The sequence below is a fragment of the Amblyomma americanum genome, chromosome 1, assembly GCF_052857255.1.
Source record: "Amblyomma americanum isolate KBUSLIRL-KWMA chromosome 1, ASM5285725v1, whole genome shotgun sequence".
NCBI lineage: Eukaryota > Metazoa > Arthropoda > Arachnida > Ixodida > Ixodidae > Amblyomma > Amblyomma americanum.
Window position 1 is genome coordinate 4,518,950 of NC_135497.1, and position 144,179 is coordinate 4,663,128.

At 48.4% G+C, this 144,179-nt stretch overlaps 2 protein-coding genes across 36 annotated transcripts; one reads left to right on the forward strand and one right to left on the reverse strand.

Annotated features, from left to right (window-relative positions):
* Nucleotides 1-32,512: 32,512 nt before the first annotated feature.
* Nucleotides 32,513-116,188, reverse strand: LOC144109088 (putative transcription factor Ken). 33 transcript variants are annotated; one of them, XM_077642155.1, is made up of 8 exons: nt 115,958-116,188; nt 115,652-115,830; nt 71,038-71,160; nt 69,938-70,144; nt 68,803-69,075; nt 66,204-66,431; nt 65,233-65,503; nt 62,760-63,217 (listed from the first exon to the last, which is right to left on the reverse strand). In XM_077642155.1, exons 7-8 carry the CDS (start codon nt 65,390-65,392, stop codon nt 62,760-62,762), a joined length of 618 nt encoding a protein of 205 aa, XP_077498281.1. In that variant the 5' UTR covers nt 65,393-65,503; nt 66,204-66,431; nt 68,803-69,075; nt 69,938-70,144; nt 71,038-71,160; nt 115,652-115,830; nt 115,958-116,188. The 33 variants fall into 33 exon arrangements, 23 of the variants coding, with proteins under 23 accessions (XP_077498281.1, XP_077498279.1, XP_077498285.1 ...); XM_077642153.1 differs by lacking the exon at nt 71,038-71,160 and adding an exon at nt 115,439-115,525; XR_013309574.1 differs by lacking the exons at nt 62,760-63,217; nt 71,038-71,160 and adding an exon at nt 32,513-37,125 and having other exon boundaries at nt 115,439-115,830.
* A 4,082-nt stretch (nt 116,189-120,270) lies between these two features.
* LOC144130259 (uncharacterized) lies at nt 120,271-123,557 on the forward strand. Of its 3 annotated transcripts, XR_013314041.1 has the most exons (5): nt 120,271-120,498; nt 120,917-120,977; nt 121,067-121,230; nt 123,001-123,248; nt 123,338-123,557. XR_013314041.1 is itself a non-coding variant. In XM_077664224.1 (4 exons), the coding sequence occupies exons 1-4, from the start codon at nt 120,431-120,433 to the stop codon at nt 123,191-123,193; spliced, it is 486 nt and encodes a 161-aa protein (XP_077520350.1). In that variant the 5' UTR covers nt 120,272-120,430; the 3' UTR covers nt 123,194-123,557. The 3 variants fall into 3 exon arrangements, 2 of the variants coding, with proteins under 2 accessions (XP_077520350.1, XP_077520357.1); XM_077664224.1 differs by having other exon boundaries at nt 120,272-120,498; nt 123,001-123,557; XM_077664231.1 differs by having other exon boundaries at nt 120,275-120,617; nt 123,001-123,557.
* Nucleotides 123,558-144,179: the final 20,622 nt, after the last annotated feature.

Here is a 144,179-nt window from a genome sequence, read left to right on the forward strand (position 1 = left end):
TCTTCGCCCACTACTGACAACGCCGACATTAATCGTGGTTATCTACTTTGTTGCTTTGTATGCGTAGCTTTGGCTGCGCTTCCCCTCGTCCGCTTGGCCAGCAGCTGGTGCTCCTTCTCACCGACCGCATCTATGACTGTGACCGGCCTGGTTAGCGCGCAGCTGGCGTTCCTCTCCCCTCGCCATTTGTAGCGATGGCTCCCCTCCTCCTCACACATCCGCGGTGCAATCTGTGTTAAGGCGCGTTTGTAAAGGTGCGGCGGATACAGCTATCGCTGCAAAAAAAAAAAAAAAAAAAATTGGCAGTGGCTTAGCTCGGCGATGCCAGCCTATACGTGGCGAGAGGTACATTTCCCTGGCTGAGCTTGTTGTGGTCACTGTATTGTTAGCAATGATAGACATTGGGCTCCATCTCGGCGGCTATGCGCCGTCTAATACGGTCGGCAGTCTGGCATCTCCGTCTGGCAAGCCGTTACTCTCTCTGTTCGGGCGTCTCCGCTGCACTCTTCGCCTTCTCACGGACATTCTATCTTTGTTGAGTAAGCCAGGCGACGACCTCAGGATCGGAAGAGTTTCTCTTCTCTTGTCTATACTGCCGCTTAGCAGCGCCTGGACTCTCCTTCTGTGATTCCATGTCAAACGTTGTGATAAAGACGCCTATTATATCTCCGCCTTTTATACGCAATCCTGCGCATGCGACGCGCGGTTCGGGTGATAGAGCGGCGTGCGGCGATGAAGCGCGCGCTGCGCTTTCCTCCGACGGTAGAGCGCACGCCGCACCTGCTGCAAATCTCCGGTTTCCATAGTAACTGCGCATGCGCACAACTGGCCTGTCCCAGCCACTGCGAAATGCACTGCTGGTAGCCCAGTGTAGCTCTCGCTACAAAAAATATCACAGCCTGCGTGCATGCTGCAGCGTATTGGTGATTTTCACTACCTAGAGGGAGCGCCTGAATCGATTCAATATGGCGGTGCCACTGAAAGCTGCTCTGGGAGTCAGCCTATGTGAAATCGGGGTTTTTTTTTAGTTTCACGATAAACTGACCTTTGTTTCCTAGTTGATGGCATCTCGCGTTAGTCGGACAGCCTCTGTTCACGACGGTTTAAACGAATGGACGAGAAACAACTGAGGAATTGCTGCATGTCTGGCGTTCGAAAATATTTGGCCGGCGTTAAACCGGAGTGGTTCACGGCCGACGCGCTCTTTGTACATATCTTATCATTAGCATTGACGATGAAGAGTTTCCTACAGTATGTGAACTACAAAGACCAGGAGGTCAGGTAAGGGATATCCCGCGATTGTCCATTTGCCATCTTACTTCGCGGTGGCTCAGTGGTTAGGGCGCTCGACTACTGATCCGGAGTTCCCGGGTCGAACCCGACCGCGGCGGCTGCGTTTTTATGGAGGAAAAACGCTAAGGCGCCCGTGTGCTGTGCGATGTCAGTGCACGTTAAAGATCCCCAGGTGGTCGAAATTATTCCGAAGCCCTCCACTACGGCACCTCTCCTTCCTTTCTTCTTTGACTCCCTCCTTTATCCCTTCCCTTACGGCGCGGTTCAGGTGTCCAACGATATATGAGACAGATACTGCGCCATTTCCTTTCCCCAAGAACCAATTATTATTATTATCCTACTTCTATAAAAAAAGATGCCGCCAGCGTCTGGAACTAGTTCAAGTAACGAGCGTTAGCTGCCGCCATCTTGGATTTATTATTTAATGTCCTCAATTAATTATCATTATTGGCCGACATCTTGGACTTATAAGTTAAGTCCTAAATCAATCCCCAATTGGATACAATAGTGAAGTCACCAATCAATCACCAATTTCGTTGCTATATCGATTTACTACGGGAGTCACCATCTGGAATTCCTCGGACTTGACGGCGAAAGAAGGTGGCAGCAGACCCCAAGAAATCAAGAGACGTGATGAGTAAGAGGTAACGTAGTTAAAGCAAGCTATAAAAGTTTGTCAGTCATTGTGTCATCGACGTATTGCACAGATGTGCTTTCCTGCTCAACACCGGCGACGTCCCGCGCGTCCAATCCACAATTAGGGCGTAGTCGGTTGGCGGAATGACGCTGCACAGTGTTTCTTGCATGGTCTCTACAAAATGGTTTATTATCTTATTTGGCAGCAGTGCAGAAGTGTACGTCGTGTTCCATTTCATACCAGTTGTGAATTCATCACTATCTTGTGCGCGTAACATGAGGTACTGATGGAAGTTCCCTTCCTTGTCTGTGTGACCACGGAATGGGAGACCCTGGCGCAATAGGTACTCGGATGCCTGAAAATTAAGCTTCAGAGAGCGCCTCGCTATCTCCTGCTGCCTTAGAGCTTGAGTGTTGACTTGGTTACGAACCGACGTCGCCTGCAGGCTGCTGTGCTGGTAGACAGCGTTTCTATGCCCTCCTGACTTTTCGTGATTGGAAAATTTCTCCTTATCCTCCTTCCAGTTTGTGATACCAGCCCCCGTGAAGGCATCCGGAGCTTGCGGCCGTGCTGGTCTAAAAAAGTCTCGTTGCCTTGTGGCGGCGCATAAGTAGCAGAGAACCCAAGGTACTTCTGTGGCGTAGGAGAGTCAAGGGAAGGTGTCGAACCGAGTTTTTAAAGGGACACTGAGGAGAAATTGAAGTTGGCTTGTATCCATAGAATACCAGCTCCTGATCACAAAAACGCCACTCTTCCTGAAAACAAAACTCTTGTAATGTAGAAAATAGCACGAACCAAAATACAGGTATCGCCGCCACAGGCCAATCTCGCAAGTACAAGCGTGATGACTTCCTAAGACAAGAGGCGCCACCTTGGAGGAATTATCCTTACTTCATGGACGTCACGAACCTCTGAGGCTTGCAAAGGAAGGTTGCACACCGCACCGCTAGCCGGCAGAAATCACGCAGTTGTGTTTACGTCACGATTCACGTCGCGCCGTTCTGTGACGTCATAAGAGTTGCCGTGGCGTCATAAGAGTTCCCTGAGTTTGAATCAGAGGAGAGCGAAAAACGTTTTCAACTATGAATCCAAATTTCCTTGAAATAAATGCATCTTTCGCGCCCGGACAAGCGGCAACAAAACCATGAAATGTCGAACTACCAGATTTTGCTAACAAAAAAAATGCTAGTTCTCCTCAGTGTCCCTTTAGAGGAGTCATCATCATCATCAGCCTGACTACACCCACTGCAGGGCAAAGGCCTCTCCCATGTCTCTCCAATTAACCCAGTCTTTTGTCAGCTGCGCACGCCCTATGCCTGCGAACTTCTTTATCTCATCCGCCTAACTAACCTTCTGTAGCGCCCTGCTAAACTTGCTTTCTCTTGGAATCCACTCCGTTACCCTTAAAGGCAAGCGGTTATCTTGCCTTCTGCGACATTCCTTGTGTGCTACGAGGTACGTTCCTTGTGAGTGCTACGAGGTACATTCCTTGTGTGTGCTACGAGGTTCCACGTTCGACGGCGCGGCGTAGACGGAGACCCAGATGACAGGCATCATCAATTACCCAGCCATGCTCGTTGAGAGTGACAACCAGAACGAAGGGGTTCGTCTGTCGCTCCGGGAAACCAGATTAAGGGTCGCCCCTGTCTTCCCACATTCTTGGCGAGTCTTGCCTGTCCGCCATGACAGGTGTCCGTCACGGCCATCCTGGGAATGCGCTTTTGTTCACTAGCGCCTGTCTTCCCACATTCTTGGCGAGTACTGCCTGTCCGCCATGACAGGTGTCCGTCACGGCCCTTCCGAGCACATTCCAGGACAAGGGAACTGTCAGCGATCCAGAGCGTGCCGTACCACAGCCGACGCTATGCGCTACCGCGAAGACAACATTCTTTCCCTCGGACTCAACACGTCAGGGGGGCGAGACAATAGTGCGGTGGTATGTTTGTGCGCCCAGGTGAAAGCCCTAGCCCACCCTCCTTCCCCTCCGGCGTGGGCGTCCTCACCCTAGGGAGTGTGGAGAAGAGCATATAAAAATCGAGGAGCAGTACGGAAGGGGGACGCTCAGGACGACATCGTTCGCCAAGAGGGCCTTCAGCGCCGAAGCCCGACGGCGTGCAGCTTCTGCCAGCAACCGCTCGAGCCCAACTCCGGAGCCACTCCATCGCCCCCATGAAGTCGTCGGCACGTAAGCTCGGACGCCCCAGCCTCTGATGTATAATCTTAATCATGTGTAATTATTGAATATACCTGTTTGTTTAAACTGAGCCATACGGTGTCTCTTTGCCTCTCCGTCCCGTGTGGACCTGCGCATTATGGGGGTCATCACACTGGTGTCAGAAGTGGGGTCTCAAAAGCAAATGTCCTCTGAATGCTGCGACATTCATGGCTTCAAAATTGTAATCAAAAGGGAATCACGGGACTGATTGTGGGACTTTTACCCCCATTTGAGAGGCTTGAGGCACCGGAGGGCTTGAAAAAAAAAATGTCTGTATTTGAGGGAGCTCCCACTCCACAGCCGTCGCTCGGAGCAAGCGTGCTGGCATTAGGAAGCGTCATTCCGACGTTTACAGGAGATAAGACAGGGGTTCCAATCTGCGATTTCTTTTCCATGCTAGAAGAGATTGGGAAAATGGGGGGATGGTCCGATGCTCAAATGCTGGGAATGGCGAGGTGTAAGATGGCAGGAGCTGCTCATGATTTTGCATGGCGAGACGAAAAAGTAAAATCCACAAAATCATTTGCGGAATTTAAGAAGCTCGCGTTTGAGCATTTCGACACTGAACCACGTCACGTGCGGGTACAGAGGTTCCGTGACGCCGGACAGATGGTAGGGGAGGACGTGCGAACATTTGCGTCGCGGCTTCAGCGCCTAGCACGCGATACGTTAAGCAGGGAGGAGGAAGGAGACCAGCTAAGGAAGAAATACGCGGAGGATCTACTTAAAGAGGAAATGACCGCTTTGTTCGTGGCTGGTCTGCAAGACCCCGTGCGCCGGTTCGTGCTCTCGCGCAAGCCGAGCAATTTCGACCAAGCCGTGGAGGCCGCATTGGATGAGGAACAAAATGAGGCGTTAACGACAGCCGCAGCGAGAGTACGCGTCATAGAGAGAGCGGTGCTCAACCCTGAGGTTGCTCTCTTGACAGAGCGGTTAGATCGCTTAGAACAGCTGCTATCTCAGCAGGTAGAACGCCAAATTGAAGCGCGCGCTCAACAGCGCCCATTCGCTGGAAACCGGAGACCGCCACAAAGCTACAGGCGCGGTATGCGAAATTTTGAAGAAATCGTATGCTTCGCTTGCCAGGGTCGCGGACACATCGCCAGGTTCTGCCAAAACGTGCGCCGTGGGGAGCCACAAAGAGAAGCAGGCGAGACACGCCCTAAGCAAGCCTACAGCGGGGCTCCAGATACCGAGACAAAAAACTAGTTAGTCCTCCCCAGCCTGAGGAGCGTGGGGAGGGAGCAGTGGATGATGAGGTGGTGGTAGTTTGTGTGGCCGACGAGGCATGCCCTGTTGTGCGTTGCAAGTTAAATGGTTGTTGCATAGAATTGTTGATAGATACGGGGTCAAAGGTGACATTGCTTAAGGAGAGCAGTTTTAACACGCTTCGAAGGAAGGGGGACCGCGAGGTGTTGGAAGCGTCTGGTGGTATGGCAACCAAATTTGTAGGCATAACGGGGGATCCTCTTGGCATAAGTGGACTCTACCGGTTACACTTCTCTCTCGGCGGAATTGCATTGGAGCACCCCTGCTACGTATGCCCGGACACGGTGTCTCTGCCAAACGGAGTGTCAGGTATATTAGGGCAGGATGTTTTGAGAAAAGGGAAGGTAGTAGTCTCATTCTCTGAGGAAGAGGTTAATGCGGGCGGCTCAAAAGTTCCGTTTTTGAACAGGAGAGGGGCTGAGATTCGCATTACTGATATTGACACCCGTCAAACAGTGGGATCATTGGAGAAGGTATATTCGCGGGTTGCCGTCAGGCTGGTCGAGGAGGCGGTCGTCCTTCCTTGGTCGGAGCACATTTTGTACGCGTTTGTGCCTTCAGATGTAGAGAGCGGCGCCATGGGAGTGCTCGAGCCGGTCGACTCTCTCAGCAATGGCCTGAAGGCGGCCGCGTGCCTCGTGACAGTTAATGACGCCAACAGAGTGCCCCTACGGGTGGTTAACTGTAGCCAGCAGCCACTGAGCCTTCCCAAGAACAAAACATTGGCTTTCTTCACCTCTGCGATAGAGAAACGTGAGCCCACCGATACGGTACTCGCAACTGTAGAGCATGCTAGTCCTCCGGCTGCTCCAAAGGTGTCATTCGATCTTTCTCACGTAAAATCCAGGGAGAGGGAGGCTCTGGCTGGTTTGCTGAACGACTACTCGGAGGTATTCGCCGCGTCCAACCTGGATTTGGGCTGCTGTGGCGTTATAAAGCACAGGATAGAAACCGGCACTTCATCGCCCGTTTACCAGCGTGCGTACAGGATTCCTTACTCCCAACGTGAGGAGATGGAGCGGCAGGTGCAGGACCTGATTGATCGCGGCATTGTCGAACACTCAAAGTCACCCCGGGGAGCACCAGCACTATTGGTGGAAAAGCCAGATGGCTCGTATCGATTGGTAGTGGACTACCGCAAACTAAATGCCGTAACTCGCATCGATCCATACCCCATCCCCAATATACAGGAGACGCTTTCTCAGCTGGGCTCTGCCAGGTACTTCACGGTAGTGGACATGGCGGCGGGATTCTGGCAGATAGCAATGGATCCGGCAGATGCCGAGGAAAACGGCATTCAACACGCCCTCAGGGCACTATGAATGGAAAAGAATGCCGATGGGTCTGGCCAACAGCCTTGCTGTCTGGCAGAGAACCGCTGATGTTATCCTGGCAGGTCTTCTGGGGAGGCTGTGCTTCGTGTATATGGATGACATTATCATATACAGTGACAGTTTTGAGAACCATTTGCGCGATATTGAGCAGGTTTTGGTGCGACTAAGAGGAGCGGGTCTCAAGCTGAAGCCCTCTAAGTGCCAATTCCTCAAAAACGAGGTGAAATACCTCGGGCACGTTGTTTCAGCTGACGGCGTGCGACCGGACCCTGAGAAACTAAGGTGTGTCTCGGATTTTCCATCCCCGACTAGCGTCCGCCAGGTCCGGCAGTTTCTCGGCCTGATAGGTTACTACCGAAGGCACATAGAGGAGTTCGCCAAGCTCGCTAAGCCGCTCACCGCCTTAACAGCCAAAAATGTCGCCTTTCGCTGGGACGAAAACGCGGAGAATGCTTTTGGGGCCCTGAAAGGGAAGCTAATGAGTGCACCGCTGTTGCGCCACCCAGATTTTAATTTGCCCTTCGTTATGGCCACAGATGCGTCAAAGTTCGCAGTTGGTGCCGTGCTATCTCAGATTATCGAGGGCAAAGAACATCCTGTTGCTTTTGCTAGCCGACAGCTGAGCCCCACAGAGCAAAAGTACGGAGCTACGGAAAGGGAGTGCCTCGCCATTGTCTGGGCAGTAAAGCACTTCAGATGCTACCTTTACGGCCGCAAATTCAAGCTAGTCACAGACTGCCATCCTCTGAAATGGGTGATGAGTGTCAGGGACCCTAGCTCGCGACTCGCTAGATGGAATCTACACCTGCAGGAATACTGCTTTGAAGTTGAGCACAAGTCAGGAAAGACAAATCTGAATGCTGATGCACTCAGCCGCACAGCTGCCGTGGCAGCTATAGAAGAGTTTGTCCCCGTAGTCGACCCCGCCGAATTACGCACAGAGCAGTGCAAAGATCCTGACCTGAAGCGAATAATCGAAAGCTTAGAGGGCGCACCGTCTCACCCCGAACAGATAGGTTATTTCATTGACAAAGACGGCACCCTGTGTCGGCGCACGAGGCCAACCAGGAAAGGGAGACCAGAGAAAACCGCTTGGGAGAGAGTCGTCATACCTCGGTCGTGGATAGAAAGGGTTCTTCGCGCGTTTCACGATGCGCCATGCGCCGGTCATTTTGGCGTAGCGAAGACACGCAGGCGTGTGGAGCGTTTGTACTTTTGGAGTGGCATGCGACAGGATGTTAGAGACTACTGTGCGAAGTGTCATTCCTGTCTCGAAAGAAAAACACCCAAGGGACGAAGACCAGCTCCAATTCAGCCGTTCTCTGAGGTTTCGGCTCCCTTCGAGCGGACAGGTATGGACATAATGGGCCCATTGCCCACGACCACTTCCGGAAACAAGTACATTTTAGTATTTGTCGATCACCTTTCAAAATACGCGGAAGCGGTAGCACTCCCAGATCAGAAGGCAGACACGGTTGCAAGAGCATTTGTCGAACAGATCGTGCTCCGACATGGACCCCCGAGGCAACTCTTGACAGATCGGGGAACGAACTTCGTGTCGCAGCTAATTAGGAGAGTTTGCGAGCTGCTTAAGATCGCTAAGAAGCAGACAACACCGTACCATCCGGCTTGCAACGGCGCGGTGGAGCGACTGAACCAAACCGTGGCCGGGTTCCTGTCGCATTTTGTTTCGCGCGACCAGCGGGACTGGGACTTGTGGCTCCCGTATGCAATGTTTGCCTACAATTCTGCAGCACACGAGAGCACGGGCGAATCGCCATTCTTTCTTCTCTACGGCCGAGACCCGGACCAGCCTAGTGAAGTGCCAGAGGGCCCCCGTCGTGTCCCATACGCTTCACTGGACGACTATAAGGTGGAGCTAGAATCGCGCTTGCAAGTGGCGAGGGACATCGCAAAGGAGGCCTTAAAGAAAGCGGCGAAGCGCAGGAAGGAGGTGCACGATCGCAGTGCTAGAGACGCGCCGTTTAATGTGGGGGACAGCGTGTACATTGAAAACTGCCAAAGGCAGATTGGGCTAGCTCGTAAGTTCCAGACGAAGTGGAGAGGACCGTGCGAGGTTGTCGAGAAGCTTTCTCCGGTAAACTTCAGAGTCCGAGACGTGAACCGGCGCTTGATAAGGATACACGCAAATCGCCTCAAGTCGGCACCGGTTCAGTATTCACGAAATGAGGAAAGGGAAAGCGCGGATTTTGATGGGGACAGAATTGAAGCGGAGCGCGCAGATAGTTCGCAAGAAACGCCCTCTCCTGCATTTGTTCGGCAGGCGCCAGAGGTGACGGCCAGAATGCCACCGGATTTGCTTCATGCATTGCTAGAAGAAGAAGCGCGCGAGGTTGCCGCGCAGATAACGCCAGGAGAGGCTCCTGCCACGAGCCCTCGCGAGTCCCAAAGCAGACAAAGGGTCACAGACTTACTTAGTATGACTCATGAAGGCCGATATCCGCTGCGAAATCGGAAAGCTAAGTCGGACTAATGGTGTAAACAGAGCGGAGTTTTGAACTGGTTAGAATTGTGTAATGCCACAGCTCATAACATTGCTATGTGCTTATGTGTTAAGTTATCGGAGTTGGTAGTTAAACCTTTCTGTCATTAAGTAACACCTTCACAGGGGAGCATGCGGAGCGCATGCAGAACCTGCCCTACTTCCTTTCGTTATCTATATTTTTGTCTGTGCCGTGATCGTGCTAGAAGTGGGAGCTCCTTTGTAACTGTGGTAAATTTATTTCGTCCAGTTTGGACTAGAAAGGAGAGGCTTGGGTGCTGAGTTTCATGTTTATCTGTAAAAGAAGATCAGTGCTGCCCCTGGAGACGCCAGTTATGACAGCGGAGGCATATGGTGTTGTGCAGTGGTGTTGAGTGCAGCGAAAAGTGTTTTGTCGGACGCACTGTGCGAGGCGATTCAGAAAGACGAGGGGAGCTGCAGGGACTCAAATGTTCGGAGAACATTCTTCTGGAGGGTGAGCGAGTGTGACATTCCTTGTGTGCTACGAGGTACATTCCTTGTGAGTGCTACGAGGTACATTCCTTGTGTGTGCTACGAGGTTCCACGTTCGACGGCGCGGCGTAGACGGAGACCCAGATGACAGGCATCATCAATTACCCAGCCATGCTCGTTGAGAGTGACAACCAGAACGAAGGGGTTCGTCTGTCGCTCCGGGAAACCAGATTAAGGGTCGCCCCTGTCTTCCCACATTCTTGGCGAGTCTTGCCTGTCCGCCATGACAGGTGTCCGTCACGGCCATCCTGGGAATGCGCTTTTGTTCACTAGCGCCTGTCTTCCCACATTCTTGGCGAGTACTGCCTGTCCGCCATGACAGGTGTCCGTCACGGCCCTTCCGAGCACATTCCAGGACAAGGGAACTGTCAGCGATCCAGAGCGCGCCGTACCACAGCCGACGCTATGCGCTACCGCGAAGACATTCTTTCCCTCGGACTCAACACGTGAGGGGGGCGAGACAATAAGTGCGGTGGTATGTTTGTGCGCCCAGGTGAAAGCCCTAGACCCCCTCCTTCCCCTCCGGCGTGGGCGTCCTCACCCTAGGGAGTGTGGAGAAGAGCATATAAAAATCGAGGAGCAGTACGGAAGGGGGACGCTCAGGACGACATCGCTCGCCAAGAGGGCCTTCAGCGCCGAAGCCCGACGGCGTGCAGCTTCTGCCAGCAACCGCTCGAGCCCAACTCCGGAGCCCCTCCATCGCCCCCATGAAGTCGTCGGCACGTAAGCTCGGACGCCCCAGCCTCTGATGTATAATCTTAATCATGTGTAATTATTGAATATACCTGTTTGTTTAAACTGAGCCATACGGTGTCTCTTTGCCTCTCCGTCCCGTGTGGACCTGCGCATTATGGGGGTCATCACACTTCGTATTAAATGCCTTGCCCAAGCCCATTTCTTCCTCTTGATTTCGACTAGCATATCATTAACCCGCGTTTATTCCCTCCCCCACACTGCCCGCTTCCGGTCTCTTAACGTTACACGTATAATTTTTTTAAAGGAATACACGCACAATTTTGGTGGAATGTTTTCCTTGACTACAATTATGCGGAAGACACTACTATGCATGAATCACTAAGTGATATTCGCATACGGCCGCTAAATAATTCAAAATCGTTTACGAATACCTTCCACACAATAATCGTCACATCTATGTTTTATTCGTTTACATGGCCACGCTGTGGCCAAAATTGAGTGTTAAGGCGAGGAAAGGACCTCGTTCAAGATGGATACTTACTGGCATCAACTGACTGAGAACGTCCTCGCTTGGCAAAAGCCTAAAGAAAACATGCGTACCAAAAAAAAAAAAGGTCGGTGCAGCGCACGTGTGATGCGGTGAAAGCGCATTTCGGTAGTGCAAACCCCATGACACTGGTAGTGAACTTTAAAAAAAAAAAATTTTTGCGGCACTCAAAATTTATTCGAACAAAAGACTGTGGATTGCAAGCTAATAAGTCTGTATGTTTAAAGAGTAATCTCAAGTCTTTTATCTCGATGGCCTTTATGCTTAATTTTGGTCTCAATCTAAGAAAAGCATCAATTTTGCCAACTTTGGGACTGATTTTCTAAAAAAATACTCTTTAATGAAAGATCAATATATTTTTGGCAGACGACTACTATTAAGTGGACGGTAAAAATTTTATTGTGATTGAAATATGAACAACGTTTATAATAACAAATTCTGGAAATGCACAATTTTTTGCTGCTTTATTGTACCGAGAAAAAGCAGCAATGTCTTATATGGGGGCAATAATGACGTTGCATCAAAGAACGATGTGTACGCGATAATATAATGAATTTGTTCTTTAATCTGCTTTCACGCCTGATTCAAAAATATTCACCTGCGAGCAACTTTCGCGTGTTCGCAAAAACTTCGAAAGGCGCTTACGTGAGATATTTTTTTCCTCGAAAATACTATAAAAAAAAGGTATTCACATACTCGACAACCGAATTTTTTTCGACAAAATCAGTCACGGTCTTTTTAGGACCCTGTAACGTTTCCCATGAAATGACCCACAGGAAAAGGGGCACCTCCCCCTTTCCTTTTCCAACAAGGATGCGAGATTGCCATCTTTGACGTAGTGTTTTCGGTTGGAAAACGTAAGACGTCTTTCCTGAAATTTTGAAAGTTAAGGAAGATTAGTGCGAGGAAGCCCACTACTGCCAACACGAGAACCAAGGCCCATTTCCTGCCTAGCCCCTACTGTCCCGCTCCAGGGATCCCCTCTATGGTTTGTTGTGCCCTTGTACTCTTTCCACACCTTCCTCCGAACCATCTTGAAGTCAATTGCCGCGGCACTCCTTAGTTTACTCTGAAGGGGAGCTTGACATTTTTCGTTTCAACAAAGAATGTTTGACGGTCGTCTGAGAAACCACATCTTTTTCTTTTGGAAAGCAAATCTCTAAAATGCTGACTCATTTCCGCTAATGGTCCCTATACTGCTCGCTGGAGTGCTTTTGTCGCAGGGCAGTACCAACCAATTCCTAGGAGTCGCCTTATTGGGCCCTAAGTTCCCGCCAACCCCCTGTCCTCCCCCCTTCTCACTCCCTCCAGGCGTAGTGAACTGGTATCGCCAGGTAAAAAGGACAGAGTCTAGAACTGGCTAAGCACACTGCGTCTCTTCATCGACGTTCCAGGTACATCCTCTACGGTAGTTTTGAGTACTGCCAGCGAAGGTGTCCACTCAGTAACAGCAGTTCTCCACAAGACCTGGACTCCACGAGAGTGCGCCGAACCTTCAACGTCAGCGGCCAGCTGTGCGGTTATTTCTGATTTTTTAGCATAGTGCTGCTGAGATTGCAACCGTGGACTCAGTCAGTGGCGTCATTCAAGAGACATCGTTCCTCGAGCTCGTTGTTTCTCCTGTGGGTTTCTCAGTAGACACAGGCCACTACCCACCGCGGGTTCGAGCTTCGCGCGAGCCAAGGGCCCCGATCAGCCGTCACCACACGCACCCTGGGGCACCGCTGCGGCGGCGTTCAACCTCTGCAGAGAGGAGAGCGGCTCGCCGCAAGAAACAGGCCTCCAAGTTCACAAAGGAGACGTTTATTGACGCCGTCCTCCAGCGGCACACACACACGCTCAACAGTCACCGCGTCCCGGGCCGCGCTCAGAGCAAGGCTCCGGTGCGCGCTCGGGGCAACAAGAGAAATGCGCGCCGCTAGCACGCCGCTGCAGGAGATTGTCCCCGCGGCAGTGCTGTGATCTCTCTCGTGTCGGCCGTTGGGCCGTTTGCGAGAGAGAGTGGGCAGTCAACGCAAGGTGCGCCTGTCAGAGGTCGTTGGACCCCTGGACAGGTTCGAGCCGCGGCGGATCAAGGACCCACGCTGGCGAGCTCGAGTATGAACAGGTCCGAACGGCAGAGGCCGGCCCGGACGAACAGTAACGTACGCACCTTACGCTGTCTCGGAGGGGTCTCTCTCTCTCTCTCTGGGCCCCGCTCGGACGGTCGCTCGCCGCGCGACCACCCCAAACGGGTCCCGAATTCCTGCCAAAAGTCACCAATGGGAAAGGCCCTTGGGAAGCCGGGGGCGGCGCTGCGGCCGAATGACAGCGATTAGCCACCAACCGTCTCTCCGCCGCCCGACGCGGGAGAAAGGGAAAGAGGGCGACGCGGGATGCCGCGCAGACGCCACGGCGGGAATCTAGCAGGCTTCGCACATCCTCCTCTCCTTAAATGCCCTCCTACCCATCGGCGATTGCATGCTGCAAAATAATAATAAAAAAAATTAATCCATATAAAATTACCACACTTCAGTTCCAGCCATAAACTCAAACAACAAACAAAAAAGAACAGAAAACAAGCAACACTTGCATACGTTTCAAAGAGACAAATCTAACTACACTGTACACTGTGCACAAGGCCAGCTAACAGGTGGCCTGCAGCCTCATAATGTTCGGTGGCGCGGCCCATTGGGCCTGACGGCGGCCAACTCACGCTTTTGCTGCCTTCAGGGTCCCGGTGGACGATTTATTGACGGCGGTCTCATGTCCTCCACAAGGTCATCAAAGTTGAGCATGAGGACCTTGACGACGCTCGACGATCCCGAAGAGCCGCACGGGAAAAGGTGCTGTCCTTCCTGCCCCCCTCTCGGCGTTGCCTTTGATCTTGGGAACACGCACATAATCCCAGGCACGCACCGGCACAGAAGCGGACATTGTTCATTGACAACGACCCGATTGTCGGAATCGTCCCGAGGCGCCGTGGCAGGGGTCAAAGGACACACAGACGCACTCTTCACGCTCCCCATAGCCACACAAAAAACCATGCCGCGAGACACTCGCTCCTTAACGAGCAAACCACTCCCCAGTCGGAAGGGGAGACTTTCGCCGACCCCTCCGCGAACCAGCCGGTCCCGTGTTCGCGAGGAAGGCCGCACCCGTGGGGTCAGAACGTAAATGAAAAGATGGCGCGCTGTACAAAAGAAGGCCATCTCTGCGCTACAAGAAAAGTGCAGTTGCGAGTAGGCTGAAGTTTACATATGTACAAGTCTGGTTTAAAAAAAACTGAACGCCAACACAATCGTATATTACATATGTACAGATCTCGGAACGTTAGAAGAAACAACGAATAAACTGGAAACAAAAACATGCCACAGAATAACTGCACAAGGCTGGAACTTAGCATGCGGCAAACAAAAACGAAAGAAACCGCCGTGCTTCACCTGGGGTAGGGCCCGGCGAGAAAGCTCGCCCGCTAGTTGAGGCTGCGTGCCTTCGGTTGCGGAAGAGTCCGCCATCCGGCATCAACCACATCGGTGACCGTCGCCTCAGATTATACCGGTGCTCGGTACGGTTGCGTTCCGCAGCACCAGTTGTGCCTTTGCGCTTGCTTGTGACACCAATGGGTACCGACGCAATCTCGTCAGACCGTGACGCATAGGCCTTCAGGTCTGCGATGTGGGCACGGCTGGATTTTCCCGTAAGGGGATCCTCCAGCAGGTACGCGAGCGGCGACCAGACTGACCACTCGGTACGGACCAAGCCACTTAGGAGCGAGCAAAGCTGAGAACCCTTTGCTCGCATCACTAAGAACGTGGTTGCGCTTCAGGACAAGATCGCCAGCCTGAAAAGTCAGGCTGCGGTGCTTGCGGTCATACTGAGCCTTCTGTTGGGCTCTGGCTGCCGCCAAACTCTGCCTTGCTCTGTTGAGAGCCCGACCAAGCCGGTCCCGAAGCGTCGACGCATAAGCAGAGCAGTATGCCCGCGTCTGCTCATCCCCGAGCTGGCTCTGCACGACGTTTGACATCGGATTCGCCAGCTCCCTCCCGAAATTGAGGAAGGCGGGAGAGAAACCAGTTGAAATATTCTCAGCTGTTCGAATGGCGAACGCAAATTCGCTCCAATGGTCTGCCCATTCCTTTTGGCACCCAGCAAAGGCCGCCAGCATTGGCTTGAGCGTTCGGTTGACTCGCTCGGTCAAGTTGGACTGGGGATGGTAGAGTGAAGTGGTGTAGTGCTCAATTCCGAGGGAATGGCACGTGTTACCGAACACCCGAGCGGTGAAATAGGACGCATTGTCCGTGATCAGTCTTTCCGGAAAGCCTAACCGACAGAACACTTCCTGGAGTTTATCCAGCACCGCTCGTGCTGACACTTTCCGAAGCGGGTACAACTCGACCCATTTGGAAAAATGGTCAGCTACTACCATCAGGTGAATGAACCCCTGCTTACTCCTGGGGAAAGGCCCTATCAGATCGCAGGTGGCCATCTGCCACGGACGCACACTGTCAACTGGTTTCATCATTCCGGGCGGCTTGCCGCCCCTTGACTTCACCGCTTGACAGACATGGCAGGAACGGCAATAGCGGAAAATGTCACGCTTCATGCCGGGCCACGTCACCGATTGACTCAGTTTTGCAAAAACTTTGGAGCCATTCAGGTGACCGGCCAGTGGTTCGTCATGAGAAAATCGCAACAGTGCGCCTCTCAGACTTTTGGGGATAACCACCTTCAACGGGTCAATGGACTCATCATCGGTGGCTATGTATTTCAGCACGAGCCCGCCATGGTCCAGCAAATATGAATTCCCCGGGGCTCGCCGCGACACACGCTGGCTTTCACCCCCTGCGCCCGCTACAATACAAGTAGCGTCCCGGCGCTCCGTCTCCCTGAGACCGTCGCTCATCTCGCGACACATGGGGTCATTTTGCTGGGCTTTCAGCAGCTCTTTCCGGCTGAAAACGATTCCAGTTACCCCAGAGGGGGGCCTGGTCTCGTCCCCCTTCAAGTTTGCAGCCAAAATTTCCGCTCGCGACGGCGTCTCCGAGGCGCTCACGCGGAGCTTTGCCTCTCGCCCGCTTTGCGAAGCACTGCTTGCCTGGTTAGCGGAATGGGTTAGCCCGTTTGCGGGCTCCCCCTCCTTGCCGCCCGGCGGCTCGTCCGCTTTTTCGCCCGCTCCGCCTGCTGGCGTCAAGGCACCGCTGGCGAGTGGGGCACGGGATAGCGCGTCAGCTACCACGTTCGAGCTCCCCTTTCGATACTGCACCGAAAAGTCGTAATGCTGAACCAGGAGAGCCCAGCGCGCCAGCCGACCCGCAGGCTCGCGGAGCCGCATCAGCCAACTGAGCGCACTGTGGTCTGTCTGCACCACGAATTGCGTTCCGTCAAGGTAGACGTCGAATTTCCGCAGTGCAAACACGATGGCGAGGCACTCCTTCTCGGTCACGGAGCAATTCCTCTCCGAGGGCAGCAAGGAGCGGCTGGCAAAGGCCAGCGGCTGCAGCACGCCATCGAAATCCTGTAGGAGAACTGCTCCTAAACCCAGATCGCTCGCGTCAGTCTGGACTACGAACTGTCTGGTCAGGTCGGGTAGCCTGAGCTGCGCTGTCTCGGCAATGGCACTAGACAGGAGGCGAAAGGATCGCTCTTGCTCGGGCCCCCATCGCCACGCGGCAGTCTTTCCCAAGAGCTTGGTCAAGGGTGCCTGCACGCGGGCACAGGACGGGATGAACGACCGATAGAAATTGGCTATTCCCTGAAAACGGCGGAGGCCGCGTGCGTCCTTGGGCGCGGGAAACTCGAGTATGGCTCGGAGTTTGTCCGCATCGGGCTCAATGGAGCCCTCGCCCAGCATGAACCCTAGCAACTGAACTCGGGTCCGCGCTATTTGGGCTTTCGCAGGATTCAAAGTCATCCCAGCAGCCCGTACCCTCGCGAGCATGTCGGCAATGTGGCCTAAGTGCTCATCGAAGGTTCGTGAATAAATCACGATATCGTCCAGGTAGCACATGGCATGAGACCATTTAGCTTCCCATAGGACGCGGTCCATGAGCCTCTGAAAAGTCGCAGGAAAATTGCAGAGACCGAAGGGCATGCGAGTGAACTCAAACAGCCCTCTGTGGCACGTGAACGCGGTCTTAGACCGGTCAGAGTCCGCCATCTGGACCTGTAGGTAACCTTTGGAGGCATCTAGCGTGGAAAAGTACCGCGCACTGCTCAGGTTTCCTACGATTGAGCTGATCGTCGGGAGCGGATAGGCATCCTTTCGAGTCAGCGCATTCAGACGGCGATAATCCACACACAACCGGTGGCGCCATCTTTCTTAGGCACCAACACAACCGGAGACGCCCAAGCGCTGGACGAGCGACGGATAATGTCCGCCGACAGCATCTCATCCAGCAACCCATCGACCACCTGCCTTTCCGCAAGGCTGACGGGTCTGGGGTTGCACTTCAAAGGAAGCGCGTCTCCGGTGTGGATCTTGTGGCTCACTAGATTAGTAAAGCCAGGTTGATCCGTGAAGAGCTCATCGTACTGACGCAACAGTGCTGTCAAACGAGCCTTCTGAGTGTCATCCAACGTTACCGCAAAGGCGGCCAGCGGATGTGGTGCCTGGTCGTGCCGCGCCGCTCGGTCCCAAAGGGGAGCGTGAACGACGGAACGCTCGACACAAGAGCTTGGCCCTGGTCGCTGAGCGTGGCACTCTCCGAACGCCTTCACTGCGCAGGCAGTTATTGACGCCGGTGGGCAGATGAACAGCTTCAGCTGGGAAAATGGTCCGTCGCGATAGCCGCCATTCGCAATGTCCACCACGATCCCGGTTTTCAGGAGAAAGTCCCTTCCCAGAATCACTGGCACACTGAGGCCGGGGAGGTGGATGAAACGCGTGCGTCTCGTCCGCTCTCCCCACCTGACAGTCAGCCTCGCGGCGCCAGCCGAATGGGCTACGCCTTTCGCAAGGTTGAATGTCGTACAGCAGTCCCGCAAGCGCACCAAGTACTTTTGCAAGTGGGACAACACCTCTTCACCGAACAAGGAGGCAGTGGCTCCAGTATCCAGTAACGCCAAAAATTTGAGGCCAGCAATGGTGACCGGAGTAAACGGCGCGTGCGCATTAGCAAGGCAGCTTGCTCTGTACGCTGAGGGGATTAGCAAGGATTGGGCCGGTCGTCCCTTTACGACCGACCCGCGCCGCCGTTTCCCTGCCTCAAAGGAGACCTGGTTACGGGGCATTCTCTCGCTAAGTGCCCCGTCTCTTGACAGCGGAAACAGCGCACACCGCCGCGAGCTTGGTCGAGGAACAATGGCGCCTCTCCCTGCCTGGTTCCGCCCGTTGCACGGCCAAAGGGCTGGCTGATTCGGGTTTCCCCCTCCGCTGTGCGTACGGGCACTTGGCGTCCCTGGGCAGGCGATCCAGAAAACGGTGCAGCGCAGGCTGTCCGTCTCCTGTAGGAGTAGGGATCGAGAGCTCGTTCGCTCAAGTCCCATACTTCGTTTTGCCCGCTAACGGCTGCAGAGGCAGCGAGTACGGGTGGTCGCCGATTGGGTCGGGGCATGGCCCCTCTCCATGCACAGCGTGGCTCGAGGGCCTCGCTTGCCGGCAGTGGCGGACGATAGGCGCGCGCGGCGAGAATGTCGCCTTGAATGCGCTTTTCCTCGGCGGCCAGCTCCTCAAAATCTCGGAACCGGCCTCCGCGCAGGGATGCCGAAAAAGTCGGATGTGCCTGCCTGATCGTCCTTTCCACACGTTCCTCGTTCGAGGTTCTGGGCTCGGCGATTGAGAAAAGGTCCTCCATCGCACGTACGTACTCCAGGAGTGACTCATCCGGAGCCTGTGTACGGAGCTCCAACTCTCGCCGCATCCTACGCTCATAGTCAGCGGGCAGGAATTCGCGAAAGAATGCTGCACGGAACTCCTCGAGAGTCGCTGCCTTGGTGGCCGGAAAGCCGATGCCACCTAGCTGAGGTGTCAGTCAGTGCTGCGGGGATGATGTGTGCAAGCACAACCTGATCAGTGAGACCCATAGCTCTCTGGTAATGGGTGAGGGACTCAAGGAAATCCCGGGCACTGAGGAGGTCATCATACCCGCGGTATGTTGGCATGGGCAACTTGACAGCGGGGTGAGACACCTACGGCGTGGCCAAAAGCTTCTCAACCGCCCCTGACAGCGACTGAATCATCTGGGCAGCACTTCTTAGCAGCGACTGCGCCCCGGCTTCAGAGGAGGCTTGGGCGGGCTCCACGAACGCAGGAGGCAAGGCGCCCAGTTCGATGAGCGGCGCGGTTTCCACAGGGAGCCGGGCCAGCGCCTCACCGTTCCCAGAGCAGAATTGACTGCTCGCGGGGCACGGCTGCTGCTGTGCAGGACGGCCGGTTGCGGCAGCGTCACACGCACCGCTTTCGCACTGGGTGCAAAGCAAGCACAGCGGAGGCATGTGATTGACGGGTGCACCGCAGGGTGCTCCCGATACAGCTCCAATGGGAGCTGCGTGATCGACGTTGGGGGTTGTACCGCCGTATGCCCCAATGGGGGCCGCGGCCAACAACGGTGTTTGGCTATTTGAAGAAACAGCCGCCAACGGATCAAAGGACGCTACGACTCCTAAGGGAGCCGACACGTAGCCGCCGAGTGCCCCTATGGGGGTGGCAGACATGGTGCGCAAGCGTGATCGTCAAGGCGACCTGCTCGGCAAATGTGCTATCAAAGGCTAAGAGCCAGTGACTTAGCACGTTGGGCGCCAGTTGTGGGTTTCTCAGTAGACACAGGCCACTACCCACCGCGGGTTCGAGCTTCGCGCGAGCCAAGGGCCCCGATCAGCCGTCACCACACGCACCCTGGGGCACCGCTGCGGCGGCGTTCAACCTCTGCAGAGAGGAGAGCGGCTCGCCGCAAGAAACAGGCCTCCAAGTTCACAAAGGAGACGTTTTTTGACGCCGTCCTCCAGCGGTACACACACACACACACTCAACAGTCACCCCGTCCCGGGGCGCGCTCAGAGCAAGGCTCCGGTGCGCGCTCGGGGCAACAAGAGAAATTTATTTATTTACAGCATACTGCCGGCCTCAGTTTGAGGCCTTAGGCAGGAGTGGGCATATCAATAATACATCAAGAAAACGAACATAGAGAAAAACATCGCAAGAATTTAAGTGACAAGAAGAGACGAAATCCAGCAATAATAATAGTAACGAAAACTAAAGCGCGACAAAAACAACAAGGCGCGTACACAGCAGCATGACACAACCACGCATGCTCAGTCACTTGAGCAAGAAACGAAATGTACAAACAATGAAAACAATCATGCGTATGAAGCACTCAAGGCATTGCGCACAACGACACGATGGTAATTCTATTTTGCTTCAATACTGTTAAGCATGCCGCAGAATGACTGGACCGTCGGGCATTCCACTGTACTCGAGGTGAGCGCATTCCACTCACGTACTGTTCGTGGAAAAAACGAGTTTTTAAACACGTTAGTCCTGCAAGAAAATTCTTTAATTTTTTTCGAATGATTAGATCGTGTTGGGCGCTTAGAAACTAAATTAATGTACACATCCTTATCTATTCCCAGCATATCATGATATAGTAGGTACATATATTTCAGTCTGTCCCTATACCGTCTCAATTTTAATGGCTCTAAGTTTGCGTTGTTTAGAAGAACCGTCGGAGATACTTGCCAGCTATAACAGTTGAATATAAATCTAACCGATTTTCTTTGAATGCTTTCTAACTGTGTTATGTTTTTCTGGGTATACGGGTCCCATACTACTGAGGCGTACTCAAGAATTGGTCTAATGTACGTTTTGTACGCTAAAAGACGGATTTCTTGTGTTGATTGTCGAAGCGACCTCCTCAAGTAACCAAGCTTGCGCATTGCTTTTTTTGAAATATATGACATATGCTCGTTCCATCTGAGGTCAGATGTAATTACGAGACCCAAGTATTTGTAGCTGCTGACCGTAGAGAGAATATTACCGCCAGTGCTGTAAGAAAATTTTAAAGGGTTTCGTTTTCGCGTGATTGACATAGCGACCGTTTTCTTTGCATTCATAGTCATTTGCCATGTGGCGCACCATGCTTCTACGCTGGCCAATGATGAATTCAAACAAACCTGGTCACTGCAGTTATTGATTTCTTGATATAGTATGCAGTCATCTGCAAATAACCTTATTTTCACGTTCACTACTTGTATTATGTCATTGACGAAGATAAGAAAGAAAAGGGGCCCAAGGACGGATCCCTGTGGAATGCCCGACTGTACCGGTGCTGAGTCAGAGCGCACACCATCAATAAACACACTCTGTCGCCGTGATGACAAATATGCAGAAATCCATGCAAGCAGCAGATCATTTTTAAGTATTGGCTGTAGTTTTAAAAGTAGTTTAGAATGAGACACGCGGTCAAATGCCTTTTCGAAATCTATGAATATCATATCAATTTGACCCTGCTTGTCTAAAATTGCTGCGAATTCGTGAATGGTTTCGAGAAGCTGCGTTGTTGTAGATAATCCCTTTCGAAACCCATGCTGCCTGGAATCAATTATGTTGTTGTCATTCAGAAAGGCCGAAATATGTTTAAATATAATATGTTCAAGTGTTTTGGCGCATGTGGGCAGCAATGAAATTGGTCTGTACGAAGTGATAAGCGACCGGTTTTCTGTTTTGGGTATTGGGGTAACCTTTGCGTACTTCCAGTCATTTGGAAGTGCTGCACACGATAAAGACTTATTAAACAGAATACACAAATACTTCGAGCACCACTCGGCGTATCTCATAAGAAATGCAGTAGGTATACCGTCCATTCCAGGCGATTTCTTGATATTTAGATTTAGCAAGAGGGATAAAATGCCTTCTTCAGTCACTAAGATATTATCAATGGGTGGGCACTCAATTGAAGGATTAAAGGTTGGCTTTCGACCGTCATCATTCGTAAACACCGAACAAAAGAACTGATTGAAAGTCTTTGCAATCAAACATTTATCTGTTACGGTTTCTCCGTCTATGCAGAAACTGGATAGGGGCCGCTAGCACGCCGCTGCAGGAGATTGTCCCCGCGGCAGTGCTGTGATCTCTCTCGTGTCGGCCGTTGGGCCGTTTGCGAGAGAGCGTGGGCAGTCAACGCAAGGTGCGCTTGTCAGAGGTCGTTGGACCCCTGGACAGGCTCGAGCCGCGGCGGATCAAGGACCCACGCTGGCGAGCTCGAGTATGAACTGGTCCGAACGGCAGAGGCCGGCCCGGACGAACAGTAACGTACGCACCTTACGCTGTCTCGGAGGGGTCTCTCTCTCTCTGGGCCCCGCTCGGACGGTCGCGCGCCGCGCGACCATCTCAAACGGGTCCCGAATTCCCGCCAGAAGTCACCAATGGCAAAGGCCCTTGGGAAGCCGGGGGCGGAGCTGCGGCCGAATGACAGCGATTAGCCACCAGCCGTCTCTCCGCCGCCCGAGGCGGGAGAAAGGGAAAGAGGGCGACGCGGGATGCCGCGCAGACGCCACGGCGGGAATCTAGCAGGCTTCCCACACTCCCAAGCGCCCTGCGACGGAACAGACCACAAAGTGCCATCGTCAGGTGAGACTTCTTTCTAATCCGTCAGTTGTTAAGGCCTACTGTCCGTTTGTTACGAGGGCAACGAATAATGGCAACATAAATATCGAAGCGACCGCTCAAGCGCTAGAGTAACAGGGCGAATAAACATAAGCAAACATGGAGCCGTGCCAGCATCTTTCCTTCGTAGTATGTTTTTAGCCATCGTGCATGTTGGTGTTCATACGAGTGGCGAGATGTCTGGGCCTTTCTGTTTTGGCTTCCCTTCGGTGCGAAACGACCTTACGTGTCTCACTGATGGTCAGCTCTCACGAAAGACCGACCGCAGCGGCGTGTTTGCTTTGGCTTCTCTTCATTGCTTGCCGTTTAAGTTTCCTAAATTTATATTACTTACCAATGTAAACTACCGCTGACACTGTGTAGCAGTACACCTTAAGCACATTTAACTCCACCAGTGAGCTAAATAGATTTACCGTATTCATTGCCACAGATAGCTTCGCAATGTGCAAACCTAACTCACTCTGGAGGGACCATCCATAATGATCCGGATGGCGACGGCAACTCGGCGCGCGCGACACTTAGTTGAGCAGCATTTTCAGGTTCGCTGTTTTCTTTTGCGCGCGTATACACCCTAGAAAAAGTAATGCTAAACGCTGTGTTGTGTACTGCCACAGCACTGATATGAATTTTGCACGGACGAACTTGTACCGTTTTCCGACGAAGTGTAATTGGAAGCAGGTGCGGAGGAAACGTAGGATTTAAATCGTTCGCAGTCAGGAAGACGCTCTTCTTTTATAACCCCCCCCCCCCCCCTTTTTTTTGGCGGAGTTAGTTTCTTCACTCATGCGTTTTTTGTTGTCTTAAACAAGCTGTAAAAGGCTGCCTGCCTGTTTCACGTACTTTTTGGAGCGATGCAATGTAATAAGAATAATGCGGGGAATACCCCCATTGTTTCCTTTCCGGCGCTTCGTTTTTCATCGGCATGTGGAAGACGGCGTGACTACTTTCCTTCCATTTTGTCAGTGGTTCTCTCAATTCATAGACGTGGCCGGATTGAGAAAGCTTAAAGGAGATGGACACCTACCTTTTCGGTGTGCGTTTTCTTGTTGGTAATGACGCGTAAGGCATTATGATACGTGAATTACTACTTGGGATTCTCCTAGGACGGCTAAATAATTGATAATCGCATTTCTGCCTCGTGCTCTTTCGGTTTTAACAATCGAATGAGGACTGTGACGTCAACGTGCGCGTACAGGTTACGAAAGAGATAAAAAAACAGCAATAAAATCGCTACGTCAACATTCACTGTTATTCCGGGTATTGAACAAGGCTAGCTTCAACCCTGCAGTAAATTAAAACGATTAATCAGCGACTATAAGGACGCTTTCCAACGCCTCACGTGACGCAAAAGCGCAATCTGAGGTCACAGCCACCGTTCTGCTGTTGAAACCGAAACAGCACGACAGAAAATATTCGATTAAAAATTATTAACGGTCACAGGCGAATATCAGGCGGTGGTTCATGCGTAGTATTGTCTTCCGCATCATTGTGTAGAAAAGAACATGCCACAAAATTAAGGTGTCTATACCCCTTTAATGCCTTTAGTGAAGTTCTCACCTTGGGAGAACTCGTCAGGGTGTTAGCCGGCCGAAACCTTGGTGCGTCTACAAACACAGGAGGCTCTCCTCTGCACCGTCATCTGCGATGATGCGTGATTTGCTTTCGTTCGCTTATCATGCCGTTTGAGAACGGCTTTTCGTGTAGAGCTTCCTAGGCTGTGCGGTTTTTGAACGGTATACAGGAGGTCACTGCATGTCGGACTCCGCGAAAATGTTGTGTGATTCGGCGAAAGACCAGTATTTAGGGGTATGTCCGGGTTCACAACACATATTCATCGTGAAGTTGTGTAAAGATCGCTTCGAAATGACACTGCATACTTTGTCACAGTCTTCTTCAAAGCAGTGACCGACTGGCAACAAATGGCTGCTCCCAGGGGTGCTGTGCGAGGCGAGCAGAACGTTTCCGAAAGTTGTGTTTACGTGTGTTTTTAAATGTCGCGCTCCACTACGGTACATGTCAGCCTAAAGGCAGAGGGGCGGGGGGGCGACTACTATACGCGCATGTTTTGCGTGTTTCAAAAATTGAGTACCTTTGAAATGACGTTTCAGACTTTCACAGCCTGTTCTAGGAAGTACGTTGTCCCAAACTTTTAACAGTAACAAAGGTTGCTCCTTTAAATGCAACGTGTTAAATGCTTCTCTTGGCTAGGCTGGTTGTTCGTTCAGCGCATGACGTGGCAACCAATAACGTGGCAGAGCGCTGGACAGACAGGTGCCTGGCGGGCGCACGGTGCCTGAACCTAAACTTCCCTTTGACATGTACCTGAAAATACCCATTTTTAATGCGAAAGAATTAACTTTGTTTCAACTGCGGTAAAATGCATTGCAGGAATGCGGAAGCATTGACGCCTCCTCGTTTTTATTTGCCTCTCTTTGCTTCACTTGTCCCTTCTCGTCATATTTACTCTATTAGGCACGGATTTAAATTCACGCCATGTCTAAATTACCACAATTAATTGTCTTATTGAAGTTACATGAATTGCCCATTTTGGGTTTTCAAACTTGCTGCCCAACGTTGCCCTGGCTCCGCTCACTTTTTGGACATTTTTGGCTCTATTTAATTTACTAATGAACTTTTGGACACAATTCCTTATTCGACATCAACCTCACATTATCCTCTTTCCATTACATCCATCCCTTTGGCACTACTTCTAAGCTCCTCACAACTGCTGCGGACACGAACATGTCCACATGACCTAGTAATGCTTTCGCATTAATATTATTTTCATAACAACGTCACTGATTAAAGAACAAAACGTTTGTGCAGACATTTGTTTTTAACTGCTGTATTTCGGCACCGCTCTCGGCACCCGCTCAGGAGGTATATATGCATATATCGGAACGCTAGCAAAGGCCGCATATCGGCGGCCTGACGACTGCGCGCGTGCGGTCACGTGATGTGGGTCACATTTTGCACGGTGCTGCAGCAATTTGATCACATGACCGTCCACCATCTTGAAATCTCGAACGGTTAGGAATTGTTAGAATGCGAGTAGTAAGAGACACGTCTCTTAATAGGCTGGTGCGACAGCCTCTATTGGGTCCACTGCGCCACAGAAGTGTCTGGGGTTGTTTGCGACTACAGCGCCGCCGCAAAGCAACGAGACTCCTTTAGACGGTCACGACTAAAGCGAGGTACCTTCCATCTGCAAATAAACGCAAGTTTATCGTGAAATTTAAAAACAAACGTGATTTCAATAAGCTGACCACGAGAGCAGCCCTCAGTGACGCCGACATATTGAATCGGTACAGGCGCCGCTTATAGGTATTGAAAATCACCAACACACGGCAGGATGCACGCTGCAATGCTAACTCAGAGAACATTGCCGGTGCCGCAGGCGGAGTATGCGGAAGCGGTGATATATTCTCTGAATTTTGTTTTTTGCAGCGATAGCTCTATCTCCCACGCTTTTTCACAACACGCGCCGACCGCTTAACACAGCTTGCGCCGCGGGTGTGTGAGGAGGAGCGCAGCCATCGCTACGAATCAGTAGGACAGGAACGCCACCTGCGCGCTAACCAGGCCAGTCACAGTCATAAATATGGTCGGTGAGAGGGAGCACCAGCTGCTGGCCAAGAGGACAAGGGCAAGCACAGTCAAAGCTGCGGAGACAAAGTCACAAAGTAGATAATCACGGTTTTTGCCGGTCGCTGTCAGTAGAGGGCGAAGAGTGTAGCGAATCCTGTGACATTGTAGACACGGGTTTCCTGAAAAATGTATAAGACAGAGGACACCCGCATCCATGAGAAAGCATCTGCCGCGGGTTACCCTTAAAATTGCCGCGATTTTCGCAACTATCCAAGGTGCCAAGCAGGATGGTGTTCTGTATTTCCACGGCCGGACTGTAGGAGAGAGTCCGCGAAGCTCGCTCTTACTTCCCGTCTATACCGGCCACGTTACTTCGTCTCATCTATCTCATCTTCGCTGTCCCTGAGTTGTTTCTTTTGACCGAAACGGCAGTTACTCACGCCCACGGCTACAAAGGAGTCGCCTCCTTCGTATTCCGCCGCATCTGCAAAGGTTGTGTATTCCGAGCCTTCTAGCTTGCCTTCGAGGACATTTGGTTTTGCTCTCCTCTTGCCTTCGTAATAAGCAGAGTGCATGTTTTTTTTGGAATGGGTTTAAAAGTCAGTAATTTTCTCAATTCGATTAGTAACTTTGCCCGCGCGTTTCTATTCGGGATTCTGTCATGTAGTCTTAGGTTGCTCAAGATCTTCCACTCCGCTGGTGTGGTTGCGAGCCTCCTTAATTGTGCAAATATATGTACATCCCATAGTCTCGTGGTGGTGTTGTAGACCCCCAGTTTAAGAAGTCTTTCCGTAAAGGTGCAGTGGGGCATCCGCTTGGCTGCTTTATAAGCCTGCCTTATGATCTCCTCTATTTTAGATAGCCGTACATTATCACGTTTTATGGAGCTGAAAAAATACGCCGCCACCTACTGGCTTAGCACAAGTTCCTTCTCTAGAGCGGTGGGAGGCTATAATGGCCAGCTCATACGCGTTGACGTAAGTGCGGGCCACTGAGTGGGCTCACAAGGCCGCCAAGAGCAATTGCCACTAAGGTTCAGTGCTGACAGTAAATGCTGCCTATACAATACAATCCCTCATGGCTCAGTTCGGTTGTCTACTCAGATGTATGACAGTTACTGCGCATTTCCTTTCTACAAAAAAAAACTATTTTCAGTTTCATCTCATCCGTTCATCTGTTCACCCTCGGCGCCGTTGAGGTGTTGAGCAGCAAGCAAGAGTGAGAAAAGTTACTGCATTTATCCTTTATCATAACCATTTTGCAAACTACACAGCTTACTCAGAGCGCAACTGTTGTGATTTAATAATTTAATATATTTAATAATTGCCTTTGAGGAAAGGAAATGAGCAGTAATTGTCTCACATATCTGTGGACATGCGAGCCTCGTTCGCCTCCACCCCGGGAGCCGCGACAGGGTTCGAACCCAGAAACTCCGGCCCAGTTCCTGATAGCCCTTGTCTCTAGGAAACGCATCGCTTTCCAAGGACACCTTAACCATGCCCTAAAGAAATGGATGACGGATGTAGTTTAATAAGGACAAAAGAGCTACAGTAGCGAGCTGCAGAAAATTCATCTGAAAGTGAAGAACAGCATTCAGTGAACCGTTGCACCAAAACCTCTACCTTGCCCTACTAAATGCTGTCACTTCGCGTTCGTGGCTTACAGACTTCTGCAAGAAGTATCGAGGTGGAGGACGGATATTTCATTCACTGACGTTCAGATCGCGTCAGTAATTTTAAGATTGTGCTCAGTGGGCACGGCGGAGGCGTTGGAACCATGCGGCTAACAAATCCGTTCCTGTTTTTTGTCCAGGCCGTGTTTTTCGTGAACGTGGAACCCACATCACAGGGGGCGTACTACGACAGCCCTGGAAATTGGACCGACCATCGTGTTTCCGGCGTGATTTCTTCATCGGAATGCATCGCGAAGACCAAAGTGATAGGACTGCGCAACTGGACACCACTACTGCCTGCGCATCGCACGCCACCATCGACTACGTCACCAGTCACAGCGCATAAAAGAGAAGCTTCTGCCCGGTTCGCGACCAGTGGGCACGGCGGAGGCGTTGGAACCATGCGGCTAACAAATCCGTTCCTGTTTTTTGTCCAGGCCGTGTTTTTCGTGAACGTGGAACCCACATCACAGGGGGCGTACTACGACAGCCCTGGAAATTGGACCGACCATCGTGTTTCCGGCGTGATTTCTTCATCGGAATGCATCGCGAAGACCAAAGTGATAGGACTGCGCAACTGGACACCACTACTGCCTGCGCATCGCACGCCACCATCGACTACGTCACCAGTCACAGCGCATAAAAGAGAAGCTTCTGCCCGGTTCGCGACCAGTGGGCACGGCGGAGGCGTTGGAACCATGCGGCTAACAAATCCGTTCCTGTTTTTTGTCCAGGCCGTGTTTTTCGTGAACGTGGAACCCACATCACAGGGGGCGTACTACGACAGCCCTGGAAATTGGACCGACCATCGTGTTTCCGGCGTGATTTCTTCATCGGAATGCATCGCGAAGACCAAAGTGATAGGACTGCGCAACTGGACACCACTACTGCCTGCGCATCGCACGCCACCATCGACTACGTCACCAGTCACAGCGCATAAAAGAGAAGCTTCTGCCCGGTTCGCGACCAGTGGGCACGGCGGAGGCGTTGGAACCATGCGGCTAACAAATCCGTTCCTGTTTTTTGTCCAGGCCGTGTTTTTCGTGAACGTGGAACCCACATCACAGGGGGCGTACTACGACAGCCCTGGAAATTGGACCGACCATCGTGTTTCCGGCGTGATTTCTTCATCGGAATGCATCGCGAAGACCAAAGTGATAGGACTGCGCAACTGGACACCACTACTGCCTGCGCATCGCACGCCACCATCGACTACGTCACCAGTCACAGCGCATAAAAGAGAAGCTTCTGCCCGGTTCGCGACCAGTGGGCACGGCGGAGGCGTTGGAACCATGCGGCTAACAAATCCGTTCCTGTTTTTTGTCCAGGCCGTGTTTTTCGTGAACGTGGAACCCACATCACAGGGGGCGTACTACGACAGCCCTGGAAATTGGACCGACCATCGTGTTTCCGGCGTGATTTCTTCATCGGAATGCATCGCGAAGACCAAAGTGATAGGACCGCAACTGGACACCACTACTGCCTGCGCATCGCACGCCACCATCGACTACGTCACCAGTCACAGCGCATAAAAGAGAAGCTTCTGCCCGGTTCGCGACCAGTGGGCACGGCGGAGGCGTTGGAACCATGCGGCTAACAAATCCGTTCCTGTTTTTTGTCCAGGCCGTGTTTTTCGTGAACGTGGAACCCACATCACAGGGGGCGTACTACGACAGCCCTGGAAATTGGACCGACCATCGTGTTTCCGGCGTGATTTCTTCATCGGAATGCATCGCGAAGACCAAAGTGATAGGACTGCGCAACTGGACACCACTACTGCCTGCGCATCGCACGCCACCATCGACTACGTCACCAGTCACAGCGCATAAAAGAGAAGCTTCTGCCCGGTTCGCGACCAGTGGGCACGGCGGAGGCGTTGGAACCATGCGGCTAACAAATCCGTTCCTGTTTTTTGTCCAGGCCGTGTTTTTCGTGAACGTGGAACCCACATCACAGGGGGCGTACTACGACAGCCCTGGAAATTGGACCGACCATCGTGTTTCCGGCGTGATTTCTTCATCGGAATGCATCGCGAAGACCAAAGTGATAGGACTGCGCAACTGGACACCACTACTGCCTGCGCATCGCACGCCACCATCGACTACGTCACCAGTCACAGCGCATAAAAGAGAAGCTTCTGCCCGGTTCGCGACCAGTGGGCACGGCGGAGGCGTTGGAACCATGCGGCTAACAAATCCGTTCCTGTTTTTTGTCCAGGCCGTGTTTTTCGTGAACGTGGAGCCCACATCACAGGGGGCGTACTACGACAGCCCTGGAAATTGGACCGACCATCGTGTTTCCGGCGTGATTTCTTCATCGGAATGCATCGCGAAGACCAAAGTGATAGGACTGCGCAACTGGACACCACTACTGCCTGCGCATCGCACGCCACCATCGACTACGTCACCAGTCACAGCGCATAAAAGAGAAGCTTCTGCCCGGTTCGCGACCAGTGGGCACGGCGGAGGCGTTGGAACCATGCGGCTAACAAATCCGTTCCTGTTTTTTGTCCAGGCCGTGTTTTTCGTGAACGTGGAACCCACATCACAGGGGGCGTACTACGACAGCCCTGGAAATTGGACCGACCATCGTGTTTCCGGCGTGATTTCTTCATCGGAATGCATCGCGAAGACCAAAGTGATAGGACTGCGCAACTGGACACCACTGCTGCCTGCGCATCGCACGCCACCATCGACTACGTCACCAGTCACAGCGCATAAAAGAGAAGCTTCTGCCCGGTTCGCGACCAGTGGGCACGGCGGAGGCGTTGGAACCATGCGGCTAACAAATCCGTTCCTGTTTTTTGTCCAGGTAAGAGACAAACAGCCTGTTTACTCTTACCGCAGTGACAATGTGTGCCTACTGCTTTTGCCGTGCCCACGGTCGTTAGTTACGCTCTTTACAGCAATGTATCATTGTTTTGTTGACGTGCTTGCTATGTGTGGTGACGTAGAACCAAACCCAGGTCCTTCTACACAGGAAATGCTGCAAACAATAATGGAAGATCTTAAACAGCTGAAACAAAATACAAGCTCTACTAACACCAGACTGTCTGCTATCGAAAAGAAGCTAGACGATATTTCCGCAACGGTTACTGACTACACCTCTAAAGTAGAATCACTGGAAAAAACTGTCGACAGTCTACTTATGAAAGTAGACGACCTAGAAAATAGAAGCAGGCGGAACAATCTAATTGTGTTTGGCGTTAAGGAAACCGAGGACGAAAGGCCCCAAGACCTTGAGAACACGGTCTGCAAGGATGTTCTTCTGAACCGGTTGGAAATTTCGGATGTGGCTATTGAACGTATCCACAGAATAGGAAGGCCGGCTGAGGACAAATGCAGACCGGTTATCTTTAAGCTAGTTGACGGGAGGGTCAAGGAGAGAATTCTCAAAAGCTGTAAAAATCTGAAAAACACAGGTTATAGTATATCCGAGGACTTCTCCCCTCGCGTTCAATCAATACGAAAGAAGCTTTGGGAAAGTGCGAAAGAGCAAAGGTTGAAGAAACAGAAGGTCATGCTCAAGTTTGACAAAATTAAAATAAATGGCGAACTGTATCGATGGGACGACGCCTGCAATGAAAGAGTTCCCTGCGCTTCAAAGTGACGGTCTGTTTCCAAATCCGTGTCCGCACAGAGTAACACACAGAGCTCAGGAGCACTAAGAGCACAGCCATCTTTGAATTCCTTTTCAATGCTTAATATTAATACTAGAAGCATAGTAAATAAATTCGACGAACTTGAAAACCTCCTCTTCACACACGATCCTGACGCCGCTGTTCTAACAGAAACATGGCTTCATGATGCAATTCCGAATGATGCAGTTATCACATCCGAGCATTACGAAATCGTTCGTCGCGACCGCAATTCAAGAGGGGGCGGTGTCGCTATTCTGATAAAGAAAGGCATCGACTATACGCTGATACCGCATCACACCAACACTGAAATGGTCTGGGTTGTTCTCCGTCTTTTTCAGCTTAGTCTTTTAATAGGTGTTATTTATCGACCACCGAATGCTGATACTTCTGTACTGGACAACTTGCATGACTTTTTAAATGAACATACAAAGCGCTACAGCCATGTTATCGTATGCGGCGATTTTAACTTGCCAAACATCAACTGGGATTCTCTGTGCGCTCAAACTTTGTGTGCTAACTCGGATGCTTTGCTCAGCATAGCTTTTAATTATAACTTAAACCAGGTTGTTCAGAAACCTACGCGCATTACAGCAAATACGAGTTCTCTTCTTGACCTGTTATTTATATCAGACCCTGTTAGTCAATTGGGCTTTTCGACAGATGTCTTTCCCGGAATATCAGACCATGAAGCGGTGCTCTTTAAAAGCGAATTGATGCGACCAGTAATTGTTCATCAGGAAGGAAAAGCGTTTCGCGACTTTAACAATGCTCAGGATGAAAGCGTTCTAGATCAGCTTGAACTGACGTATGAATCCTTTGCTAAAAAATACACTGATGGGCGTACAAGTGTGAACGACTTGTGGTTAGAATTCAAAAGTACGGTTCATCAATGTATCAGCAAGTACGTGCCGCTTAAACATAAGAAGCTGAAAATGGCGTGTCCCTGGATAACACGCAAGATCATACAGTTAAAACGTCGCGTGAAGCGCTCATCAAGGTCAAGCAACAAAGTTGGTGGTGCTTTGCCGGCTCTTCGGGCTGAACTGCGTTCAAAAATAAAATCTTCACGGTACCACTTTTTTAATGTCAAGATGCACAATTTTCTAAAAACTGACCCCCAAAAGTTCTGGAGGCATCTGTCACAGAAAAAAGACCCGGTTAACAAACTTCTCCTTAACAGCACAGTTGTTACCGACTCCCTCTGCTTAGCGACTGCCTTCAATGAGCACTTTTCCTCTGTATTCCTGAGTAACAGCAACTCAGTCTCCGAATCTCGAACTAGCCATTTCAATCTGCCAGACCTAATTATTAACGAGGAGGGTATTGTTTCGGCTCTATTGCAGTTGAACACAAAAAAATCCTCTGGACCAGACGATATTCCTAACGCTTTTCTGTACAGATATGCTGAGTGGTGCGCTAAATACCTTTTCATTATTTTTACTGAAAGTCTCAGGACAGGAGAAATTCCAAACGATTGGAAAACAGCAAAGGTGATACCCATTCACAAATCAGGAGACAAGCTTTGCGTGAAGAATTACAGGCCAATTTCTTTGTTATGTACGTCCAGTAAGGTGTTAGAACATTTTATTTTCAAGCACATAAGTTCATTCCTAGAGGGAAGCGGTTTTTTTATTGAAAGCCAGCACGGGTTTCGGCAAGGCTTGTCGACAGTGACGCAGCTTATTCATATCACAAATGAAATTATGATGTCACTAGACAATAATGGACAGGTAGATTTAATTTTCATTGACTTCGAAAAAGCGTTTGACCGGGTATCGCATGGCAATCTTTTGTTAAAAATAAGGTGGTGTTTAAATAATCGGCAAGTAGTACAATGGTTAGATTCCTATCTTACACAGCGGCATCAGTTTGTTCAGATATCTGAATCTCACTCCACAAAAGCGCCGGTACTTTCAGGAGTTCCCCAGGGCTCAGTCCTTGGGCCGCTTCTCTTCCTTATTTGAACGACCTGTCCTTCAACTCACACATACGCTGTCGGTTCTTCGCCGACGACTGTGTTATATACCATAGTATCACATCAGTCGAAGACCAGACACTCCTAGCCGAATACTTAACAGCAGTTTCCAGCTGGTGTTGTACTTGGCAAATGGGTATAAACAGTTCAAAATGCGGAAAAATGACAGTAACACGAAAGAAACAACCGCTCCAATGCACATACAAAATCAATGGCCTTCCGATCAACTCAGTGACTCAGGTGAAATATCTTGGGGTAACCATGACATCCAACCTGAACTGGAGCGTACACATCCAGTCCATTGTCTCAGCAGCGTCCAAAAAACTTCGATTATTAAAGCACCGCCTAAAGCATTGCACGAGCAAAACTAAACTGACAGCATACACATCACTTGTGCGTCCAGTGCTCGAATACGCCGACGCTGTATGGGATCCGCACACAAAAACGGATATAAAAAATCTTGAAGGCGTCCAGAGGAAAGCACTCCGGTTTATTTACCACGCTTATGGTCGGCAGGTCTCGGTGTCTGATTTGCTCAACAGATCTGGGCTTCCCAATCTTGAATCCCGTCGCAAGCAGCACCGACTAAAAATGTTGTTCAATATCATACATAATAAAACAAAACTGAATTTTCAGAGTTACATGCAATACAACACAACACGCCCCACCCGTAACAAACACGAAAGGACTATCTTGATGCCACGATGCCGAACAAAAGCATATTCTTGTTCCTTCTTTCCACGCACCATTTCCGAATGGAACCGACTGCCAAGCGATATCACCAACCTGGTATCTTCAGAATCCTTCTTGTCTGCTGTTTCGGCTCATGTATCGCAGTAGCGTGTCTAGTACACAGTGTATTTCGGTTTCCTTGTTTTTATTCTGTTCACTTAGACTGTTTGACGTCGGATGATTTGCCTGTACTTTTTTTTTTGCTTCCAGTTGGTCTTATTGAATTTTGTCCTCGTACTGTAATCGCCCTTTGTCCCTGTTATTTTGTTGTTACCACTTTGTAATTTTTTTTCCTTTGTGCACTCCTGCCCTGACCGCCAAAGGGCAGTCGGCAGTATTTATGAAATAAATAAATAAATAAAGTTTAAAATTATGAAGCCAACTTTCACTGTAATGCATAACGCAGTGTTCCCCAAAGCCGTCACGACGCCAGTGTACTCCACTGAAGGATAAAAGTCTGTCTCATTGGCATCTGATTAGCTACGTTCGGCGGCAGCCGCAGTCACGCTAGCTCAACAAACGTTCATTTGGCCTCTATAGCTGAACCTCGGCCACTGCGTTTTCTGTTCCTGGTGTTATCTTTGTAAACTTGACATAACATCTTTGACCCTTCACCACTGTTTAGTTTATAACACTTATATAATTTTTTTTTCTTTTCCAGTCTTGAAGCTGAAGCTTGTCCTGCGCTGGAATCCCCACACTGAACCGAAGCACAAGTCCCTTCCGCTAAACACGCCATGGCTACTGCAAAGCCATCCGTGTTAGAAGAACGTACGCCATTAACCCTGCGCTGCACCAGAAGTAAAGCGGCACCACTGTGTAAGCTGGTTCGACGTGTCGCCGAGTATAACAAGGTTCTCTGGAACGTAGGCCTTGGGATAAGAGTGGAAAATGACCTGGGCGAATTGGGCATCGCTATTGCCCCGGGAATCGTAGTCATGGACCCTTGGGAAGACCCAAGTATTGACTGTAAAGCCTAGACTTCGCCAATATTTTGCAGGTCGACGTCCTCGCCCATCATCACTGCATTGTGGCCGTCGAGCTGACTTTCTTTGTAGCGAGCAACCCTTTCCTCCTCAGCCTTCTTCAAGACATGTACAGCGTCCGTAAGGTGACCATCTAAGATGTACCGTGCTGTGAAGCGAAACTTCTTGAAGCCCTAAAGAAGCTTGCCAACCCCTCGGAGCAGAATTATTCAGACGCACGGGAACAATTTTTCTGCTTCTCTGTCAGACTGCCACTGTTTGTACTCCCTCAGGAGCAGAGCACCATAACCCTTACTGCGCTGGATGTCGCCGATCTGGAATTTAGCACCAGCTGCGCACGACAGTTGATAAACATACTCTTGCAGAATAACACCATAAGTGTCTTAACCGTCGGCTCCTGCGTGTTCACTTATGACTGCGTCGACCTCCTTCATGGCTTCGTCCTCTACCTGCAGAAACACCGCTCGCCGCTCAAGAAGCTGAATGTGCGAACACCCGAGGCCAGCATGCATGCATTAGAGTCTCTGGTCAAGGCCATTGCACAAACGACGACGCTAGAACAGTTGGCCATTGATATGGATATCTACGATGACGAAGACTAAGCCCTCTTATCCGAAGTAATCGCCCGGAACCGTACTCTGCGTACGCTAAGTGTTACGTGGAAGAGAAACTGCCTAGTGTCCACCATCTTCTACGGCTTCGACCATCTCTCCGGAGACGCAGCCACAAGGATCAAGCCTTGGCTGTTTGCGCTGCCAGAAAACGCTACACTTTTGGCGCTGACCGTAGACCTCTTTGGTTTTTCAGAAGAGGAGTGCTGCGCGTTTTTTCTCGGCCTGGCACTCAACAAAGCTCTTCAAAATGTCGACATAAGCCATCTTCCAGTATGCGCTGACCTCAGGGAGATATGCCAAATCATTCGTGATTCCCGCTTGATGAAGGCCATTCACATTGAAGATCACCACCTCAGCATCGGTAGCCTTTCCATGCTTCCCGAATGCCCCGAGGCGACGTCCCTCGCGGTTATCTCTTTCCACCTCAACAATTCGGAGATTTCGCGCGCAACCTTCGAAATCCTCGCCTCCTGCAATCACTTCGAGTTCACTCCACGTGTGCGTGCAATACTGCTTCCTTGATAAGATCCAGTCTGCCATGGCGGCCTATATAATGGAAGCAAGCACACTGAAGGAGTTAGAAGTGCGAAGTGTGCGTCTACGTCGATGTACCCGAGGTCGAAGACCAGCAGCATGACCCTGACACCGAAAAGCTTCTGGCGAAAGCGCTGGCTTCCAACGTCAACCCCACCAGAATCACAGAGAGCTGCGTCTGAGCGAAGACCACTGTGAGTTCCTTGCGAACGCTTTTGTAAACAGCCAAAATCTCTCCGCGCTCTCGTTCGCTGTGCCAAGCCGCGATAGCAACACTGTCTTCTTACAGACGCTGGTGTCGGGCATCGAAAGCAATCACCACCTGCTCCGCGTCGATCTTCAAAGTTGCAAAGGCCGTGATGCAGAGCTCGTCGTTATCCGGAACATCACGAGGCGCAACGCCAGCCTCGTCGCCAGAGCATCCCGCTTCGTGACGGGTGACACGATCCTTACAACGCACGCGCGGCCGATCAGGTGTCGGGACATGAAAGGATCCTCCGCATCGTTCAAGAAAATGTTGGCGTCGAAGCCAGTGAAGCGGCGACAATGCTGAGGCGCGCCTTGGGGCTTCAATGTTTGACAGACCTCGACGAGCACATGAGACTGGCTGGCGTTGTCAAGCGACGGGTGCAGTGCATCGGAGGACTCTGGAGCTCCGTGCAAATCGACGACCTCAGTGCCACTGCTGGATTCACATCCGGACATTTCTGATTGTGGCCGACGTTGTGGGCGCTGACTGCTCGTGAAGCTGTGATCGGACCTAGTATGGAGATCACCTTGCAACGTTGTTCTTTACCTGGTTTGTATGAAAAAAATACACATGATTTTAATTAGTAAACTTTTGTCTCGCTTGCATGTGCGCCACACTTAACACTGGGGGGTTATGTATGAAATGAAGGCCTCGAATCGGGCTAATGCCCACGCATGTGTGGTTGTGCGCACTAGACTTAATTGCTCTCTGATATATCAAGTGATCATAGTGTACAACTAGGTTACGAAAAGCATGACATTGCGGCACTACACCTAGAACGAGATCGAAATGCATTCTGACCCGCAGATGGTAATACAAGTGAGAACTGACTGCACCTCTAGAGGAATTAGACCGGCAGCGCACCTTCTCACATTTAAAGAGATATAGGTAACGTGCAAAAAAATGCGGACAAATTTTGGATAGCAAATAGTCAATAAAATAAATATAGTGATAGCCCGCAATGCTCAAAATCTCGCAACCCTAAATGTGCGTGGCATCCAGGCAGGGAAAGGACCACGCTTAATGGTTGCATAAAGGTGGATTTATCTGATCATATGCTGTGGCAAATACACCGCTATTCGCGTAACCTGCAAATAACTTTCAAATAACGTTTATTTCTTAATTTCTGACATCTTCGGGCGAGTAAGACTTTATGACTTAGACAGCCACAACTTTTCGTCTCACAGAACTAGTAAATATTTTTTTCAGGCATTTATCTGTTCACAATAATATGTGGAGACCTTCAGTGCCCTATTCAGTAGACATCACTTGAAATTGTATACATGAATTAATTAAATCATTAAGAAGTTTCTAGTTAAAAAGACTCACAACCAAGCTTAACCTCGTTCATATGTGTCATGGGCGACAGCCATGATATCAACGAATATGTCGCACCACAGACCTGTTTAGATCAGTGTATCAAGTGCTTGCGCGAACAACCTTCGTGGTCTTCTTTTTGAATGTCGGTTTTTTTAGCTCCATCACCAGAGCAGCTTCGTTTCGAAGTATGAGTATATCCTGTTGCCTATGGCCGGAATCTTGGGAACGAAAGCATCGCCCATGAATCCTAGCGTTTTTTACCAACAACAGCACTTCCAACTCATGAGACCGGAACTGCGAACTGAATGATTCGTACATCAAGATTTGGCATCAATCAACGTGCGGTGACTCTGCGAAATGAGAATTATGAAGCAGGTTTGGCGCTGGCGCACTTTAATAGCTATGTCGGCTGCTTAGAAAATATGTCATGCTAATGCTGGTCTCTTCTTGACGGCAATTTTCAACCAGAACGCTTTCGAGGAGTTCGCACGAAGCTAAGTTGGGTGCCAAGTCGCCGCATACCCTATTCTAAAATTCCAACAGTGCAGCATACTGAAAACATGGAGATAAAATCACACTGAAATAAAAACAAAAAACTTGCGAACAGAATCCATTCGGTAAGCCACCAATGAAACTATTTCCACACTTGCTAAGACATCCCTGTCTTCAAGATACAGCAGTTTCTGCTCAGTGCAAATGAAGGCTTCCTTGTGCCAGATGGAAGTACCTTCTCATTACTGAACGTCACTCTCCACTTCCATGTGTACTGGGAAATTGTCAGCAACACTGAAGCTTGTGAACGCCAGTGTCAAATGTTCCGCCTGTGTGATCAGTGGTGCTCGCATTATTTTATCACTATGAAATTATCTTCCTTCTGGCCTTCATCTGTTGTTTGCGCTTCGGGCAGCTACGTTTTCAAGGCGTATGATAGCAGCCCTTATTGAAAGCACTTCTTTTTTGTTTTTTTTTTACAAAGGGCATCTGTTTAAACCTGATATTGAAAATTGGGTTGAAAAAAATGAAAATTGGTTTTTGCCGAAAGAAAATAGCTCAGTATCTGTTTCGCATATCGGCGGACAGTAAACTAAAATTGTGTACTGTACCGAGATACAGAATCTAAGGGAGATACAGCATCGCCCTTACACTAACCTTTCCCCACAAAAGAACTAGCACGAAAAAATTGGATATTTGATAAAATTCGATGTCAGATGACCCTTTTCCAAATTAATCCTACAACAGAAGACCCACCAGCAAGGAGTGCCTCTATGGGTGACGTGTCAGTAGCAAGCAATGCTAGCGCCACTGCGTGAAAGGCGCCGTTCCGAGTGACTCCTTTGCGCCGCTCTGCCGTGTAGCGCTTGTAGAGATGGACCACAGCGGCGATGTCGCCCCAGATCATCTTTAACATGCGCAAGATCACGAGCACTGCCAAGCTCAGATCGCAGACCTATACGCAGGCCCCGAGAGTGTTGTCACGCACGAAGTTCCGCATGTGTGGTTCGTACTTCTCGTGGTGCATCTGAAAAAAAGAGATGGCGCACAAGCCGATGCAAATTGTCGATCCTTGGTGCAATGACCATACAACGTGACATTTTTGAACTGTCACCTTTCTTCTGTTCATTGGTTACAGGAACGTTATTGTGCAAATGACTTGATTCTCTAAGGTAGACAAAATGACTGGGTATGTGGGTCTTATACCTGCCTGGACAAGCAGCATGCCTCCCGATTAGGATCTATACCGCTGTAAACAACAATGATCGTTGTGCTTAGCACAACCACGCCGCCTTTAAAGCATGGTGTGCGTGTTAAATACCGCAAAAGAGCAACCATTAACCCTCAGCTTGTAAGCAAATATGTACACAGTGCGTGCAGTGTGTGAAGCTCAGTATGTCAGCATCCGCATCCCCCGATGCTCCTTGAGTTAAAAGCAATTGTTCCCTGCCACCTCGGTTTTACTCAAGCGCAAGAACTACCGTGACATTTTTTTATTTCTTAGCACTGAAAGTGAAAATTTGGTCGTCGGTAGGCGCGTCAAAGAATTCAATCCTCGCTTAAACTCCGTTAGTTTCACTTTGTGCTTAAGAGGAAATTGGCGTAGGGCCGAATTTTTACTGTCTGCAGCTTAAGCTGTTAGCGCAGAGATTCGCTAACCCGGTAACCTAGCATGCATTGCGCAAGAAAACATTCTCCGACCACAGTGGTGCATATATATAATATACCTGGATAACCTCGGCGTGCTCTGACATGGCCAACATATCATAGAGATATGCGCACGCCTCGAAGATGTCTTCCTTCGACCGACCCGACGGCTTCCGGCACCACGTGGGAAGTGTACAGGTCTCCGAGCCGTACAGGTACGACAGCGTGCGGGGCAGGCACACGAGGTACTTGCTGTAGCCGTCGTACGCGTACAAGAACACCGCCATAGCAAAACGGTCTCGCATCATCTGAAGAAGCAACCAGCGCAGCATGGCTTCATTAGGTAATGCCAAAAGTGCACCTCTTATTCAGAGGGCCGCAAAGGTTACATCTCTCAGCAAAACTTAGTAGTTTTGCTGAGAGATGTGACTCTCCGTAAAACTTAAGCATAAAAGAAAGCAGCAGGACATTCCAAACAGATTGGCTCACATATTTTGTTCAACCCTTCCTGAATGATTGAAAATTCAGCTTCTTCCAAAGCAAGGTCGCAGTACAAACGTGATATCACAACAGTCTCTGTAAAGATAATCTCACCAGGATAGCTTCCAGGTAACAGGACAATAAAATCAAAAGCAACGTTTTAGGCCAGTTGGCGATTAATTATCATTTCAGTTCTATACTGCATTCTTACATGAAGGCACAACTGACCAAAAGGAGACCGTAGAACCGCCAGTATTCGTCTGCATTTGAAGGAACAACAGGGCCGTACATAGAAATGAAACCCCTTTTCTTATTTGCAAGAGGGTACAGTGGATAGACTATACGGGGGTATTCGTCCTTCTCCCCTTCCTTCTGTCTTAGTCCGCGATCCATCTTCACATTTCGCCTTGTCCCTGTGATAAGCCTACCCTTGTTCTTTCCTATCCTACGTTCTCAACCCATTTGGTAGAGAGAGGCTTGTAAAGTGCATGGGGGTGGTTCCAGAACAGAGCCCAGGAGGCGGGATTCCGATCTGTCGACGTCGTGTCTCCGGGAGCGCCGTCGCTTAGGGTGGAGACAACCGCGTCGTTACCCCTTTAGCGAGTTCCCTTGCGGCGCCCGCCATCATGGAGCCCGACGCGTAGGCAGCACATGGGCAGAGCGCAACTGCATGTCGAGTTCGAGGCGAAGAAAGGCATGCCGCGCTGAGAAGATGATGATAACGTTTGTTGTGCACGGTTGGCCCTTTGGCCTAAGATGAAGAAAAATATAATTAACCATCGGCAGTGTAAAACATAACATAGGCATCCTATAATTTGTATTTGCGTCGACACATGCACCTCAAAGCGGAGCATTGCTTACTTAGAAATTAAACTAGCTGTGCACGCACACATACACACAAAGACCCAGAACAACTAAGCGATAAACTCAGTGGCTATGTACACGCCAATCAACTGTGAACCTCGCAGAAATGGTATTACTCGCACAAAACACATCAACTGACCTTGGGCTGTGTCTCAATAGATTTTTTGCCAGAGGGAGCAGTAGACGTTTGTCTTCTCTCGAAAAAACAAACAATCCTCAGTCATGTGGCGAGCGTTTCGTGAACAGGGCCACACAGCCCTGAGCGTTTTGCCCAAGAACGCCGCGCACACGTCTCTCCCACCCGCAGCGATGAAGCGTGCGGAGCCCAATGGCCATCGCCGCTTGGGAGGCAGCGTTGACCACTTCACAGAACGACACCGCACTTCCGAGGGGGCGTGCGCAATCAGGCACCCTAAAACTTTCATTTAAGCAGCCTCGCCAAAAGGTCGAAAGTGGAGATTCATAAAAAACCGATAACAACACGTTGCACAGTCATGCTGTGGCGTAACGATTAATTTCCTTGTTGCTGGACGTCGAACGGACCTTTTCAAGGTTTTTCAAGTCCGCTTTTCAAGCTCACATTCTTTCATTTTCTTTTTTATGCTCAAAATAGCTTGGAAGCAAATTATTTAAGATCGCTCTTGGGTTCGTGTTGTCTTTTAGATAGGAATTTTGGATGCGTGAGCTAACAATACCATTTAGAGAGATGCAAGACGAGCTATTAGCCCTAACTAGAAGCTGTCGTTTTATGCCGTTGAGAGTTCGGAACCACCCGTAAAAGCGAAAATTATTTACAACTCGCAAAAAGTTCTAAGCTGCTGCAAATAGCCATCCAAATGTAGCCGTGCAGCTATATGACACGTTGCACTCTTGAATTATTTTGAGCGCTTAAGTCAAGGCTTCCGCTGGCACTAAGTCCGGCTGCAACGTTGTCGCGTTGTGAGCGAAAAAGCAGATGGCCCACTTCTCACATAGGTCACGAGACATTGTGATGTCATCACAACGTGCTCGACCTGTCAGGTGGCAGCTACATTAAGGACTGGTCGTGAGAGATGGCTGTGTTTGAAACAGCTACCACGCCATGTCAGGTTGCGCGTCACTTAACTCCTGCAACTATGTCCCAGGAGATATATAAGAGGACTTCCCGCTTTATATCAATCTAAAGCACATAATGACCACGTCTGCGAAGCGATACGCAAAGAAGACTCCAAGCCGCTGAAGGGGCTCATTAACGCTATCGCGTCATATACTCGAGGCGGAGCTTCAGTGTTTCCTCAAGCCTTTGCATGTAAGTTAGGTCTAGAAGAGCAATGCGAGCCAGTTTTGCCACTCTTACCGCTAACTCCCAGGCCAGCAGGGGACCACTCGCCCTGAACGAGACGGCCAGCCACACCGTGTAGAGCAGCCTGGTCAGGACTAAGACGGCAAAGGATGCACTGTGCCTCCCCTTGTGTAGCGCCTCGAGACTCAAGTGCAGTACAACCTCGGGGCCGGCGAAGATTTAAGACTAGATCACAATCAGCGCTGGCACCTTCAGGTCGGTGAACAGCGGCAAGGCGGACTGTCGGTGGCGCATCATCCCACCCATGAACACCACAAGAGGCAGGCCCTGTAGAAGTCGCAATAGGCGTGGCAGATATGCAGCGCTGTTCCAGGGAACTGAAGTTCCCAATGAGGATACATGCAGGGCGTCAAACGAAACCGATGTTCTGAGTGGAAATCCTAACAGACAGTGACGGACTGCGTAGAGTTCAATGAGAACAACTGCAAGGCAGAAACTCACCATACCTAAGTGTCACCTCAACCACAGAATATTTAGCTTGCATGCTAGCATTACAATCGTCGTCGTACGTGGCTGTTATTCTGTGAAACACAGGCGCCTTTTAAGACGTGAATGAGTAAAAATGAGCCACTGCAAACCTAAGATTGATCCAGATTATGTTTTCGGACAAGGTGTGCAAGAAAAAAAATTCTTTGCTGCCAGCCTGCGCGCTCTTCTAGCCACGTCAGTGTGTTGACTAGGGCAAACAATTCGGTATCTTTACACAAGGCTTCTTCGATATCTTCAGAGAAGCCTTCTTTGTGGTGTATTTTTTCTCTCTTTTACAGTCTTTTTTTTTCAGGAGATGAGAAGGATATAAATTACAGAAATTTAAACACGGTATTGGTGACGCAGCTAGGGGAGCGGCAAGTCTAAGGTTGCGAACAACATGACACACACAAGGGTTCATGGTATACGCGTGCACTTCAGGTCGCATTGTAGGCCAGAAACTAAAGGCGAAATAGTTAATCAAAGTCAAAGATGAAAAGGTGAGAACACTGCACTAAAAAAACCATGAGTACTCTTATCAGGATATCAAGCTCTGGCGGTGAAGCACTTAATTCCACTGCGTCAACATCTAGCGCAGCGTCCACATGTGTTAACGCGAGTTGGCAATAGTGGTGCGCTTTCCATGCCAGAATGAACTCACCACGAAGGCGATGGCGGATGCCAGGACTGTTGGCGTGACGGCCCCGTCGAATTGCAAGGACATCTTTCCGCCCAGGCGCACCATGTTACCAGATCATCCTTCGGTGCGATTACTCCGTTCATCCCGGACCATACAGCAGCGCTTCTGCAGAGCCCACAACGCAACCTCCTTCTTGCTGTCAGCTCCAGACAACCCCTCCTGACGAGTCTGCGGGCAGAAGATGACTGCTTTTGGGACAAGACCACGCCCTTCATCGCAGTCCTCGTAATTTCCGTCGAACACAGTCTGTAGCGCACCCAGGCTTTCAGTGACACCCACTTCCATACAAGGCGTGGAAACATGTGACGACCCTCCCTGACACATGTCGGTCATGACTGGCACGTCCATGCTTGTGTTCCTTGAGTCCAGGTGGTACGGCTTCATACGGCAGCGAATTTTGAGCAGATGATGGCAGGGAGGGGGGCACTAGAGTCTTATCCACTTTCTCTGGCACTCGTCGCCGCTCGCACACCGACTGAGCCTCTTTCCTCTTCTTCACTGTTGTTGTTGCCCTCTGTTGGAATGGCACATAACGGCGGTGGAAAATTTGCGGGGTAAATTAACTATGGAAAGAAATATTTGGGTGTGACGATAAGAGACCGGAAGCGGGCGGAGTGGGTGAGGGAACAAACGCGGGTTAATGACATACTAATCGAAATCGGTGGTGTAAATCGGGGTGTGGGGAGGGGGCAGGGGTTCCTGGCCCCCTCTCTTCCCTTCGCTTAGGGCGGGGAGGGGGGGGACACGGCATCCGAGTGTCACCAGGATAAGAAATTCAGGTTCTGAGGCACACCATGGGATCAGCTTGTTGCTGTGTCATGTAATGTAACATGTAACAAGATTGGTGTAATGTTTACGGCATGCATGGTTGCTAAACAGCATTGTACCCCCTGGGACAGTAGACACCACCATAACAGCAGAAACCTCCGTAACGTGTTTACCATTAGATTGCGTATCTGGAAATTCCTGTGATCACATTGACTTCACCTGCTGGCACACAGGGATTTGTGGGTCCTATCTTCACTTGCATTGATCCGATCTTTCAGTTCTGACGTAAATTGTGTCAGCTGTACAAATAACTGAGCATTCTATAACTGATAACTTCGCATGTACGGTTGCAAATGCGTGGCCGGATAGGACTGCTGCGCGTGCGCAACAGGCATACAGCCTGCGTCAAAAATGTACATCTCAAGAAGTTTGCTTCTAAGCTGTTTAACGCGGCTCCCTAGAACATTTAGCAGTCCAAAGCTTGGGAGGATTGAGAGCATGAAGCCATTCTTCTTTCGAGATGTTACGGCCGCTGCGGATGTATAGCTAAGCACGCTGCAGGCCTCGCAAGCAAACGCTTTGGGCTGTATACTTTTGACGGGGGCTGTACGTTAAACTGCTATACTTCTACGCTGGTATGTCTCCTGGGTGCTATATCGCTCTGTTGATGAACTGAACATAACCACCAGAATGCAGCAGCAAGAGCTTCACATACGCGTTTGCCAGCGAGAGCGCCTAGAAAACAGGCGGCATTACGAGAAATTCGGGGTCGGGTTCAGAGGGAGGCACTTGTGAAATATCTGCCGTGGTGAGCGCCACCGCTATTCTTCCCTAGCGACCGTCAGCTCTGTCTGGTGCTGTAGTGAAATCACGCTTAGAATGACTTGGTTTAGGAACGCCCCTTTTATGAACTGTTAAAATACTTATGAAAACCTTCATGAGGAATCCTAAGCACCTGCTAAAACTAAGCGCTCAAATTATCCGATCGTTGTTTATTTTCTATAAGGAAAAAATCGCTGCCCAAATCAATCCGCTTATTATCCCTGAAATGCTACGACATTTATGAGCTCGTTGCAGGGCTGACCGCGGCGCAACCAATGTGGAAGCACTAAGTGCGCTACATCTCTAAGAAAGCCGCGTTTTGGCGGAATTGCTCGGCGAGCACTGCTCTTGACGCGTTGCGAGGGTGCGTGGAAGAAATGGTGCCGCTGGCATTGTAGGACAAGCTGCCACTTCTCGTTTGTTGCCACTTTGTTTCGATACGATCTATATAAGTTGTTCCGTCGATGGCGTTTACAAAGACAGAATCACTCAAAAAAGACACGAAATAGTACATGGAGGCACTGTTTTCTTGAATGTCAAATTTGCCTTTTCTCTAATTGTGTTGTCTGCTCATTACAGTTTTTTTTTAACAAGGCGGGTCCTGAAGATGGCATTTGTGTTTCCGGCTTCGAATTTTGTAGCGTGAGCTACACTGGCCGAGGTTAAGCAGTTTCGCGTGGTTCCTGGAGAGCCGTGCTGCGCATGCGCGAGGAGCAGTGACGTCACACGGCGCACAGCTGGCGCGCCGGAGCCACCACCGCGCGCGCCTCACCCGTAATAGCCGATGCAGAGGCATTGGCACCGGCGCAGCCCAGCTGTCCGCCTCCGTTGCACAGTAGCCATCTGACGCTGCCCCGGTGCTGCTTAATAGCGCCTCTCATTTTGTGCGCAAGCACACAGGTGTCAGTGGGAGTGTACATATAGCAGGGCGTTTGCCAGTGTGGTATAGCCATGAAGAAGGAGAGCGAAATTGCTGCTCAGCGGCAATTGATGCTCAGGGGATCAGCGTAGCTCACGCTACGTATATCCTGGCATATTCGAGCTAAGCCACTGCTAATTGGCTGTCTGGAGGCGTTTCATGAACCCAGCACCGACAGCAGATCCGACGTGAAATCTGATACGATAATGTTATCGGTCAGCTTCTTCCCCGTGACACGCTCGTTGAGGGCGAGGACGAAGCCGACATACTCCATGTACACTTCGCTCTCGGTCCAGCGGGTCTTGTCAGCCGGCGTCAGTACGCACGGCTGCGGCTCGGCGTACATAGGTTCTTCTTCGCTTTCTGACATCTTGTCAGTAGCAATGCTTCGACGTTCAATGGCTAAGAGCGCCTGGCTTCCCAAGCGACCACCAGACAAAGAATCGTCTTCCTCGTGACTCATAAATCTGCGCTAGTGATAGTGTTGATGGCGATAAGCCCAATCGCACTAGAACTTTCTGGCGTACGCAGCTGACTTTGTCTACGAAGAATTTTAATTCCTCAGTAGAGATACTTAAATTTTCGTTGCGCATTTTATTATTTGTAAAGATGCGTAAGACATTATTATACACGGATTACCACCTGGTAATCAATTACGACAGCTAAACAATTTATACTGTCATTTATTTTGCGTGCCGCTTCGACTTCAACAATCGAATGAGGACTGTGACATCAAATTGTACTACGCTAGTCATGTGAGACACAAAAAGTTTCCGATATAACCAGTCGCGACGGCTCAGTGTTTAGGGCGCTCAGCTACTGAACCGGAGTACCCGGTTTCGAACTCCACCGATGTGGGAGTGTTTCGATAGAGAGTAAACGCAAAAGGCGCACTTGTGCTGTGTGATGTCGGTGCACGTTAAACATCCCCAGGTGGTCCAAATTATTCCGGAGACTAGGGCACCTCCTTCCTTTCTTCTTTCACTCCCTCCTTTATTACTTCCCTCACTGCACGGTTTAGGTGTCCAACGAGATGTGAGATAGATACTGCGCCATTTCCTTTGCCCCCCTTCCTCCCGCCCCTCCCCCCAAAAAACAATTTTAAAGCCATCTGATGCTTCCTCAGTCGTTGTCATTCCGGCTCTTGAAGGAGGCTGGCTTCAACACTGCAGTGAATTAAACGATGAAGCAACGATTTTAAGGCGATTTTTCATGACGCAAGAGACACAAATATACTCTGACGTCACAGCCATCATTCGGCTGTTGAAACCGAAGCAGGACAACGGAAAAAGTCGACTATAAATTTTTTAGCGGGCGTAATCGAATATCACATGGTGATTCATGCGTAGTAGTGCCTCCCGCATCAATATAGAGAAGAAAACATGACACCAAAATTAGGTGTCTATACTCCTTTGATGTTGCGCTTATCTACCATATTATACAAGCACAGATTGACGAGTGCTGCCTGTCAGGAGGCTATGCTGGCTGCACGCATGTCGAGTAGCGACTTCGCCGAAAGTAAGCGACCAGCCGCGGCGGGAGCGGGCTCGCAGCCGAGTGGCGGCGCTGCGGTCTCCGGCGCCGGCCGCTGCTCCCGTGTACTTGCAACCATATAGTTCCTTAGTGAAGCCTTGAGGGTAAGCTGGCGCCTTTTCACTTCATCCACCATGGACGCCCGACGCATGCTGGGAAGACAGATGCCGGATTGACATCTAGTGCCCTGTTGACTGTGTCTACTGGTCCACAGCAGGTGGCGAATTTCCGCCTCTCCAGCCGGTGTGGATTATTTCGGGCAGTCATGAGGGAAGGGGAAACTTCGCGGGGGAATGAGGCCGCGTGTGCGTTTCCTTAAAGGGGATGCTAAGATGGGCTGAGCGGAGCGGGCGTTAGAAGGGTGCCTTGTGAGGGATGTCCGGACGAGGTGTCTGAGAGAGGGTATAGTCAGTGTGCCCTGCTCGGCAGGCATATTTTCGAGCTAGGGCGTCGGTGCGTAGTTATGTACCTCGACCTTCTGTACCTGTATCTCAGCAGAGAGGGCACGATCTGGTGGGGCGCAGCCTTAGCAACGAGTGGAAAAACAAGCAACTAATTAGGCTTCTAAAACTAATTGGAGCCGTTCGAGAGGTTAAATTTGGCTTTTGTTCGTGATGAGAAAAACCGATTAAACTGCGATCTTGTCTGATGTCCGAAGAAAAAAAACAACGCCACTAATGTATTTTCGTCAGCAGCTATACCGTACCCTCAATACTGCGGCAAACTGCCTTCGTTTTCTTTGATGATGTAAGCTGTTTGCACTATCCGTATAGTCCTACACTTCAGCGTGCAATGTAAAGTGTAAGCCGCAATACATAACACTTACCGAAATTTAATTTACATTACCCTGATATATTTAAATTAACCAAATTACAAAATGTCGCACAAAATATCCTTGAAGGCGACTAAGAGGTGTGCTAAGGTAAATTGTTCGAGAGAATGGGGGAACATCAGTGTGGTATCACGATTTTAACAAGCAGTGCTTCTACATAATCGAAGAAACCAGGAAGGGTCGAAGACGATTACCCAAGGCTTAGACGAAGTGTTCACTTTGCCTTTTCTTTGTCTTCAGCATTATTGACATGGAATTAAAGGTCCGTGAGCCCACCGTACAAGTGTGCCTGTGTGCAGCCTAACTACGTGCGTTTCAAACTGCAATTCATACGGTTCACCGGTTCGATAAGGACCAGTAATTGTTTTCCCTTGCTTTAAACACCAGGCGGTGTATTTTTAAATCTGTTGAGGGAAGGGTTATTCTAGTGCAAACAACCACCCATGCGGGTGCATAACCCTATTGGAGGCCTTCATTTCATGCATAACCCTCAGTGTTAAGTGTGGTGCACATGTAAGCGAGACAAATGTTCACTAATTAAAATAGTCGTTATTCGCTTCATAATAACGAGGTAAAGAACAACGTTGCAAGCTTACTTTCAAACAATGTCCGATCACAGCTTCACAAGCAGTCAGCTCCCAAAACGTCGGCCACAGTCAGGAATTTGCGGATGTGAATCCAGCAGTCGTAGCTGAGCTCGTCGAGTTGCACTGAGCTATCGCGTCCGCCGATGCACTGAACCCGTCGCTTGACCACGCCAACCAGTCTCATGTAGTCGTCGAGACCCGTCAAACATCGAAGCCCCAAGGCACGACTGACCATCGTCGCCGCTTCCCTGGCATCGACGCCAGCATTTTATTGAATGATGCTGAGGACCCTTTCATGTCCCGAGACGAGCTCGACCGCGCGTGCGTTGAAAGGATCGTGGTCACCCATCACGAAGCGGGCTGCTCTGGTGACGAGGCTGGCGTTGCGCCTCGTGATGCTGCGAATGACAAGGAGCTCTGTGTTACGGCCTTTGCAACTTGGAAGACCAACGCGGAGCAGGCGGTAATTGCTTTCGATGCCCGACACCAGCGTCTGCAAAAAGGAGTTGTAGCTATCGCGGCTGAGCACCGCCATCGAGAGCTCGGATAGATTTTGGCTGTTGGCAAAGCCGTTCGCGAGGAACTCACAGTGTCTTCGCTTAGAGGCAGCTCTCTTACTGTGATTCGGGTGAGGCTGAGGTTGGATGCCAGCGCGTTCACGAGAAGCTTTCCGGCGTCAGGGTCATGCTGCTGGTCTTCGAGTTCGGGTTCATCGACGTAGGCGTGCACTTCTAAGTCCTTCAGTGTGCGTGCTTCCATTATATAGGCTGCCATGGCAGCTTGGATCTTATCAAGGAAGCATTTCTGCAGGCACACGCGAAGTGAAGTAACGTGATTGGAGGAGACGAGGATTTCGAAGGTTCTGCGCAAGATCTCCGAATTGTTGAGGTGCAAAGAGCTGACCGTGAGGGGCGTCACTTCGGGCATTCGGGAAGCATGGGAAGGCTACCGATGCTCAGGGGGTGATCTTCAATGTGAATGGCCTTCGCCAAGCGGGAATGACGAATGATTTGGCATATCTGCTTGAGGTCAGCGCATGCGGGAAGATGGCTTATGTTGATGTTTTGGAGGGCTTTGTTGAGTGCCAGGGCGCGAAAGAACGCGCAACACTCCTCTTCTGAGAAACCCAAGAGGTCTACGTTCAGCGCCAAACGTGTGGCGTTTTCTGGCAGGGCTACCAGCCACGGCTCGATCATTGTGGCTGCGTCTCCGGCGAGAAGTTCGAAGCCGCAGCTGTTCATGGACACGACGCAGTTTCTCGGCCACGTAACACTTAGCTTACGCAGATTGCGGTTCCGGGCGATTACTTCGGCAAAGAGGGCTTTCTCTTCGACATCGTAGATATCTATATCGATGGCCAACTCTTCTAGCGTCGTCCTCGGTGCAATGGCCCTGACCAGAGACTCCCGTGCACGCTTGCTAACCTCGGGTGTTCGCACTGTCAGCTTCTTGAGCGGCGAGCGGTGTTCCTGCAGGTAGAGGACGAAGCCATGAAGGAGGTCGACGCAGTCATAAGTGAAATCGCAGGAGCCGGCGGTTAAGTCACTTATGGTGTTATTCTGCAAGAGTATGTTTATCAACTGTCGTGCGCAGCCGGTGCGAAATTCCAGATCGGCGACATCCAGCGAAGTAAGGGTGATACTGCCCTGCTCCTTAGGGATTACAAACAGTGGCAGTCTGACAGAGAAGCAGAAGTATTTTTCGCCTTCGTCTGAATAATTTTAATCTGAGGGGTTGGCAAGCTTCTGCAGGGCTTCAAAGACTTTCGTTTCACAGCACGGTACATCTGAGATGGTAAGCTTCCTGACGCTGTACTTGTCTTAAAGAATGCTGAGGAGGACAGGGCTCCTCGCTACAAAGAAAGTTATCTCTTCAGCCACAATGCAGCGATGATGGGCGAGGACGTTGCGCAGCAGAATCCTGGCGAGGGTTTCACAGTCAATCCTTGGGACTTCCCAAGGGTTCATGAGCAGGGCCTTCGGGGCAATAGCGATACCCAATTCCCCCAGGCCATTTTCCTCTCTTATCTGAAGGCCTACGTTCCAGATAATCTTGTTATACTCGGCAACACGACGAACCAGCTGACACACTGGTGCCGCTTCACTTCTGGGGCAGGGCAGGGTTAATAGCGAGCGTTTTTCTGACACAGATGGCTTTTCAGTCGTCATGGCACATTTAGCGGAGTGCTCTTCTGCTTCGATTCAATGTGGGGATTTCAGCGCAGGATACGTTTCCGCTTCAAGACTGGAAAAGAAAGAATAAATATATATACGCGTTATAACGAAACTGTAGTAAAGGGTCAAAGATGTTATGTCAACTTTACAAAGATAAGAGCAAGAAGAGCAGACGCAGCTCGCTGTGGCGTAGGTTCAGATAGAGAGGCGAAGTAAGCATTTGCTGATCAAGTGTGACTGCGATTCTCGCAAACATGTCTAATTAGATGTCAGTGAGACAGACTTCTGTCTTTCAGTGGAATTACACTGGCGTTGCGACGGCCTTGTCGAGCATTGCGTTGTGCATTACGGTGAAAGTTGGCTGCCTGATTTTAAACTGAGTACAAACTTGGACCTTACTGACGCGATCTGAACGTCAATGAATGAAATACCTTTACTCCACCTCGATACTTCTTGCAGCGAACTGTAAGCTACGAACGCGAAGTGACAGCATCTATTAGGGCAAGTTAGAGGTTTGGTTGCTACGGTTCGATAAACGCTGCTCTTTACTTTCTTCAGCTCCCTACTCCAGCCTTTTCTTTATTGCTTACTCTTTCTCTCTTATTTCACTCCCTTCGTAATCCGTTCCTTTAGGGCGTGGTTGAGGCGTCCTTGGAAAGCGATGCTTTCCTTTTATGAAAACTAGTTTTAAGAAACTGGTTAGCGCGTTCGGCTACTGAGCCGGTGTTCCCGGGTTGGAGCCCGGTCGCGGCGGCGACGTTTCGATGCAGGAAAAACGAGGCTCGAATGTCCACAGAGATGTGAGACAATTACTTTGCATTTACTTTCCTCAAAAACCAATTTTAAAACTATTTTTTCTTTCATGGGTATGAATTCTTGAAGGGTTCCCCCAAGAACCACATCATTGCCGCATCACACCAGTTACGCTCCGAATAATTTGTGGAGTTTAAAAATTTATTATACAGAAAAAATAAGGGGCCGTAACTTTCTCACTCTTGCTTGTTGCTGGACACCTCAACGGCGGGGAGAGTGAACAGATGAAACTGAAAACAGTTTTTGTGGAAAGGAAATGGCGCAGTAACTGTCCAGAACTGCGCCACGAGGGGTTGTATTGAACGGGAAAACATTTATTGTTAGCACTAAACTTCAGTGGGCCTGGCTCTTGGCCACCTTGTAAGCCCACTCAGTGGCCAGGATTGCGTGAACGGATCTGAGCTGGCCATTATATCCTCCCACCGCTCTAGAGGAGGGACTTATGCTAAGTATGTAGGTGGCGGCGCCTTTTTGCAGCTCCATAGAATGGTATCGTATCCGGCTATCTAAAATAGAGGGGATCATAAGGACGGCAGGTAAAACAGCCATGGGACAGCCCCAATGCACCCCGGCGGAAAGACTTCTTAAACTGAGGGTCTACAACACCATTACGGAACTATGCGAGGTACATAGATTTGCACAAATAAGGATGCTCGCAACCACACCCGAGGGGTGGAAGATCCTGAGCAACGTAAGACTACATGACAGAATCCCGGATAGAAACGCGCGGGCAAAGTTACTAACCGAAGTGAGAAAATTAGTGACTTTTAAACCTATTCAAAAAAAAAACATGCACCCCGCTTATCACAAAGGCAAGAGGAGAGCAAAACCAAAGGCCCTTGAAGCCAAGCTAGAAGGCTCGGAATACACAACCTTTGCAGATGCGGCGCAATACGAAAGAGGCGACACCTTTGTGGCCGTGGGCGTCAACGACTCGGGTAAAACATTAACTGCCGGTTCGGTCAAAACGAAGAACTCAGGGACTGCGGAGGAGGCAGCTAAAGGACTCCAAGGTCGCTGTAAACAATTTCGCGCGGGGTAGGATTTCCAAGGAGACAAAACGAATCCTAAGACATCGAGATAGAACCAAAGTGAGGTGTAACTACTATGGGTGCCGGTACACTAAGGGAACAGGGAAAACCAGTTGGCTCACAGTATAGCTCGCGTTTATGTCAGCGGAACAGTGAGCCGGGTTGAGTCCCGAAATTTCACGATATATGGATTTATATCCTTTCACGACTACGATATACGGATTTATATCCTTTCACGACTACACCAATTAGTTTAAACTGGAAAGGAGAATCTATCTGCCACCAGACGCGAAGCTCGACAAAAGCGAGGAGGTAAAGTGGCGTCTGCTACAGACGCCATGAGGGAAGGAAGTGAAAGAAGAAAGAGAGAAAGAGGTCCGTAGTGGAGGGCTACAGAATAATTTCGAACACCTTGGGGTCTTTAACGTGCACTGACGTCGAACAGCACAAGGGCGCCTTTAGCGTTTCTCCTCCATCGAAGCGCAGCCAGGGAGTGAAAGAAGAAAGAGAGAAAGATGTCCGTAGTGGAGGGCTAAAGAATAATTTCGAACACCTGGGGATATTTAACGTGCATTGACATCACACAGCACAAGGGCGCCTTTAGCGTTTCGCCTACATCGAAGCGCGGACGCCGCGGACGAATCCGAAGCCGGGAACTCCGGCTCAGTAACCGAGCACTCTAACCAGTGAGCCGCCGCGGATGACGAAAAAAAGCACCCTTGCGGAGGGCTCCACTTTATTTTACACTCCTTGAGGTTCTTTAACTAGCACACGAAAGTATTTGGCCTCCATGGAAAGCGCTCGCTGCCCCTGGTATAGTGAACAGGTTGAAGGGGCGCCCTCTTTCTGTTGGACCAAGCTCTGAGCCACGGCGCCGGCCATCTCAGTCGACGGACAGACGAAGATATGGCAGCGAAAGACGGGGAACTCACCTGTTTCAGCATCGCAGAGATGAACTCCTTCGGCTGAGGGTCGGCCAACAGCAGCTCGGGATGCGCGCGCTTCCAAATAGCTCGTGGAGCACCCGCGCGAGTTAACGCGTCGTTTTTTTTCACAACCAGCGCTCAGATATGATGCGTGAGAAAATAAGAATGGCAAGTAGAAAGAGAAATGAAGAAAACACTTCAGGGAACTCACCATCATCGAGATTAGACGAAGTTACGTGGCCAGTATAGACGCGAATTGAGCAAGCGCGAGCCTCGCCGAATCCCTCCTCCAGCCCGACCATGTAATTAAAGAACATCTCCTGCTGTGACACCTTTGATACTTGAGACAGTCACGTCATTTATGAGGGAGATTCCGCGGCGGAGAGAGAGAGGGGGGGTTTAGGTTAAAACAGTTAGATTGGCCTGAAAAATATATGTACACTGGTCTGCTAATCTGCACTGGGGAACGGGAAGAGGAGAAAAAAGACTGTCACGATGGGGAATGATGATGATGGGAGGAGGCAGATGAAAAAAGACAAGGTACACTTTCTAACATTACAAACGGCAGTCAATGCCTGTGTCGCTTAAAAAGCGTCCGAGCGTTCGCGTTGCCTGTAGAGTTTTCGAACTATCCGGCGAAGCGCCGAGGATGGAATCCTCTGAGAGGGGCCTAGTGTCCAAAGACTTCAAATAGATGCTAGCATGAGTCTTTCTCGTGCATATGCTGGGCACACCACTAAAACATGCTCTACTGTCTATAGCTCGCCATATGTGGAACATTCCGCGGAGTCGTATGTTTTTTTCGGGAGACTCGCGTCCACAATGTCAAGGGATTCGCTGCACTCTTCGCCCACTACCGACAAAGCCGACATTAATCGTGGTTATCTACTTTGTGCCTTTGTGTCTGTAGCTTTGACTGTGCTTCCCCTCGTCCGCTCGGCCAGCAGCTGGTGCTTCCTCTCACCGACCGTATCTATGACTGTGACTGGCCTGGTTATCGCGCAACTGGCGTTCCTCTCCCCTCGCCATTCGTAGCGATGGCTGCGTTCCTGCTCACACATCCCCGGCGCAAGCTGTGTTACGGCGCATGTTTGTAAAGGTGCAGCGGATACGGCTATCGTTTTAAAAAAAATTGGCAGTGGCTTAGCTTGGCTACGCCAGGATATACGTGCCGAGAGGTACGTTTCCTTGGCTGAGCTTGTTGTGGTCACTGTATCGTTAGCAATGAGAGACAGTGGGCTGGATCTCGGCGGCTATGCGCCGTCTCTTACGCTCGGCAGTTGCCATCTCGGTTTGGCAAGCCGTTACTCTGTCTGTTCGGGCGTCTCCGGTGCACTCTTCGCGTTCTTACCATCTTTCTCTCTTTGTTGGGCAGGCCAGGCGGCGACTTCAACATCGGAAGAGTTAATCTTCTCTTTTTCTATACCGCCGCTTAGCAGCGGCCGGACTCTCCTTCTGTACATACATGTCACACGTTGTGATACGGCCGCCCTTTACATCTCCGCCTTTTATACGCAATGCTGTGCATGCGACGCGCAGTTCGGGTGGCAGAGGCGTGCGGCGAGGCGGCGATGATGCGCGCGCCGCGCTTTGTTCCCACGGTAGAGCGCACGCCGCACCTGCTGCTAATCTCCGGTTTCCATAGTAACGGCGCATGCGCACTACTGGCCTCTCCCAGCCACCGCGAAATGGAAAGTGTAGCTCTCGCTACAAAAAATATCACCGCCTGCGTGCATGCTGCAGTGTATTGGTGATTTTCACTACCTAGAGGGAGGGCCTGAAAGGATTCAATATGGTGGTGTCACTGAAGGCTGCTCTGGGCCTATGTGAAATCGGGTTCGTTTTTTTGTAATTTTGCGATAAACCCCCCTTTGTTTCCCAGTAGATGGCATCTCGCGTTAGTCGGACAGTCTCTGTTCACGAGGGTTTAAAGGAATGGACGAGAAACAACTGAGGAATTGCTGCATGACTGGTGTTTGAAAACATTTGGCCGGCATTAAACTGGAGTGGTTGACGACCCACGCGCTCTTTGTTCATATCTTATTATCATTGACATCGACGGTGAAGAATTGCCTACAGTGCGTGGCCTACAAACACCGGGAGGTCAGGTAAGGAATATCCAGCGATTGTCAATTTGAACCCGATCGCGGCGGCTTCGTTTTATGGAGGAAAAACGCTAAGACGCCCGTGTGCTGTGCGATGTCAGTGCACGTTAAATATCCCCAGGTGGTCGAAATTATCCCGGAGCCCCCCACCACGGCACCTCTTTTCTTTTTTCACGCCCTCCATTGTCCCTTCCCTTACGGCGCGGTTCAGGTGTCCAACGATGTATGAGACAGATACTGCGCCATTTCCTTTCCCCTAAAACCAATTATTATTATTATCACCCTGCTTCCATAAAAAAATGCCGCCAGCGTCTTGAAGTAGTTCAAGTAACGAGCATTGGCTGCCGCCATCTTGGATGTAATAATAATATCATCAATTAATTAACAATATTGGCAGACATCTTGGATTTATAAGTGAAGTCTTCAATCAATCACCGATTGAATATAATAGTGAAGTCACCAATCAATTACCAATTGGGTTGCTATATAGATTTACCACGGGAGTCACCATCTTGAATTCCTCGGACTTGACGCCGAAGGAAGGTGGTAGCAGACCCCAAGAAATCAAGAAACGTGATGAGTAATATCTAACGTTGTTAAAACAAGCTATAAAAGTCTGTCAGTCATTGTGGCATCGACGTAGTGCACATATGTGCTTTCCTGCTCAACACCGGCGACGTCCCGCGCGTCCAATCTACAGTTATGGCGTGGGCGGTTGTCGGAATGACGCTGCACACTGTTTCTTGCACGGTCTCCAAAAATGATTAATCGTCTTATTTGGCAGCAGTGGAGACGTGTACGTCGTATTCCGTTTCATATAAGTTGTGAATTCTTCATTATCTTCTGCGCTGACACCAGGTACTGGTGGAAGTTCTCTTCCTTGTCTGTGTGACCACGGAATGGCAGACCCTGGCGCAGTAGGTACTGGGACGCCTGAAAAATAATCTTCAGAGAGCGCTTCGCTATCTCCTGCTGCCTTAAAGTTTGCGTGCTGACTTGGTTATGAACCGACGTCGACTGCAGGCTGCTGCGCTTGTAGACAGCGTTTTTATGCCCTCCTGACTTGTCGTGATTGGCAAATTTTTTTTTAGCCTCCTTCCAGTTCGTGATACCAGACGCCGTAAAGGCATCCGAAGCTTGCGGCCGGGCTGGTCTAAAAAACGTCTCGTTGCCTTGCGGCGGCGCATTAGTAGCAGAAAACCCCAGGTACTTCTGTGGCGTAGGAGAGTCAAGGGAAGCTGTCGAACCGGGTATTTCAAGGAGTCATCATCATCATCAGCCTGACTACACCCACTGAAGGTCAAGGGCCTCTCCCATGTCTCTCCAATTAACCCTGACTTTTGTCAGCTGCGCCCACCCTATGCCTGCGAACTTTATCTCATCCGCCCACCTAACCTTCTGTCGCGCCCTGCTAAACTTGCTTTCTCTTGGAATCCACTCCGTTACCCTTAAAGACCAGCGTTTATCTTGCCTTCGTATTACATGCCTTGCCCAAGCCCATTCCTCCCTCTTGATTAAAGCAGCGAAGATATTGCTACGTGGTGGCAAGCCAAGGAAAGCACGACATAATGACAGAATGAAGATATGATTAAATAGCTCAGGGCCTAGCGCGAGCACTCCGTCCCGCGCCACTGCACTCTTCTTCGTCTTCATTACATGAAGACGAAGATCATCCTCATCCTTCCTGATCATCCTTCCTGATCATCCTCATCGTCACCTCACCATTCGTAATTCAAGCAATCGATCGGGACGATCGCTCTGAGGACCGGGGTCATGTAATGAAGACGAAGAAGAGTGCAGTGGCGCGGGACGGAGTGCTCGCGCTAGGCCCTGAGCTATTTAATCATATCTTCATTCTGTCATTATGTCGTGCTTTCCTTGGCTTGCCACCACGTAACAATATGAAAAGTGCAAGGCTAGACAAGCGCCTGAAACGCCAGAATCACGAGAGGCACGCCTTGCTAAACGGCGGCAAAAGGGCGCTGAATTGCGCCGTTTGGCTGCGTCAGTTGAGAGTGGCCAGGTGAGCGAAGACTGTACTTCGCGAGACGTCGAGCTGTTTCGAAGAAATAATGAAAAGGCCAGAGCTAAACGAGCAACCGAAACACCCGAGAACGAGAGGAGCGTCTCGCTAAACGACGACGACAAGACGCTCAAAAGTGGAGCCGCGCCTGCTACCAGTGTCAGCAGCCAACAGAGTGAAGACGACGACGACGACGCTATGGAAGAAGAGGTAAAGACTCGCTGTTACACAGACTACCTGTTGAAACACGGTGAAAGTGCCAGCGCAACCAAGGTCTTTACGACATACTTTGTGGACAACCCGTTCGGCCACGTGTATGAGGTTTGTGAAAGACTACGGCATTTGCGGGATCTTAGACAGTTGTACAAGCTTTGTATACCTAAGACAACACGTTTTGGAAAAGCTAGAAAAATATACCTAAATTGTAACCCTATGTATGAAACCTTAAGCTAAACCACAAGCATTGCCACGAAGCTTTTCGCTTCTAGATATCCAGGCTTAACACTTTAGCTAAGCCTCAGCCCATCTTTTTTTTCCACCTCATGACCCGGATCAGCGGTCACGACTTGCTCTAGGTATTCCTTTACCACTTCCAGCACCTCGCTGAAAATTGTGAACAGCTGTTCCCTTGCTAGACTATTGTACATTACTTTGCTATTCTGCATGTTAATTTTTAGACCCATCATACTGCTCTGTCTGTCTACCTCGTTGATCATGCTGTGTTGCTCATCCCTTGAGTGATTAGCAGGGCAATGTCATCAGCGAATCGCATATAACTTAAGTATTCTCCATTAACTCTTATACCAAACTATTCCCAATTCAGGCCTCGGAATACCTCCTGTAAACAGGCGGTGAATAGCATTGGCGATATCGTGTCTTCCTACCTGACGCCCTTCTTTCTCGGGATTTTATTGCTGACTTTTTGGAGGACTATATTGGCTGCGCAGTCGTTATAGATATCGTCCATTATTTTACATAAGACTCTTATACACCCTGATTCCGCAATTCCTGCATGACTGCTGTGCTTTTCACTGAGCCAAATGCTTTCTCGTAATGAATGAACGCTATATATAGGGGTTGGTTATATTCTGCGTATTTGCCTATCATCTGATTGATAGTGGGAATATCATCTACTCTCGAGTATCCTTCACGAAAGCCTGCTTGATTAATTAGTTTATTGAAGTCTAAGGTTGTCCAGATTTTATTAGCGATTACCTTTGTAAAAACTTTGTAGGCAACGGACAGTAATAAGCTGATCGGTGTGTAGTTTTTCAAGCCCTTGAAGTCTCTTTTCTTATGAATTAACATAATGTTAGCGTTCTTCCAAGCTTCTGGTATGCTCGAGGTCATAAGTCATTGCGTATGCAGGGTAGCTAGTTTTTCTAGCACAATTTCTCCTCGTTCCTTCAAAGAATTTGATGTTACCTGATCCTCACCAGCTACTTTTCTCTTTCGCATTGCTCCTAAAGCTTTCTTTACTTTCTCTCTCGTTACTGGCGGGATGATACATTGCTCCGTGCATCCGAGCCCACATGTGCCAGTACTTCCTCTGTGCTTTTCTCCTAATCTGTGTCAAGTGAAGCAATGCAGAGACTCCCATTAAGTAATGTGGCTAAATGCTAGGCGCGTATGTTTTACGCATGTGACTTTTGAGTACGTGTGTTATTTGATCTTTATTCTCATGTGAAATGGCGAGCCAGATATGCTATGGGGCTAGCTTTTGCAGCGTTTTTAAAAGTATGCCTCTCTCTCCTCTGTAATTAGATAAAATTACACATACAGTTCTGTCGTCCTGAATGAAGTCAGATTACAGCTGCAGTGTTTTTCTTACATTGACGGCAGTGGAAAAAATTAAAGAAAGCCTCAAACTTGTACTCAATACTAAATTATTCACGGAGTTGCTGTTTTTCTTGCATTAGTATCACGAGTTCTTTTAATGCAAGGTCCTAAAGAGGATTATCGTTTTTGTGCATAAATTTTTAAGAGGAAGCCAGAAAAGAATGCATTTGTCTGCCTAATTACAGGCAGCCATCCTAGCCCGGTTTAAATTCACAAAGACTCCCTGTGTCAAGCAGCAAAGTAGGCATAGCTTATTCTCCGTCATGTTTGCAGCACTACGGAAGGTACAGCTCTCTCGTCCAAATCCATATCAGGATTCGGAGCCGGCACGCTTGCCGACATGCAACTTACGCCTCTTCTGCTGCTGGTTAGTCATAATTATTGAATTATGGTTTGTAGATTACTGTGCGCACTGCCCTCTCCATATCCCATAAGTGTTGTGCCTGTCTGACGAAGGCAGATGTCGATTCAGCTATGTAACAAACGTTTCCGTTTAATTCCGCATAGGGTTTTGTACCTTGCTTTCTTATTACTGCATTCGGGCGATGTTCAAATGAACCCCGGTCGTTGAATACCGATGAGCTTTAATTACTTCAAAGCTTACAAGAATGCCAAACTGCAATCTTGAGCAAATTTTTGAGCAAATTTTGATCAGACTAGTAAGCTATGAAGCAATGATGGCAGAAAAGAATTCCAAAATACGCGTGACAGAAGGACAGATTGCAGTGCTCAATGATACAGTAAATGAGCAAGACAGCTTAGTTGGGAGCATAACCAAAACGGCTAAAAAATTGCACGAGAGGAGTGTTGACTCAGAAAACAGATGCCGCAGAAAAAACCTAGTTTTTTTGTGGCGTCAAAGTTAGCGAATCGAAAACGTCGGAGCATGTCTGAACAATTCCTCAAAAACATTTGCAAAGTTACTCTACGCGTTCACTTGCAGTCAGTGGAAAGAGCGCTTCGTACAGGTCGCTATGACGAAATGAAGAAACGGCCGATCATCGTCAATTTTGCCTTCTACAACGAAAAATCAAACGTTCTCTCTAATGCCCAGAAGTTCAATGGAACTTCATACAGCATAGACCAAGATTACTCACCTGAAACAACAAAAATTCGTAAACGGCTCTGGGAGTATGCGAAGGTAAATAAAGTGGATGGAAAAACTCGTCAAACTAAGCATTGGTAAAGTGGTTAACAGCAAGACGTTTAACGCCACACTGTTTTAACGCCACACTGTTTAACGCTTCTCTGTCAGACTGCCACTGTTTGTACTCCCTCAGGAGCAGAGCAGCATAACCCTTACTGCGCTGGATGTCGCCGATCTGGAATTTAGCACCAGCTGCGCACGACAGTTGATGAACATACTCTTGCAGAATAACACCATAAGTGTCTTAACCGTCGGCTCCTGCGTGTTCACTTATGACTGCGTCGACCTCCTTCATGGCTTCGTCCTCTACCTGCAGAAACACCGCTCGCCGCTCAAGAAGCTGAATGTGCGAACACCCGAGGCCAGCATGCACGCACTAGAGTCTCTGGTCAAGGCCATTGCACAAACGACGACGCTAGAACAGTTGGCCATTGATATGGATATCTACGATGACGAAGACTAAGCCCTCTTATCCGAAGTAATCGCCCGGAACCGTACTCTGCGTACGCTAAGTGTTACGTGGAAGAGAAACTGCCTAGTGTCCACCATCTTCTACGGCTTCGACCATCTCTCCCGAGACGCAGCCACAAGGATCAAGCCTTGGCTGTTAGCGCTGCCAGAAAACGCTACACTTTTGGCGCTGACCGTAGACCTCTTTGGTTTTTCAGAAGAGGAGTGCTGCGCGTTTTTTCTCGGCCTGGCACTCAACAAAGCTCTTCAAAATGTCGACATAAGCCATCTTCCAGTATGCGCTGACCTCAGGGAGATATGCCAAATCATTCGTGATTCCCGCTTGGTGAAGGCCATTCACATTGAAGATCACCACCTGAGCATCGGTAGCCTTTCCATGCTTCCCGAATGCCCCGAGGCGACGTCCCTCACGGTCATCTCTTTCCACCTCAACAATTCGGAGATTTTGCGCGCAACCTTCGAAATCCTCGCCTCCTGCAATCACTTCGAGTTCACTCCGCGTGTGCGTGCAATACTGCTTCCTTGATAAGATCCAGTCTGCCATGGCGGCCTATATAATGGAAGCAAGCACACTGAAGGAGTTAGAAGTGCGAAGTGTGCGTCTACGTCGATGTACCCGAGGTCGAAGACCAGCAGCATGACCCTGACACCGAAAAGCTTCTGGCGAAAGCGCTGGCTTCCAACGTCAACCCCACCAGAATCACAGAGAGCTGCGTCTGAGCGAAGACCACTGTGAGTTCCTTGCGAACGCTTTTGTAAACAGCCAAAATCTCTCCGCGCTCTCGTTCGCTGTGCCAAGCCGCGATAGCAACACTGTCTTCTTACAGACGCTGGTGTCGGGCATCGAAAGCAATCACCACCTGCTCCGCGTCGATCTTCAAAGTTGCAAAGGCCGTGATGCAGAGCTCGTCGTTATCCGGAACATCACGAGGCGCAACGCCAGCCTCGTCGCCAGAGCATCCCGCTTCGTGACGGGTGACACGATCCTTACAACGCACGCGCGGCCGATCAGGTGTCGGGACATGAAAGGATCCTCCGCATCGTTCAAGAAAATGTTGGCGTCGAAGCCAGTGAAGCGGCGACAATGCTGAGGCGCGCCTTGGGGCTTCAATGTTTGACGGACCTCGACGAGCAGATGAGACTGGCTGGCGTTGTCAAGCGACGGGTGCAGTGCATCGGAGGACTCTGGAGCTCCGTGCAAATCGACGACCTCAGGAGCCACTGCTGGATTCACATCCGGACATTTCTGATTGTAGACGACGTTGTGGGCGCTGACTGCTCGTGAAGCTGTGATCGGACCTAGTATGGAGATCACTTTGCAACGTTGTTCTTTACCTGGTTTGTATGAAAAAAATAAACATGATTTTAATTAGTAAACATTTGTCTCGCTTGCATGTGCGCCACACTTAACACTTGGGTGTTATGTATGAAATGAATGCCTCGAATCGGGCTAATGCCCACGCATGTGTGGTTGTGCGCACTAGACTTAATTGCTCTCAGATATATCAAGTGATCATAGTGTACAACTAGGTTACGAAAAGCATGACATTGCGGCACTACACCTAGAACGAGATCGAAATGCATTCTGACCCGCAGATGGTAATACAAGTGAGAACTGACTGCACCTCGAGAGGAATTAGACCGGCAGCGCACCTTCTCACATTTAAAGAGATATAGGTAACGTGCAAAAAATGCGGACAAATTTTGGATAGCAAATAGTTAATAAAATAAATATAGTGATAGTCCGCAATGCTCAAAATCTCGCAACCCTAAATGTGCGTGGCATCCAGGCAGGGAAAGGATACACGCTTAATGGTTGCATAAAGGTGGATTTATCTGATCATATGCTGTGGCAAATACACCGCTATTTGCGTAACCAGCAAATAACTTTCAAATAACGTTTAGTTCTTAATTTCTGACATCTTCGGGCGAGTAAGACTTGATGACTTAGACAGCCACAACTTTTCGTCTCACGGAATTAGTAATTATTTTTTCAGGCATTTATCTGTTCACAATAATATGTGGAGACCTTCAGTGCCCTATTCAGTAGACATCACTTGAAATTGTATACATGAATTAAATAAATCATTAAGAACTTTCTAGTTAAAAAGACTCACAACCAAGCTTAACCTCGTTCATATGTGTCATGGGCGACAGCCATGATATCAACGAATATGTCGCACCACAGACCTGTTTAGATCAGTGTATCAAGAGCTTGCGCGAACAACCTTCGTGGTCTTCTTTTTGAATGTCGGTTTTTTTAGCTCCATCACCAGAGCAGCTTCGTTTCGAAGTATGAGTATATCCTGTTGCCTATGGCCGGAATCTTGGGAACGAAAGCATCGCCCATGAATCCTAGCGTTTTTTACCAACAGCAGCACTTCCAACTCATGAGACCGGAACTGCGAACTGAATGGTTCGTACATCAAGATTTGGCATCAATCAACGTGCGGTGACTCTGCGAAATGAGAGTTATGAAGCAGTTTTGGCGCTGGCGCACTTTAATAGCTATGTCGGCTGCTTAGAAATTATGTCATGCTAATGCTGATCTCTTCTTGACAGCAATTTTCAACCAGAACGCTTTCGAGGAGTTCGCACGAACCTAAGTAGGGTGCCCAGTCGCCGCATACCCTATTCTAAAATTCCAACAGTGCAGCATACTGAAAACATGGAGATAAAATCACACTGAAATAAAAACAAAAAACTTGCGAACAGAATTCATTCGGTAAGCCACCAATGAAACTATTTCCACACTTGCTAAGACATCCCTGTCTTCAAGATACAGCAGTTTCTGCTCAGTGCAAATGAAGGCTTCCTTGTGCCAGATGGAAGTACCTTCTCATTACTGAACGTTACTCTCCACTTCCATGTGTACAGGGAAATTGTCAGCAACACTGTAGGTTGTGAACGCCAGTCTCAAATGTTCCGCCTGTGTGATCAGTGTTGCTCGCATTATTTTATCACTATGAAATTATCTTCCTTCTGGCCTTCATCCGTTGTTAGCGCTTCGGGCAGCTACGTTTTCAAGGCGTATGATAGCAGCCCTTATTGAAAGCACTTCTTTTTTTTTTTACAAAGGGCATCTGTTTAAACCTGATATTGAAAATTGGGTTGAAAAAAATGAAAATTGGTTTTTGCCGAAAGAAAATAGCTCAGTATCTGTTTCGCATATCGGCGGACAGTAAACTAAAATTGTGCACTGTACCGAGATACAGAATCTAAGGGAGATACAGCATAGCCCTCACACTAACCTTTCCCCACAAAAGAACTAGCATGAAAAAACTGGATATCTGATAAGATTCGATGTCAGATGACCCTTTTTCAAATTAATCCTACAACAGAAGACCCACCAGCAAGAAGTGGCTCCATGGGTGACATGTCAGTAGCAAGCAATACTAGCGCCACTGCGTGAATGGCGCCGTTCCGAGTGACTCCTTTGCGCCGCTCTGCCGTGTAGCGCTTGTAGAGATGGACCACAGCGGCGATGTCGCCCCAGATCATCTTTAACATGCCCAAGATCACGAGCACTGGCAAGCTCAGATCGCAGACCTATACGCAGGCCCCGAGAGTGTTGTCACGCACGAAGTTCCGCATGTGTGGTTCGTACTTCTCGTGGTGCATCTGAAAAAAAGTGATGGCGCACAAGCCGATGCAAATTGTCGATCCTTGGTGCAATGACCATACAACGTGATTTTTTTAAACTGTCACCTTTTTTCTGTTCATTGGTTACAGGAACGTTATTGTGCAAATGACTTGATTCTCTAAGGTAGACAAAATGACTGGGTATGTGGGTCTTATACCTGCCTGGACAAGCATCATGCCTCCCGATTAGGATCTATAACGCTGTAAACAACAATGATCGTTGTGCTTAGCACAACCACGGAGCCTTTGAAGCATGGTGTGCGTGTCAAATACCGCAAAAGAGCAACCATTAACCCTCAGCTTGTAAGCAAATATGTACACAGTGCGTGCAGTGTGTGAAGCTCAGTATGTCAGCATCCGCATCCCGCGATGCTCCTTGAGTTAAAAGCAATTGTTCCCTGCCACCTCGGTTTTACTCAAGCGCAAGAACTACCGTGACATTTTTTTATTTCTTAGCACTGAAAGTGAAAATTTGGTCGTCGGTAGGCGCGTCAAAGAATTCAATCCTCGCTTAAACTCCGTTAGTTTCACTTTGTGCTTAAGAGGAGATTGGCGTAGGGCCGAATTTTTACTGTCAGCAGCTTAAGCTGTTAGCGCAGAGATTCGCTAACCCGGTAACCTAGCATGCATTGCGCAAGAAAACATTCTCCGACCACAGTGGTGCATATATATAATATACCTGGATAACCTCGGCGTGCTCTGACATGGCCAACATATCATAGAGATATGCGCACGCCTCGAAGATGTCTTCCTTCGACCGACCCGACGGCTTCCGGCACCACGTGGGAAGTGTACAGGTCTCCGAGCCGTATAGGTACGACAGCGTGCGGGGCAGGCACACGAGGTACTTGCTGTAGCCGTCGTACGCGTACAAGAACGCCGCCATAGCAAAACGGTCTCGCATCATCTGAAGAAGCAACCAGCGCAGCATGGCTTCATTAGGTAATGCCAAAAGAGCACCACTTATTCAGAGGGCCGCAAAGGTTACATCTCTCAGCAAAACTTAGTAGTTTTGCTGAGAGATGTGACTCTCCGTAAAACTTAAGCATAAAAGAAAGCAGCAGGACATTCCAAACAGATTGGCTCACATATTTTGTTCAACCCTTCCTGAATGATTGAAAATTCAGCTTCTTCCAAAGCAAGGTCGCAGTACAAACGTGATATCACAACAGTCTCTGTAAAGATAATCTCACCAGGATAGCTTCCAGGTAACAGGACAAGAAAATCAAAAGCAACGTTTTGAGCCAGTTGGCGATTAATTAACATTTCAGTTCTATACTGCATTCTGACATGAAGGCACAACTGACCAAAAGGAGACCGTAGAACCGCCAGTATTCGTCTGCATTTGAAGGAACAACAGGGCCGTACATAGAAATGAAACCCTTTTCTTATTTGCAAGAGGGTACAGTGGATAGACTATACGGGGCTATTCGTCCGTCTCCCCTTCCTTCTGTCTTAGTCCGCGATCCATCTTCGCATTTCGCCTTGTCCCTGTGATAAGCCTACCCTTGTTCTTTCGTATCCAACGTTCTCAACCCATTTGGTAGAGAGAGGCTTGTAAAGTGCATGGCGGTGGTTCCAGAACAGAGCCCAGGAGGCGGGATTCCGATCTGTCGACGTCGTGTCTCCGGGAGCGCCGTCGCTTAGGGTGGAGACAACCGCGTCGTTACCCCTTTAGCGAGTTCCCTTGCGGCGCCCGCCATCATGGAGCCCGACGCGTAGGCAGCACATGGGCAGAGCGCAACTGCATGTCGAGTTCGAGGCGAAGAAAGGCATGCCGCGCTGAGAAGATGATGATAACGTTTGTTGTGCACGGTTGGCCCTTTGGCCTAAGATGAAGAAAAATATAATTAACCATCGGCAGTGTAAAACATATCATAGGCATCCTATAATTTGTATTTGCGTCGACACATGCACCTCAAAGCGGAGCATTGCTTACTTAGAAATTAAACTAGCTGTGCACGCACAAATATACACAAAGACCCAGAACAACTAAGCGATAAACTCAGTGGCTATGTACGCGCCAATCAACTGTGAACCTCGCAGAAATGGTATTACTCGCACAAAACACATCAACTGACCTTGGGCTGTGTCTCAATAGATTTTTTGCCAGAGGGAGCAGTAGACGTTTGTCTTCTCTCGGAAAAACAAACAATCCTCAGCCATGTGGCGAGCGTTTCGTGAACAGGGCCACACAGCCCTGAGCGTTTTGCCCAAGAACGCCGCGCACACGTCTCTCCCACCCGCAGCGATGAAGCGTGCGGAGCCCAATGGCCATCGCCGCTTGGGAGGCAGCGTTGACCACTTCACAGAACGACACCGCACTTCCGAGGGGGCGTGCGCAATCAGGCACCCTAAAACTTTCATTTAAGCAGCCTCGCCAAAAGGACGAAAGTGGAGATTGATAAAAAACCGATAACAACACATTGCACAGTCATGCTGTGGCGTAACGATTAATTTCCTTGTTGCTGGACGTCGAACGGACCTTTTCAAGCTTTTTCAAGTCCGCTTTTCAAGCTCACTTTCTTTCATTTTCTTTTTTATGCTCAAAATAGCTTGGAAGCAAATTATTTAAGATCGCTTGTGGATTCATGTTGTCATTTAGATAGGAATTTTGGATGCGTGAGCTAACAATACCATTTAGAGAGATGCAAGACGAGCTATTAGCCCTAACTAGAAGCTGTCGTTTTATGCCGTTGAGAGTTCGGAACCACCCGTAAAAGCGAAAATTATTTACAACTCGCAAAAAGTTCTAAGCTGCTGTAAATAGCCATCCAAATGTAGCCGTGCAGCTATATGACACGTTGCACGCTTCAATTATTTTGAGCGCTTAAGTCAAGGCTTCCGCAGGCACTAAGTCCGGCTGCAACGTTGTCGCGTTGTGAGCGAAAAAGCAGATGGCCCACTTCTCACATAGGTCACGAGACATCGTGATGTCATCACAACGTGCTCGACCTGTCAGGTGGCAGCTACATTAATGACTGGTCGTGAGAGATGGCTGTGTTTGACACAGCTACCACGCCATGTCAGGTAGCGCGTCACTTAACTCCTGCAACTATGTGCCAGGAGTTATATATGAGGACTTACCGCTTTATATCAATCTAAAGCACATAATGACCACGTCTGCGAAGCGATACGCAAAGAAGACTCCAAGCCGCTGAAGGGGCTCATTAACGCTATCGCGTCATATCCTCGAGGCGGAGCTTCAGTGTATCCTCAAGCCTTTGCATGTAAGTTAGGTCTAGAAGAGCAATGCGAGCCAGTTTTGCCACTCTTACCGCTAACTCCCAGGCCAGCAGGGGACCACTCGCCCTGAACGAGACGGCCAGCCACACCGTGTAGAGTAGCCTGGTCAGGACTAAGACGGCAAAGGATGCACTGTGCCTCCCCTTGTGTAGCGCCTCGAGACTCAAGTGCAGTACAACCTAGGGGCCGGCGAAGATTTAAGACTCGATCACAATCAGCGCTGGCACCTTCAGGTCGGTGAACAGCGGCAAGGCGGACTGTCGGTGGCGCATCATCCCACCCAGGAACACCACAAGAGGCAGGCCCTGTAGAAGTCGCAATATGCGAGGCAGATGTGCAGCGCTGTTCCAGGGAACTGAAGTTCCCAATGAAGATACATGCAGGGCGTCAAACGATACCGATGTTCTGAGTGGAAATCCTAACAGAAAGTGACGGACTGCGTAGAGTTCAATGAGAACAACTGCAAGGCAGAAACTCACCATACCTAAGTGTCACCTCAACCACAGAATATTTAGCTTGCATGCTAGCATTTCAATCGTCGTCGTACGTGGCTGTTATTCTGTGAAACACAGGCGCCTTTTAAGACGTGAATGAGTAAACATGAACCACTGCAAACCTAAGATTGATCCAGATTATGTTTTCGGACAAGGTGTGCAAGAAAAAAAATTCTTTGCTGCTAGCCTGCGCGCTCTTCTAGCCACGTCAGTGTGTTGACAAGGGCAAACAATTCGGTATCTTTACACAAGGCTTCTTCGATATCTTCAGAGAAGCCTTCTTTGTGGTGTATTTTTTCTCTCTTTTGCAGTCTTTTTTTTTTCAGGAGATGAGAAGGATATAAATTACAGAAATTTGAACACGGTATTGGTGACGCAGCTAGGGGAGCGGCAAGTCTAAGGTTGCGAACAACATGACACACACAAGGGTTCATGGTATACGCGTGCACTTCAGGTCGCATTGTAGGCCAGAAACTAAAGGCGAAATAGTTAATCAAAGTCAAAGATGAAAAGGTGAGAACACTGCACTAAAAAACCGTGAGTACTCTTATCAGGATATCAAGCTCTGGCGGTGAAGCACTTAATTCCACTGCGTCATAATCTAGCGCAGCGTCCACATGTGTTAACGCGAGTTGGCAATAGTGGTGCGCTTTCCATGCCAGAATGAACTCACCACGAAGGCGATGGCGGATGCCAGGACTGTTGGCGTGACGGCCCCGTCGAATTGCAAGGACATCTTTCCGCCCAGGCGCACCATGTTACCAGAGCATCCTTCGGTGCGATTACTCCGTTCATCCCGGACCATACAGCAGCGCTTCTGCAGAGCCCACAACGCAACCTCCTTCTTGCTGTCAGCTCCAGACAACCCCTCCTGACGAGTCTGCGGGCAGAAGATGACTGCTTTTGGGACAAGACCACGCCCTTCATCGCAGTCCTCGTAATTTCTGTCGAAGACAGTCTGTAGCGCACCCAGACTTTCAGTGACACCCACTTCCATACAAGGCGTGGAAACATGTGACGACCCTCCCTGACACATGTCGGTCATGACTGGCATGTCCATGCTTGTTTTCCTTGAGTCCAGATGGTACGGCTTCATACGGCAGCGAATTTTGAGCAGATGACGGCAGGGAGGGGGGCACTAGAGTCTTATCCACTTTCTCTGGCATCCGTCGCCGCTCGCACACCGACTGAGCCTCTTTCCTCTTCTTCACTGTTGTTGTTGCCCTCTGTTGGAATGGCACATACCGGCGGTGGAAAATTTGCGGGGTAAATTAACTATGGAAAGAAATATTTGGGTGTGACGATAAGAGACCGGAAGCGGGCGGAGTGGGTGAGGGAACAAACGCGGGTTAATGACATACTAATCGAAATCAAGAGGAAGAAATGGGCTTGTGCAAGGCATGTAATGCGAAGGCAAGATAACCGCTGGTCCTTAAGGTTAACGGAGTGGATGCCAAGAGAAGGCAATTGTAGCAGGGGGCGGCAGAAAGTTAGTTGGGCGGACGATAATAAAACATTTGCGGGAATACGGTGAGCAAAGTTGTCATATAACAGGGTTAATTGGAAAGACATGGAGTGCCAAGCCTTTGCTCTGCAGTGGGCGTATTCAGGCTGATCATGATGATAAACTCAAACACGAGGTATATGTTTACTCACTTCTCTTAGGTAAGCATCGGTAAACTTTTTTGGATTCAAAAATAGTTTAATCTAGAAATGCATAACGAACAAATGAACCTACATTACGCAATTATTTAATAAGGTACAGGTACGCACACTGGTTTCAGAACGAGACTCCTGCAGGACGTTTCCACCAGAGGAGAGGAGAAAATGAATACAAGGATGAAGCCCTGATTGAGCGAGGGGATCGCCAAATAAGTTCTTCTCCGAGACGAAAACCTGCGGAAGCATAGGAGGAAGTATTCAAGCGATTCAGGTTTTTAACTTCGTTCAAGAGGGTTCGACGATTGCCACAAAGATACAGTCTCGAAAAGATCGTGAAGCAACCTTGCTCTTTCTCTTATGTTTCATGGCAATGCCTATGCTTGAAACCATTCACAGATATTTTTCAGCGAATGGTACACCACTTTATTTTACATTTTTTTAATTACGAATCCAGACTGCCTTGTTCGCTTGCTGGAAAATGACACTTTTATCTAGGAGGGTTTTAATGTGGGCGCGGCACATCGATGTGTAAATCTTCGAGCCACTGACCAGAGCACTGCTGAACCTGCAGCAGTGGTGTAAATTGGGGTGGGGGGAGGGGGCAGGGGTTCCTGGCCCCCCTCTTCCCTTCGCTTAGGGCGGGGGGGGGGGGGGACACGGCATCCGAGTGCCACCAGGATAAGAAATTCAGGTTCTGAGGCACACCATGGGATCAGCTTGTTGCTGTGTCATGTAATGTAACATGTAACAAGATTGGTGTAATGTTTACGGCATGCATGGTTGCTAAACAGCATTGTACCCCCTGGGTAGACACCACCATAACAGCAGAAACCTCCGTAACGTGTTTACCATTAGATTGCGTATCTGGAAATTCTTGTGATCACATTGACTTCACCTGCTCGCATACAGGGATTTGTGGGTCCTATCTTCCCTTGCACTGATCCGATCTTTCAGTTCTGACGTAAATTGTGTCAGCTGTACAAATAACTGAGCATTCTATAACTGATAACTTCGCATGCACGGTTGCAAATGCGTGGCCGGATAGGACTACTGCGCGTGCACAACAGGCATACAGCCTGCGTAAAAAATGTACATCCCAAGAAGTTTGCGTCTAAGCTGTTTAACGCGGCTCCCTAGAACATTTAGCAGTCCAAAGCTTGGGAGGATTGAGAGCATGAAGCCATTCTTCTTTCGAGATGTTACAGCCGCTGCGGATGTATAACTAAGCCCGCTGCAGGCCTCGCAAGCAAACGCTTTGGGCTGTATACTTTTGACGGGGGCTGTAAGTTAAACTGCTATACTTCTACGCTGGTATGTCTCCTGGGTGCTATATCGCTCTGTTGATGAACTGAACATAACCACCAGAATGCAGCAGCAAGAGCTTCACATACGCGTTTGCCAGCGAGAGCGCCTAGAAAACAGGCGGCATTACGAGAAATTCGGGGTCGGGTTCAGAGGGAGGCACTTGTGAAATATCTGCCGTGGTGAGCGCCACCGCTAGTCTTCCCTAGCGGCCGTCAGCTCTGTCTGGTGCTGTAGTGAAATCGCGCTTAGAATGGCTTGGTTTAGGAACGCCCCTTTTATGAACTGTTAAAATACTTATGAAAAGCTTCATGAGGAATCCTAAGTACCTGCTAAAACTAAGCGCTCAAATTATCCGATCATTGTTTATTTTCTATAAGGAAAAAATTGCTGCCCAAATCAATCCGCTTTATTATCCCTGAAATGCTACGACATTTATGAGCTCGTTGCAGGGCTGACCGCGTCGCAACCAATGTGGAAGCACTAAGTGCGCTACATCTCTAAGAAAGCCGCGTTTTGGCGGAATTGCTCGGCCAGCACTGCTCTTGACGCGTGGCGAGGGTGCGTGGAATAAATGGTGCCGCTGGCATTGTACAACAAGCTGCCACTTCTCGTTTGTTGCCACTTTGTTTCGATACGATCTATATAAGTTGTTCCGTCGATGGCGTTTACAAAGACAGAATCACTCAAAAAAGACACGAAATAGTACATGGAGGCACTGTTTTCTTGAATGTCAAATTAGCCTTTTCTCTAATTGTGTTGTCTGCTCATTACAGTTTTTTTTAACAAGGCGGGTTCTTAAGATGGCATTTGTGTTTCCGGCTTCGAATTTTGTAGCGTGAGCTACACTGGCCGAGGTTAAGCAGTTTCGCGTGGTTCCTGGAGAGCCGTGCTGCGCATGCGCGAGGAGCAGTGACGTCACACGGCGCACAGCTGGCGCGCCGGAGCCGCCACCGCGCGCGCCTCACCCGTAATAGCCGATGCAGAGGCATTGGCACCGGCGCAGCCCAGCTGTGCGCCTCCGTTGCACAGTAGCCATCTGACGCTGCCCCGGAGCTGCTTAATAGCGCCTCTCATTTTGTGCGCAAGTACACAGGTGTCAGTGGAAGTGTACATATAGCAGGGCGTTTGCCAGTGTGGTATAGCCATCAAGAAGGAGAGCGAAATTGCTTCTCAGCGGCAATTGATGCTCAGGGGATCAGCGTAGCTCACGCTACGTATATCCTGGCATATTCGAGCTAAGCCACTGCTAATTGGCTGACTGGAGGCGTTTCTCTAACCCAGCACCGACAGCAGATCCGACGTGAAATCTGATACGATAAAGTTATCGGTCAGCTTCTTCCCCGTGACACGCTCGTTGAGGGCGAGGACGAAGCCGACATACTCCATGTACGCTTCGCTCTCGGTCCAGCGTGTCATGTCAGCCGGCGTCAGTACACACGGCTGCGGCTCGGCGTACATAGGTTCTTCTTCGCTTTCTGACATCTTGTCAGTAGCAATGCTTCGACGTTCAATGGCTAAGAGCCCCTGGCTTCCCAAGCGACCACCAGACAACGAATCGTCTTCCTCGTGACTCATAAATCTGCGCTAGTGATAGTGTTGATGGCGATAAGCCCAATGGCACAAGAACTTTCTGGCGTACGCAGCTGACTTTGTCTACGAAGAATTTTAAATCCTCAGTAGAGATACTTAAATTTTCGTTGCGCATTTTATTATTTGTGAAGATGCGTAAGGCATTATTATACACGGATTACCACCTGGTAATCACGTACGACAGCTAAATAATTTATACTCTCATTTCTTTTGCGTGCCGCTTCGACTTCAACAATCGAATGAGGACTGTGACATCAAATTGTACTACGCTAGTCATGTGAGACACAAAAAAGTTTCCGATATAACCAGTCGCGACGGCTCAGTGTTTAGGGCGCTCAGCTACTGAACCGGAGTACCCGGTTTCGAACTCCACCGATGTGGGAGCGTTTCGATAGAGATGAAACGCAAAAGGCGCCCTTGTGCTGTGTGATGTCGGTGCACGTTAAACATCCCCAGGTGATCCAAATTATTCCGGAGACTAGGGCACCTCCTTCCTTTCTTCTTTCAATCCCTCCTTTATTACTTCCCTCACTGCACGGTTTAGGTGTCCAACGAGATGTGAGACAGATTGCGCCATTTCCTTTGCCCCCTTCCTCCCGCCCCCCCCCCCCCCCAAAAAAAACAATTTTCATGCCATCTGATGCTTCCTCAGTCGTTGTCATTCCGGCTCTTGAAGGAGGCTGGCTTCAACACTGCAGTGAATTAAACGATGAAGCAACGATTTTAAGGCGATTTTTCATGACGCACGAGACACAAATATACTCTGACGTCACAGCCATCATTCGGCTGTTGAAACCGAAACAGGACAACGGAAAAAGTCAACTATAAACTTTTTAGCGGGCGTAATCGAATATCACATGGTGATTCATGCGTAGTAGTGCCTCCCGCATCAATATAGAGAAGAAAACATGACACCAAAATTAGGTGTCTTTACTCCTTTAATGTTGCGCTTATCTACCATATTATACAAGCACAGATTGATGAGTGCTGCCTGTCAGGAGGCTATGCTGGCTGCACGCATGTCGAGTAGCGTCTTCGCCGAAGGTAAGCGACCAACCGCGGCGGGAGCGGGCTCGCAGCCGAGTGGCGGCGCTGCGGTCTCCGGCGCCGGCCGCTGCTCCCGTGTACTTGCAACCATATAGTTCCTTAGTGAAGCCTTGAGGGTAAGCTGGCGCCTTTTCACTTCATCCACCATGGACGCCCGACGCATGCTGGGAAGACAGATGCCGGATTGACATCTTTTGCCCTGTTGACTGTGTCTACTGGTCCACAGCAGGTGGCGAATTTCCGCCTCTCCAGCCGGTGTGGATTATTTCGGGCAGTCATGAGGGAAGGGGAAACTTCGCGGGGGAATGAGGCCGCGTGTGCGTTTCCTTAAAGGGGATGCTAAGATGGGCTGAGCGGAGCGGGCGTTAGAAGGGTGCCTTGTGAGGGATGTCCGGACGAGGTGTCTGAGAGAGGGTATAGTCAGTGTGCCCTGCTCGGCAGGCATATTTTCGAGCTAGGGCGTCGGTGCGTAGTTATGTACCTCGACCTTCTGTACCTGTATCTCAGCAGAGAGGGCACGATCTGGTGGGGCGCAGCCTTAGCAACGAGTGGAAAAACAAGCAACTAATTAGGCTTTTAAAACTAATTGGAGCCGTTCGAGAGGTTAAATTTGGCTTTTGTTCGTGATAAGAAAAACCGATTAAATTGCGATCTTGTCTGATATCAGAAGAAAAAAAAACAACGCCACTATTGTATTTTCGTCAGCAGCTATACCGTACCCTCAATACTGCGGCATCCTGCCTTCGTTTTCTTTGATGATGTAAGCTGTTTGCACTATCCGTATAGTCCTACACTTCAGCGTGCAATGTAAAGCGTAAGCTGCAATACATAACACTTACCGAAATTTAATTTACATTACCCTGATATATTTAAATTAACCAAATTACAAAATGTCGCACAAAATATCCTTGAAGGCGACTAAGAGGTGTGCTAAGGTAAATTGTTCGAGAGAATGGGGGAACATCAGTGTGGTATCACGATTTTAACAAGCAGTGCTTTTACATAATCGAAGAAACCAGGAAGGGTCGAAGACGATTACCCAAGGCTAAGACGAAGTGTTCACTTTGCCTTTTCTTTGTCTTCAGCATTATTGACATGGAATTAAAGGTCCGTGAGCCCACCGTACAAGTGTGCCTGTGTGCAGCCTAACTACGTGCGTTTCAAACTGCAATTCATACGGTTCACCGGTTCGATAAGGACCAGTAATTGTTTTCCCTTGCTGTAAACACCAGGCACTGTATTATTAAATCTGTTGAGGGAAGGGTTATTCTAGTGCAAACAACCACCCATGCGTTATCATAACCCTATTCGAGGCCTTCATTTCATGCATAACCCTCAGTGTTAAGTGTGGTGCACATGTAAGCGAGACAAATGTTCACTAATTAAAATAGTCGTTATACGCTTCATAATAACGAGGTAAAGAACAACGTTGCAAGCATACCTCCAAACAATGTCCGATCACAGCTTCACAAGCAGTCAGCTCCCAAAACGTCGGCCACAGTCAGGAATTTGCGGATGTGAATCCAGCAGTCGTAGCTGAGCTCGTCGAGTTGCACTGAGCTATCGCGTCCGCCGATGCAGTGAACCCGTCGCTTGACAACGCCAGCCAGTCTCATGTAGTCGTCGAGACCCGTCAAACATCGAAGCCCCAAGGCACGACTGACCATCGTCGCCGCTTCCCTGGCATCGACGCCAGCATTTTATTGAATGATGCTGAGGACCCTTTCATGTCCCGAGACGAGCTCGACCGCGCGTGCGTTGAAAGGATCGTGGTCACCCATCACGAAGCGGGCTGCTCTGGTGACGAGGCTAGCGTTGCGCCTCGTTTGTCTGCGAATGACAAGGAGCTCTGTGTTACGGCCTTTGCAACTTGGAAGACCAACGCGGAGCAGGCGGTAATTGCTTTCGATGCCCGACACCAGCGTCTGCAAAAAGGAGTTGTAGCTATCGCGGCTGAGCACCGCGATCGAGAGCTCGGATAGATTTTGGCTGTTGGCAAAGCCGTTCGCGAGGAACTCACAGTGTCTTCGCTTAGAGGCAGCTCTCTTACTGTGATTCGGGTGAGGCTGAGGTTGGATGCCAGCGCGTTCACGAGAAGCTTTCCGGCGTCAGGGTCATGATGCTGGTCTTCGAGTTCGGGTTCATTGACGTAGGCGTGCACTTCTAAGTCCTTCAGTGTGCGTGCTTCCATTATATAGGCTGCCATGGCAGCTTGGATCTTATCAAGGAAGAAGTTCTGCAGGCACACGCGAAGTGAAGTAACGTGATTGGAGGAGGCGAGGATTTCGAAGGTTCTGCGCAAGATCTCCGAATTGTTGAGGTGCAAAGAGCTGACCGTGAGGGGCGTCACTTCGGGCATTCGGGAAGCATGGGAAGGCTACCGATGCTCAGGGGGTGATCTTCAAGGTGAATGGCCTTCGCCAAGCGGGAATCACGAATGATTTGGCATATCTGCTTGAGGTCAGCGCATGCTGGAAGATGGCTTATCTTGATGTTTTGGAGGGCTTTGTTGAGTGCCAGGGCGCGAAAGAACGCGCAACACTCCTCTTCTGAGAAACCCAAGAGGTCTACGTTCAGCGCCAAACGTGTGGCGTTTTCTGCAGGGCTACCAGCCACGGCTCGATCATTGTGGCTGCGTCTCCGGCGAGAAGTTCGAAGCCGCAGGTGTTGATGGACACGACGCAGTTTCTCGGCCACGTAGCACTTAGCTTACGCAGATTGCGGTTCCGGGCGATTACTTCGGCAAAGAGGGCTTTCTCTTCGACATCGTAGATATCTATATCGATAGCCAACTCTTCTAGCGTCGTCCTCGGTGCAATGGCCCTGACCAGAGACTCCCGTGCACGCTTGCTAACCTCGGGTGTTCGCACTGTCAGCTTCTTGAGCGGCGAGCGGTGTTTCTGCAGGTAGAGGACGAAGCCATGAAGGAGGTCGACGCAGTCATAAGTGAACACGCAGGAGCCGGCGGTTAAGTCACTTATGGTGTTATTCTGCAAGAGTATGTTTATCAACTGTCGTGCGCAGCCGGTGCAAAATTCCAGATCGGCGACATCCAGCAAAGTAAGGGTGATACTGCCCTGCTCCTTAGGGATTACAAACAGTGGCAGTCTGACAGAGAAGCAGAAGTATTTTTCGCCTTCGTCTGAATAATTTTGATCTGAGGGGTTGGCAAGCTTCTGCAGGGCTTCAAAGACTTTCGTTTCACAGCACGGTACATCTGAGATGGTAAGCTTCCTGACGCTGTACTTGTCTTAAAGAATGCTGAGGAGGACAGGGCTCCTCGCTACAAAGAAAGTTATCTCTACAGCCACAATGCAGCGATGATGGGCGAGGACGTTGCGCAGCAGAATCCTGGCGAGGGTTTCACAGTCAATCCTTGGGACTTCCCAAGGGTTCATGAGCAGGGCCTTCGGGGCAATAGCGATGCCCAATTCCCCCAGGCCATTTTCCTCTCTTATCTGAAGGCCTACGTTCCAGAGAATCTTGTTATACTCGGCAACACGACGAACCAGCTGACACACTGGTGCCGCTTCACTTCTGGGGCAGGGCAGGGTTAATAGCGAGCGTTTTTCTGACACAGATGGCTTTTCAGTCGTCATGGCACATTTAGCGGAGTGCTCTTCTGCTTCGATTCAATGTGGGGATTTCAGCGCAGGATACGTTTCCGCTTCAAGACTGGAAAAGAAAGAATAAATATATATACGCGCTATAACGAAACTGTAGTAAAGGGTCAAAGATGTTATGTCAACTTTACAAAGATAAGAGCAAGAACAGCAGACGCAGCTCGCAGTGGCGTAGGTTCAGATAGAGAGGCGAAGTAAGCATTTGCTGATCAAGTGTGACTGCGATTCTCGCAAACATGTCTAATTAGATGTCAGTGAGACAGACTTCTGTCCTTCAGTGGAATTACACTGGCGTTGTGACGGCCTTGTCGAGCATTGCGTTGTGCATTACGGTGAAAGTTGGCTGCCTGATTTTAAACTGAGTACAAACTTGGACCTTACTGACGCGATCTGAACGTCAATGAATGAAATACCTTTACTCCACCTCGATACTTCTTGCAGCGAACTGTAAGCTACGAACGCGAAGTGACAGCATCTATTAGGGCAAGTTAGAGGTTTGGTTGCTACGGTTCGATAAACGCTGCTCTTTACTTTCTTCAGCTCACTTCTCCAGCCTTTTCTTTATTGCTTACTCTTTCTCTCTTATTTCACTCGCATCGTAATCCGTTCCTTTAGGGCGTGGTTGAGGCGTCCTTGGAAAGCGATGCCTTTCCTTTTATGAAAACTAGTTTTAAGAAACTGGTTAGAGCGTTCGGCTACTGAGCCGGTGTTCCCGGGTTGGAGCCCGGTCGCGGCGGCGACGATTCGATGCAGGAAAAACGAGGCTCGAATGTCCAGAGATGTGAGACAATTACTTTGCATTTACTTTCCTCAAAAACCAATTTTAAAACTATTTTTTCTTTCATGGGTATGAATTCTTGAAGGGTTCCCCCAGGAACCACATCATTGCCGCATCACACCAGTTACGCTCCGAATAATTTGTGGAGTTTAAAAATTTATTATAGAGAAAAAATAAGGGGCCGAAACTTTCTCACTCTTGCTTGTTGCTGGACACCTCAACGGCGGGGAGAGTGAACAGATGAAACTGAAAACAGTTTTTGTGGAAAGGAAATGGCGCAGTAACTGTCCAGAACTGCGCCACGAGGGGTTGTATTGGACGGGAAAACATTTATTGTTAGCACTAAACTTCAGTGGGCCTGGCTCTTGGCCACTTTGTAAGCCCACTCAGTGGCCAGGATTGCGTGAACGGATCTGAGCTGGCCATTATATCCTCCCACCGCTCTAGAGGAGGGACTTATGCTAAGTATGTAGGTGGCGGCGCCTTTTTGCAGCTCCATAGAATGGTATCGTATCCGGCTATCTAAAATAGAGGGGATCATAAGGACGACAGGTAAAACAGCCATGGGACAGCCCCAATGCACCCCGGCGGAAAGACTTCTTAAACTGAGGGTCTACCACACCATTACGGAACTATGCGAGGTACATAGATTTGCACAAATAAGGATGCTCGCAACCATACCCGTGGGGTGGAAGATCCTGAGCAACGTAAGACTACATGACAGAATCCCGGAAAGAAACGCGCGGGCAAAGTTACTAACCGAAGTGAGAAAATTAGTGACTTTTAAACCTATTCCAAAAAAAAACATGCACCCCGCTTATCACGAAGGCAAGAGGAGAGCAAAACCAAAGGCCCTTGAAGCCAAGCTAGAAGGCTCGGAATACACAACCTTTGCAGATGCGGCGCAATACGAAAGAGGCGACACCTTTGTGGCCGTGGGCGTCAACGACTCGGGTAAAACATTAACTGCCGGTTCGGTCAAAACGAAGAAATCAGGGACTGCGGAGGAGGCAGCTAAAGGACTCCAAGGTCGCTGTAAACAATTTCGCGCGGGGTAGGATTTCCAAGGAGACAAAACGAATCCTAATACATCGAGATAGAACCAAAGTGAGGTGTAACTACTATGGGTGCCGGTACACTAAGGGAACAGGGAAAACCAGTTGTCTCACAGTATAGCTCGTGTTTATGTCAGCCGAACAGTGAGCCGGGTTGAGTCCCGAAATTTCACGATATATGGATTTATATCCTTTCACGACTACGACATACGAATTTATATCCTTTCACGACTACACCAATTAGTTTAAACTGGAAAGGAGAATCTGTCTGCCATCAGACGCGAAGCTCGACAAAAGCGAGGAGGTAAAGTGGCGTCTGCTGCAGACGCCATGAGGGAAGGAAGTGAAAGAAGAAAGAGAGAAAGAGGTCCGTAGTGGAGGGCTACAGAATAATTTCGAACACCTTGGGGTCTTTAACGTGCACTGACGTCGAACAGCACAAGGGCGCCTTTAGCGTTTCTCCTCCATCGAAGCGCAGCCAGGGAGTGAAAGAAGAAAGAGAGAAAGAGGTCCGTAGTGGAGGGCTAAAGATTAATTTCGAACACCTGGGGATCTTTAACGTGCACTGACATCGAACAGCACAAGGGCGCCTTTAGCTTTTCTCCTCCATCCAAGCGTAGCCAATGAGTGAAAGAAAAAAGATAGAAAGAGGTCCGTTGTGGAGGGCTGTGGAATGATTTGGACCAGCTGGGGATATTTAACGTGCATTGACATCGCACAGCACAAGGGCGCCTTTGGCGTTTCGCCTACATCGAAGCGCGGACGCCGCGGACGAATCCGAAGCCGGGAACTCCGGCTCAGTAACCGAGCACTCTAACCAGTGAGCCGGGGCGGATGACGAAAAAAAGCACCCATGCGGAGGGCTCCACTTTATTTTACACTCCTTGAGGTTCTTTAACTAGCACACGAAAGTCTTTGGCCTCCATGGAAAGCGCTCGCTGCCCCTTGTATAGTGAACAGGTTGAAGGGGCACCCTCTTTCTGTTGGACCAAGCTCTGAGCCACGGCGCCGGCCATCTCAGTCGACGGACAGACGAAGATATGGCAGCGAAAGACGGGGAACTCACCTGTTTCAGCATCGCAGAGATGAACTCCTTCGGCTGAGGGTCGGCCAACAGCAGCTCGGGATGCGCGCGCTTCCAAATAGCTCGTGGAGCACCCACGCGAGTTAACGCGTCGTTTTTTTCACAACCAGCGCTCGGATATGATGCGTGAGAAAATAAGAATGGCAAGTAGAAAGAGAAATGAAGAAAACACTTCAGGGAACTCACCATCATCGAGATTAGACGAAGTTACGTGGCCGGTATAGACGCGAATTGAGCAAGCGCGAGCCTCGCCGAATCCCTCCTCCAGCCCGACCATGTAATTAAAGAACATCTCCTGCTGTGACACCTTTGATACTTGAGACAGTCACGTCATTTATGAGGGAGATTCCGCGGCGGAGAGAGAGAGGGGGTTTAGGTTAAAGCAGTTAGATTGGCCTGAAAAATATATGTACACTGGTCTGCTAATCTGCACTGGGGAACGGGAAGAGGAGAAAAAAGACTGTCACGATGGGGAATGATGATGATGGGAGGAGGCAGATGAAAAAAGACAAGGTACACTTTCTAACATTACAAACTGCAGTCAATGCCTGTGTCGCTTAAAAAGCGTCCGAGCGTTCGCGTTGCCTGTAGAGTTTTCGAACTATCCGGCGAAGCGCCGAGGATGGAATCCTCTGAGAGGGGCCTAGTGTCCAAAGACTTCAAATAGATGCTAGCATGAGTCTTTCTCGTGCACACCACTAAAACATGCTCTACTGTCTATAGCTCGCCATATGTGGAACATTCCGCGGAGTCGTATGTTTTTTTCGGGAGACCCGCGTCCACATTGTCAAGGGATTCGCTGCACTCTTCGCCCACTACCGACAAAGCCGACATTAATCGTGGTTATCTACTTTGTGCCTTTGTCTCTGTAGCTTTGACTGTGCTTCCCCTCGTCCGCTCGGCCAGCAGCTGGTGCTTCCTCTCACCGACCGTATCTATGACTGTGACTGGCCTGGTTAGCGCGCAGCTGGCGTTCCTCTCCCCTCGCGATTCGTAGCGATGGCTGCGTTCCTCCTCACACATCCCCGGCGCAAGCTGTGTTACGGCGCGTGTTTGTAAAGGTGCAGCGGATACGGCTATCGTTTTTAAAAAATTGGCAGTGGCTTAGCTTGGCTACGCCAGGATATACGTGCCGAGAGGTACGTTTACTTGACTGAGCTTGTTGTGGTCACTCTATTGTTAGCAATGAGAGACAGTGGGCTGCATCTCGGCGGCTATGCGCCGTCTGTTACGCTCGGCAGTTGCCATCTCAGTTTGGCAAGCCGTACCTCTCTCTGTTCGGGCGTCTCCGGTGCACTCTTCGCGTTCTTACCCTCTTTCTCTCTTTGTTGGGCAGGCCAGGCGGCGACCTCAACATCAGAAGAGTTCATCTTCTCTTTTTCTATACCGCCGCTTAGCAGCTGCCGGACTCTCCTTCTGTACATACATGTCACACGTTGTGATGCGGCCGCCCTTTACATCTCCGCCTTTTATACGCAATGCTGTGCATGCGACGCGCAGTTCGGGTGGCAGAGGCGTGCGGCGAGGCGGCGATGATGCGCGCGCCGCTCTTTGTTCCGACGGTAGAGTGCACGCCGCACCTGCTGCTAATCTCCGGTTTCCATAGTAACGGTGCATGCGCACTACTGGTCTCTCCCAGCCACCGCGAAATGGAAAGTGTAGCTCTCGCTACAAAAAATATCACCGCCTGCGTGCATGCTGCAGTGTATTGGTGATTATCACTACCTAGAGGGAGGGCCTGAAAGGATTCAATATGGTGGTGTCACTGAAGGCTGCTCTGGGCCTATGTGAAATCGGGTTCGTTTTTTTGTAATTTTGCGATAAACCCTTCTTTGTTTCCCAGTAGATGGCATCTCGCGTTAATCGGACAGTCTCTGTTCACAAAGGTTTAAAGGAATGGACGAGAAACAACTGAGGAATTGCTGCATGACTGGTGTTTGAAAACATTTGGCCGGCATTAAACTGGAGTGGTTGACGACCCACGCGCTCTTTGTACATATCTTATTATCATTGACATCGACGGTGAAGAAGTGCCTACAGTGCATGACCTACAAACACCGGGAGGTCAGGTAAGGAATATCCAGCGATTGTAAATTTGAACCCGATCGCGGCGGCTTCGTTTTTATGGAGGAAAAACGCTAAGACGCCCGTGTGCTGTGCGATGTCAGTGCACGTTAAATATCCCCAGGTGGTCGAAATTATCCCGGAGCCCCCCACCATGGCACCTCTTTCTTCCTTTCTTTTTTCACGCCCTCCATTGTCCCTTCCCTTACGGCGCGCTTCAGGTGTCCAACGATATATGAGACAGATACTGCGCCATTTCCTTTCCCCTAAAACCAATTATTATTATTATCACCCTGCTTCCATAAAAAAATGCCGCCAGCGTCTTGAAGTAGTTCAAGTAACGAGCATTAGCTGCCGCCATCTTGGATGTAATAATAATATCATCAATTAATTAACAATATTGGCCGACATCTTGGATTTATAAGTGAAGTCTTCAATCAATCACCGATTGAATATAATAGTGAAGTCACCAATCAATTACCAATTGGGTTGCTATATCAATTTACCACGGGAGTCACCATCTTGAATTCCTCGGACTTGACGCCGAAGGAAGGTGGTAGCAGACCCCAAGAAATCAAGAAACGTGATGAGTAATATCTAACGTTGTTAAAACAAGCTATAAAAGTCTGTCAGTCATTGTGGCATCGACGTAGTGCACATATGTGCTTTCCTGCTCAACACCGGCGACGTCCCGCGCGTCCAATCTACAGTTATGGCGTGGGCGGTTGTCGGAATGACGCTGCACACTGTTTCTTGCACGGTCTCCAAAAATGATTAATCGTCTTATTTGGCAGCAGTGGAGACGTGTACGTCGTATTCCGTTTCATATAAGTTGTGAATTCTTCAATATCTTCTGCGCTGACACCAGGTACTGGCGGAAGTTCTCTTCCTTGTCTGTGTGACCACGGAATGGCAGACCCTGGCGCAGTAGGTACTGGGACGCCTGAAAAATAATCTTCAGAGAGAGCGCTTCGCTATCTCCTGCTGCCTTAAAGTTTGCGTGCTGACTTGGTTATGAACCGACGTCGACTGCAGGCTGCTGCGCTTGTAGACAGCGTTTTTATGCCCTCCTGACTTGTCGTGATTGGCAAATTTTTTCTTAGCCTCCTTCCAGTTCGTGATACCAGACGCCGTGAAGGCATCCGAAGCTTGCGGCCGGGCTGGTCTAAAAAACGTCTCGTTGCCTTGCGGCGGCGCATTAGTAGCAGAAAACCCCAGGTACTTCTGTGGCGTAGGAGAGTCAAGAGAAGCTGTCGAACCGGGTATTTCAAGGAGTCATCATCATCATCAGCCTGACTACACCCACTGAAGGTCAAGGGCCTCTCCCATGTCTCTCCAATTAACCCTGACTTTTGTCAGCTGCGCCCACCCTATGCATGCGAACTTTATCTCATCCGCCCACCTAACCTTCTGTCGCGCCCTGCTAAACTTGCCTTCTCTTGGAATCCACTCCGTTACCCTTAAAGACCAGCGGTTATCTTGCCTTCGTATTACATGCCCTGCCCAAGCCCATTCCTCCCTCTTGATTAAAGCAGCGAAGATATTGTTACGTGGCGGCAAGCCAAGGAAAGCACGACATAATGACAGAATGAAGATATGAATAATTAGCTCAGGGCCTAGCGCGAGCACTCCGTCCCGCGCCACTGCACTCTTCTTCGTCTTCATTACATGAAGACGAAGATCATCCTCATCCTTCCTGATCATCCTTCCTGATCATCCTCATCGTCACCTCACCATTCGTAATTCAAGCAATCGATCGGGACGATCGCTCTGAGGACCGGGGTCATGTAATGAAGATGAAGAAGAGTGCAGTGGCGCGGGACGGAGTGCTCGCGCTAGGCCCTGAGCTATTTAATCATATCTTCATTCTGTCATTATGTCGTGCTTTCCTTGGCTTGGCACCACGTAACAATATGAAAAGTGCAAGGCTAGACAAGCGCCTGAAACGCCAGAATCACGAGAGGCACGCCTTGCTAAACGGCGGCAAAAGGGCGCTGAATTGCGCCGTGTGGCTGCGTCAATTGAGAGTAGCCAGGTGAGCGAAGACTGTACTTCGGAAGACGTCGAGCTGTTTCGAAGAAATAATGAAAAGGCCAGAGCTAAACGAGCAACCGAAACACCCGAGAACGAGAGGAGCGTCTCGCTAAACGACGACGACAAGACGCTCAAAAGTGGACCCGCGCCTGCTTCCAGTGTCAGCAGCCAACAGAGTGAAGACGACGACGACGACGCTATGGAAGAAGAGGTAAAGACTCGCTGTTACACAGACTACATGTTGAAACACGGTGAAAGTGCCAGCGCAACCAAGGTCTTTACGACATACTTTGTGGACAACCCGTTCGGCCACGTGTATGAGGTTTGTGAAAGACTACGGCATTTGCGGGATCTTAGACAGTTGTACAAGCTTTGTATACCTAAGACAACACGTTTTGGAAAAGCTAGAAAAATATACCTAAATTGTAACCCTATGTATGAAACCTTAAGCTAAACCACAAGCATTGCCACGAAGCTTTTCGCTTCTAGATATCCAGGCTAAACACTTTAGCTAAGCCTCAGCCCATCTTTTTTTTCCACCTCATGATCCGGATCAGCGGTCACGACTTGCTCTAGGTATTCCTTTACCACTTCCAGCACCTCGCTGCAAATTGTGAACAGCTGTTCCCTTGCTAGACTATTGTACATTACTTTGCTATTCTGCGTGTTAATTTTTAGACCCATCATACTGCTCTGTCTGTCTACCTCGTTGATCATGCTGTGTTGCTCATCCCTTGAGTGATTAGCAGGGCAATGTCATCAGCGAATCGCATATAACTTAAGTATTCTCCATTAACTCTTATACCAAACTATTCCCAATTCAGGCCTCGGAATACCTACTGTAAACAGGTGGTGAATAGCATTGGCGATATCGTGTCTTCCTACCTGACGCCCTTCTTTCTCGGGATTTTATTGCTGACTTTTTGGAGGACTATATTGGCTGCGCAGTCGTTATAGATATCGTCCATTATTTTCACCTAAGACTCTTATACACCCTGATTCCGCAATTCCTGTATGACTGCTGTGCTTTTCACTGAGCCAAATGCTTTCTCGTAATGAATGAACGCTATATATAGGGGTTGGTTATATTCTGCGTATTTGCCTATCATCTGATTGATATTGGGAATATCATCTACTCTCGAGTATCCTTCACGAAAGCCTGCTTGATTAATTAGTTTATTGAAGTCTAAGGTTGTCCAGATTTTATTAGCGATTACCTTTGTAAAAACTTTGTAGGCAACGGACAGTAATAAGCTGATCGGTGTGTAGTTTTTCAAGCCCTTGAAGTCTCTTTTCTTATGAATTAACATAATGTTAGCGTTCTTCCAAGCTTCTGGTATGCTCGAGGTCATAAGTCATTGCGTATGCAGGGTAGCTAGTTTTTCTAGCACAATTTCTCCTCCTTCCTTCAAAGAATTTGATGTTACCTGATCCTCACCAGCTGCTTTTCCCTTTCGCATTGCTCCTAAAGCTTTCTTTACTTTCTCTCTCGTTACTGGCGGGATGACACATTGCTCTGTGCATCAGAACCCACATGTGCCAGTACTTCCTCTGTGCTTGTCTCCTAATCTGTGTCAAGTGAAGCAATGCAGAGACTCCCATTAAGTAATGTGGCTAAATGCTAGGCGCGTATGTTTTACGCATGTGACTTTTGAGTACGTGTGTTATTTGATCTTTATTCTCATGTGAAATGGCGAGCCAGATATGATATGGGGCTAGCTTTTGCAGCGTTTATAAAAGTATGCCTCTCTCTCCTCTGTAATTAGATAAAATTACACATACAGTTCTGTCGTCCTGAATGAAGTCAGATTACAGCTTCAGTGTTTTTCTTACATTGACGGCAGTGGAAAAAATTAAAGAAAGCCTCAAACTTGTACTCAATACTAAATTATTCACGGAGTTGCTGTTTTTCTTGCATTAGTATCACGAGTTCTTTTAATGCAAGGTCCTAAAGAGGATTATCGTTTTTGTGCATAAATTTTTAAGAGGAAGCCAGAAAAGAATGGTATTTTTCTGCCTAAAACAGGCAGCCATCCTAGCCCGGTTTAAATTCACAAAGACTCCCTGTGTCAAGCAGCAAAGTAGGCATAGCCTATACTCCGCCATGTTTGCAGCACTACGAAAGGTACAGCTCTCTCGTCCAAATCCATATCAGGATTCGGAGCCGGCACGCTTGCCGACATGCAACTTACGCCTCTTCTGCTGCTGGTTAGTCATAATTATTGAATTATGGTTTGTAGATTACTGTGCGCACTGCCCTCTCCATATCCCATAAGTGTTGTGCCTGTCTGACGAAGGCAGATGTCGATTCAGCTATGTAACAAACGTTTCCGTTTAATTCCGCATAGGGTTTTGTACCTTGCTTTCTTATTACTGCTTTCGGGCGATGTTGAATTGAACCCCGGTCGTTGAATACCGATGAGCTTTAATTACTTCAAAGCTTACAAGAATGCCAAACTGCAACCTTGAGCAAATTTTTGAGCAAATTTTGATCAGACTAGTAAGCTATGAAGCAATGATGGCAGAAAAGAATTCCAAAATACGCGTGACAGAAGGACAGATTGCAGTGCTCAATGATACAGTAAATGAGCAAGACAGCTTAGTTGGGAACATAACCAAAACGGCTAAAAAATTGCACGAGAGGAGTGTTGACTCAGAAAACAGATGCCGCAGAAAAAACCTAGTTTTTTTGTGCCGTCAAAGTTAGCGAATCGAAAACGTCGGAGCATGTCTGAACAATTGCTCAAAAACATTTGCAAAGTTACTCTACGCGTTCACTTGCAGTCAGTGGAAAGAGCGCTTCGTACAGGTCGCTATGACGAAATGAAGAAACGGCCGATCATCGTCAATTTTGCCTTCTACAACGAAAAATCAAACGTTCTCTCTAATGCCAAGAAGTTCAATGGAACTTCATACAGCATAGACCAAGATTACTCACCTGAAACAACAAAAATTCGTAAACGGCTTTGGGAGTATGCGAAGGTTAATAAAGTGGATGGAAAAACTCGTCAAACTAAGCATTGGTAAAGTGGTTAACAGCAAGACGTTTAACGCCACAAAGAAAAAGAAGAAGCTTCTAAAAGTTCCCATGCATATTCTATGGACACTGTCACTGGTGAACCCTCCTAACAGACACCAGCGCCACGTACAAGAAAGCGAGATGGAGGTTTCCACTTAACCACGGAGCTGGTTGTGCGCCTTTCCTTTCGTGAAAATGAACAGCTTTTGGAAAGTTGTCAACGGCAATGAACTGTATGAACGCCGTCGGCTCACTTGTTTTGCCTGGTTTTCGTGGAAAGGAAATGGCACCGTAGCCATCTCACATAACTCTGCGGACGCCCGAACCGCGCCGTAATGGAAGGGATAAAGAAGGGAGGGAAAGAAGAAAGAGAAACCTGAAAATATAGTATAAAGTAGGATTTTGAGGAAAGGCGTGGCGCTGCGCAGCGGCGAAAAACCTGTGGCTCGGTGCTACTAGTGGCGCATGCGCAGTCGTGACTAGGGAGCGAGAGAGAGAGAGAGAGACGTCATGTGCCTCCTCGGAGTACTGCCACTGCAAAATCGGAAGTTCCCGGCCAGTAGAGCTTTCACATTAAAAAGCACCTTTGTAACTCAACAAGCCTATTTTTAAAAATTGCGTAAAGTCTTAGGTGAAACACCCTGTATGTCACAACCGCCACATAGCTCAAGGCGCGAATATTATTTTCAAGATAGTTAGCGAAAACTAATACGCTTGAAATATACTTGGGTATATTTATTTTGTGTTTTAAACATATTTTGTATACATGAATGCACAAAAAATATGCCGGGAATAGGTTCCTGAAATTTTATGCATGGTATACGAAATATATTCTTAAAATTTGCCAAAAATACGTCACTTAAAGTATGCTTCGAGCATATTTCAAGTGCGTGAAAAAATATGAATACAGTTTTAGCAGCCCCGGCGCGGTGGCTCAGTGGTTAGGGCGCTCGACTACTGATCCGGAGTTCCCTAAGATGCCCGTGTGCTGTGCGTTGTCAGTGCACGTTAAAGATCCACAGGTGGTCGATATTATTCCGGAGCCCTCCACTACGGCACCTCTTCTTCCTCTCTACTTTCACTCCCTCCTTTATCCCTCGCTTTACGGCGCGGTTCAGGTGTCCAACGATATATGAGACAGATACTGCGCCATTTCCTTTCCCCAAAAAACAATTATTATTATTATTATTATTATTATTATTAATATTAGCATCTTGGCAATACATTTGGTTTGGTTTATGGGGGTTTAACGTCCCAAAGTGACTCAGGCTATGAGAGACGCCGTAGTGAAGGGCTCCGGAAATTTCGACCACCTGGGCATCTTGAACGTGCACTGACATCGCACAGCGCACGGGCATCTAGAATTTCGCCTCCATCGAAATTTGACTTCCGGGGCCGGGATCGAAAACGCGTCTTTCGGGCCAGCAGGGCATCTCCCAGGGCATCTCCCAGCAAGCTGCGCTGCGGCTATACAATGCCGCAGCTTTGGAGGCGATGCTCTATGCGCTGTCGCTCGTCACGGTGCGCAAGCCGTGCTGGAAGAAACTCGAGCTCCAGCACCGCAAGTTTCTGCGCGTGTGCCTACGCCTGCCCAAAAACTCGCAGTGCTCCGCAACGTTGGCCGAGGCAGGAGCGTGGCCACTTGAGCTCCAAGCAGCGCACAGGGCTCTGAATCACATCCACCGGCTTCACCGCGCACCGGACGGCGGCTCGCTGCTGCAGCGTATGCGCTCGCACCCGCGCTCACGAATGGGCGTGGCGCTGCTCGAGTATGAGCAATTGAAACAAGGCCCAGCCCCCTACGGCTCATGCGAGCCCTTGCCTGCTGCCTCGGAGGTACAGCGAGAGATCGTCGGCATTGCGGGAAAGCGGAGCACACCCCTCTGTGCTGTGTAGCAGCTGGCCAGAGCCGTCATATACGAGGAGCTCCAGGACAATCTCGTATACACCGACGGCTCAGTGGCCCGCGACAGCTGCTCCCTTGCAGCGGCGGCTACCATCCCCGCCCTGCGACTGCACAGCCAGCAACACGCAACCTTCCTGGGCTCCTCCACCACGGCGGAGTTGATGGGGATCCGGCTCGGGCTGGACCTGCTGCTCACCCTCGGCCATCAGCCGTCCAGAGTGTTCTGCTGTGCGACTCCCGTGCCGCCCTCAGCTGCCTGCAATCTAACGGCACGCGGTACCCCACTAGTGCGGGAAATTCGCTCGTGCATCGAGCGCCTCGCGCAGAGAGGATGCGGCGTTCGTGCACAGTTGGTGCCCGGTCACTGCTGCATCGCCGGCAACGAAGAAGCTGATGACCTCTCGACCGCTGCACACCAACTACCTGCAAGCGATCTGCCCCTTGCGCTGGAGGACGTGCGTGCGGCCATCCACCATCATCTCCGAAAGCAGCACCCCGACCTTCGCATCACAGGAGGTGAGCGCATCGACAGTATCACCGGCTGTCGCGCACTTACACGTCACAACGTGTAATGATTCTCCGCGCGTGCATTGGCAGCGTGTGGCCCGGGGAACGACGGGTGCGCCACGGAATCGCGAGGAGTGATGTGCGTGACGGATGCAGTGCAGTGGAAACACTAGAACACCTGCTCATTCACTGTGCCGCGTTCGCCGATGCTCGTAGCGATATGCTCGCGGCCTATATCGCGCAGGGCATACTACCAGACTCCATCAAGACGCTATTGTGGCCGCAGGGCAGTGCGCGCACTCGTGAGCGAACTTTGGTGAGCCTCTGTGCATTCCTCGAACACACGGGCTTGACGTCCCGTCTGTTCTTCGTCAGGTAGTTACACGCAGTGACCGAACGCTCGGCGAGTTCTACCTTGAACGATTAATAACTGGACTCCCCACTGCAGTTGTAACCAACACAGTGCTCTGCGCATGTGTGATTTAATTCCTCTAAAATGAACTAATCCCGCGCACAACCTGGACACATTTCTTATTGGGTAAAGAGTTTGTACATATTACTTCTCCCCCTATCCTCTCTTCCTTTCCCGTACCGGCTGAACGCTAGCGACGACAGTAGCGACTCGGCGAGCCACTGCGGGTGGCTCCGGAACTCCCGACAGAAGGAGGCGGCAGAGAAAAATTGAAACCATGTGCGCGAAGGCAAAGCCCTGGCTCGCTTCCCCGAGATGGTCACGCGGCGGCAAGAGCAGACGATTATCAAGGCTACCGGAACTGTGCCCGTGACGTCGTGGCTGCCGTGGCTCCAGCGAATGAGAGCGTGTGGTGGCCTGGGGACGTCATGGGTACAGTGGTATTTTTTCACGACTTTAGTTTCAAAGTCGGTCACTATGAGAATACCAATCGGCCCGCGAATTTAAAAAAAACAGCGTTTTTAAAAATTCATAATAAATTGCCGGCTCAGTTCCGAAGACTCATACTTGGTGTGAATGCTTCTTAGCATCATTTCCAAGCATCGAAAACATTTACAAACGACTTTTTATTCATTGCATAGTCCTTTTAAACCGCAGACAATTTTTCTGCAGCCTCGCCACATATATACAAATTGGGCTGACCTGACCGACGACGAACCGCTCAGTTGAGCCAAGCATTCCTGGCGACTATGCGGTTCTCATAAGTGCACTAATATTATAAAAAAATGCAGCAATTTTTGCTCTACCTCGTGGACGCTTGAGCGGATTGCGATAAATATCTCTGTATTTCACATACTTCTTTTATCTACAAATTAATATTTGCATATAATTGACATTTATCGGAAAAGAGCCAATATTGCAAGAGGGCTTACAGCATCCCATTCTTACGTCGTAATTGAAAGAGCAGCCGCGGATTGCTAAAGCATAATAATAATGACTGGTTTTTGGGGAAAGGAAATGGCGTAGTATCTGTCTCGTTCCACACCTGAACCGCGCCGTAAAGGAAGGGATAAAGGTGGGAGTGAAGGAAGAATGGAAGAGAGAGGTGCCGCAGTGGAGGGCTCCGGAATAATTTCGACCCTCTGGGGATATTTAACGTGCACTGACATCGCGCAGCACACGGGCGCCTTAGCATTTTGCCTGTAAAGCAGGAAAATAGTAAATATTTGTGAAAAAAAAGTTATGTAGATTACCTCAGCTAATCCAGGATATACAAAGCAAAAGATGTCGGTGTTCACTGTGTTCATTGCCGTTGGTGTTGACAATGTTCTAGATGGCGATGGATTTGAGCAAAGCAAGGGCACATAACTGGCTCCCTGGATATGCGGACGCCTCATTTGTGCTTTGATACATGTGGCGGTGGTGAGAGATGTGGCCTGAATACATTAGCGCTGACAGCGTTGTGGCTTACATGTGGCACTGCAGCTGCAGCTAGGCCGCAGCGTTCATTTGGTGATCATTCTCTCGCGATCAACCATTAACTGCATGACACCTCCCAGGGTGGCAGGGAGGGCGCGCTGCTTATAGAGTGTGCGGAACGCAATCAAAGCAGACTTTTGCAGTTGGACTAGATAATGTTTACTATGCTCGAATCGGTGCGAAAGCATGGATTTGCGCTGCATAGAAGACGACGATGAGCGGGCAGTGCAACCGGACGGAGCGGATGGAAGTTGAAGACGACGCTGTGCAGTGCATAGCGGCAGAGTGTGGTGCAGTTTAACACGGGGCGAGCTTTACTTGAGGCGAACCAACCAACACGAAGCGTGTTCGGCTGCGGCGTATAGGAAGACATGGGAATGTGTGTCTGCATCGCGGAATAGTATATATGGATATCGCTTACGGTGGGCTACACTCCTCTTAATAATTAAGGAGTGTAACGGCAGTAGTTCAAATGTTAACTATTCAATATTAGATAACCAGCCTAATAGCACGCCTTAGATGCATTTTCATTTCCTACACCGCTGATAGCATTATGCTGAAAACTGGGGTTTTCTAGCTTAAAAACCATTTTTTTTTAAATTCTGTAAAGTCTTAGGTGAAACACTCTGTATATATGGATGAAGCCAACAGCCACAGCAACCAAGGAGCATATGGGATTTATTTTAAAACTATGCTTTTCATCGATTAAAATTACTAGGGTATTATTTATCGCGGAAAGATAATTATATAACAAAAGTGGAGAAAAAGCAACCAAATGCAGCCGGTGGGAGCCAAACCACGACCTCCCAATTACGCGTCCAGTGCTCTACCAACACAGCTACAGCGACGGCTGTTAAATCATCTGCTTTCGGGGGTATTTATGTTTACGCATGACCTAGCCATGAGAGTGTTCACCAGCGTCACCTTTTTGGCGCCACCCTTTTGGATACATCGCGCCAAAATGCATGCACTTTCGGGAAGATTTCAGGCAAAGCAACCTCTCCAGCTTACGTAACTCATCGAAATATCCAAAAATTTTGGTCTGAGCTCCGGGGGTAACCGCGTCTTGGAAATTGTAAAAATCGGTATGTATATTACTTACAATGAGCTACACGCCTTTCAATAATTAAGGAACCTAACGGTAATAGTTAAAACGCTTACTATTCAATATTAGTTAACCGGCCTGCTAGTTCTATCACCTCTTGGCTGTATTCTGATGTACTACATCGCTGACAGTGCTGTGCCAAAAAAAATGAATGTGAATTAGCTCATCTAATTCAAAAAATACAAAGCGAAAGATGTCGGCGTTCACTGTGTTCATTTGCGTTGGCTTTGACAATGTTCTAGATGCGATGGCTTTAAGCAAAGGAAGGGCGCATAACTGGCTCCCTGGATATGGGGACGCCTCATTCGTGCTTTAATACATGTGATGGTGGTGAAAGAGAGATGTGGCCTGAATGTATTAGCGCTGACAGCGTTATCGCTGACATTCGGCACTGCAGCAATAGCTAGGCCGCAGCATTCATTTGGTGATCAATCTCTCGCAATCAACCATTAAATGCACGCCACCTCCCAGTGTGGCAGGGAGGGCGCGCTGCCTATCCAGTGTGCGGAACGCAATCAAAGCAGGCTTTCGCAGTTGGACACAGTTAACTTTCTTGCCCTACTTCAGATGGGATGGCCGGTTTGGGCTGGTCGGTTGCTCGTTGCGAGCGGTGGATGTTGATGGCAAGCTGGCCGGTGACCGATACGCGGCGGTTAGCAGTACGAAGGGATTAGCGGTCTTCCTCCGCACGTCTGGCGGCACGTTGCCGGTTGGGGCAGCAGTTCCAACTTGTTGGCAAACAAACTTATTTATTCAAGGCGGGATCGACATAAAAAGGCAGGTGAGCAAAAGGCAGTATAAAAAGGGCAGTTTTAAAAAGGCTATTAAAAAAAGACTGTTAAAAACGGGCGAGCTTGAGACTCGGCGCGCTCGTCCTAAGTCATTGTTTCCAGCGGGTTCTTAACCACTTCGATAATTGGGCGGAGCTTTCATAAACTAGCTCTCGCCCAGTTTTAACCAGCAGCAGTGCAGTGGCAGACCGTATGTGCAAGAGGGCGGAGCCCATGGGTGCCGCAGGGGAGCCCTGCAGGGCTCGCCGGTCCGATCCCAGTGGAACCCGCATCTCCTGGAACGTGCAGGGCTTGTCATTCCGCGTGCGCAGCTCGCTGCATGTGCATTCCATCGAGTACCACGCATCGGATTTGTCGTCTCCGCTGACCGCGAAGGAATGTCTTCAGTGGGACAAGGTCGTCGGCCCCCTGCCGCTCAGCAGGGGACGACTCGGCGCCAGAGCCGAAAAAATTAGTGCCGTAGCTGGCATCGAGGAACTTAAAGAGGGCTCACCAGCTAGGAGGCAACTCAGATTTGAACTTTTTCTGTTGATAGATGGCAGCACTTAAGTACCACAAAAAGAACGGAACTTCTGTTACCCCTCCAGGTGTGTAAATTCTGCAGCAACATTGCCTCGACCGCGGCACGAAAGTATTAGTTCTTCCGCGAACAAAATGTACGGCCGAGAACTTTCTGTGTATTACCTGCCAAAGCGGGGAGACGGAAGCACAATAGAATAACCCGTCTCAAGGGGTGGTGGTCACAGAATGGACCTTTTTTCCAGTAACCCACCACTCAGCTGCCACAAGGAAAAGTACGTTTTCCGGTTTGTGTCCGCCTAAGCTCCCTCGCATCTTTTCTGCGAAAATACGTTTAGAACGATAGGGTGGGGTATACAGCCTGTGGTTAGAAGCAGTGTTGGCTTAGCCTAGCCAGAACAGATGAGTGTGAGTCATCTTTTGACTCACCTTGGGAACACCTCCCTTTCCGCGCTTTGGCCGGCTATACCGTATTCCGCGTATTCCTCCGTCACCACACGCAATACAAGCCTGGTGACCGCGCACGAGTGTGGACGCCGATTCGACGACGCGGCTTCTGTCAAAAGATTTTTGCGCTCTCGTTGTTTACGCTGCCAGCGTTTATTTTGCATTGTCTTTGCTGCTGGTGACCTTGCTTTTTGTTTAAGCGTCCGGCCGAAGCTTTTTTGACAAAAAGGAATGCCGCGAAACTGTTGTACTACTCGTTTGTTCGAGTTCCAAACCGTTGGCGCGCAGGATTATCGCTTTGTTATGCGAGATGCGATCGGCGTTATCTAGAAGGAATTCAGCCAGGCGCAACTATTTCGACATTATTCTGGGTTGTTGTAGTTGTTTTTAGCGCCTTATCTTGAAGGTTCCTCTTCGATGACCACCGAGCACGTTTGTTGCTTACGGCGTCGCCGAATTCTTCAGTTTATTTATGCGCGATAGTCACTTCAGTAACTAAATTTCTGCTGAAATACTTCGTTTCATGTCTCCTTCACTGCTTATAATTTCACCACGGAACAAATCAGACTTGGGTAAAAGGGTGAGATGTGTGGTTTGTAAAAGCTCTGAGATCGTGCTGACGCTATTCGTGGTGACTTTGAACGCAAATTTCGTCATTGCACAAGCGACTACCAGCTGTTATGGACAAAGTTGCTAGTAATGGTCTATTGTTAAAAATAATAAAAATTGCAGTTTAAAAGAAGATGGCCACTGCACCCACGTCAATTGCGTGTGCTCTTTCTGAACACAAAAACGGCAGCGCAACTGAATTGTCATTACGTCAGGGGTTTGAGAGCGAAAATTCCACACCTACTATAGTTTCCGAGAAATTCTCACTATAAGCTCTGTTTTGTTATGTTTTTTTATATGTTTTATATATTATACACTTTTATGTATTACATATTTTATACATGTAATTATAGAGCGCCCCTTCCGAGCGTTTTTCTGATTGAAACGCGCGACTTTTGGAAGCGTAGTGCAGGAGGTGCGAATAGGTGTGGCGCATATACCGGGGCGTATCTAACTGGGAGAATAAACACGGTTGGGGAACGCTTGACACATGCGAAACCGGTTCAGAAGCACAACTGGATGATTTTTGCAGCCAGGCCATGAACGTTTTACATCACGTTATTTACACCACTGATGTCTATTCTGGAGTACACACTAAACAATTTCTCACCCATAAGAGTGCACATCAGCAGTCCCCTGACGAACACCCTTTTTGCTAAGGGTGTTCTTTTTTCTGAGGGTGCTAAGATCAGCACTCTTCAGGAAGGGTGCAGAGCATGAAAGTTTAGAGGGCGCGCATCAGTCCAAGGCTTTTGCTTCATGGCTGAATCAATGCCGAGCACCCTTCCAACATGCATTCGTAGAGGTGTTACAGAAAAATAATACCCTTTAATGAGGGTGTAACCATAACATTCTCTAAACCATCATTAAGTGCACCCTTCCTTTAGGGTGCTGATCTCTGCACCCTTTTTTAGCACCCAACAATTGGAAATGTGTGTTCGTCTGGGGACACCTGATTTACACCCTTAAAGGTGAGAATTTGTTTAGTGTGTAGGGGGCTCGGAGATCCGCGAGCTCCTTTCTGCAGATAAGGTGCACCCATGCTTACCCACGTACAGTGGACCGTACCTGCAGTCTGCACGCGAACATTCTGGCAGAGATATGCCTGGTCGCGAGGAGAATTGGGGAAAAAGAGCGATGCTCGACCAAAGATTACTTTGAGAACCGATGTTTCGATGCCGGTACGACACATTCTGGTTTCACTAGCTTGGAGCCAAAGCCGAACGTTGGCTTAGACCGGTTCTCATGACGTCGCAGTTGCAGTGCAGCAGGGGCTGAGCAGGAAAAGGAAGGAGACGGTTCTTTCTCCCCTTGATGTGGGCTGTTGCACTGGCATACATAGTTGTCCGCGAGTATAGCTTGAAATCGCGGGTGATTGGCAAGTGCCTCAGTGAAAGGAGGTAAATCGCTACGTCATGAAAATAAGTCTACGCCATTAGCCCTGTTTACATGAACCCTATAGCGTCGGGTCGATTCGGGGTCGGGTTGAGCATCCCAAACAAAAATGTCCTATGGCCGGCTATAGAATTTTGGCCCAAATAGCTATAGACCTTTCCTATTTCTGTCTATAGCTGTCTATACAGGCTGATATATTTTTCTATAGAGAGCTTAAGACAATTTTATGGTCCCAAAGCTATAGCTTTAGTGGCATAGATTTTTCAATAGCTGTCAATAAGCACCTCTATGGGTGCTTATAGACGTTCATAAAAGCCATAGACGGACATAGCTTTTTCCATAGACGCCTATAGGACTTTTTTGTATGAGATGGCCAATCCAACTCAACCACTGCGTGTTTACATGAACTCGAGTTTAGCGATTCGAGACCGGTTCAGCTGTAGCGGCACCAAGCGTCGAGCAAGCTGTAGCAGCCTCCAAGATTGAGGCACGCCATCGCTGTATCGGAGGTGCACGCGATGGTGCACGTGGAAAGCAAGTTCGCATTTATCCCCTTCCCTCTCAGTAACTCTACTTTTCGACCCAACTTGGTAACGTACCGGCTATTTCTGTGAATGGTGTTCTGTCGATGCTGCGTGAACTTGAAGATAAGAAATGTTCTGGTCCTGATGGGCTTGCAGATGCTTTTCTTAAACGTTTTGCAACGCAATTATCCGAGTTTTTAACACAGATATTTCAAGCCTCTTTAACTTCTGGTGATGTGCCGGAGAACTGGAAAATGTCCCGCGTTGTACCAATCCATAAAAAAGGAGATAAGCTAAGCATTTCTAACTACAGACCGATTTCAATTACTTCTTCTTGTTAATAATAATAATAATTGGTTTTTTGGGGAAAGGAAATGGCGCAGTATCTGTCTCATATATCGTTGGACACCTGAACCGCGCCGTAAGGGAAGGAATAAAGGAGGGACTGAAAGAAGAAAGGAATAGGTGCCGTAGTGGAGGGCTCCGGAATAATTTAGACCACCTGGGGATCTTTAACGTGCACTGACATCGCACAGCACACGGGCGCCTTAGCGTTTTTCCTCCATAAAAACGCAGCCGCCGCGGTCGGGTTCGAACCCGGGAACTTCGGATCAGTAGTCGAGCGCCCTAACCACTGAGCCACCGCGGCGGGGCAAACACTACTTCTTCTTGTCGTAAGTTAATAGAACACAAAGTCTCTGGGTACCTTAATTCGTTTCTAGCTGAAAATAACATTTTATCCCCTTTGCAACACGGCTTCAGAAAGTGTATGTCCACCGTGACGCAGTTGGCTTCTACTGTTAATGAATTCCAAGTTGTTCTTGATAAATCCGGGCAGGTTGATGTTCTTTTTTTAGACTTCCGCAAAGCTTTTGACACTGTTTCTCATGGCAAACTCATTTCTAAATTAGACAGCATTGGCGTCCCTACTTATCTTGTCAACTGGATTCATGCTTATCTTAAACATAGGAAACAATACGTAGACGTTAATGGCTACATATCTAACGATCTTCCAATTACTTCAGGCGTACCTCAAGGCAGCGTCTTAGGGCCACTGCTTTTCCTAATCTATATAAATAATCTGTCTACTTCCATCCCCGGATATCTCTCTTTAAAGCATTTTGCAGATGATTGCATACTTTTTAAGACCATAAATAACCAGAACGATCACTACTTCTTGCAAAATGCGCTTCTAGCTGTTCATCAGTGGTGTGTAAAATTGGATATGTAACTAAACCTTGATAAAACTATTCTCTTACGCATTTCGCGCAAAAAGCATCTTAGTCCTTTCTCTAACACCCTGCAAAATCATGTAATCCACGAGGTTACACAATATAAAAATTTACGGGTAACGTTAACTCAAGACTTAACATGGACTTCACATATTGCAGACATTTGCTCCTCGTCCTTTTCTAAGCTTTGTTACTTAAGGCGGAAGCTTAAAGATGCCCCAAGTAAAGTTAAACTCCTTGCATACTCAACATTCATTAGGTCCAAATTAAAGTACGCTTCGGTATTATGGGATCCATTCATAAAGAAAGACATATACAAGATAGAGATGGTGCAAAGGAAAGCGGTTAGGTTTATTTATACCAAATACAGGAGGTTAGACTCACCTACAACCCTAATGAAAACCAACCACATTCCCTTACTTGAAGTACGCAGAAAAATTTCCCGTCTGTTGTTTATGCATAACCTTTCAACACATACATTAAACATACCCCGCCCAGAAATTCTCAAACAATTGTCGCGCCGAACACAGCATTCACGAGTTCATTTGCTGGAACCCATTTTTGCAAAGACTGACTCATTCAAGCACTGTTTTTTTCCACGTACTGTTTCCGACTGGAACTCTCTTCCCGAGGCCATTTTCCAGTCCTCAAATTTTAGTAAAGCTCTTGAGAAGCATTTTCTCGAGTAAATGAGCGTTGTATTTCGTTATTCTGCTCATTGTTTGTAACCCCATGTATTTTCTTAGTATTTTTCATTTTCAATGCCTTGTATAGCCCCTCCTGCATGGGCCAATCTATTGGCCTGGAGTATTATGAAATAAATAAATAAATAAATAAATAAATAAATAAATAAATAAATAAATAAAGCACATAGGTTCAGGGTGAGTTGAGTCACCTACCCCTTGCGGCGGAATTCACTGGAGCCGACCCGTCGACTCCCGGCTCGGAGCGCGTAGCAGTGCCAGTTTTTAAACGACCGGGCGTGTGGGTTCATGTAAGCGCCGCTGTCGGCTCGAGGCCCTCCTATGAGGAATATTTGCAGCTGCATTCTTGACTTGTATCGACACCTGGGTGACTGCGCCCTTGCGCTGGGCAAGGAACAATGCTGTTCTCCCACACTGTCCTGAATAGGGAGCCCCCTTCCTGTGTTTTGGCACCAGCAAATGCCTTATTGCGTGGCTGTCGGGAAGGGAAAGGGGGGAGGGCGCGCTTTTGGGTGTGGCCTTGCATTCCACTTTTTTCCCGCACCAAGAGCTCGAGCAAAAAGGAAACGCAGAAATCCTTTCCCAATACAGCCCAAACAAGAAAAAAGGAAAGAAAGAGTTCAGGTCGGTCCAAGCTCTCAGTAAAAACCTACGCGAACGAACACAGGCAACCAAGAGGCTGGTGGTAGTGTGTAGTAGCGACAAAATATTGTGACGCCAGATGGAGCCACGTTGCGCTAGTTAAATTTGGCGCGAATTTCAAATCATCGCAGAAAATGCATGCACATCTTTCAGAGCCTGTAAAACGCAAATACTACGCTCGATATGAATGAAAATTGCAGCTTGACAATCAAGAAAGGAAAAGGGAGGAAATGTTAAGGACAAATTCTGATATTTGGCTTAGTTTTTTCACGAGATAACATGTAAGACCGACATATCTAAAGGTGCAGCTTTTCTGGATATTTACCTCTGATTTGTAAAAAAAAAAATGAAACTTGAAAAACATATCTGTCTGCAACATTTCCTCCATTATTTAAAAAAGAAAACGCTGCATCAGACGTCATGAAAATCGAGCCATTTTTAGACACGTTACAGATTCTGAAGGTTCCCATGTATTTCCTAAGGACACTGGCACTGGTGAACCCTCTTAAGGCGCGACTGAGGTGTCCACTGTCCCAGGGAACCATTCATACACCTTTCTTTGCTTTCGAATAATAATATTAATGACATGTTTTTGGGGAAGGAAATGACACATAATCTGTCTCATATCGTTGGACACCTGAACCGCGCCGTAAGGGAAGGGATAAAGGAGGGAGTGAAAGAAGAAAGGAAGAAAGAGGTGCCATAGCGGAGGCTCCGGAATAATTTCGACCACCTGGGGATCTTTAACGTGCACTGACATCTCACAGCACATGGGCGCCTTAGAGTTTTTCCTCCATAAAAGCAATAAGTGATTGCTGACCAAGTTTGCAGAAAGGAAGCCACTGACACCATGAAAACCTAAATGATCTTGTACGTTCACATATTTCATATGGTTTTGACTAGGTGAGACAATTCCTCTGTCAACAGAAAAATGACGTAAATTCTCGAATTGGAGTATATCCTTTCTTTCTCTAATTCCTAAACAATCTGTAAGCTTTGTTGCCCACGTGTGCGCAAAATGTTTTCTTTTCCAATACTGGTGTGACAGCCGCAGTTTCTAAAACGAAGGCCTGCATGTAAAGAATGTGGCGCAGGTGCTCTTTGTAGTCTGTGATAAACACCTGTTAGTTCGTCCAAATGCACCACGGCTCAGATTAAAGGGACTACACGAGAACCCCTTGAGGACATCTAACAAATCAACAGTTCTGTTGCTTACAGAGCTCTATGTCGTGTATCTAACATTCGCTACCCTGCGTATGCTAGCAAGACGTTTCGGGAAGTGAAATTCTGTTTTCCCCATTTGCCTCTCCCACGTTTCCTCGTTTACCTGCTGCAGAAGCTCGAAGCCTTTGGCCACCGAACCCACGGTCGCGAGAACAAATCCTGGCTGGTGCAGCCCCATTTTGATGGCGGCAGTGGTGGTGGTAAAACTTTATTGAATGCACTGGGGAGGTTTCAGAGGAGAGTGGACGGTTTCATTGCTCCGTTGCGTAGGTGGTATACTCCTCATTCCGGGTCACCATTGGCGGTAGCCGCTGCCAGCGCTCTTTGAACCCCACAACTCTAGGACTCCAGGTCCCAGCAGCTGGACAAGGTTGCCTCCCAGCCCTCTCTCGTTTGCTGATTTACTCTCTTTATTTGCGGATTTTTCTGGCAGGCCCATACCATTGAGATGAGTCTGCCACACATTTTACAGAATTAACAGTACCACGAAAAAGTTCTCTCTCTGTGTTTTATAATCACAGGGATTAGACACGATCCCGTTTGCAGCCTCCTGAGGTGTCGTTCTTCAGTTTTATTCCGGCCCTTGGCATGCTCTGGGAACCTCTGCCTACTGAGTCGCAGATATGCGGTATTGTACGCATATGTGGTAAGCGGATTTGGTACAGGCACAGTCTGGGAATTCAGTGGTACTCCGGGGCAGAGACGCTCGGGCGGCTGTGTGAACAGCCTCATTCCCTTATATTCACTGGAGTCCGGGCACCCATACCAATTGTTTTGTTCTCTGCATTGAGCTGTGTAGCGCATTTGCTAAAATTTAGCTGGAAAGGGGGTCTATTCTTGCCGTTATATAATTTCGACAGGCGTGTTGAGAATCTAAAATTATGTGCGTGGCGTCGGAATGATTGGCTGCCAGCGCTATCGCCACTTCCTCGGGTGATCATTGGACGTGATCATTGAGGTGATCATTGGACGTCTTGGAGTTGAATCCAAGCGCCTTCTTGGCGGTGAAATACATATGCACTCGCGTATTGTCCAAGTCATTTTGCACGTTAAATAACCAGAGGTAGTCTAATCTAACCTGGAGCCGTCCATCGCTGCCGCGCACACAGCCGACATGCAGAACCGCAGTTTATCCAAACTAATCCGAACTCCTCCACTGCCCCATGACACAAAGCCCCCATGCAGCTTCGGGGCACTAAACTTCATTTGCTGTTCCTCTAATTTTTATGTTTAACTCACAGAAGGCGACTTCAATGGTCAGATTCCGCCAGAGGCTGCGTATGTCCATACTGTTACTTTTTTTTTCACAGCGGGAAAGTGTTCAGTAATCTCAGTGAAGAAAATAGGGTAAACCTTCAATAACAAACACATGAAGGAAACAAGGGAGTAATTCCGCACGATGGTGCCACTTCGCTGTTTTTGAAAAAGAAAGCGGCTAAGGAACCATAGCTTTTTTCAGCACCACAGGGGCTTGCCAAGGAATGTATAAAATAGTGAGGGTTACTATCACGCAATCCCTGGCCAGCAGCACGATTTCAGGTTTTTAAAATTTCTTGAGATTTATGTTGTTTAGTTATCCTGTGGCATGGCAAGTGTTGGCAAAGAGCGGACAGTAAACTAGTTTAAAAGATCAGTGACGCAGCGAAAAAAAAAGGAGTAATGGTCATCTTCGCCTCCACTCAGAAGCTGCACAGAGCTGTTGACTCGGAAATTTTCAGAAACGTTGGAAATTGAACTTGTGGGCACTCCTACGTCACCTTACCTGCTGCTTTCGATTGGCCGAAGAGCATTCCCACCTTGCTACAACAGTTTGCAATGTGTGAAGCATCTTTGCAGAGGACTTTTGGTGGTTTTACTGGATTTCTCAGTATTTACAACATAATTGCTCCCAGTATTCTACAGCAGACAAGATACAAACTAGGTTGGCGAGTTCTCGTGTGCCTGCGCCTTCACCTTGTTCTGTCTGGCATTCTATGTTCATGTACAACGAAAGCCGAATTATTATTGTTCAGTGTGAAAAATCGCACTTTGAAGTTGTGCAGAGTAAATGAAGTGATGGAGTGAGAAATTATTGAGTTGAGTTATGGACTATGGCCTACTGTGATTGAATGTGTGCGTAGATGGTGTCTTCCGGAGTGAACTACTTTATACTGTGAGAGAATGTGTGTATGGATTGTGGCACTACAATGGACTATGTTCTACTGTGACTGAATAAGTGCATAGATGGTGACTTCTGGAGTGGACTGTGATGTGGACTGTGTGGATTGATTCTGTGCATAGATGGTGAGTGCGGGAGACAATGTGTGATATTATAAGAGACTGTGCGCATAGCGGGGTAGATGCGGCATTGTTAATATAGAAGGGACGCTGCGGAGGAGCAAATGCCGGCAGATACAGCAAGGCTAACCCAACCTGTAGCATTCAACACCTCAACTCAACTGAACTGAAAAATTATTGCCATTATGAGTTCATTACCTGTACAAATAAAAGGAGTGCACAACAATGATGTATTCTTCATGGAATAAAACTTTTTATGGTTACGTAGACATTAACCTTGCGTGGTTGTTGCCTTTTTCAGCGCATATGCACTCAAGCAAACGGCAAAGATTCGCTGTGAAAATTAAGCAGTTGCTACACCCGCCTCCAGTGGCTTCCAGCTGGCGCATGGCTTGTTGGATTTGACTGACATTCAATATCGAGCAGGCCATGAGCCAGTTGTAGTCATTGGACGCGAGTGTGTAAATATTGGTTATTATTCCCCGCGGAGCTCTCAAGTTTACAAGAGGTAAAAGGAGAGGGATCCAAGACAGAGCCACATTAATACGGCTTGCCATCGGTTACCGGGGCAACGTCGGTGGATGGTTGGACAGAGGTCTCAAAGTGATTAGTTCTTACTTCGACTGGCGTTCGCACGTGATAGCGGGCCACTTAGCAACCAAATGCAAACTCGGTCTCGGCTTTGCATAGGCTTTTGCTCGGCCCTACGTCGGGAACAAAAACGCCTGTGGCTGCTGAGCACTTCCAAAAGCGACGTGGCCGCGTAGTGCGAACACCCAGTTTCTAGTGCCCCCGTTTGAAGCTGGCCCAAAATGTTGCTATGTCCAGGTCATCGCTTTCGTGATCGCCTTCACAATCAGAAAAGTGTACAACAGCTGTCTCTTACCGGTACACACCTCCGGGGCAGAAACGTAGAGGGTCACGAAAAGGGTTAAGCTTAAGTTAATGATAACGCAGCGAGGCGTGGAAAGAAAAATGATTGATGAAACGTTAAGAGACCGGAAGTGGGCAGAGTGGGTGAGGCAACAAACGCGGGTTAATGACATCCTAGTCGGAATCAAGAGCAAGAAATGGGCTTGGGCAGGCAATGTAATGCGAAGGCAAGATAGCCGCAGGTCCTTACCGGTAACGGAGTGGGTTCCAAGAGAAAAAGCGTAGCAGGGGGCGGCAGAAGGTTAGGCGGACGGATGACATTAAGAAGCTTGCGCGCAAAGGATGGATGCAGATGACAAAGGACAGGGTTAATTGAGAAGGCATGGGCAAGGCTTTTTCTCTGCAGTGGGTTAAGTCAGGCTGATTATGATGATGATCAACCTCAGGACAATGCTCCTGATGATGTCAATAAGCGCTTATACTACAAAAAAGGATGAGGCCCCAGGTTCAGCGTCTTCACTCCTGGGGCCAGGGCTCCGCACGTCCTCAGTGTCCGGCACAAACTGTTCCGTTCCGCCCACATCACGCTGAAGCTGGTTGCACTGTTTTGACATTGGATCAGCACCAGCTTCGGTGCACGCAGGGAGCTGCAGGCTAACTTCAACGCGTCTCTTCTTTTTGCGGCGAAATTTCTGCGCACGACTTTCCGCTGACCTTGTGCAAATTTACAAAGGCATAACTCACTTTTTTAAGAATAATCCATCTTGCCACAACGCGCACGTGCGAGTCGCTTGCTTGAGTCGGCGTTATAGTGAACTAGAACATTTGATCACTATACCGGCGTTGCGGATGCAGTCTTTGGCTTGGCTTAAATGCGAATTGGCTACACACGCTAATCACCATGATTCTTATGCGCTCATAATGCAATGTAGATTCTAGTCTGCGAGAGCAAAAGGAGCCTTCAATGTTTCCTTTTTCTTTTCGTCTATATGTGAATAGATTGCCTGGTAGATGCTGGCCTTCGGACTAAAAGAAGCAACCCTTGAAAGTTTTTTTAAAATTATTTTTCGCATATAGGTAAATAGATATATTCTGCTCTCTCTCTCTTGGATCCAATTCTTCTAATAGGTCTGATTTATACCGTTATCTAAGTGGTGCAGGAAGACACAGTTTTTCAATTTCTTTTCGCCCTGAAATTAAGCGAGTGGAATCCTCACCCATTGCTAATGCGTACCACCACATACTTCCTGCATAAAAAAGGGTGCTGCATTCATTCGGGTGTCACAGTTTACTGTGAAGTAGAGAAAATGCACATCGTTGTACAGTGAATCCGTCTACTCTGGTTAAAAACGAAGACCGCACGAATTAACAATAATTATAGGTTCATGTGTTCATCGTATTGCAAACAGTGCAGCACAATTCCCTGTACAATGAACACTAACCAACCACCCCCCATTCTTGCCGTGTAGAATTCCCGTGACGACGTCGCCTCGGTAAGACGTTTGTTAATTACTTACATTGCGATTCGGTTCAATGTATGGCAAAAAATCTCGTTTCCCATGCCTCTTAGGTTGGTAACAAGGGAGTAATTACTCCACCCAAGCGGTAACATACCCCTATAAAGGAAGGCTATTGTAAAACTTTCTCATAAACCTCTCAGTTAAATTCGTCCCGGTCGGTTGTTTGAATCTGGGACCACCGCTTCCCCGGAGCAGTCGCTCTAACAACTGAGCTAACCGGGACGGAAAGCTTATGATAGGGCGACAGTGGATTGTAGATGTAAGACAAGAAAAGACATCAAGTGTTGGAAGCTGCGCTAATTTCGGCGAATAGGCTTAATTTATCGGAAATGGCTCAGATCCTCTCAAAGCGCAGGCCGCTTTCGACTCTAGTTTCGCCTCCAAGGCTAGATCCGCGGAGGTAACGCTACAATCCGCCCAGCTTTCTTTTCCAGCGGAGCGGAAGTTACGAAGTCGAAACCCGGCCTTTCTTCTTACGCGGTGGAATATGGTCCTTTCTGGAAGTCATATCTGTAAAACAACCGGTAAACCTAGAACCATAGAAAGTCAAGAAAAACATATTTTTATTATTAAAATGAATTCGCTAGGCAGGTATCGTGTCAAGATGCTTCGGTTGATGACGCCAGCTACCCCATCAATGGGCTGTAGCTATCGAGCATAAAAGCGCACGAACGGGCCAGGCGCATACTCCAACGGCCGAATTATTTGGCGGCGTGACAAAGTTACGGAGGCTCTAGGGACCTCTGAACAGGGGTGGAAAGGAAGCCAGTCTCCCCCCCCCCCCCCCCCCACCATTTTTCTGGAAGGGGAAACGCCCTCCCCCTTCCCCATTTTCCAGTTTCTTGCACTTGGATCTGAATTCTGACAATTGAAACACTTCAGTTCTTGAACTCTTTTCATCCAAAGCACAATGTGGCTCAGATATTTGGTTTCGTAGCCAGTTGTAAACATTTTGTATATGACTAACCTAAATTAGTGATGTCCCAACAGAAGTTGACTGCCTGTCCTGTGTACATGATCATGATTAGCAGAATTTAAACAAATTACGCACAAACATTTAAAGCAACTGATCACTCCTCGTACATAATGCTACCCGTCTATAAAGCGTCCCATTCCACTTCATTTTATATTGCCGTGAATCTTTGCATTGTTTTTTCATCGGCACTCAAAGCTGCTGGCTTGCGGCTTTAACATTTTGCTTTGTGACGCCAGATGCGACCAGACTTATCTCTATTAATCGTGGCCAGGTGCAAATGCTTCATTTTTCCAGATTTTTGTACATGCTTTTGCTTATTTATCTCAAAGGCTCCCTGCCTCCTTTAAATTGACCGCGGCAGCCAAGAACTGCAAGCATTCAATTTGATGACCGCCGAGCAAGCTTGTGGGTATCGCCGCCGTCTAGGCATTCAGTTCTTAGTGGGTGCGAGTTAGCCGCTTCAACAGTTTCTTTTGGAAGCCTTTTCGTTGTCATCCTGACTGCTGGATAGTCGTCACCACATCGTGACAATGCATCAACCTTTGCACATTGGAAAATAAACACAATAATAACCTATGTAAACGAGCATTAAATAACTAGCAAAATAAGCTCGGTGTTTTCCCCTCCCCACCCACACACACACCAATCAAAAACAAGTTCCGGAGTCCCTGGCAGACTCCACATATAACCTTCCCTTCATTGTCAAGACAGGCTGTCATCGGGTGTAATCACATTCAGGGGTCTTGTCTACGGCTTCGTCTTCTGCATCAATGTTTGACTTCTTGCTTTGCATTTGAGGTAAGGAGACGAAAAGTGTATGGGACAGAAAAGGTTATTTATTGAGTAAAGAACGCTGCATATAACTATGTTTGACGCATCATGCGCTACCTCTGTACGAGGTCGGCCTCGACGTGGTTCCAATCCTTGCTGCGCTAGTGCAAGTTCCGTAGGCTTCTGCGGTCTCGACGTTGGTGCATCTTGCGCTTCTGCTTTACGTGGTCGACCTGGGCCCCGCTTCACTCCTCCTTCCAGCGGCGTACCCTGCGTTGTGTTCCTCGGTCGTACCTTTGGCGCACTTCCGTCTGCTCTTAAGCGTGGCCGTCCTCGGCCCCGCTTCAATCCTTCTTTACCTTTAGCGGCTTGCATGTGTGGCGCCTGCAGTGGGTACCGGCGGGAGTGTATGACCTACTCGTGCCTCCTTGCATGGACGCGTTGCCTCAACCTCTTGCCACACTGGCCGCACTCGTAGGGCTTCTCCCCACTGTGGATATTCATGTGAACCTTGAGGTTCTTCGGCTGGGAGAAGCTCTTCTGACACAAAGGGCACAAGGACTCTCGCCTGCCAACGTGGGTACGCTCGTGTCTGATGATATTAAACCTGCGTACATTAAGGGTACGGATAAGGAGAATTACGACTCGACTACAAATTTCTGCTCCCGATGCCTCCGTTAGTATGCACCTATAGCATATCATGTACCGTGTCACCGTTACCGGTACCGTACCGTAGTACCGGCAACCCGCGCAGCCAATGCACATTCGCATGTCGCCCTGACGGTGCCAGATGGCACAATGTACCCAGCAGCTGCGCGTGCGCATGCAGCATCAGGACTAATCAGAGCGTGCTCACCGGCGGTGGATGGACTCCCGGTGATTCGGTAACGGTTACAAGGTACACAGTAGGCTAAAGGTGTCTAGTTATATGTGCACATCTCTTGCAAGGTTAAGATTTCGCCAGTGACGTTCACACCTTCCATCTATATCACAGCCGCTGGTGTCAGGCGCATCTTTGCCTGTTTCTGACGCAGCTATTCCGCATGTGCGAACGTCTCCTGTTGGTGTTTCGTTCCTATGTCCTCCCTAAGGGAACCTCGGCAGACACGTACTTCAGTTGTAATGTGATAGACTCAGCAGTAATGCTAATCAGGATTATTGAGGAGTGTCTGAGGCACCACTGCTCAGTTCACCTCTGCAAGTACTGAAACTCACACGCACACTGTCGCACTCAATTCTTTAGCGCCCAATAAAAGTCGGCGCTTATGATGGGCTGGCCACGAGGCGACCAGATTGCGTGGGCGGCTCGTACACTTGCGCCACTCCTCGAGAGATGCCGCTATCAAAAGCACCAGCAGGGCCGTTTCGCACACGGGGGATTCAGTTCATTCTTACACCGCAAGAGCGGCTTCAAACTACAAATTTCTATACAGCGGAGGCAGCAAATAACGGCCGCGGTTACAACGAATACTCGCTTATTACGAATGAAGGGGGCACTACCGTAAAAATGTGTATAAGAGGAATGGCACCGCGTCTCAGACATAACGAACGACTGCGGCCGTACTTGCGCTAGCATCACCGCCGCATGGACCCAGGCCTAACAGACGACGGTGACGAACGAGGTGTTTGTGGCAACCTGTCGTTATTGCCGAGCTGGCCGGCACGGGTGACTTCGTTAACGCTGACATCACTGAGCCACGAACTGATGAAGCATTGCAGGCAAAGTACGAGCACTACCAGACTGCCGCGAACATTATGAAGACCACGAGGAGGAGGCGTACCTATTGCCACCTGCCTTGAACGCTTCAACCTTAATTAGTTATGTCGCATCCCTAAAGCAGATTGATGGCGGCAAGGTTCTCGGCGGGGAGCACATGACCACCGTGGACAGCTGAGAATGCACTTTCATGTATCAGACGCATATAACTCACAAACTCACTTTTTTAAAGCATATCAATTTTTTTTCTAACTATAATTTGGGCGTAATATAAGGAGTTCGCTGACTACGAACTTTGGATACAACGAATGCATTCAGTGCGACCGCCCGGCTCGTTTGGACTGCAATTTTTAGCTTGCTCGAAAAATGCGGGTAGTGTTTCTTGATGGAAAATGAACACAAAGCGCGCACAACAAGCCCGCCGGGACACTTTCGAGTGCGCTACTGCTACTAGTGATGCTGATGACTGCGTTGTGCTCTGTCCGGAAATCGTGGCATTGTAGCAATCATTGTGTATTTGTACGGCGACTTCATGATTTGTCCTTCTTTAAAGTAATTACGGCTTGAAAAGGTGGCTCGTCATCAGAAAGGACATCGCTCCATTTAACTAGCCACAACAACGTCAAGCAAGGAACGCCGCCATAAATCGATGTAAGACCTACTTGCGACTGCTCGTGTAGGTGCCGTACGTGCAGCGGCGGATTCCGTGCGTGCTATGCCACTGTTTCCGCCGGGTATGCATTTCCAAGTTGTACTGAGTAGAGAAGAGGTCACCGCACTTATCACAGGCGAAGAACAGGCTGTTCAAGGGTACGATATCGACGTCCTCCGAAAAAGAACAAAGCAGTAGGAGGAGCGAATGAGCACATGTAAAGTGAAGAACTGCCCAGAGTATTCAGTGTTCTTAATGCGTACCTTTGCAGAGAGGAAAAGGCCAGCAGTAGTACGTTTTCGCATCAGTTCCTTGGCATCAATTCTGTGCATGGTAGTGTCGTTAAGATAGTAATAGAACAGTATATCATTAACCTGAATAGTACAGATATTAAACTCGCGCTCATATCAATTAATCAAAAACTAGAACGGCTGATGGCCCTGGCAGGAAAAATTTAGAGCATGAGAGAGAGTCCTGACTTCATATCTACGAAGTTCGGTGAATTTGAGCAAAAGCTCTGCAATCAAGAGTCTGACATTAAGGACCTTAAAAGAGGATGACTGAGTTTGAAGAAAAATATGGCCTGAAACAGGTAGCCTAAGCCCAGCTAGAAAATGACGTACATGACCTCGGATTCAGGAGCAGGCAGATGAACTTAGATGTGGATGGAATAAAAGAAGCACGGGACGAGGACCTGACAGCCATATTTGAATTTGAAATTTATTCCACAACAAAAAGATGCTGCGAGGAGGACAGGAGAAAAGCTGTGTGAACAGCTTGAAAAGCCCTGACCCCCCAACACACGGGGTAGGACAGAAGCGTGCAGCAAGAGAACACAGTCGGATATGGCAACATCGTTGAAAACGTTAGTATAAAACAGGCAAGAAGAACTAGAAATTCATATCACAGCATTATACAAACAATAAACGCAGTTCTTTTGGTGATATATCTGATATGTCAATGTTAGCATCCTTTATCATGTGATTCAGAAGTGTAGCAATTTAAATTTTATCATTTGATTTCCATAATTGGTTCTGCATTTTGGAACATACCACATCTCAGGGTGGCGCACATTATAAGCAGAAATGTTTTTCTCTAGCCTTGCTAGGCTAGTAATGGCATCATTATTTTTTATTAAACTGAGTTTATATAAGCGGCACAGTCTGTGATCGTTCATCGATGGAACTTGTATTATGTGGTACTTCTTGAATAGGCTTGCTGTGTGAAAGCGATATGGAACTTTACAGGCGAGGCGTAAAGCCCTTTTTTTCAAGACGGTAAGTTTGCTAATGTTTCCAGCTGTTGTTGTTGCCCATACAGAAAACGCGTAATTTAATAAAGAGGAAAATAAAGAGTTATATATGAGCATGTTAACAGGTATGGGAAAATTGTAGCAGTAACGGCGCATAACGCCAGCTGTCCTAGATAGCTTACCAACGATATAGTTTACGTGATCATCCCATGTCATGTTTTCTGAGAAATACACGCCCAGTGATTTAAAGCTCGTTACCACTTCAATTTCAGTGTTATTTTAAAAAATAGAAGGTCGCTGGACATGTGTCTGTCGGGGGTGAAATAAAATAGCCTTCGTTTTATTAATGTTTAGCTTTAGGCAGTTAATTTGAGCCCAGGCATTAATCTCGGACAACGTTCTATTCGCTCGGATATCTAGATCAACACACGATTTGCCTGAAAAGAATAAACTTGTGTCGTCAGCATAGATTATATATAATGTGCCGTTTCATCAACGCGAACTATCCCGTTAATATAAAGAATGAAAAGAAATGGTCCCAGGATGCTTCCCTGTGGGACACCTGTTTTGATTGACTTTGATGTGGAGTGTTTTCCTTCAATGACGACAAACTGAGTACGGTATTGTAAGTAAGACGCAATTAATTGATGCGAAATGCCTCTTATGCCATAGTGATCGAGTTTTTGAAGGAGAATTTCATGATTAGTGAGGTCAAAGGCTTTGGAGAAGTCCAGAAACAGCCCAAGTACCATATTTTTACATTCAAGGTTTTCGAGAATGAACTCCTTTTGGGCCAGCAGTGCGAGTTCCGTAGATTTGTTCCTGCGGAAGCCAAACTGAGCAGATGTTATTAAGTTGTAGCGTTCAGTGAAAGAGGTCAAGCGTTTCAGAATTATTTTCTCTAAACCTTTGGAGAATACAGGTGAAACGGATATGGGGCGGTAGTTTGACATGTCATTTCTATTTCCCTTCCTAAACACAACTGTCACTTTTGCTCGCTGCATTTTTTGAGCAAAGCATCCTGTGGACAAACACATATTAAAAATGTGGGTAAGACAAGGTGCTAATACATCAATGGCAAATTTTACAGGCTTCACTTGAATATCGTCCGCATCAGCAGCTCTACTATTGCTTAGGGTTAAAAATGTCGCTACAAGCTCACTATTAGCGACTGGGTCTAGAAATATAGTTGGATTACTTCGCTCCTTCATATATCTTAAATCAGGGTTTCCACTGGTTGCACCACCGATTGATAAAAAGAAGTCATTAAATGCGTCAGCTAACTTAGTGCCTTGAAGTTCTATCCCATCTTTTACGATTGTGGTTACCGCTTCTGAATCATTACCAAATACAGTGTTTAGTGCCTTCCAAACGTTGTTTGTGCGTCCTTTTGTTGCTTCGAACAGGTTAGAGTAATATTGCTTTTTTGCATTACGAAGATGTTTTGTGAATAAATTCCTGTACTTCTTAAACACTTTGAGGGCTTCAAGGGACTTACTCTCTATAAATGCCTTAAACAACTGGTCCCGTTTTCTAATAAGCTTAAGGCACTCTTTATCCACCCAAGGCTTCCTACTTTTCTTACAAATTCTAAACGTCTTGATAGGAAAACACGCAAGGTATACCGTAGAGAACTTGCTCATAAATAACTCATACGCTAAGTTAGGATCGCTCACTGCGAGCACATCGTTCCAGTTTTCACTGCTTAAGCAGTCTCTAAAAGCGGAGAGCGTATCAGGAGTAATGCGCCTGTATAAAAATTCTGAGCGCATTCGTGTAGGCGTGTTAACGACTTGACTGACAAACATAAATATAGGCAAGTGGTCGCTGATATCATAAATCAAAGTGCCAGCTCTAACAAGGGAAGGATCAATATTGGTGACAAACAGATCTAAAAGTGTAGTTGATTGTGCAGTTATTCGTGTAGGAGACGTTATAAAGTTTTGACAGGAGTAAGAGCTTAATAATGATTCTAGTTCTAATTTAATCCTGCTATTCTGTAACATGTCAATGTTCAGATCACCACCTAAAATTAATGTATATTTTCTTTCACTGACAAATTCTAAGAAAGAGTCTAAAAAAGGCAAGAACAGACGAACGTCACTTGAAGGCGGGCGATAACAAACACAAAAAACAGAAGTACCACATCTAATAGAAAGCGTTTCGTAAAGAGGAGTGATACAGCTGAATTCTGACATTAGTTCAGAATCCATCGAGTTAGAGATTAGCATTGCTACGCCACCACCCCTTTTGCCTGAGCGGTTCATGTAATAAGATTTATACGTCGGAGGTGTAAACACATCCTCTTCCGAGGCAAACCATGTTTCTGAAAACATCATGACATTAAAGCGTATTTGCGCTTCGCCGAAAAAATAGTCAAGTGCATCCTGCTTATTTCTACCAGACCTCAAGTTAAAGTGAACACAACTAAGACACTTCTGAAAACTAGTATCGCAAAAGTATTTAAGGTTTGCAACGTCTACGTGCGCAGTCGAAGGATCAAGCATGATCGGAGCAAAAACAAAGATAAACGGAAGGCTTTTTCAGGTTGAACTATGTTACAGCTTATCAAGGTCAGCCACGCAACGAATGACAACGGCGCCATCACCTTCTCTCTTCCTCACTAGAATCTTGCCATTGCAGTGCCATGAAAATCGGAAGTCGTTGTCCTCTGCCCATTCCTTAGCGCGACGGAGCAGCTCTCTGTTTTGGTGTGTCATGTTTTCAGTGATGGAGACTCCAGATGAACCAATTCTGAGGGCTTTACGCTTTTCCAGCCATTTATCTCGGGTTGACTGCTGGGCAAACCTAACAAGAATTCCAGGCGTTTTGTTTGGTTTGGAAGGAAGCCTGTGAATAGCGCCAATGTCATTTGCCGTCAGCTCTGGCAGGTTAACAGTCTTAGCCACAGCATTCAACTTGCACATCAAGTCCTCATTCGGCGTAGCTTGGATGCCATGAACTTCTATGTTCAATTTCCGGCTACGAAATTTCAAATCATTGACAGTTGCTTTCAGTTGGTGAACGTCACTTGAAGTACATACAGCCTCTAATTTGTCTACACGTCTGTTCAAGTTACTAATGTCTTTCTCTTGTTTAACTTGTCGATTCAGGATATCGTCGTACTTCTGGGACAATAACTCGATGGAGTCCTTAATTTCCCCAACCTGAGCAGGCAATCCTGCTAGAGCATCAAGCCTTCGAGTTATATCTGCCAGGCAAACAGTTAGCTCAGAGTCCATGTTCCCTTTGTCCCCACTTTTGGTCTTTGATGGACGGCATGCCACGCATCGCCATGCTCTGCGGCCGCTCTCCCCTTTGGCCTTAAATGTTGACTCCGACCAGCCAGAACAACTACCAATATGATAGGAGGACTCACATTCGCTGCACATCAGGAACTGGCCGTGATCTGGCAGGGACTCATTGCAGGACTCGCAAGTGTCTGCCATGACTCGTGGACCAGAAGCTCGAGGTATCACACAGTACAGCAAAGATATATAGAGCACATACCACTGAGCAAAGCACGGAACACGGTGGCAACGGCGGTAGCAGTAACGCAGCGTTAAGCAACGAGTAAGTGAATTTTACCAACCTGGATAAGCAAAAAATAGCAGATAAGCCAAGCGTCCTTTCGCCACCGCCGCCGCCGCCAGTGTGTCCAGCTGTAATTCCGGCACAGGAAACGCGACAACACTTGGTGGGCGGATCACGGGGTGGATGACGTCAATCAGGGCACAGTGTTGCAGCCACGGCAGCAGTTGCAGGGGAAGTCTGGAGGGTGAAGAAATTTCACGCTGAACAACACGTAGAAAAGGAACCGTTGCCTCAGAAAACAGCAGCAGGCACGACGATTCCAAGGCACGATCAGGCACCTCCTGCCCAGAAGTTGGAAACCCACCTGGATAAGCAAAAAATAGCAGATAAGCCAAGCGTCCTTTCGCCACCGCCGCCGCCGCCCGTGTGTCCAGCTGTAATTCCGGCACAGGAAACGCGACAACACTTGGTGGGCGGATCACGGGGTGGATGACGTCAATCAGGGCACAGTGTTGCAGCCAGGGCAGCAGTTGCAGGGGAAGTCTGGATAAGCAAAAAATAGCAGATAAGCCAAGCGTCCCTTCGCCACCGCCGCCGCCGCCCGTGGCTGATAAACTTCGAGTGCCTCACTTGATGCACACGTTCTTCGACTCCCATGCAAACGTGATAAGGTGCCAGGCATCATTGTGCGTTTCACGAGGCAAGCGATAAGAGAAAACTGGATTAAGAATAAGAACAACCGCGAGGAAAGCGATCCACCGATTTTCTTGCAAGAAAACTTGACACGACGCAAGAGACAAGCGCTTCAAGGAACGAAAGACTGCGCCAAAGATAAAGGTATGTCAACGGAAATGTTTTCGGCAGCAAATGTGAGGGAATGAGTGCCATTCATGTGAGGGCAAAGAGTGACTTGGATCAGTTATAGCATTTTTGATCTTATCTTTTGTGTTTTCTTCTTGAAACATTACCAAAATGCAGCACATATGTTATTATCTGCCCAGCGACCTGAACCGCACTGATTCGTGTGTTCCGCCGACATCGCTTAAAGCTGTTCACTTGAATGGACGCTCTGTAAATACAAGGCAATGTATTTAGTGGAATTCTTTGGTGAATTTTCGTTTCCTTTCTCTCTGATCGTGGTCAGTGAAACATGGAGCACAAATGATTCTGACATTTTCAGAATGACCAACTATACAACTTGCTACTTGAACCGTTCTGGTCTCCGTGGTAGTGAAGTAGCCTTATTGGTGTCTAATGACATTGAATGCGACAAGCTGGACTCTGACAGTCCTGATGATTTTGAGGTCCTATCTGTCTGTACCAACAAGTTTGTGTTTTCGGTTCGCTATCGTCCCCTGAAGGGAAAGATGGTTAAGTTTTTGGAATTGTACGACAGCTTTTTTTCGTCTATAACAGACGGCAAATACACTCTAATAGCTGGAGGGGATTTTAATACTGGTATGTTGAGGGACAATTCTTTGGTTAAAGATTTTAACACTGATTTGGCTTCGAACGGCTTCATTAACCTTGTAACCACTCCAACTAGTATTACATTGGAAACCGAGTCTCTTCTCGGTCTGCTCATCACGAACTCCTTACAACTAATAGGTGACATAGGTGTAATATCATGTGCACTCAGAGACCATCTTCCAATGTTTCTATGTATGTATAGGACTGGACCGGCAAAGTACCTTAAGGAAAAAGCTATGTATCAATATATAACTAATGCTACGCTAAATTTATTCTATTGTTCACTGGCACAATTTAAATACGATAGCAATGAATATAACAGTGACATACATGAGCCTTATAATAGGTGTCTCCAAGTAGTTACGCAACTATACCATTCATGATTCCCATTAAAACTGCGTAGATAAAAAAACGTAAAACTCGCAAACCCTGGATAACGTCTGAGTTACACCATGCAATTAAACTGAAAGAAAAGCTCTACGGGATCTTTTTACACACACATTGAGCCGATGACTCAAGTAAGTTTAATAAATACAGAAATAGGTTAACAAAAAAGCTACGTCTGGCACGCACAGAACACTACGCGAAATTTCTCCAAGTTAACAATGGTCGCCACGATTTGCTGTGGTCAACAATTAATTGTTTACTAAGGCTCGAGCAACCGCACCCAGCCCCACAGATATTAAGGCTTGATGCTAAACATATATCTGGAGTAGACCTACGAGATGCCTTTTATATCCCGAGTAAACATAAATACCCACGAAAGCAGCAGATTGGACAGCCGTCGCCGTAGCTCAGTTGGTAAGAGCACCGGACGCGATATTCGGAGGTCGTGGGTTCGGATCCCACCGGCGGCATGGTTGTTTTTTCTGCTGCTTTATAAGTAATTTTCTTTACAAAAAAAAGATTGATTGGAACTACAAATTAAAAAAAATTAAAAACATTCTCTATGCACCTTGGTATCGGTGACTGTTGGCTTCCTTAATATGTTTGCCAAACGAGCCCCTCATTTCCTTTACCTCGTCTGCTAATAGCTTAACGGGGGTCTCGGTTCTGGCAGTCTTGTTGCCATAGGTAGCATAAGAGGGCTCTCGCACAGTTCCCGCCCTCGCCGTTAGATGACGTAGCAGACAAGGTAAAGGAAATGAGGGGCTCGTTTGACAAACATATTAAGGAAGCCAACAGTCACCGAAACCAAGGTGCATAGGGAAATGTTTTTAATTTTTTTTTAATTTGTAGTTCAACCATGGCGCCGGTGGGATCCGAACCCACAACCTCCGAATATCGCGTCCGGTGCTCTTACCAACTGAGCTACGTCGACGGCTGTCCAATCTGCTGCTTTCGTGGGTATGTATGTTTACTGGGTGTAAGCGAACCTTGAGATTTTTCACCAGCGCCACCCTCGACCATAGCGGTGGACGTAGCACGTCCTGTTATACCGCGAGCATGACGTAGAACGTCATCTAACGGCGAGGGCGGGAACTGTGCGAGAGCCCTCTTATGCTACCTATGGCAACAAGACTGCCAGAACCGAGACCCCCGTTAAGCTATTAGCAGACGAGGTAAAGGAAGTGAGGGGCTCGTTTGGCAAACATATTAAAGAAGCCAACAGTCACCGAAACCAAGGTGCATAGAGAATGTTTTTAATTTTTTTTAATTTGTAGTTCCAATCAATCGCTTTTTTTGTAAAGAAAATTACTTATAAAGCAGCAGAAAAAACAATCATGCCGCCGGTGGGATCCGAACCCACGACCTCCGAATATCGCGTGCGGTGCTCTTACCAACTGAGCTACGGCGACGGCTGTCCAATCTGCTGCTTTCGTGGGTATTTATGTTTACTCGGGATATAAAAGGCATCTCCTAGGTCTACTCAAGATATGTCTTTAGCATCAAGCCTTAATATCTGTGGGGCTGGGTGCGGTTGCTCGAGCCTTAGTAAACAATTAATTGTTGACCACAGCAAATCGTGGCGACCATTGTTAACTTGGAGAAATTTCGCGTAGTGTTCTGTGCGTGCCAGACGTAGCTTTTTTGTTAACCTATTTCTGTATTTATTAAACTTACTTGAGTCATCGGCTCAATGTGTGTGTAAAAAGATCCCGTAGAGCTTTACTTTCAGTTTAATTGCATGGTGTAACTCAGACGTTATCCAGGGTTTGCGAGTTTTACGTTTTTTTATCTACGCAGTTTTAATGGGAATCATGAATGGTATAGTTGCGTAACTACTTGGAGACACCTATTATAAGGCTCATGTATGTCACTGTTATATTCATTGCTATCGTATTTAAATTGTGCCAGTGAACAATGGAATAAATTTAGCGTAGCATTAGTTATATATTGATACATAGCTTTTTCCTTAAGGTACTTTACCGGTCCAGTCCTATACATACATAGAAACATTGGAAGATGGTCTCTGAGTGCACATGATATTACACCTGAGTCACCTATTAGTTGTAAGGAGTTCGTGATGAGCAGACCGAGAAGAGACTCGGTTTCCTATGTAATACTAGTTGGAGTGGTTACAAGGTTAATGAAGCCGTTCGAAGCCAAATCAGTGTTAAAATCTTTAACCAAAGAATTGTCCCTCAACATACCAGTATTAAAATCCACTCCAGCTATTAGAGTGTATTTGCCGTCTGTTATAGACGAAAAAGAGCTGTCGTACAATTCCAAAAACTTAACCATATTTCCCTTCAGGGGACGATAGCGAACCGAAAACACAAACCTGTTGGTACAGACAGATAGGACCTCAAAATCATCAGGACTGTCAGAGTCCAGCTTGTCGCATTCAATGTCATTAGACACCAATAAGGCTACTTCACTACCACGGAGACCAGAACGGTTCAAGTAGCAAGTTTTATAGTTGGTCATTCTGAAAATGTCAGAATCATTTGTGCTCCATGTTTCACTGACCACGATCAGAGAGAAAGGAAACGAAAATTCACCAAAGAATTCCACTAAATACATTGCCTTGTATTTACAGAGCGTCCATTCAAGTGAACAGCTTTAAGCGATGTCGGCGGAACACACGAATCAGTGCGGTTCAGGTCGCTGGGCAGATAATAACATATGTGCTGCATTTTGGTAATGTTTCAAGAAGAAAACACAAAAGATAAGATCAAAAATGCTATAACTGATCCAAGTCACTCTTTGCCCTCACATGAATGGCACTCATTCCCTCACATTTGCTGTCGAAAACATTTCCGTTGACATAACTTTATCTTTGGCGCAGTCATTCGTTCCTTGAAGCACTTGTCTCTTGCGTCGTGTCAAGTTTTCTTGCAAGAAAATCTGTGGATCGCTTTCCTCGCGGTTGTTCTTATTCTTAATCCAGTTTTCTCTTATCGCTTGCCTCGTGAAACGCACAATGATGCCTGGCACCTTATCACGTTTGCATGGGAGTCGAAGAACGTGTGCAAATTCCTGTTCCATCAAGTGAGGCACTCAAAGTTTATCAGCCACGTTATTTAATATGGCTGTCAGGTCCTCGTCCCGTGCTTCTTTTATTCCATCCACATCTAAGTTCATCTGCCTGCTCCTGAATCCGAGGTCATGTACGTCATTTTCTAGCTGGGCTTAGGCTAACTGTTTCAGGCCATCTTTTTCTTCAAACTCAGTCATCCTCTTTTAAGGTCTTTAATGTCAGACTCTTGATTGCAGAGCTTTTGCTCAAATTCACCGAACTTCGTAGATATGAAGTTAGGACTCTCTCTCATGCTCTAAATTTTTCCTGCCAGGGCCATCAGCCGTTCTAGTTTTTGATTAATTGATATGAGCGCGTGTTTATTATCTGTACTATTCAGGTTAATGATATACTATTCTATTACTATCTTAACGACACTACCATGCACAGAATTGATGCCAAGGAACTGATGCGAAAACGTACTACTGCCGGCCTTTTCCTCTCTGCCAAGGTACACATTAAGAACACTGAATACTCTGGGCAGTTCTTCACTTTACATGTGCTCATTCGCTCCTCCTACTGCTTTGTTCTTTTTCGGAGGACGTCGATATCGTACCCTTGAACAGCCTGTTCTTCCCCTGTGAGAAGTGCGGTGACCTCTTCTCTACTCAGTACAACTTGGAAATGCATACCCGGCGGAAACACTGGCATAGCACGCACGGAATCCGCCGCTGCACGTACTGCACCTACACGAGCAGTCGCAAGTAGGTCTTACATCGATTTATGGCGGCGTTCCTTGCTTGACGTTGTTGTGGCTAGTTAAATGGAGCGATGTCCTTTCTGATGACGAGTCACCTTTTCAAGCCGTAATTACTTTAAAGAAGGACAAATCATGAAGTCGCCGTACAAATACACAATGATTGCTACAATTCCACGATTTCCGGACAGAGCACAACGCAGTCATCAGCATCACTAGTAGCAGTAGCGCACTCGAAAGTGTCCCGGCGGGCTTGTTGTGCGCGCTTTGTGTTCATTTTCCATCAAGAAACACTACCCGCATTTTTCGAGCAAGCTAAAAATTGCAGTCCAAACGAGCCGGGCGGTCGCACTGAATGCATTCGTTGTATCCAAAGTTCGTAGTCAGCGAGCTCCTTATATTACGCCCAAATTATAGTTAGAAAAAAAATTGATATGTTTTAAAAAAGTGACTTTGGGAGTTATATGCGTCTGATACATGAAAGTGCATTCTCAGCTGTCCACGGTGGTCATGTGCTCCCCGCCGAGAACCTTGCCGCCATCAATCTGCTTTAGGGATGCGACATAACTAATTAAGGTTGAAGCGTTCAAGGCAGGTGCAATAGGTACGCCTCCTCCTCGTGGTCTTCATAATGTTCGCGGCAGTCTGGTAGTGCTCGTACTTTGCCTGCAATGCTTCATCAGTTCGTGGCTCAGTGATGTCAGCGTTAACGAAGTCACCCGTGCCGGCCAGCTCGGCAATAACGACAGGTTGCTACAAACACCTCGTTCGTCACCGTCGTCTGTTAGGCCTGGGTCCATGCGGCGGTGATGCTAGCGCAAGTACGGCCGCAGTCGTTCGTTATGTCTGAGACGCGGTGCCATTCCTCTTATACACATTTTTACGGTAGTGCCCCCTTCATTCGTAATAAGCGAGTATTCGTTGTAACCGCGGCCGTTATTTGCTGCCTCCGCTGTATAGAAATTTGTAGTTTAAGCCGCTCTTGCGGTGTAAGAATGAACTGAATCCCCCGTGTGCGAAACGGCCCTGCTGGTGCTTTTGATAGCGGCCTCTCTCGAGGAGTGGCGCAAGTGTACGAGCCGCCCACGCAATCTGGTCGCCTCGTGGCCAGCCCATCATAAGCGCCGACCTTTATTAGGCGCTAAAGAATTGAGTGCGACAGTGCGCCTGTGAGTTTCAGTACTTGCAGAGGTGAACTGAGCAGTGGTGCCTCAGACACTCCTCAATAATCCTGATTAGCATTACTGCTGAGTCTATCACATTGCAACTGAAGTACGTGTCTGCCGAGGTTCCCTTAGGGAGGACATAGGAACGAAACACCAACAGGAGACGTTCGCACATGCGGAATAGCTGCGTCAGAAACAGGCAAAGATGCGCCTGACACCAGCGGCTGTGATATAGATGGAAGGTGTGAACGTCACTGGCGAAATCTTAACCTTGCAAGAGATGTGCACATATAACTAGACACCTTTAGCCTACTGTGTACCTTGTAACCGTTACCGAATCACCGGGAGTCCATCCACCGCCGGTGAGCACGCTCTGATTAGTCCTGATGCTGCATGCGCACGCGCAGGTGCTGGGTACATTGTGCCATCTGGCACCGTCAGGGCGACATGCGAATGTGCATTGGCTGCGCGGGTTGCCGGTACTACGGTACGGTACCGGTAACGGTGACACGGTACATGATATGCTATAGGTGAATACTAACGGAGGCATCGGGAGCAGAAATTCGTAGTCGTGTCGTAATTCTCGTTATCCGTACCCTTAATGTACGCAGGTTTAATATCATCAGACACGAGCGTACCCACGTTGGCAGGCGAGAGTCCTTGTGCCCTTTGTGTCAGAAGAGCTTCTCCCAGCCGAAGAACCTCAAGGTTCACATGAATATCCACAGTGGAGAGAAGCCCTACGAGTGCGGCCAGTGTGGCAAGAGGTTGAGGCAACGCGTCCATGCAAGGAGGCTCGAGTAGGTCATACACTCCCGCCGGTACCCACTGCAGGCGCCACACATGCAAGCCGCTAAAGGTAAAGAAGGATTGAAGCGGGGCCGAGGACGGCCACGCTTAAGAGCAGACGGAAGTGCGCCAAAGGTACGACCGAGGAACACAACGCAGGGTACGCCGCTGGAAGGAGGAGTGAAGCGGGGCCCAGGTCGACCACGTAAAGCAGAAGCGCAAGATGCACCAACGTCGAGACCGCAGAAGCCTACGGAACTTGCACTAGCGCAGCAAGGATTGGAACCACGTCGAGGCCGACCTCGTACAGAGGTAGCGCATGATGCGTCAAACATACAGTTATATGCAGCGTTCTTTACTCAATAAATAACCTTTTTGTCCCATACACTTTTCGTCTCCTTACCTCAAATGCAAAGCAAGAAGTCAAACATTAATGCAGAAGACGAAGCCGTAGACAAGACCCCTGAATGTGATTACACCCGATGACAGCCTGTCTTGACAATGAAGGGAAGGTTATAAGTGGAGTCTGCCAGAGACTCCGGAACTTGTTTTTGATTGGTGTGTGTGTGGGTGGGGAGGGGAAAACATCGAGCTTATTTTGCTAGTTATTTAATGCTCGTTTACATAGGTTATTATTGTGTTCATTTTCCAATGTGCAAAGGTTGATGCATTGTCACGATGTGGTGACGACTATCCAGCAGTCAGGATGACAACGGAAAGGCTTCCAAAAGAAACTGTTGAAGCGGCTAACTCGCACCCACTAAGAATTGAATGCCTAGACGGCGGCGATACCCACAAGCTTGCTCGGCGGTCATCAAATTGAATGCTTGCAGTTCTTGGCTGCCGCGGTCAATTTAAAGGAGGCAGGGAACCTTTGAGATAAATAAGCAAAAGCATGTACAAAAATCTGGAAAAATGAGGAAGCATTTGCACCTGGCCACGATTAATAAAGATAAGTCTGGTCGCATCTGGCGTCACAAAGCAAAATGTTAAAGCCGCAAGCCGGCAGCTTTGAGTGCCGATGAAAAAACAATGCAAAGATTCACGGCAATATAAAATGAAGTGGAATGGGACGCTTTATAGACGGGTAGCATTATGTACGAGGAGTGATCAGTTGCTTTAAATGTTTGTGCGTAATTTGTTTAAATTCTGCTAATCATGATCATGTACACGGGACAGACAGTCAACTTCTGTTGGGACATCACTAATTTAGGTTAGTCATATACAAAATGTTTACAACTGGCTACGAAACCAAATACCTGAGCCACACTGTGCTTTGGATGAAAAGAGTTCAAGAACTGAAGTGTTTCAATTGTCAGAATTCAGATCCAAGTGCAATAAACTGGAAAATGGGGGAGGGGGAGGGCGTTTCCCCTTCCAGAAAAATGGTGGGGGGGGGGGGAGACTGGCTTCCTTTCCACCCCTGTTCAGAGCTCCCTAGAGCCTGCGTAACTTTGTCACGCCGCCAAATAATTCGGCCGTTGGAGTATGCGCCTGGCCCGTTCGTGCGCTTTTATGCTCGATAGCTACAGCCCATTGATGGGGTAGCTGGCGTCATCTACCGAAGCATCTTGACACGATACCCGCCTAGCGAATTCATTTTAATAATAAAAAAGTGTTTTTCTTGACTTTCTATGGTTCTAGGTTTACCGGTTGTTTTACAGATATGACTTCCAGAAAGGACCATATTCCACCGCGTAAGAAGAAAGGCCGGGTTTCGACTTCGTAACTTCCGCTCCGCTGGGAAAGAAAGCTGGGCGGATTGTAGCGTTACCTTCGCGGACCTAGCCTTGGAGGCGAAACTAGAGTCGAAAGTGGCCTGCGCTTTGAGAGGATCTGAGCCATTTCCGATAAATTAAGCCTATTCGCCGAAATTAGCGCAGCTTCCAACACTTGATGTCTTTTCTTGTCTTACATCTACAATCCACTGTCGCCCTATCATAAGCTTTCCGTCCCGGTTAGCTCAGTTGTTAGAGCGACTGCTCCGGGGAAGCGGTGGTCCCAGATTCAAACAACCGACCGGGACGAATTTAACTGAGAGGTTTATGAGAAAGTTTTACAATAGCCTTCCTTTATAGGGGTATGTTACCGCTTGGGTGGGGTAATTACTCCCTTGTTACCAACCTAAGAGGCATGGGAAACGAGATTTTTTGCCATACATTGAACCGAATCGCAATGTAAGTAATTAACAAACGTCTTACCGAGGCGACGTCGTCACGGGAATTCTACACGGCAAGAATGGGGGGTGGTTGGTTAGTGTTCATTGTACAGGGAATTGTGCTGCACTGTTTGCAATACGATGAACACATGAACGTACAATTATTGTTAATTCGTGCGGTCTTCGTTTTTAACCAGAGTAGACGGATTCACTGTACAACGATGTGCATTTTCTCTACTTGACAGTAAACTGTGACACCCGAATGAATGCAGCACCCTTTTTCATGCAGGAAGTATGTGGTGGTACGCATTAGCAATGGGTGAAGATTCCACTCGCTTAATTTCAGGGCGAAAAGAAATTGAAAAACTGTGTCTTCCTGCACCACTTAGATAACGGTATAAATCAGACCTATTAGAAGAATTGGATCCAAGAGAGAGAGCAGAATATATCTATTTACCTATATGCGAAAAATAATTTTAAAAAAACATTCAAGGGTTGCTTCTTTTAGTCCGAAGGCCAGCATCTACCAGGCAATCTATTCACATATAGACGAAAAGGAAAAGGAAACATTGAAGGCTAATTTTGCTCTCGCAGACCAGAATCTACATTGCATTATGAGCGCATAAGAATCATCGTGATTAGCGTGTGTAGCCAATTCGCATTTAAGCCAAGCCAAAGACTGCATCCGCAACGCCGGTATAGTGATCAAATGTTCTAGTTCACTATAACGCCGACTCAAGCAAGCGACTCGCACGTGCGCGTTGTGGCAAGATGGATTATTCTTAAAAAAGTGAGTTATGCCTTTGTAAATTTGCACAAGGTCAGCGGAAAGTCGTGCGCAGAAATTTCGCCGCAAAAAGAAGAGACGCGTTGAAGTTAGCCTGCAGCTCCCTGCGTGTACCGAAGCTGGTGCTGATCCAATGTCAAAACAGTGCAACCAGCTTCAGCTTGATGTGGGCGGAACGGAACAGTTTGTGCCGGACACTGAGGACGTGCGGAGCCCTGGCCCCAGGAGTGAAGACTCTGAACCTGGGGCCTCATCCTTTTTTGTAGTATAAGCGCTTATTGACATCATCAGGAGCTTTGTCCTGAGGTTGATCATCATCATAATCAGCCTGACTTAACCCACTGCAGAGAAAAAGCCTTGCCCATGCCTTTGGAATTAACCCTGTTCTTTGTCACCTGCATCCATCCTTTGCGCGCAAGCTTCTTAAAGTCATCCGTCCGCCTAACCTTCTGCCGCCCCCTGCTACGCTTTTTCTCTTGGAACCCACTCCGTTACCGGTAAGGACCTGCGGCTATCTTGCCTTCGCATTACATGGCCTGCCCAAGCCCATTTCTTGCTCTTGATTCCGACTAGGATGTCATTAACCCGCGTTTGTTGCCTCACCCACTCTGCCCACTTCCGGTCTCTTAACGTTTCATCAATCATTTTTCTTTCCACGCCTCGCTGCGTTATCATTAACTTAAGCTTAACCCTTTTCGTGACCCTCTACGTTTCTGCCCCGGAGGTGTGTACCGGTAAGAGACAGCTGTTGTACACTTTTCTGATTGTGAAGGCGATCACGAAAGCGATGACCTGGACATAGCAACATTTTGGGCCAGCTTCAAACGGGGGCACTAGAAACTGGGTGTTCGCACTACGCGGCCACGTCGCTTTTGGAAGTGCTCAGCAGCCACAGGCGTTTTTGTTCCCGACGTAGGGCCGAGCAAAAGCCTATGCAAAGCCGAGACCGAGTTTGCATTTGGTTGCTAAGTGGCCCGCTATCACGTGCGAACGCCAGTCGAAGTAAGAACTAATCACTTTGAGACCTCTGTCCAACCATCCACCGACGTTGCCCCGGTAACCGATGGCAAGCCGTATTAATGTGGCTCTGTCTTGGATCCCTCTCCTTTTACCTCTTGTAAACTTGAGAGCTCCGCGGGGAATAATAACCAATATTTACACACTCGCGTCCAATGACTACAACTGGCTCATGGCCTGCTCGATATTGAATATCAGTCAAATCCAGCAAGCCATGCGCCAGCTGGAAGCCACTGGAGGCGGGTGTAGCAACTGCTTAATTTTCACAGCGAATCTTTGCCGCTTGCTTGAGTGCATATGCGCTGAAAAAGGCAACAACCACGCAAGGTTAATGTCTACGTAACCATAAAAAGTTTTATTCCATGAGAATACATCATTGTTGTGCACTCCTTTTATTTGTACAGGTAATGAACTCATAATGGCAATAATTTTTCAGTTGAGTTGAGTTGAGGTGTTGAATGCTACAGGTTCGGTTAGCCTTGCTGTATCTGCCGGCATTTGCTCCTCCGCAGCGTCCCTTCTATATTAACAATGCCGCATCTACCCCGCTATGCGCACAGTCTCTTATAATATCACACATTGTCTCCCGCACTCACCATCTATGCACAGAATCAATCCACACAGCCCACATCACAGTCCACTCCAGAAGTCACCATCTATGCACATATTCAGTCACAGTAGAACATAGTCCATTGCAGTGCCACGATCCATACACACATTCTCTCACAGTATAAAGTAGTTCACTCCGGAAGACACCATCTACGCACACATTCAATCACAGTAGGCTATAGTCCATAACTCAACTCAACTAAACTAAATAATTTTTCACTCCATCACTTCATTTACTATGCACAACTTCAAAGTGCGATTTTTTACACTGAACAATAATAATTCGGCTTTCGTTGTACATGAACATAGAATGCCAGACAGAACAAGGTGAAGGCGCAGGCACACGAGAACTCGCCAACCTAGTTTGTATCTTGTCTGCTGTAGAATACTGGGAGCAATTATGTTGTAAATACTGAGAAATCCAGTAAAACCACCAAAAGGCCTCTGCAGAGATGCTTCACACATTGCACACTGTTGTAGCAAGGTGGGAATGCTCTTCGGCCAATCGAAAGGAGCAGGTAAGGTGACGTAGGAGTGCCCACATGTTCAATTTCAAACGCTTCTGAAAATTTCCGAGTCAACAGCTCTGTGCAGCTTCTGAGTGGAGGCGAAGATGACCATTATTCCTTTTTTTTTTGCTGCGTCACTGATCTTTTAAACTAGTTTACTGTCCGCTCTTTGCCAACACCTGCCATGCCACAGGATAACTAAACAACATAAATCTCAAGAAATTTTAAAAACCTGAAATCGTGCTGCTGGCCAGGGATTGGGTGATAGTAACCCTCACTATTTTATACATTCTTTGGCAAGCCCCTGTGGTGCTGAAAAAAGCTATGGTTCCTTAGCCGCTTTCTTTTTCAAAAACAGCGAAGTGGCACCATCGTGCGGAATTACTCCCTTGTTTCCTTCATGTGTTTGTTATTGAAGGTCTGCCCTATTTGCTTCACTGAGATTACTCAACACTTTTCCCGCTGTGAAAAAAAGTAACAGTATGGACATACGCAGCCTCTGGCGGAATCTGACCATTGAAGTCGCCTTCTGTGAGTTAAACATAAAAATTAAAGAGGAACAGCAAATGAAGTTTTGTGCCCCGCAGCTGCATGGGGGCTTTGTGTCATGGGGCAGTGGAGGAGTTCGGATTAGTTTGGATAAACTGCGGTTCTGCATGTCGGCTGTGTGCGCGGCAGCAATGGACGGCTCCAGGTTAGATTAGACTACCTCTGGTTATTTAACGTGCAAAATGACTTGGACAATACGCGAGTGCATATTTATTTCACCGCCAAGAAGGCGCTCGGATTCAACTCCAAGACGTCCAATGATCACCTCAATGATCACGTCCAATGATCACCCGAGGAAGTGGCGATAGCGCTGGCAGCCAATCATTCCGACGCCACGCACATAATTTCAGATTCTCAACACGCCTGTCGAAATTATATAACGGCAAGAATAGACCCCCTTTCCAGCTAAGTTTTAGCAAATGCGCTAAACAGCTCAATGCAGAGAACAAAACAATTGGTATGGGTGCCCGGACTCCAGTGAATATAAGGGAATGAGGCTGTTCACACAGCCGCCCGAGCGTCTCTGCCCCGGAGTACCACTGAATTCCCAGACTGTGCCTGTACCAAATCCGCTTACCACATATGCGTACAATACCGCATATCTGCGACTCAGTAGGCAGAGGTTCCCAGCTTATGCCAAGGGCCGGAATAGAACGGAAGAACGACACCTCAGAAGGCTGCAAACGGGATCGTGTCTAATCCCTGTGATTATAAAACACAGAGAGAGAACTTTTTCGAGGTACTGTTAATTCTGTAAAATGTGGGCAGACTCATCTCAATGGTATGGGCCTGCCAGAAAAATCCGCAAATAAAGAGAGTAAATCAGCAAACGAGAGAGGGCTGGGAGGCAACCTTGTCCAGCTGCTGGGACCTGGAGTCCTAGAGTTGTGTGGTTCAAAGAGCGCTGGCAGCGGCTACCGCCAATGGTGACCCGGAATGAGGAGTATACCACCTAGGCAACGGAGCGGTGAAACCGTCCACTCTCCTCTGAAACCTGCCCCAGTGCATTCAATAAAGTTTTACCACCACCACTGCCGCCATCAAAATGGGGCTGCACCAGCCAGGATTTGTTCTCGCGACCGTGGGTTCGGTGGCCAAAGGCTTCGAGCTTCTGCAGCAGGTAAACGAGGAAACATGCGAGAGGCAAATGGGGAAAACAGAATTTCACTTCCCGAAACGGCTTGCTAGCATACGCAGGGTAGCGAATGTTAGATACACGACATAGAGCTCTGTAAGCAACAGAACTGTTGATTTGTTAGATGTCCTCAAGGGGTTCTCGTGTAGTCCCTTTAATCTGAGCCGTGGTGCATTTGGACGAACTAACAGGTGTTTATCACAGACTACAAAGAGCACCTGCGCCACATTCTTTACATGCAGGCCTTCGTTTTAGAAACTGCGGCTGTAACACCAGTATTGGAAAAGAAAACATTTTGCGCACACGTGGGCAACAAAGCTTACAGATTGTTTAGGAATTAGAGAAAGAAAGGATATACTCCAATTCGAGAATTTACGTCATTTTTCTGTTGACAGAGGAATTGTCTCACCTAGTCAAAACGATATGAAATATTTGAACGTACAAGATCATTTCGGTTTTCATGGTGTCAGTGGCTTCCTTTCTGCAAACTTGGTCAGCAATCACTTATTGCTTTTATGGAGGAAAAACTCTAAGGCGCCCATGTGCTGTGAGATGTCAGTGCACGTTAAAGATCCCCAGGTGGTCGAAATTATTCCGGAGCCTCCGCAATGGCACCTCTTTCTTCCTTTCTTCTTTCACTCCCTCCTTTATCCCTTCCCGTACGGCGCGGTTCAGGTGTCCAACGATATATGAGACAGATTATGTGTCATTTCCTTCCCCAAAAACCTGTCAATAATATTATTATTCGAAAGCAAAGAAAGGTGTATAAATGGCGCCCTGGGACAGTGGACACCTCAGTCGCGCCTTAAGAGGGTTCACCAGTGCCAGTGTCCTTAGGAAATACATGGGAACCTTTAGAATCTGTAACGTGTCTGAAAATGGCTCGATTTTCATGACGTCTGATGCAGCGTTTTCTTTTTTAATTAAAGGAGGAAATGTTGCAGACAGATATGTTTTTCAAGTTTCATTTTTTTTTACAAATCAGAGGTAAATATCCAGAAAAGCTGCACCTTTAGATATGTCGGTCTTACATGTTATCTCGTGAAAAAACTAAGCCAAATATCAGAATTTGTCCTCAACATTTCCTCCCTTTTCCTTTCTTGATTGTCAAGCTGCAATTTTCATTCATATCGAGCGTAGTATTTGCGTTTTACAGGCTCTGAAAGATGTGCATGCATTTTCTGCGGTGATTTGAAATTCGCGCCACATTTAACTAGCGCAACGTGGCTCCATCTGGCGTCACAATATTTTGTCGCTACTACACACTACCACCAGCCTCTTGGTTGCCTGTGTTCGTTCGCGTAGGTTTTTACTCAGAGCTTGGACCGACCTGAGCTCTTTCTTTCCTTTTTTCTTGTTTGGGCTGTATTCGGAAAGGATTTCTGCGTTTCCTTTTTGCTCGAGCTCTTGGTGCGGGAAAAAAGTGGAATGCAACGCCACACCCAAAAGCGCGCCCTCCCCCCTTTCCCTTCCCGACAGCCACGCAATAAGGCATTTGCTGGTGCCAAAACACAGGAAGGGGGCTCCCTATTCAGGACAGTGTGGGAGAACAGCATTGTTCCTTGCCCAGCGCAAGGGCGCAGTCACCCAGGTGTCAATACAAGTCAAGAATGCAGCTGCAAATATTCCTCATAGGAGGGCCTCGAGCCGACAGCAGCGCTTACATGAACCCACACGCCCGGTCGTTTAAAAACTGGCACTGCTACGCGCTCCGAGCCGGGAGTCGACGGGTCGGCTCCAGTGAATTCCGCCGCAAGTGGTAGGTGACTCAACTCACCCTGAACCTATGTGCTTTATTTATTTATTTATTTATTTATTTATTTATTTATTTATTTATTTATTTATTTATTTATTTATTTCATAATACTCCAGGCCAATAGATTGGCCCATGCAGGAGGGGCTATACAAGGCATTGAAAATGAAAAATACTAAGAAAATACATGGGGTTACAAACAATGAGCAGAATAACGAAATACAACGCTCATTTACTCGAGAAAATGCTTCTCAAGAGCTTTACTAAAATTTGAGGACTGGAAAATGGCCTCGGGAAGAGAGTTCCAGTCGGAAACAGTACGTGGAAAAAAACAGTGCTTGAATGAGTCAGTCTTTGCAAAAATGGGTTCCAGCAAATGAACTCGTGAATGCTGTGTTCGGCGCGACAATTGTTTGAGAATTTCTGGGCGGGGTATGTTTAATTTATGTGTTGAAAGGTTATGCATAAACAACAGACGGGAAATTTTTCTGCGTACTTCAAGTAAGGGAATGTGGTTGGTTTTCATTAGGGTTGTAGGTGAGTCTAACCTCCTGTATTTGGTATAAATAAACCTAACCGCTTTCCTTTGCACCATCTCTATCTTGTATATGTCTTTCTTTATGAATGGATCCCATAATACCGAAGCGTACTTTAATTTGGACCTAATGAATGTTGAGTATGCAAGGAGTTTAACTTTACTTGGGGCATCTTTAAGCTTCCGCCCTAAGTAACAAAGCTTAGAAAAGGACGAGGAGCAAATGTCTGCAATATGTGAAGTCCATGTTAAGTCTTGAGTTAACGTTACCCGTAAATTTTTATATTGTGTAACCTCGTGGATTACATGATTTTGCAGGGTGTTAGAGAAAGGACTAAGATGCTTTTTTGCGCGAAATGCGTAAGAGAATAGTTTTATCAAGGTTTAGTTACATATCCAATTTTACACACCACTGATGAACAGCTAGAAGCGCATTTTGCAAGAAGTAGTGATCGTTCTGGTTATTTATGGTCTTAAAAAGTATGCAATCATCTGCAAAATGCTTTAAAGAGAGATTTCCGGGGATGGAAGTAGACAGATTATTTATATAGATTAGGAAAAGCAGTGGCCCTAAGACGCTGCCTTGAGGTACGCCTGAAGTAATTGGAAGATCGTTAGATCTGCAGCCATTAACGTCTACGTATTGTTTCCTATGTTTAAGATAAGCATGAATCCAGTTGACAAGATAAGTAGGGACGCCAATGCTGTCTAATTTAGAAATGAGTTTGCCATGAGAAACAGTGTCAAAAGCTTTGCGGAAGTCTAAAAAAAGAACATCAACCTGCCCGGATTTATCAAGAACAACTTGGAATTCATTAACAGTTGAAGCCAACTGCGTCACGGTGGACATACACTTTCTGAAGCCGTGTTGCAAAGGGGATAAAATGTTATTTTCAGCTAGAAACGAATTAAGGTACCCAGAGACTTTGTGTTCTATTAACTTACGACAAGAAGAAGTAGTGTTTGCCCCGCCGCGGTGGCTCAGTGGTTAGGGCGCTCGACTACTGATCCGGAGTTCCCGGGTTCGAACCCGACCGCGGCGGCTGCGTTTTTATGGAGGAAAAACGCTAAGGCGCCCGTGTGCTGTGCGATGTCAGTGCACGTTAAAGATCCCCAGGTGGTCGAAATTATTCCGGAGCCCTCCACTACGGCACCTATTCCTTTCTTCTTTCAGTCCCTCCTTTATTCCTTCCCTTACGGCGCGGTTCAGGTGTCCAACGATATATGAGACAGATACTGCGCCATTTCCTTTCCCCAAAAAACCAATTATTATTATTATTAACAAGAAGAAGTAATTGAAATCGGTCTGTAGTTAGAAATGCTTAGCTTATCTCCTTTTTTATGGATTGGTACAACGCGGGCCATTTTCCAGTTCTCCGGCACATCACCAGAAGTTAAAGAGGCTTGAAATATCTGTGTTAAAAACTCGGATAATTGCGTTGCAAAACGTTTAAGAAAAGCATTTGCAAGCCCATCAGGACCAGAACATTTCTTATCTTCAAGTTCACGCAGCATCGACAGAACACCATTCACAGAAATAGCCGGTACGTTACCAAGTTGGGTCGAAAAGTAGAGTTACTGAGAGGGAAGGGGATAAATGCGAACTTGCTTTCCACGTGCACCATCGCGTGCACCTCCGATACAGCGATGGCGTGCCTCAATCTTGGAGGCTGCTACAGCTTGCTCGACGCTTGGTGCCGCTACAGCTGAACCGGTCTCGAATCGCTAAACTCGAGTTCATGTAAACACGCAGTGGTTGAGTTGGATTGGCCATCTCATACAAAAAAGTCCTATAGGCGTCTATGGAAAAAGCTATGTCCGTCTATGGCTTTTATGAACGTCTATAAGCACCCATAGAGGTGCTTATTGACAGCTATTGAAAAATCTATGCCACTAAAGCTATAGCTTTGGGACCATAAAATTGTCTTAAGCTCTCTATAGAAAAATATATCAGCCTCTATAGACAGCTATAGACAGAAATAGGAAAGGTCTATAGCTATTTGGGCCAAAATTCTATAGCCGGCCATAGGACATTTTTGTTTGGGATGCTCAACCCGACCCCGAATCGACCCGACGCTATAGGGTTCATGTAAACAGGGCTAATGGCGTAGACTTATTTTCATGACGTAGCGATTAACCTCCTTTCACTGAGGCACTTGCCAATCACCCGCGATTTCAAGCTATACTCGCGGACAACTATGATAGCCAGTGCAACAGCCCACATCAAGGGGAGAAAGAACCGTCTCCTTCCTTTTCCTGCTCAGCCCCTGCTGCACTGCAACTGCGACGTCATGAGAACCGGTCTAAGCCAACGTTCGGCTTTGGCTCCAAGCTAGTGAAACCAGAATGTGTCGTACCGGCATCGAAACATCGGTTCTCAAAGTAATCTTTGGTCGAGCATCGCTCTTTTTCCCCAATTCTCCTCGCGACCAGGCATATCTCTGCCAGAATGTTCGTGTGCAGACTGCAGGTACTGTCCACTGTACGCGGGTAAGCATGGGTGCACCTTATCTGCAGAAAGGAGCTCGCGGATCTCCGAGCCCCCTACACACTAAACAAATTCTCACCTTTAAGGGTGTGAATCAGGTGTCCCCAGACGAACACACATTTCCAATTGTTGGGTGCTAAAAAAGGGTGCAGAGATCAGCACTCTAAAGGAAGGGTGCACTTAATGATGGTTTAGAGAATGTTATGGTTGCACCCTCATTAAAGGGTATTATTTTTCTGTAACACCTCTACGAATGCATGTTGGAAGGGTGCTCGGCATTGATTCAGCCATGAAGCAAAAGCCTTGGACTGATGCGCGCCCTCTAAACATTCATGCACTGCACCCTTCCTGAAGAGTGCTGATCTTAGCACCCTCAGAAAAAAGAACACCCTTAGCAAAAAGGGTGTTCGTCAGGGGACTGCTGATGTGCACTCTTATGGGTGAGAAATTGTTTAGTGTGTACTCCAGAATAGACATCAGTGGTGTAAATAACGTGATGTAAAACGTTCATGGCCTGGCTGCAAAAATCATCCAGTTGTGCTTCTGAACCGGTTTCGCATGTGTCAAGCGTTTCCCAACCGTGTTTATTCTCCCAATTAGATACGCCCCGGTATATGCGCCACACCTATTCGCACCTCCTGCACTACGCTTCCAAAAGTCGCGCGTTTCAATCAGAAAAACGCTCGGAAGGGGCGCTCTATAATTACATGTATAAAATATGTAATACATAAAAGTGTATAATATATAAAACATATAAAAGAACATAACAAAACATAGCTAATAGTGAGAATTTCTCGGAAACTAGAGTAGGTGTGGAATTTTCGCTCTCAAACCCCTGACGTAATGACAATTCAGTTGCGCTGCCGTTTTTGTGTTCAGAAAGAGCACACGCAATTGACGTGGCTGCAGTGGCCATCTTCTTTTAAACTGCAATTTTTATTATTTTTAACAATAGACCATTACTAGCAGCTTTGTCCATAACAGCTGGTAGTCGCTTGTGCAATGACGAAATTTGCGTTCAAAGTCACCACGAATAGCGTCAGCACGATCTCAGAGCTTTTACAAACCACACATCTCACCCTTTTACCCAAGTCTGATTTGTTCCGTGGTGAAATTATAAGCAGTGAAGGAGACATGAAACGAAGTATTTCAGCAGAAATTTAGTTACTCAAGTGACTATCGCGCATAAATAAACTGAAGAATTCGGCGACGCCGAAAGCAACAAACGTGCTCGGTGGTCATCGAAGAGGAACCTTCAAGATAAGGCGCTAAAAACAACTACAACAACCCAGAATAATGTCGAAAGAGTTGCGCCTGGCTGAATTCCTTCTAGATAACGCCGATCGCATCTCGCATAACAAAGCGATACTCCTGCGCGCCAACGGTTTCGAACTCGAACAAACGAGTAGTACAACAGTTTCGCGGCATTCCTTTTAATCAAAAAAGCTTCGGCCGGACGCTTAAACAAAAAGCAAGGTCACCAGCAGCAAAGGCAATGCAAAATAAACGCTGGCAGCGTAAACAACGAGAGCGCAAAAATCTTTTGACAGAAGCCACGTCGTCGAATCGGCGTCCACACTCGTGCGCGGTCACCAGGCTTGTATTGCGTGTGGTGACGGAGGAATACGCGGAATACGGTATAGCCGGCCAAAGCGCGGAAAGGGAGGTGTTCCCAAGGTGAGTCAAAAGATGACTCACACTCATCTGTTCTGGCTAGGCTAAGCCAACACTGCTTCTAACCACAGGCTGTATACCCCACCCTATCTTTCTAAACGTATTTTCGCAGAAAAGATGCGAGGGAGCTTAGGGGGACCCAAAGCGGAAAACGTACTTTTCCTTGTGGCAGCTGAGTGGTGGGTTACTGGAAAAAAGGCCCATTCTGTGACCACCACCCCTTGAGACGGGTTATTCTATTGTGCTTCCGTCTCCCCGCTTTGGCAGGTAATACACAGAAAGTGCTCGGCCGTACTTTTTGTTCGCGGAAGAACTAATACTTTCGTGCCGCGGTCGAGGCGATGTTGCTGCTGAACTTACACACCTGGAGGGGTAACAGAAGTTCCCTCCTTTTTGTGGTACTTAAATGCTGCCATCTATCAACAGAAAAAGTTCAAATCTGAGTTGCCTCCTGCTGGTGAGCCCTCTTTAGGTTCCTCGATGCCAGCTAGGGCACTAATTTTTTCGGCTCTGGCGCCGAGTCGTCCCCTGCTGAGCGGCAGGGGGCCTACGACCTTGTCCCACTGAAGATATTCCTTCGCGGTCAGCGGAGACGACAAATCCGATGCGTGGTACTCGATGGAATGCACATGCAGCGAGCTGCGCACGCGGAATGACAAGACCTGCACGTTCCAGGAGATGCGGGTTCCACTGGGATCGGACCGGCGAGCCCTGCAGGGCTCCCCTGCGGCACCCATGGGCTCCGCCCTCTTGTACATTCGGGCTGCCACTGCACTGCTGTTGGTTAAAACTGGGCGAGAGCTAGTTTATGAAAGCTCCGCCCAATTATCGAAGCGGTTAAGAACCCGCTGGAAACAATGACTTAGGACGAGCGCGCCGAGTCTCAAGCTCGCCCGTTTTTAACAGCCTTTTTTAATAGCCTTTTTAAAACTGCCCTTTTTATACTGCCTTTTGCTCACCTGCCTTTTTATGTCGATCCCGCCTTGAATAAATAAGTTTGTTTGCCAACAAGTTGGAACTGCTGCCCCAACCGGCAACGTGCCGCCAGACGAGCGAAGGAAGACCGCTAATGCCTTCGTACTGCTAACCGCCGCGTATCGGTCACCGGCCAGCGTGCCATCACCATCCACCACTCGCAACGAGCAACCGACCAGCCCAAACCGGCCATCCCATCAGAAGGAGGGCAAGAAAGTTAACTGTGTCCAACTGCGAAAGCCTGCTTTGATTGCGTTCCGCACACTGGATAGGCAGCGCGCCCTCCCTGCCACCCTGGGAGGTGGCGTGCATTTAATGGTTGATTGCGAGAGATTGATCACCAAATGAATGCTGCGGCCTAGCTATTGCTGCAGTGTCGAATGTCAGCGATAACGCTGTCAGCGCTAATACATTCAGGCCACATCTCTCTTTCACCACCATCACATGTATCAAAGCACGAATGAGGCGTCCCCATATCCAGGGAGCCAGTTATGCGCCCTTCCTTTGCTTAAAGCCATCGCATCTAGAACGTTGTCAAAGCCAACGCCAATGAACACAGTGAACGCCGACATCTTTCGCTTTGTATTTCTTGAATTAGCTGAGCTAATCCACATTCATTTTTTTCGGCACAGCACTGTCAGCGATGTAGTACATCAGAATACAGCCAAGAGGTGATAGAACTAGCAGGCCGGTTAACTAATATTGAATAGTTAGCGTTTTAACTATTACCGTTAGGTTCCTTAATTATTGAAAGGCGGGTAGCTCATTGTATGTAATATACATATCGTTTTTTACAATTTCCAAGACGCGGTTACCCCCGGAGCTCAGACCAAAATTTTTGGATATTCGATGAGTTACGTAAGCTGGAGAGGTTGCTTTGCCTGAAATCTTCCCGAAAGTGCATGCATTTAGGCGCGATGTATCCAAAAGGGTGGCGCCAAAAAGGTGACGCTGGTGAACACTCTCATGGCTAGGTCATGCGTAAACATAAATACCCCCGAAAGCAGATGATTTAACAGCCGTCGCTGTAGCTGTGTTGGTAGAGCACTGGACGCGTAATTGGGAGGTCGTGGTTTGGCTCCCACCGGCTGCATTTGGTTGCTTTTTCTCCACTTTTGTTATATAATTATCTTTCCGCGATAAATAATACCCTAGTAATTTTAATCGATGAAAAGCATAGTTTTAAAATAAATCCCATATGCTCCTTGGCTGCTGTGGCTGTTGGCTTCATCTATATATACAGAGTGTTTCACCTAAGACTTTACAGAATTTAAAAAAAAAAGGGTTTTTAAGCTAGAAAACCCCAGTTTTCAGCATAATGCTATCAGCGGTGTAGGAAATGAAAATGCATCTAAGGCGTGCTATCAGGCTGGTTATCTAATATTGAATAGTTAACTTTTGAACTACTGCCGTTACACTCCTTAATTATTAAGAGGAGTGTAGCCCACCGTAAGCGATATCCATATATACTATTCCGCGATGCAGACACACATTCCCATGTCTTCCTGTACGCCGCAGCCGAACAAGCTTCGTGTTGGTTGGTTCGCCTCAAGTAAAGCTCGCCCCGTGTTAAACTGCACCACACTCTGCCGCTCTGCACTGCACAGCGTCGTCTTCAACTTCCATCCGCTCCGTCCGGTTGCACTGCCCGCTCATCGTCGTCTTCTACGCAGCGCAAATCTATGCTTTCGCACCGATTCGAGCATAGTAAACATTATCTAGTCCAACTGCAAAAGTCTGCTTTGATTGCGTTCCGCACACTCTATAAGCAGCGCGCCCTCCCTGCCACCCTGGGAGGTGTCATGCAGTTAATGGTTGACCGCGAGAGAATGATCACCAAATGAACGCTGCGGCCTAGCTGCAGCTGCAGTGCCACATGTAAGCCACAACGCTGTCAGCGCAAATGTATTCAGGCCACATCTCTCACCACCGCCACATGTATCAAAGCACAAATGAGGCGTCCGCATATCCAGGGAGCCAGTTATGTGCCCTTGCTTTGCTCAAATCCATCGCCATCTAGAACATTGTCAACGCCAACGGCAATGAACACAGTGAACACCGACATCTTTTGCTTTGTATATCCTGGATTAGCTGAGCTAATCCACATAACTTTTTTTTCACAAATATTTACTATTTTCCTGCTTTACAGGCAAAATGCTAAGGCGCCCGTGTGCTGCGCGATGTCAGTGCACGTTAAAGATCCCCAGAGGGCCGAAATTATTCCGGAGCCCTCCACTGCGGCACCTCTCTCTTCAGTTCTTCCTTCACTCCCACCTTTATCTCTTCCTTTACGGTGCGGTTCAGGTGTGGAACGAGACAGATACTGCGCCATTTCCTTTCCCCAAAAACCAATCAATATTATTATGCTTTAGCAATCCGCGGCTGCTCTTTCAATTACGACGTAAGAATGGGATGCTGTAAGCCCTCTTGCAATGTTGGCTCTTTTCCGATAAATGTCAATTATATGCAAATATTAATTTGTAGATAAAAGAAGTATGTGAAATACAGAGATATTTATCGCAATCCGCTCAAGCGTCCACGAGGTAGAGCAAAAATTGCTGCATTTCTTTATAATATTAGTGCACTTATGAGCGTTCTGTGTAGTAAAGAGAACCGCATAGTCGCCAGGAATGCTTGGCTCAACTGAGCGGTTCGTCGTCGGTCAGGTCAGCCCAATTTGTATATATGTGGCGAGGCTGCAGAAAAATTGTCTGCGGTTTAAAGGGACTATGCAATGAATAAAAAGTCGTTTGTAAATGTTTTCGATGCTTGGAAATGATGCTAAGAAGCATTCACACCAAGTATGAGTCTTCGGAACTGAGCCGGCAATTTATTATGAATTTTTAAAAACGCTGTTTTTTTTAAATTCGCGGGCCGATTGGTATTCTCATAGTGACCGACTTTGAAACTAAAGTCGTGAAAAAATACCACTGTACCCATGACGTCCCCAGGCCACCACACGCTCTCATTCGCTGGAGCCACGGCAGCCACGACGTCACGGGCACAGTTCCGGTAGCCTTTATAATCGTCTGCTCTTGCCGCCGCGTGACCATCTCGGAGAAGCGAGCCAGGGCTTTGCCTTCGCGCTCATGGTTTCAATTTTTCTCTGCCGCCTCCTTCTGTCGGGAGTTCCGGAGCCACCCGCAGTGGCTCGCCGAGTCGCTACTGTCGTCGCAAGCGTTCAGCCGGTACGGGAAAGGAAGAGAGGATAGGGGGAGAAGTAATATGTACAAACTCTTTACCCAATAAGAAATGTGTCCAGGTTGTGCGCGGGATTAGTTCATTTTAGAGGAATTAAATCACACATGCGCAGAGCACTGTGTTGGTTACAACTGCAGTGGGGAGTCCAGTTATTAATCGTTCAAGGTAGAACTCGCCGAGCGTTCGGTCACTGCGTGTAACTACCTGACGGAGAACAGACGGGACGTCAAGCCCGTGTGTTCGAGGAATGCACAGAGGCTCACCAAAGTTCGCTCACGAGTGCGCGCACTGCCCTGCGGCCACAATAGCGTCTTGATGGAGTCTGGTAGTATGCCCTGCGCGATATAGGCCGCGAGCATATCGCTACGAGCATCGGCGAACGCGGCACAGTGAATGAGCAGGTGTTCTAGTGTTTCCACTGCACTGCATTCGTCACGCACATCACTCCTCGCGATTCCGTGGCGCACCCGTCGTTCCGTGGGCCACACGCTGCCAATGCACGCGCGGAGGATCATTACACGTTGTGACGTGTAAGTGCTCGACAGCCGGTGATACTGTCGATGCGCTCACCTCCTGTGATGCGAAGGTCGGGGTGCTGCTTTCGGAGACGATGGTGGATGGCCGCACGCACGTCCTCCAGCGCAAGGGGCAGATCGCTTGCAGGTAGTTGGTGTGCAGCGGTCGAGAGGTCATCAGCTTCTTCGTTGCCGGCGATGCAGCAGTGACTGGGTACCAACTGTGCACGAACGGCGCATCCTCTCTGCGCGAGGCGCTCGATGCACGAGCGAATTTACCGCACTAGTGGGGTACCGCGTGCCGTTAGATTGCAGGCAGCTGAGGGCGGCGCGGGAGTCGCACAGCAGAACACTCTGGACGGCTGATGGCCGAGGGTGAGCAGCAGGTCCAGCCCGAGCCGGATCCCCATCAACTCCGCCGTGGTGGAGGAGCCCAGGAAGGTTGCGTGTTGCTGGCTGTGCAGTCGCTGGGCGGGGATGGTAGCCGCCGCTGCAAGGGAGCAACTGTCGCGGGCCACTGAGCCGTCGGTGAATACGAGATTGTCCTGGAGCTCCTCGTATATGACAGCTCTGGCCAGCTGCTACACAGCACAGAGGGGTGTGCTCCGCTTTCCCGCAATGCCGACGATCTCTCGCTGTACCTCCGAGGCAGCAGGCCAGGGCTCGCATGAGCCGTAGGGGGCTGGGCCTTGTTTCAATTGCTCATACTCGAGCAGCGCCACGCCCATTCGTGAGCGCGGTTGCGAGCGCATACGCTGCAGCAGCGAGCCGCCGTCCGGTGCGCGGTGAAGCCGGTGGATGTGATTCAGAGCCCTGTGCGCTGCTTGGAGCTCAAGTGGCCACGCTCCTGCCTCGGCCAACGTTGCGGAGCACTGCGAGTTTTTCGGCAGGCCTAGGCACACGCGCAGGAACTTGCGGTGCTGGAGCTCGAGTTTCTTCCAGCACGGCTTGCGCACCGTGACGAGCGACAGCGCATAGAGCACCGCCTCCAAAGCTGCGGCATTGTATAGCCGCTGTGACATTCCGTGTGTGCTACGAGGATCCACGTTCGACGGCGCGGCGTAGACGGAGACCCGTGACAGCGGCATCATCAATTACCCAGCCATGCTCTTTGAGTGACGACCAAAAAAACCGGACCCGCCGCCGCCCCGGGGAAACAGGCTTTATCCTCCCCAATTTCCGGTTACATTCCAGGACAAGGGAGCTGTCAGCGGGCCAGAGCGCGCCGTACCACAGCCGACGCTATGCGCTACCGCGAAGACGACATTGTTTCCCTCCCCCCCCTTTGTCGTGGGCTATCGCCGGGAAGGCACCCACAGCTTCCCAGAAGGGCCGCGACGGACACTTGTCATGGCGGACAGGCAGTACTCGCCAAGAATGTGGAAAGACAGGCGCTAGTGAATTAGCTCCGAAGAGAGAGCCTGTGTATACTCTCACTTGAGAGAGAGTGGTGGCGTTTTTGTTGTTTATTTAGTTTGTATTGTTAACAGACTCTGGGTTCGAAGCTAAGCCCAACCCAAAGGGGTGGTCCCCATCTCGCATGTTATTTTGGACTGGAGAATTGATGCTTTGGGCGGGCCAGTGGAAATGACCGCCCTTAGTCCTTTGTTAATCAAGTGCTTAAAAGCACATGTAAACGGATGCAGTCCAGTCTGAGCTGGGGCTCCATGCTTAGCATGTAATGTGATGCTACTTAGGCACTAACCTGCCCGGTCGATGAGTAAAGTAGTGCAAAGTTTGTTCTTTTGTAAATTCAGTTCTGCTTTTTCCAGTTTAACTCTCTGCATATGTATGTTGAAAAATATGCTCTGCTGTCATCATCTACAAGCTCGCCTCCTGTTCATCTTCCAAGCCGAACGACACTAGAGGAAGGGTTTGTGAACCATCCTCGAAGAAACGGACGACTATTGAAATTCTACTGCATAGACGCTCAGGACTACATCGTTCGCCAAGAGGGCCTTCAGCGCCGAAGCCCGACGGCGTGCAGCTTCTGCCAGCAACCGATCGAGCCCAACTCCGGAGCCACTCCATCGCCCCCATGAAGTCGTCGGCACGTGAGCTCGGACGCCCCAGCCTCTGATGTATAACCTTAATCATGTGTAATTATTGAATATACCTGTTTGTTTAAACTGAGCCATACGGTGTCTCTTTGCCTCTCCGTCCCGTGTGGACCTGCGCATTATGGGGGTCATCACACTGGTGTCAGAAGTGGGGTCTCAAAAGCAAATGTCCTCTGAATGCTGTGACATTCATGACTTCAAAATTGTAATCAAAAGGGAATCACGGGACTGATTGTGGGACTTTTACCCCCATTTGAGAGGCTTGAGGCACTGGAGGGCTTGAAAAAAAAAATGACTGTATCTGAGGGAGCTCTCACTCCACAGCCGTCGCTCGGAGCAAGCATGCTGGCATTAGGAAGCGTCATTCCGACGTTTACGGGAGATAAGACAGGGGTTCCAATCTGCGATTTCTTTTCCATGCTAGAAGAGATTGGGAAAATGGGGGAATGGTCCGATGCTCAAATGCTGGGAATGGCGAGGTGTAAGATGGCAGGAGCTGCTCATGATTTTGCATGGCGAGACGAAAAAGTAAAATCCACAAAATCATTTGCGGAATTTAAGAAGCTCGCGTTTGAGCATTTTGACACTGAACCACGTCACGTGCGAGTACAGAGGTTCCGTGACGCCGGACAGATGGTAGGGGAGGACGTGCGAACGTTTGCGTCGCGGCTTCAGCGCTTAGCGCGCGATTCGTTAAGCAGCGAGGAGGATGGAGACCAGCTTAAGAAGAAATACGCGGAGGATATACTTAAAGAGGAAATGACCGCTTTGTTCGTGGCTGGTCTGCAAGACCCCGTGCGCCGGTTCGTGCTCTCGCGCAAGCCGAGCAATTTCGACCAAGCCGTGGAGGCCGCATTGGATGAGGAACGAAATGAGGCGTTAACGACAGCCGCAGCGAGAGTGCGCGTCATAGAGAGAGCGGTGCTCAACCCTGAGGTTGCTCTCTTGACAGAGCGGTTAGATCGCTTAGAACAGCTGCTATCTCAGCAGGTAGAACGCCAAATTGAAGCGCGCGCTCAACAGCGCTCATTCGCTG

Excerpts from the sequence above, each read along its gene's own strand:
- LOC144109088 (XM_077642159.1), bottom strand. The coding sequence starts at position 65,392 with ATGTTAAAGATGATCTGGGGCGACATCGCCGCTGTGGTCCATCTCTAC. Across the intron at positions 63,218-65,232 it reads CATGGAGCCACTTCTTGCTG|GTAAAGAACAACGTTGCAAA; the intron begins GTGGGTCTTCTG and ends CATACAAACCAG.
- LOC144130259 (XM_077664224.1), top strand. The coding sequence starts at position 120,431 with ATGATGCCTGGCACCTTATCACGTTTGCATGGGAGTCGAAGAACGTGT. Across the intron at positions 120,499-120,916 it reads GCAAATTCCTGTTCCATCAA|AATTGATGCCAAGGAACTGA; the intron begins GTGAGGCACTCA and ends TACCATGCACAG. Across the intron at positions 121,231-123,000 it reads ACCTACACGAGCAGTCGCAA|GTTTAATATCATCAGACACG; the intron begins GTAGGTCTTACA and ends TAATGTACGCAG.